The sequence below is a fragment of the Prosopis cineraria genome, unplaced genomic scaffold, assembly GCF_029017545.1.
Source record: "Prosopis cineraria cultivar Desert tree isolate PC_DT_omini unplaced genomic scaffold, ASM2901754v1 PC2, whole genome shotgun sequence".
NCBI lineage: Eukaryota > Viridiplantae > Streptophyta > Magnoliopsida > Fabales > Fabaceae > Prosopis > Prosopis cineraria.
The window spans coordinates 12289381-12408944 of NW_026555333.1; the positions used below are offsets into that span (position 1 = coordinate 12289381).

Genomic DNA, 119564 nt, shown 5'->3' on the forward strand with positions numbered 1-119564 from the left:
TCGTCATATATTACAAGATTTTAAATGACGGGTATTAAAAAATTTTGTCATTTATTTCAGCCAAACATTTCATTTACTGGAAGAAAAAAAATAAAAAATAAATTTAAACTTTAAATAACAGGTATTTTAAAAACCCGTCATATAAAATTTAAACAATATATGACGGTTATAGAAAAAACCGTCATATATTTGAGCTCGCCATTTCAGATTCTTAAAATAAAAAAAAATAAAAAGTTTTAAAACTTTAAATGATGGGTGTTTAAAACACCCGTCATTTAAAATCCAGAACTATATATGATGAGGTTTTCAAACGCCCATCATATATTCATGGCCAACGTTTGATTTTTCTCATTTAAAAAAAATGTTAGGCTTTAAATGACGGTTGTTTAAAACAACCATCATTTAAAGCCTTCAAATACCCGTCATATATTATGGAATAAATGACGGGTATATAAATACCCGTCATTTATTTCCTTTTTATTTTTGTTTCTAGGTTCATTTTTTCATTCCCGCCCGTTCGTCGTCTCTGTTTTCTCTCTTCTCCTCTTCTACAAGAAATCGATAGGAATCTCTCAATCAACCTTCATTCTTGCCATCGACCACTGTAGTCTCTCGCGGGCGTGAAAGTACTCCTCCTACACTGTCCGGTTCCTCTCTCATTGGCTTCCTCTTTGTGTTTCATCCTCTCTTCTCTAAGGTACATGGGTTTGTGATTTCTATGGTTTTTCTTCATTTTCTTCCAATATGCTTAGATTTCTATATTATGGAATTGATTTATTTGAGATTGTGGATTGTTTTATTGGTTGATTTTTATTCTTTAAATATCTCCTCATGTTTTGCCCATTTTAATATTGTGGGTTGTTGAAAATTGCTAATGTTTGGTGTTTTATTGACTTGAAAATGATTGTAGATGATTTGCTTTGCCTTAGGATGATTATTAAGATGAAAATTAGTGATCAAAATGGGATATTTGTGATGATTGTATTTTTCTACGAATTTTGACTGATTTATTTCAATAATTTTTAATTTAAATTTTGTGCATTGTTTGATCAGAGTAGTTTTATCGTTCAAAACTACATATTGAAATGTACTAGTGTACCAGTTTTCATTATAATTGGAGTTCATTTTAGTAACGAAAACTGACGCGCGGTTTCTGTAAAAATCATTGCTATTTTATTGAAATTTTTACATTTGGTAAAGAATGATTTGTTCTTGGCTTGAGATTGCTAATATAGGATATGTGTAATCTTAGAATGATCAATGAGACAGAAAACATTGATTCAAAATGATGTTTATAGTTTTTTTTTTCCTATGAATTTTGAATGAATTTTATATATAATTTTATAATAATTAGAGTTAATTTGAAAATGCTATTTTGTGAGAATTTCGTTGGTTTTGTGATTGTATATAGTTGGAATTAGTTTATTGAGTAAGATGCCAAGAATGAAAAGAGGGTTTTAGCCCGAGAAATACTTTCTTTATGTTGTTATGCTGCCGAATTTTTTATCAACGGTTGAAGGAGTATGTGAATGCTCATGCATTGTGACTCATGATTCATTAATTACTCTATATTATATGTAGAGTAGTCAATTTCTTTATTGATAATCTTTTTATCATTCCTTTCCTATCTCTATATTCATGAGTCACTGATCACATTTCCTTGAATGAATTATCTTTTAGATTATAAAGTTATGGATAGAGAATGGATATCTTTTAATCGATTAAGTAAAGAGTATTTGAATGGTGTGAAAGAGTTTATGAAGTTTGTTCTTGAGCATGTAAAAGACCTAAGAAGAATAGTGTGCCCTTGTGTAAGATGTGGTCTTTTGAAGCAAATTAGTGCATCTGAGATGGAAGACCATTTAGTGTGCTATGAAATTGATGAAAATTACAAGTGTTGGCATAAGCATGGAGAGACTAGAGGGGATGAGTCTATTAGTAATTGTGAGTATAAAAGAAGCTTTGAATCAGACGATCATGACTCAGATACTTATAAGGGTGACTGTCTTGAAGAGATGGCCAATGCAATTGAAAGGGAACTTGAGGATTGTCCTGAAATGTTAGAGATGTTGAAAAGTAATGCAGAGAAGCCCTTGTATGCTGGTTGCACTGAATTCACAAAGTTGTCAGTAATGTTGAAATTGTACAACTTAAAAGTGAGCAATGGATGGAGTGATAAGAGCTTTACAGAAAATCTTACACTTATAAAACAACTTCTACCTGCGAACAACAAGCTTCCAAGGATTATGTATGAGGTAAAACAAATGCTACGCTCAATTGGCATGAGTTATAAGAAAATACATGCCTATACTAATGATTACATATTATTTAGAAATGAATATGCATCATTAATGGAGTGTCCAAAATGTAATGCCTTGCACTATAAAGAGAATGGGAAGAGTCTAAAGAAGGCATTATGGTACTTTCCCATGGTACCTAGATTTAGACAGCTGTATAGTAGTACAGAGGATGCGAAAAATTTGACATGGCATGCGAATGAACGGATCAAAGATGGAGAGCTTTGACATCCAGCTGACTCTTCTCTATGGAAAAAAATTGATCTCGATTACCCTGACTTTGGAGCAGAAGATAAAAATCTTCACCTCGTATTATCTATTGATAGAATGAATCCATACGGGCTTCAAAGTAGCAGTCACAGTACATGGCCAGTTATTTTGGTAATTTACAACTTACCTCCATGGTTATATATGAAGCGAAAATATATGATGTTATCCATTCTAATTTCGGGGCTAAAACATCCGGGAAATGATATAGACATATATTTGGCTCCTTTAATTGAAGATTTAAAATTTTTGTGGGAGCACAATGTTAAGGTATATGATGGACATAGAAAGGAAAGGTTCAATTTAAGAGCATTGTTGTTTAGTACAATCAATGATTTTCTAGCATATGGTAATTTATCAGGGTATAGTATCAAAGGAATTCTCGGATGTCCTATTTGTGAAGATGGCACACATTCAGTGAGATTAGAACATGGGATGAAGAATGTCTATCTTAGACATCGTAGATGGTTGCATCCTGATCATTATTATCGACGCCTAAAAAAAGCTTTCAATGGGAATTCAGAAGAAAGTAAGGCACCTTTGCCACTGATAGGTGAGCAATATTTTGACAAGGTGAAGAATTTGAATATCGAGTTTGGCAAACCTTTTGCAAAGCATCTTAGGACATGTGGGTGGAAGAAAAGGTCTATTTTTTTTTTATCTACCATATTGGCAATCTTTATATGTGAGACATTTTCTTGATGTGATGCACATTGAGAAAAATGTGTGTGACAATTTGATTGGTACATTACTTTATATTTCGAGAAAGACCAAAGATGGCATCAAGGCAAGACTTGATATGATTTCTATGGGGATAAAGGAAGAGTTGGCTCCGCAAGAGAAGGGAAGTCTCACATTTCTTCGTGCAGCAGCTTATACATTATCTAGAAGAGAAAAGAAGATTTTTTATGAGTCGCTTGCTACTATTAAAGTTCCAGAGAGGTACTCTTCAAATATTAAGGGCCTTGTGTCATTGAAGGATTTGAATTTGAAGGGTTTAAAGTCACATGATTGCGATGTGTTGATGAAAAATTTTATTCCAGTGGCTATACGTTCTATTTTACCTAATACGGTTCGAACCACATTTACAAAATTGTGTTTCTTCTTTAAGTCTATATATAGTAAAGTGATTGACCCAACAAAATTGCCAAGATTGCAAAGCTGAATTGTGTTAATCTTATGTGAACTTGAAATGTATTTTTCGCCTGCATTCTTCGATATAATGGTGCACCTCACTATTCATCTAATTAGAGAGATACAAATGTGTGGCCCAATTTTCTTAAGATGGATGTATCTATTTAAGCGTTATATAAAGGTATTAAAAGGATATGTGAAAAATCAGAGTCGACCCGAAAGTTGTATAGTTGAACGATACATTTGTGAGGAGGCAGTTGAATTTTGTACTGAGTACTTATCAAATGTCAACCATATTGGTCTTTCGACTTCTCGACATGATAGTAGAACTGATGGAGAAGGAATTATGGGCAATAAAGTAGTTACAATCTTAAACTTGCAATGGGAACAAACACATTTATATGTACTACACAACTCTGTCAAGGTTAAGAAGTATGTAGAGATGCACATGGTCGAGTTAAGCGAGATAACTCTAATAGATCGGAGATTTGGTATGCAAACAAGCATAATAAGAGTTTTAAAGTTTGGTTGAAACAATATATTCTTGAAAAGTTGACTGCCGATCCTGATTCAGTTTCTGAAAAATTAAAATGGTTGGCAAGAGGTCCAGATAAACAAGTTCTTTCCTTCACTGGCTATCTCATTAATGGGTACACATTTTATACCAAAGAGTAAGATGATCGGAGCATAATGCAAAATAGTGGTGTAACTCTTATAGCTCAAGCAATGCATATATCTAGTGCTAACGACAAAAATTTCTTATACGCAAAAATGTCATATTTTGGGGTAATTGAGCACATTTGGGAGTTAGATTACATCAAATTTCAAGTTCTAATTTTTGGTTGTAAATGGGTTGATCGAAAAAATGGTCTTAAGATGAGCTTTTTATTTTGGCTTCACAAGCTTACCAAGTGTTCTTTGTTCTTGATCCGGCTAGAGTAAATTAGTCTATCATTTTATTGAGCAGTAAAATAAATGAAGATATGAATGATTCTACAGTTAAAGATGATTCCTTTACAGGGATATCATTTGAAAGTTACTTTGTTGAGGATGAAGCCTTTTATATGAGAAATGATCACAATGAAGGTATTTGGATTTCAAAGAAAAGAGGTAGAAGCATTCGAGCAAAGATAAGAAATGTACAAGAAAAAGAAAAAAAATAATTTAAACTTGTAGGTTACTTGTTTTGTGTGATTTAAAAATTTATTGTTATTTATTATGTGCTATATTTGTTTTGTAATATGTGATTTACATTAAACCTGAGAATTACTTATTATGTGCTTTATTTTTTTTATATTTTCTACTTTTGTAGGTAAATGGCTTCTCAAAAGAGTGCTGGTCTCAGTGGACCTAATAGTGCTGATCTTAGCGTTGAGATAAATGACCAACAAATTCAACAAGAAGCCAATCAAATAACTAGAGAATTGACATTGATGACCGAGGTGAATAGAAGAAGGGCTACTGGACAGAAATATGAAGTTGAATAAAATTTCAAAGGTCAACCTATTAAGACCAACAGAAATAAATTCATCAGCTACATAGGGGTTGTGGCGAAACCAAATGTGCCAATTACAATTAGACACTGGAATGATATTAGTCCAGCTACTAAAAATTATATTTGGGAGCAAGTAGAGGTAAAATACTTTACTCACATCGTTATAATTAATTAAAATTACTTGACCAAAATTTAATTAATTGTTTTTGTTTGCAGTCAGCATTTGCAATTGATGCTAGTCGGATGAAATTTGTCATCCAACAAGCTGGAAAGGCAATGCGAACATTTTGGTATTTCGTGGGAGCAAAATACATTAAAAAATCAGGGGAAAACATTACTGTTGAGGTCCCCGACTTGATAAAGCCATTAGTTTCACAAGAACAGTGGGATGAATTTGTTGCTCAATGTCTCGAGGGATAATTTCAAGTAAGAATAATGAGATGAATTAATTTTTTATTATTTTTAATATATTTAATTTTATTGATATGATTTTTTATGTTTTGCACAGGAGTTGAGCCACAAAAAGAAAGAGTTGCATGAGAAAGATTTATACCCTTACAAGAAGGGGTGCATAGGATATGCAGGAATTGAGCAACAAATGGTAAGTTAATACTTATATTATATAATTTTATCTTATTTCATGGATATATGTACTATACTCACATTTAAATTTACTTAAATTCGTAGATCGAGCGAGAGGGTTCAGGGACAAGCTCAGTTTCATGTCACAGACTATTCATAGAAGGTCGAACCAATAAAGAAGGAAACATTGTTGATGAATGTGTTCAGGAGCTTATTGACAAGTGTGTAAGTACATTAATTTAACTTAACACTTTTTTTATACTCAATCAACTAATTTAATTTTCTTATTAGATATTGCATAAGCCAAGATTGAGAAAAGTGGCACGCCTAATGATGATGTCTTGGGCAAGGTGTTAGATAATCCCGAACACCCTGGTCGAGTTAGGGGATATGGCTTTGGTGTCTCGAAAAAACAAATATTCGAGTCACAGAAGAAAGCAAGGTCAATAGAGGATGTGGGTGCAAGGGCTGAGATTGCTACCCTGAAAGAAGAGCTATCTAGGCAATGGGACATGATTAAAGCTTTGCTAAAGGACAAGGAGAGGCGGGAGGCAGAGTTTCATATTAGTCCTAGCGAAAAGGTAGTTACAGTGTGATGCAGCCTATTAAAAATCTCCCTGAGGTAAAACATTATTAATTTATTTCACTTATATTTCACTATTTCTATTTCTCATAACTTTAATATAGTATATTACTTATTAATATAGGGTGAGAACCTATGTGAGTTGTTGGCAAATAGCCCGAATCGTCATGTGGTTGCTATTGGTCGAGTGTTCAATTTGCCAGGAGACATGTTACATAATATGCTACTCCTTACGTCCTATGTACGTGTTGCTATTGATGTGCTGAAGGATTTGAACTATCCGCTACCTATTCCTACTGAGGATGTAGGGATTGTTGGAGAGGCGATAGGTACTTTTGTTGGATGGCAAGCTAGTTAAGTTAGGATGCCAAGTCCAAAAAAGACTATCGAAGATGCACAGTCAAAAAAAAGATGATACCCCGATCTAGGCTCTCCTCTAAAAAGGCAATCTCCCATAAAGCTATGCCTAAACAAGAGCCTCAATTGCCAAGCCAACATAGAAATTTGCTCCAAGTGTATGCAATGGTATATAAGTCTAATCCTCCAGTCCTGCAAATCCCATTCGAGGCTGGTATATATGGCAAAGATCGATATGATATGCTTTCACTTGATGTTGTTGATGAAGTGCTTTAACATAATATGACCAGTCTCACTGTTCTCAGCTTCTACATAAGGTAATTTTTTTCCATATATGAATAGTTAATATTTTAAATATAAACTAATCTATTTCTTGTATTTATAATATGTGCTTGTATGACAAATTTCTTGTCCCTTTCGATCTACAAACAAAGTTCGTCTTTGTTAGTCCTCATGAAGTGGGTGCACATGCCTTAATTAAAAGCGACAAAATTTTAGAACAAGCAAAGGCATTAAGCAAAAATTTCAAAGCAAGGGCTCGAAAGGGAACATTATTCATAATACCGTACTGTCAAGGGTAACGAAATTCTCACTTATCTTAATAATTTTTTTATTTTTAATTTAATGGATTAATTATAATTTTGCCACACTTGTTAATACTATTAGGGACCATTGGATATTGATCGTCGCCGAACCATTCGACAACACTCTAAAAATATATTATCTTGATTCTCTTGGAGGGGAACTAGGGAGGAGACAAATTTTATTAGAGTTGATTAATACATAAGTGCATATATAAAGTATTTTACATATTTATTTAATTATTTAAATTTCATACTATCATATTTTTTATTGTTTCATTAAGGCGATTGTGTTATACCGCACTAACACAAAAACAATCAATTCCAAGGTCCTTTATAAATTTTGAAGCGGCCTACACTTAGAATATAATTAAGGTAATGAAATCATTTATTAAATTAAAATTTAATGCATTAATACATATTTATATATTCTTTAATTTTTAGTGTCCAAGACAAAATAAAAATAGTTTGGATTGTGGCTATTGCGTTATGAGGTTCATGAAGGACATCATTATCCATAACGAGAGCATAATTCCCGAGATGGTATGTCAAAAATATTAACTTTTAAATTATCAAAATATTCAATGTTTTCATTTATATATTGCAGTACTATGATGATTCTTATGTTGAAGAAATCGAGGATGCAAAAATAAATGAGGTAATTGAAGAATGGTGTCAATATATTTTTCAAGTGTGGACTTCATACAAAGAAGATTAATAAAACTACCTTGAAAAAGTAGCTAGAAAGTTTTTTTAATAGGCAGTTTATTTTTGAAAAAAAGTTACTTTATGTAATTACATTTGTTTATTGATTAATTTTAAAATTGAATACAATAAATTTCGTTGGTATTAAAATCTAGAATGGTTGACTGCTGCTATTTTGATTCTTTTTGCAAGGGGGTTGGTATAAAAATAGCTCACGAATTAAAAAAAACCACATAAAAAATAAAAGTTATATAAATAACCGTCATTTATACTGACTTTAAATGACGGGTATCTCATTTACCCGTCATTTAAAATATTGTCATAATTTTTACCATACTTTAAATGATGGGTAAATTATATACCCGTCATTTAAAGTAATTATAAATGACGGATATATAACTTAACCGTCATTTAAAGTCTCTTTAAATGACGAGTAAGTTATATACCCGTCATTTAAATTCTCAATTTGCTTCTCCCTTCATAAAAATTTTATTTTAAATGACGGTTTTATAACCGTCATTTATTAGGGTTTTTAAATGTCAGCCGAATAAATGACACTTATTAACCATCATTTAGGACTAAAATAACCGTCATTTATTCCCTTTTTTGTAATAGTGCGTCCACTCAAAAAAATAAGACATTTTTAATCAAATCTCATCCCCTAATAAAATAGTTACCTACTTTTAAATTAATTTTATCTTTTTCTACTTACCCCTATTAAACACTCTATAGAAATATAAAGTTATTCATTAATATGAATACTTTTTTTAAAAAAAATAATGATTATATCTTGAAAAACTAAAAAATGTCTTACATTTTTTAGTATTTAATTTTTTAAAAATATTTTATATTTTTAAATGGAAAGAGTATATGATATATCATATGGAGAGAATTTTGAATTAAGTCCATGGTCGATTGGAGAAATTTTTCTAAGGTGATGAAAGATTGAAATGACAAAATGGATTTACATATATAACATAAAATATGTACAAAGTGATGGTAATGTAAGGATTAAAGTGCAAAACTGCTCCTGAAATGTTTTCGGAGATGCAATTAATATTTTAAAGTATTTAAAAATATAATGTTGGCCTTGATATTTTTAAAATAGTGCAAACCCGCCCAAGGTTGACATAACCAAAATTTTAACCATCAGTTCAACTTATCATGTTCACATGGCATTTTTACAAAGCATCCATATCACTTTTTTTTTCATTTTGAATAAAAACATGCTTTGGTGAATAATAATAATAATAATAATAATAATAATAATAATAATAAATAGCGGTAGGTCTCATCACTTTTCATCCTAAGAGAATTACATATAGGTTCTGAGATTAATTTTATTATGTTGTTGATAGTCTTAATCCAATTATTAATTTACTTTATAATAATTAATTTTTTCGTGTAACACTCCAATGTAATTCTCCCTTTCATCTTCTTCATCTAGGCGTTTCCTCTTCCATTTGATAACACGTTCACCTTCTTTGATCCATTCATTTCTTATTCCTCTGGGACACCATAAGACCGCCACTAGGTTCTTCTTCTTCTTCTTTTTCAGTTTTCCAGAAGCCAGTGACTTGAGATCGCTTCCTTCTTCCTCATATCGGTGTTTTTCTTCCTAATCTCACCTCGTTGTCACCCCTCTCTCCATCCCTGAAGCTTGCCTCTACTATGTCGTTCTTCGTCTTCCTGATCTCACCCACCGCCACCCATCTCTCTCTCTCTCTCTCTTTGAAGCTCGCCTCTACTATACCTCTCTCCCTTTCTGAACCTTGCATCGCTTGCCCCTCTCCAAGCTTGTGTTCATAGATTACGTCTCACGTGCTCTGGTTATCCTTATCATTTGGGTCAACGAAGAAGAAGAAGAGCCTTCCAGCATCATGTCTGTTCATCGTCAACCACACCCATGTCGCCGTCTAAGTTTCAAGCTATATCCTCCCTCAACTTCAGTCTCTCTTAAATCAAGAAAATAGTTTCACAAAGCGATCTAGTTTAAAATCGTGAAAATAACAACAGACTAACGAGAGATGAAATCTAGCTCTTTAGGTTTGATTTCATGATTTTGTTTTTTCTTTATCGTTGTTTTCCTCATTGCTCATTGTTTTTTGATCTCATTATTTATGGGTTATTGATTTGTTGGGTACTGATTTTTCTTGACTTGGGTTCTTCAATTAGACCGAAAAAGAAAATGATAAGTGACTTGGGTTCTTCAAATAGTTTCTTTATTGTTGTTGCCTTCATCGTCATTTTCTTCTTGAGTTGTTTCTTGATTTGCTAATATTGTTGTTTCTTTGAATTTGAGCTTAAGGCCGAGCAAAAGAATAGGGCCACTTTGTGTTTGTTGAAGAATATTAAACATGTGTTTGGCAAGAAAATGTCAGCTTTCTTTTAGAAGGAAAAAAAAAAAATGAAGCGAATGCCACATGGGCATGCCACACCAATATCATAAGTCAAACTAATAGTCAAAGTTTTGGTTTCGTTAATTCAAATAACATGCATCATTTTAAGAAGTCCGGAGTAACATTGCACTTTTAGTTATTTTATGATACTAATTGCACCTTAAAAAAAACTTTGAGCATATTTATACATTAACCCTAGTATCAATTAACAATACAGTAATCCATGACAATTTGGCTTATCTTCAATTTCATGCAAAATACGAACTCCATAATCTATATGTACACATGTATGTATGAGAGGTTTACATCAAAGAGCTTGTGCTTTTAGACGGAATCTGAGGTACAACATTCTAGCAATTTAATAATTAACAATAACATTAACAATAGTTTGTAAATCATGTATTTTCATAAATTTATTTTTTTACTTTTTTTTTACTTGATAGACTTATATTTTATCGTTTATATTAATATTATTAAATAATAAAAAAATGTGATAAACACAATACAAGTAATTGAAACATCTTTTTCCGTAGTGACCTAAGGTAGGATAACACGGTTAACCAGCAAAACTAGTATGATGATGGCACATAGACATAGCCATTGGCTTTCTACCATCTTTCTGACTACAATTTCATAAATAATGCTTAAATTATTTTTATCTTCTATTCATTCTCTTCCTTTTTATTTAGCATCATCAATAATATTAATTTAAATAAAAATTAGCGCCAACATCATTAAATTATCAAATGAAAATAAAAATCGTAAACATGAAGAAATAAGAAAAATAATTGTAAATTGTATTCAGTTTAGGACAGGAAAGAAACAGAGAAGGAACCGCTGTCACAACTCACAACTAACTCCAACTGGAGCCAGACAAGCCCAATTGCCCTACCCACTTCCTGAAAAGTAGGAAGTCACATTTACTGTTTGCTCAGGTTCTTCATAATGCAGATTCAATATTCATGACGCTTTTTCTCTTCATCAGGATTCATTTATTCAATTCATTATGCAGAGTCACGATTGTGTTTTTGATTTGTTCTTTGTTAATGTGTGTGTGCAGGAGAACAACACGAGGGGGTCCTGAGTGAGGAGAAAGAGGAATCTCCGGTGAGGCACAAGAGGAAAGCACCCAATGCATGCATCTGAGTCCGATGAACCTTTGCTTGTTTTTGTTTGTTTGATGTGGGGGGTGTCAGAGAAGCTGATCTTCAAAAGACGTGATAAACCTAATTTCTCAATGAAAAAGTGAGTTTCAGGATCCTCAACTACAATTTTCCCGATTCAAGTGCTAAAAAATGAAAGATAAAAAGAAAAAGAGAGGCGTAGAAGGAAAAAAAAAAATAGAAGAACTATACTATTATATGATGAGAGTAACATAGTATTGTTACTGTTATAAAAGAAATTGCGGCAAAACGTAAGATAGAAAAACAAAAGAAAAACACGAGCACTGATATTGTGGTTCTACTAGCTGCTGGAGACTTGGCACAGCTCTGGTGATGCTTATTGATCTGCACTGATGCAAATGAATTGGACAAAATTTTATAGAAGGAATGTGTTTTTTGCTTGTTGGTTGTTTTTTTTTTTTTTTTGGGGCAAAGTGTTGTTGGCTGTTGAAGGGGTTGAGGAAGTTGAAGATGGAAACAATGGTAAGGGGCTTCTGTAGATCTCTTGCTTTCTCTTTATAGGCCAAAGGCTTTTTTCTTGGCCCCATATTTCTTTAGCGTCAACCTTTTTCAGATCACTTGTAGTTTTCTTTCAAACTTCTTTCATTTTCTTCCCACTTGTCAGGAGTGCTTCGGTTACCCTTCTTTGAAAGCAGCATCCTTCCTTCTACAAGCATGAATTGGACTGGGGCGGAATAGAAATTACAATTCAAACATGATGATGGTCAGAAAGATGATATGTTACCCCTCCGTTTATTTTATATATATATATATATATATATAACTGTATTACATAATTGAAAAAAATTATTAATCATAATAATTATATCTAAAAAAAATTGAACTAAAATGCTTGTGAACACCCCTATTTTGTCCAGACTTTTAAATATAAAATTAAAAAAAAAAAAAGCCCAATAAAAAGAGTAATTAAATGAACAAAATAATAAGAAAAAAATCGGATTTTATAAAAAAATAAAAATAATATCTTCATTTTAAAAGAAAAATTCTTTTTTCTTGACTCCCAAATCCCCTCAATTTTGTTTCTATTAAATTAAATATCGTTAATGAAAATTTGAAAATTTAAAATAATAGAGAAAAGTCAAAATAGAATGTTTCCTTGATATGCATGATTCTACATTAAAAAGAAAAACCTTAATTGGTGTTTATAAAGAAAGAGAAAGAGGCCCACAAGGTAAGGGGATAGAGACGGAGAAGTATTTGGTAAGAGACAGACTATATCAGTGAAGTTTTGAAAAATAAGTGACTCATTCATCCCTTGACATTAGGTGTGGTTTGATGATGTACTCATGGGTTCGTTGCCATTCTCGTTCTCATTGTGCATAGTATTATGTAAATGGGCTACGAGTCAACTCGCAAGTGAGCTGGCATTTTGACTTTTTCCATTTTTTATTTTAATATAAACTAAAATGTGTGCGTTTTGTTTTTAACTTCATTAAAATACAATAAATTTACAAGCTGTCCTCAAATTACTCCCTCACTCATAGACACCTAGTCAAGTAAAAAATAATAATATAATGTAGTTTCTCGATCTTCTCAAAATACTTAATCTACCTCATTCTTATTATTCTAATTATTATTGCAAGTATTTAGACAATAATTATTCCTTGAGTCTGAATCTGTACGTGTTCTCAGCTAGTTAACTAGGATTATTTTTATTATATAAAATATGCTCAACAATTCTTTTTGACCCTTTCACTTATTAACCTTAATTAAGACTTAGGCAGTTAGTTATATCTATACACATATTTGCTTGATCTTGATTATTTTTATATTTCACACTTAGGGTTCATGCAAATCTGGAGTCAATAAATTCAGCAGCTAGCTTTGAATCATGTTCATAATAATTAATCAAATGAAAATAATTAATTCAACTTACATATAGAATTGACATGATCAAATGGTCCAAAAATACAAAGTTAAGAAGCTCAATCCATACCAAAGCAGTCTCATGCCTTGACATTTTTTAATAAAAAAAAGCAGGCTAGCAGGCCAGCCCTTTTAGCCTGCATACTTTCATGGTTCGGGCCCAACCAACTCATTTTTAAAACGGGCTCATTTTGCCAACTCATGCTCGCAAAAAATTGTGGGCTAAGTCCATTTGCCCGGCTCTAGTTGTGCATGATAGCAATATGAGGTTTGTGTTTTAGACTTTATGTAATTGTTTACCATTCAAGTTGCTACTACTAGTGATTGGCATAGTGAATTTTATGTTGATATAGTATAAATGCCTCATGACTCTTATATGCTAATTCTCAATGTGATCCTCTCGTTTATTTCAAAATGATTATGTCTTGTCCACATCCTCAAATTCCACATCCCTTTATTTATTTTGTTCATTAATATGGTTGATATGCGTCTTGTGTTCTAGCAAATGTGTGCAATGAATGGATAATCATGGTTATTAATTTTGCGTGAGATGATGGCGTCGAATCTTAGGCTTTGAATTGACACCACTAGTTTTATTTTATTCATTGAAATTGCTTGCATTTTTTTTTTTAAAGGAGGTCTTGATAGAAAAATATTTCTATAGCCTTTTCATAACTTTAAAAAAAGAAAAAAAAAAAGAAATTTACAAGTGATATTAAATCACCTTAAATATTTAAAATAAGTGATACTCAAGTGTTAAATTTTAAAAAATATTAAAATTTATTAGTATGTTTTTTAAGATCCACGAGTGATACTAAATCACTATAAATTAATAGAAATGCATTTTTTTTAAAAAGGAGGTCTTGATAGAAAAATATTTCTATAGCCTTTTCATAACTTTAAAAAAAGAAAAAAAGAAAAAAAAATTTACAAGTGATATTAAATCACCTTAAATATTTAAAAATAAGTGATACTCAAGTGTTAAATTTTAAAAAATATTAAAATTTATTGGTATATTTTTTAAGATCCAAGAGTGATACTAAATCACTATAGATTAATAGAAATAAGATATCATGAGTAACACTAAGTCTCATCGTAGGTATCAATTTTTACACTAAAAAGTTCATAATTAAATTATTTTATAGGAATTTCATTTTAAAAATTTCTTTAGAGTTTGTCATGAGTGATATTAAATCACTATGTGCACTTAAAGTGTCAACCAGTGAACTGTGAGTGATACTAAATCATCGCAAGTTTCAATACTGGTTAAATTTTCCTCTCTTGTGTATTATTAAAAATAATAAAATTTATCATTTTTAGATTATACTATGAGTGATACTAGATCACTGGGGATCCTTTAAAATATCAAATAAGATACTGTGAACGGAACTAAGTCATTACAGGCAAAAATAATAATAAAATTATTAAAAAAATTTTTAGGATATGACATGAGTGATGCTATAGTTACCATGAATTCTTAAAAATTTTAAATGAGACTGTGAATGATATTAAGTTATCACAAGTATCAAATTTTATATGAAAATTTTATAATTAAATTATTTTATAGAAAAATTTTTTTAAGATTTGTCATGAGTGATACTAAATTACCATGCACACTTAGAGTATCAACTAGCGAATTATAAGCAATACTAAATCACCACAAGTTTTAATACTAGTTATTTTCCTTTTAATTAAAGGTTCTTCCTTATGACAATTTTTTATTTGAAAATAAATATAATTATATAACACAAAATAACATTCTCTTCATAAAATAAATTAATAAAAAATTAAAAAAACCTAAATAATAATATTTCAAACCACATGGACTTTATTCCACATCATAGAATATGTAGGTCCTAAATTTTGATCATAGGTCAAGTCCTCTCATATAAATAAATAATTTATTTTCTTTTATCTTTTTAATTTTCAATTTTGCATGTGACTAAATGGTAATTAAGATATTATTAAAAGAATAATTGATTTCACACAATTAATTTAAGATAACCATTCTTATGAACGGATGTCGTGGGGTACCTAATACTTTTCTTACATACAATTGATTACTGAACCCTTTTCACACATTATCTTTTTTATTATATAGTTTTTCAAGATTTCTTAAAAGCTTTAGTGGCAACTCCCATTTTTTTTTACATTTATTAACCTTTCCTCATCAAGGAAGGGCACAATTTGGGGCAACAATGTCCTATGTTAATCAACATAAGTTTACATTAATTATTTCTCATTAATATAAATTATGAGCATGATTTAAAAAATATATAATAAATGCTTATTAAAATATGTTATTTTGCTCAGATAAAAAAATAAGTAAAAAATGTCTTACAAATAAAAATGCAGAGCTAAATTCAGTTGAAAGGAACTGGTCGAGCCTCAATGAAAGATTGTTTTAGTTATTTCACACGAAACGTTGTAATTCATTGACCAATAGGTGTATAATAGAAAAGTTCTTTCATTTTGCTTATTTTTTAGCTTCACTGTTTACTGCTATAATTTCAACTAAGCCACTGTTTTAATATACAAAACAACAAGAATCCTCGAGGGTATCTGAAAATTTGACTCCTGTACCTTGGTTGTCTCCTTCGCTTGTTGACAAATTGTGTTCGTAGGCACATGGCACCCAATGGCAAAGACATTTAACAATGGGAACGCGGAAAAGTAAATACAAGGAACAAGAAGATAAAAACAAACGTGTTTGCCCTCAAGTCCTGCACAGATCAGGGGTCTATCCCTTTTTTTTTTTAATTTTTTTGGAACATTATCTTCTATACTTTTAATCTCCTGCAGAGAAGCCTCTTGCTGTTACATGTGTTTGTCACTGCTCCGAAGCAACCTGTTTGTAGGGTTCCTCTTCAGCCTTATTGTCATCTTTCACAGCAGCATCATAACGGATAGCTTACAGTGGTGAGCACCCAATTCACTATCAACTGTGTCATGAAGGACACGTTCCTCGTATCAACTTGCCAAGCCACTGCTGCTCCTGCACTTTGAATCCCTTTATAGAATCCAGCGTACCTGCAAGAGATAAAATAGTAAAAAGACATGCCTGTAGATTTTATAATTGGCTAATAAGAATTGATTTGATTGGATGGATGAATGGATTACCTGCTAAGGATCTCAGAATCGTCAGCCAGGGCACCAATGAGCCAATAGACCATGCTCTGGAACATGGCATCTAGCAATCCAAAGCAGAAGTACAAGACAAAGGGTCCAGCGAAAGCAGAACCTGAGTCCTTAAAATCCAATTTATCAGGCAAATTATTCTTGGAGTACCTGAGTTGATTGGCCAGACCACCACCCCATATAGCAGAAGAAAGGACAGCAACAACACCAATCCCCACAAATCCCCTTATTCTTCTGCTCTTAAAACTGAAATCCATCAAATACCCAATTCCCACCGACCCCAACATCTGAGCAGCCCAGTAGACCACACTGTTCAACCCTCTTGTTCTCAAATTAAAAAGAACTCCATTGACGTTATTGAACTGGTAAGTGTAGAAGAAATTGCTGCTCCAAGCAGCAGGAACTATGAGAAGCATCTTCCAATTCAAGAACAGCTTCAGAATTTCCAGAGCCTCAGTGGAGACATTAGAGTACAAGATCTTTGTACACTTGGTCCCATCATCACGAACAACCTTATGGGGGGGCAAGATTGTTAGAGACAAAACCGTTCCAGCGGACATGAAGCACATGAATCCTATATAGGTTGCATCATTAACAGAAGCAGCCTCGCTACGACGGTAATTCAAAATGAAAGGGATAAGCCCGCCAATCACACCCCCCATATTGAAGATACTCCAGAATAGGGAAATATAAGTCCCTTTGCGATTGACCGGAGGGTAGGAAGTCATGATAGCACCCTGCGCCGCCCACAGGAGGCCAGCGCCGATGCCGAGTATGGCGCCGGCGACGATGGCGAAGGCTTGGTGGTGGTAGTGGTTGTAGTAGAGGAACGAACCGGCGTAGATGACATAGGTAGAGCAGCCTGCGAATAGGGTTAGGTGGGGTCCGAGGATGTTGTAGATGCCACCGCCGAGGACGCCAAAAATGGCGAAGGAGGTGTAAAGAGCAGTGTTGGCGTTGTTAGCTGCAGTGGGGTCCACCTGACCACCGCCACCCATGCCGGAGAGTGCATTGAACATGCCAGGGCAACAAAAGCAGACTACCCCAATAAGGACAACTTGAACCAGCGGTGAATTGTACCTAAAAAGGGAAGAACTTTTGCGTTCTCAGGAAGCTGGGTTCCAGATTCTTCGTCTCCAGTGATACCCATCCCCCGCAATACCAAAAAGGATTGATTTTGGTGTTCTGGGTATATGAAATCTGAGGTTCTCTGTGTGTGGGTGAGCCCGTCTCAGAGAGTGAAAGATGGAGATCGAGAAATTTACGGATAATTAGTGAATGAGGATGGAGGAATTAAAGGACGAGGCTAGAGGGGAGGCCTATCGAGACAAAAAGAATGTTACAATTTACGATAGGTCTGTTTTACGGGCTCTGTCTTCTGTCAATCAAATTCAGAAAAATCAGCAAGTGCCGGACGCTTACGCAAACCTCTTCGTCGAATCGTGCAGCTCGAAGAGCTATACGACTAAGGGGTATGGTTTGAGAGGTGAAAATATTCTGTAAAATTCAAACTATTTGGTTCATCCAATTGAATATGTTTCTGGGTTTGAACGTTGTGGTTATCTACCCGATCGGCTCTCCTCCTGACGCAAAAGGTCAACTGAATCCATCAATAAAGTAACATAACTCGTCTCGACCGGGCCCACATGCTTTGATGTGCGTAATGCATTACTGCAGAGCTTTTCAAATTTACAGGACGGTGACTTCCAGCGTCTCAAACAGGATTAGGATTGCTTCCTGTATGAAGATATAGGACGGTGACTTTCAGTATGTGTTGAACCAAAAAAATTTACAAGACGTGAGCAGTAATTGACAGCCGATTTGTTTAAAATTAAAAAATATGCTGATTTTAGATAATTTAAATATATAACAAGAAATTTATTTTTGTTGAGATTTTATAAAAATTGGATATTATTTTCTATTTGATTATAATAATACAAATGATTATTATTTAATTATTTTTAGATTTTATGATATTTTCGTAATCTTTATTTCTAAGAAATGATTTATGATTAGTTATTTTAAAATTTTATAACATCTTCATATATCTTTCTATCTTTATGATATTTTCTTATATTTATTTATATTTGAGATTCTGAAATTTACATTTGAGTTTATTGTTAATGAACTATTTTTTTCCCTATTGTTAGGTGGTCTTTTATTTTTTTTTTCCCCGTGGTCCTTACCCCATCATTTTCACTACGCCATGATCTTTTTATTTTGAATTATTTTCGTCAATAGTCCTTCCGTCACTCTTGCTATTTTTTTTTTCCCGTCTAAAACTAGTCCAGAGTTGAACCCTGCACTGAGACTGGTTAAAAAAAAAAAAAAAACTACCATGGAATCAGTCATGTCGTTTTGTTTGGGTTAAGTAACCATTAAATTCAATCATTAACTATTATCACTATGATTCCTCAGCAGTTTTCAAGCTTCAAACACATTTTGAAGTCTATTTTTCATTTGTTTGTGGGGCCATAAAAACACTTTCCTGGAGTCATTCCAAAATTATTCTAATCAACAAAGTGAAGACTCGTCTTATTCTCGTTTTGCTTTTCTTTTGTCAACTAATGCAGTGTATACGTGTGATAAAGCCGTCTCTGGCCGGCTGGGAACTAATTCTAATTTCAAATGCTTCAGCGAACTAACTAACGTTCATTTTACGGAACAAAATATACATACGAATCTGATAATGAAGGTAGGCCCAATAAATTTCTAGTTATCTAACACGGTCTGTATTTTTTTTTTTTATTGAGTTCTGGCAAGTTTTGCAATATCCACTAGTTTGACAAAAATGTCATGCGGTGGTTGTATGAGGAGATGCATATTGTTTGATTTTATGATCAAGACATTAATTACATATGATGATTATTATTGTACGACTTTAGAAATCTCTCCCTCTCCCTCTCCCGATTCTTTTGTTTGAATATGTATAAAGATAGCTTTAAAAAAAAATAAAGAATATATATATAGAGCTAGTTCCGAGTTCCCATGAGGAGTTTAAAACATCAGCCGTTTAATTTATCCACGAATCATCAATGTCAATGGGATTGCTTATTGTAATTTTTATATTAATAAATTTGCAACTATTCATCATATGAGATCACAGTAATTAACAAGTCTATCATATAAATAATTAAATATGTTGCCTGAATGAAGTTTGTTGTCAAAAAATAATACCCTTACCATTTCAAATTACAGTACATTTTTAAAAAAAAATTTCATCTCAAAATATAAAATATTTTAAATAAATTAAATTTTTATTAAATACATCAATTTTAATATTACCTTTTATCTCTCTATTAATAATTTCTGACCATTCTCTTTTTAGTATATTAAATAATAGGTATTCTAAAAATTTATATTTTTATTTTAAAAAGATAAATTGTTAAGTATATTTAATGATATTTATTGATATGTGATATTTTATTTAAAAATATTTTATACTTTGACACGGAGAGAGTATCAAATTATGTTTTATTTTCAAAAGACATTAATTTTGATCGACCTAAGATATTTTGTCCTTAATTGTACATTGAGCTTATGATAAAATGACTTGTCCGGAGACTTGAACCCATTCTCACTGCCTCGTAAGAAATCACTGCCTTAACTCATTTGTTAATAAATTTATATAGTGATTATTGTGGTGGGAACTCTCATAACATCACAATCAATGTAAGATAAGTAAAGGAGCAGCCAGTTATCCCAAAAAACAAAAAGGAAAATCAGCCAGCTCTTAGCTGTGATGTGCTGTGTTTTGAGGCATAGAATAGCAAATAGCAAAGAGAAGACGTTGTTGAAAAGAAGTTAAAATCTTAATTAATTGTCACCAGTAATGTTAGTTTATATGTCATTTGATTGCACAAGCTGTTTTCTTGTTTCATGGGATCACAATGTGACTCAATCATGGGAAATTCAGGTGAAAAATGTGGATGCTAGCTTGACATTGTTGATTAATCACACTATTCTTAGGATTGGATAAGTTGTGCTAACATATTATTAACTATCACAACAAATTTGTGCTAGCAGTATGACCAGTTGTTGAGATATCGAGCTATAGATTTTAGTTCATGTGAATTAAAAAAAAAGGTCATTAGGAGAACTAATAAGATATGATATAATGACTAAATAGAATAATTAAAGTTAAATTGAGAAACATTTGGTTCAATTAGTCGATAAAATTGAATTAATTTAATTATTTTAAAATCTTAAATTTGAGTTTGAGTTTTAAAACATACAATCATATTAAATAACTATTTCCAGATTTTTGAAAATACTGGAAGTACAATGAAATAAAAAATAATTAAAATTAATTTAAGATATTAATATTAGTTATTAGAAATATATATTTTTTGACACATCATTAGAAATATTTGAAACAGAATATTTATCCCAGATGCCATCGCATGGAGTCGTCAAAAGCCGAGGATGTCGCCCACGTGGTGCCTGATGAATCAAGATGAGTATATATCCGCTGCTCCGACTTCCTTTTCCTCAACTCCTCATGATACGTTGCGCTGGGAAATTTCATTGCTCAAAGTTAGGTGCCAAATGGCAAAAAGGGCAGCCCGTTAATAAAATCCTAAAATAAAAAATTCATGACATTTAAGTCTGCTCTTTCTAAGTCAAAATATAAATATTTTTAATTAATATTAATTTAAAATATAAACAATTTAATATATGTAAAAAAAATTCTTATATTTATTAAGTTAAATCCTTATATGAAGCTATTTCTTACTTATCGTAAAATGCATTGATGATTGAGAGTACAAATAAGAAAAGAAAACAATATATATATATATATGCTCCCTCTGTTTAAAAATATAAGACATGTTTAACTGAATCTCACCCCTAATAAAGCAGTTATCTACCTTTAAAATAACCATATATTTACATATTTACTCCTATTAAACATTTTACAATAAATATAAAGTCAACATTAATAGAGGCATTTTTAAAAAAAACAATGATTATACTTCAAAAGAGTAAAAATGTCTTACTTTTGTGAACATTCAACTCTTCAAAAAAATATTTTATATTTTTGAACGGAAGGAGTATATATATTATAGGATTGGCAACTTCCTTGGTATGCATAATTTTTAAAAAAATTACTTATATTTTGGATTGGAAAGAGTGAGTTACGAATATCAATTCAAACAATCATAAATAGGTTCTCAATTGTAAATTAATAATTATTTTTTAAATATTTTATTTATAATTAAAACTTTTAAATTTATGATTGAATCAATATTTATAACTAATTTGTTTAAAAAAATTATTAAGCATCTAATTGACAGCGGTCATAAATTTATTATTTTTATACTTTAATATCATTTTATCCATTGGAAATTGTTTTGGGACGTTGTATGAAAAGAAATTTTTTTTCCCATTTCGAAAAAGGGGCCTAAACGGTGAAAGAGGTAAGAAGCCCAAATTAAAATCATAAAATGATGTAATCAATGAAAAAAAAAACATTATCACCGGGTTATGATTTATTAGTTTTATACAATTTTTATAATCAATGTTTAAGAAAATATATTATTAAAAATGCATATACTTGAGATTTAAAAAATAAATAGCAACAAATGAATTTTAGGTGGGGAATGAAATTTTCTTAGAAGGCAGAGTGGGAGTTTTTTTTTTTAAAGTATAAAACTCAAGTTTTTTTTTCGGCAGTAGTCTCATGTTCGAAAAAATTTTAAAATATAAATATTATTGGGTGAATCTATGAAGTACAAGGAGCTCTAGCAAATTTAGCCAACATTATATGACCAAATAAAACTAGTAACCCACCCTTCTCTAAATTAAAATAATGGCCATTTTTTTAATTTACCTTTGATATAAAAAACAAAATTACCCTTAAACATCACAATATCTTGATTGTCCTTTTTCACATTGGTTTCGCTTTCACACATCTGAAGATATGGAGATGACATTACACTCTCAATCACGATGGTGAAGAAATTGACAGTAAATGATGGAACAACTCACATTGATGGATAAACACAGTTAGAGATTTTATCTAGGAGACCACGTGAATGCAAGGCGAGATAACTGAAAGCTATAGATTTAAGTTGGAAAATCATGAATGCGAGGTAAGGAAGTCTGAAACTACAACTTCTACACAAAGCCATACTAAAGCTGCAAATTCAGGGTGAGGAAGTGCAGTCAGACTTTATTATAAAAGCCAGAGTTCAAGTGAGGGTTTTTTGAGATTTTGTTTAATTTTCTTTGGGCAAATGATTATGTATTTTTTATGTTACTGATCTATGATACTATATTATTAATATACTACTATATATCAATTATAAATAAGTTTATATTTGATTGTCTGGTTATGTTAATTTATGATAGTATATCAATGATATATTATTATATATCACTAATAAATAAGCCATATTAGCAAAAATTTACTAATTTATTTATCATTGATATACAGCCATATATCAATGATATAGTATTACAGGTCAGTAATGGAGTTTTTTTTTCAATGTCTAATGTGCTCTTTATAATATCTGAAAAAAATGGAGAGGGAGAGGGAGGACAAGCTCTGCAATAAAGATGGTGATGCAGGTAAATTAGATCAAAAATTTTGATGAAGAAAAGCACTATATGAGAAATGGATATCATGATTCAGGAAAATCAAATTTAAAAATCTGATGAAGAAAATATTCAAAGATGATAAATGAAAAAGGGAGAAGGCATAGTATGATTTCTTATGATAAAAATGAAAGATTCAATCAGTTAAATATTAGTTAAATCAAATATATTTTATCTTAATAATAAATTTATTTTGAGGATGAAAAAGAAAAAAAAACATATCTAATTAATTTTATGAATAGGTCATATTTTAAAATATTTAAAAACCTCATCTATAGTTTATGAAAGTTGTATTTTTTGGGGCTGTTGAGTTAATTTTCTCGAAGTATAATATGAAATAGAAAATGGCAATAAATGTATGAATTCTTCAAATATGGGTATGATGCCCCTTTCATTTTTCAAAAGGATTGAATATGAAAAAAAAAGAGGAATGCATTACATTTTTTTAAAAAAAGTCAATATATAAATAAGTAAATTGAAAGTTATAAGGATAAAGTTACTAATGGTAAAGTATTTAAAAATATATTTAAAGGTAATATAGATTTATTTATGTAAATCGAGACTTTTGTTAACATAATTAAGAAGAGAAATAAGGTCTCTCTTGAGCAAATCATTCTGGATAGAAGAATCCATCAAGTGAGTCAAGAAATTCTTTCCAAAGTAGATTTTTTTTAGAAGATTTATTTTGAGGCCTTGTGCTTTGAAAACCATTCTAGTAGTGCATAGTCCAAAACATAATATAATTAAAAATTAAAGATAATATTATAAATTATATATTTTTTATGGGTTATCATAATAACCCATACATCACACAGGAGTAAATTCTAGTTACATCTAACCCACCATTTGTTCGAATTTCACATGTATTTCATGTCTACTCGCTAGTTTTGTGTCAAATTTAATTTCTTTAGTTTTTAACATTTGTGCACTGTTCAGTCCAAAAAAACATATGTGCACTGCTGTGCTTAAACAAAAACAAAAATAATGAATTGAAAAGTGAATAGATTTTTAGGAGCGGGGGGGAGAGAGAGAGAGAAGATTTTATACATATTAATTTTAGTTTTTTTATGAGAAATTGCATCCAAAGACCTTGTAGGACTTTATTTGCAAAAAAAAAACCTAAGAAACCTGATATTACTTTACAGCTTTGTGAAATTTAAGTAAAATTAATTCTAATTATGAGAATACCTAATTGCCCTTAAGCAATAGAACTAACAAGTTTGAGTGAAAAGGACAATTGGGGTGCTCTATTTAAGAGGCAAAAATTGGAAAAACAAATGCCTATTATATTTTAACAAGTCTATGTAATGAAATTGACATGTTTGAGTGAGACAGTAAGTGAAGTGCTCTATTTAACAAACAAATATTAGAAAAGCAACAAGTATCCATTACCTTTTAATAAGTGAGAGATGTCAAAAAATAACAAGTCTAAGCAATGAAATTAGTTTGAGCAAAATAATAAGGGAGAAGCTTTATTTAACAAGTAAACATTCCAAAAACAACTATCCATTACATTTAAATAGGCAATGGGTTAGAAAATAACAAGTCTAAGCAATAGGATAAGAAGTTTGAGTGGCACAACAAGTGAGGTACTTTGTTTAACAAGCAAACATTTGAAAAACAACTATACTCATTATATTTTAACAAGCAAGAGATAAGAAAATAATAAATCTAAGCAATGAAATGAAACCAACAAGATTGAGTGAAATAACAAGTGAGATGTTCTATTTGACTAGCAAACATTTGTAAAACATCAATTACTTATTACATTTTAACGAGTGATGGAACTAGCAAGTTTGAGTAATATCAAATTTCCACCACAAAGGATATTTTTGTCTTTTCCCTAACAATATTATTTAGATATCAAACCCCGTAAAGGAACTATAAAGTGATATCAAATTTATTTGATCCTTTTTACAAATAAAGTTCTACAAAATCCATGGATGTAATTCCCCCTCTTTTATTATTGGACATTATGTTGTATGATATTAGGGTTAAAGGGTAAATTTGCCCTAGAACTTTTCTAAAAGGACCCCCAGGTACTTTAATATTTCATAAGGAGCAATGTTGTCTTAGAAGTGTTCAAAAGGGAGAAAATGTTGCTCTTTTTTATCCACTAACTAATGTTGACAAATAGACATCGAAAAAGCATAAAGAATGTACAATTGGAAGCCCATGTGGTAGGGATGCTTTTGAAACATGATATTTATTTGTAATGGTCTTACAAGAATTTATTTAAAAAAGGGTGACACATCTACAAGATCAAACTGAATTGATCCACATCAATTACAACCTCTTAAACTCTTTTAAAAAGGGAAAAACCCAACTTAGAAACAACACAGCCAGTGAAACCTTTAGTTTCTTCTTTAAAACTCACGCATTAATCTGATTCTTCAAACATCTCCTCTTAATTGTCTTCAAGTTAGCATATATAGAATCAATTTTTGCATCAAATTTTGAACCTACAACCCTGTTATTCTCTTATCTACTCTACATTGTATCATACAACCTATCAACATAGTCCAGTAACTTATTTATTACTTCCTTAGACCTCTAACCCATTTTATTGTCATGTTAGATGAAAAAAACCACAACCCCCTCCTTGTAAATAAAATAAAATTAATAATAGTAGGAGAAATGGGCAAGGATAGAAACCATACAATACTAATTTGATAATAGCTTGAGCAACTATAAAATCTCCTACCTAGGTTACTCTGGCTCCATGATGTCCATTGAGGTGCTTTCAGACCACAATGATAGAAGACTATTCAACTCTTGTAGTCCAGCTCTCCACCATACCATCTTAAGAACATGACCCCCACCTGCTTCCCATTGTTGACGATGTCAAGTCCACTATTGTTGTGGCAAAAATAGGTTTTAGAAGAAAGGTTCAAGTGGTTCAAGGAGTCCCTATCTTTGCACCCACTATAACATTTTTTGCTTCTGGCAACACTTCATTTTGCAACAGTTTTAAAAGTGTTGCCTAATGTGTAAATAAGCAACATTTTTTAAGTATTGTAATTTATCACTACTTTGAGCAACATATATTTGACAACACTTAAAAACTATTGCCTAACATAGTACAAGCAACATGTTTAAACTATTGAATTGTATTTTTTAAATAGACAACATTAGAATTATTGCTTATAAAATAATTTTTTTATAACATTTAAAAGCTGTTCCTATTTTTAATAAGCGACAATTAAATAAATGTTACCTTTAAATATCTCTTTTGACAAAATTTAATAAACGTTGCATGTTGTGTTTTTATATATAAAAACAATTTAATTTTATACTTTTTAGTATTTTTTGTTATACTTTTAATAATTAAATAATTAATTGATTTATTTATTAAATTAGTAATTAGTTAAATTTAAAAATCACTTTAAAAATTATTTATATATAAAATAATTTGCACCAAATGACATCATAGTAATGGCTTTGGAAAAGTGACAAGAGTTATGTTTAACTTCCCTAAGGTATAGGGTTTGAATACCATGTATGGATAGAAATATTAATTTTTTTTCTATTTTCCATTACACAACAGTTCTAAAAATGTTGCCTATCATATAGTAATAGGCAACTATTAAGAGCTGTTGTAATAGGTTAACATGAGAACTGTTGCTTATTTTTAAAATATAGGAAATAGACTTTGAAATGTGTGATTATAGAGTTGTCTGTTATAATAGGTAATTTTGGAATAGGCATGAGTTCAAAAATGTTACCTTTAGTTTTTGGCAACAATTTTCATACATTTAGCTACAATTTTCAACTATGGTTATAAGAAAAAAATGTTGTAATTTGCACAAGTGGGTTTGAGAGAAAATCTTTGACATGTTAAAGGCAATTAGTTCAAAGTTTCAAATGTCTTTGCTTGGGTTTGATTCAATTTTAAAAAGGAAGATTTGATTTGAAAAAGTTTTTAATAAATAAATTCTAATGTGTGCAGATTAACACTTGCTAACTAAGAAAATTACATGGCCATTTCAAGTTTACATGCCATTTAATATAGGCCTTTTGACACATAGCAGAGGTTGGACATTGCTTTCCTTTGAACACTGTTGAGGGAACATTATTCCTTATCAAACATAAGAATATCTAGTAATTCTTTTTAGAAAACTTTTATGGCAAAATTTTCCCTTAACCCATGATATTATAAATCTATAATCTATAATGCCATAACAAATCAAAGTGCTTCTTCGTCTTTATGGCCATCAGACCTCAAGCTTGTTGTGATATCTCGCTAGTTCATTCTCTATAAATACTCATTTTCCAATAAGGTAATTTTTGCATCTGTTTTTCTCATTATAGGTGTAATTAAGGAGGAAGAAGGACATCATGAATTGACTTAGTCCATTTCGTGAGTTATTTTCTTTTACGTTTTCTTCTTCTTCCATTGTAATAAATGTTAGTATTGTTAGCTTCTTCATAGATTAGGCATCACTTTTCATATTTTCCCACAAAGACAAATAGAAAATACTCTAGAATTGTTCTCCAGCTACATTCATGTTGCTTGAATTACACTCTAGATTTGCATTGTATGACAACCCATTCTCACATTCTCTCTGTAGATTTTACTTTTACTTATGCATGGTCGAATGTTCATTAACCTTTTTAACTATTTTCTTGTTATTTTCATGCTATAAAATTTTGAAAGTACAATTTATTTCATAGAAGCAACTTCCATTGCAGCCATTCTTTTTATGGTACCATTTATGAATTATACCTAATAGAAACAAATGACATAATGTGATTGGATGATAGCAGGATATCTCTGGTTCTATATATTTTTTAATGTAGGGACAGTAAAATCCTTGAGTTTGATTGATCACAAGTCATACCATTGTAATTTGAACTGTGATGGATCGTGCAGACTATTTAGGCAAGGACTAAGAGTAGTTGCTTCAACGAAAGGAGTAGAGGTGTCTGGAAAATCTATGGTTGCAAGTTCTACCAATGTTATTTTTCTTTCGAGTATTTTAGGCCATCAAGATGGTTCAATTCCTACTCACAAATGAGATTAGAAGTGTGAGAATGAACGCTTGTAGGGAAACATGTATCACTACAAACTAATAAGGATGACTTACATTTGTGATAAAAATTGTAATCAAAGAATTCTATATGATAACCATAGTTCCCTTTACTGAGCTAGTGGTCAAATTTTTTACTCTCACACAAGTGGAGGAGCAAGCCATGAAAGGTGTCATGAGAAAGCTTGATGCAAACAATTTTGCTCTAATGGCTGCAGTTTTAAGTGAAGACGAGATTCACAAACTCATGCTTCTCCTTTTAAAAGATTTTTCTCTGATGTTAGTCATAACTGAAAAGAAAAATTATTATCCCTTTTCTATTGAACAAAAATTGGTCATAAAATTAAATGTAGCATTAGATTACTCCTTGATATTGGTGAGTATCCTAGTAATGTTGATGTAATGTAGAACTTCAAGTAACTTTGATCGTTGATTGTTGAACAATATAATGGAGAATTTGAGCAGGCTCTATTTGCATAATTGCATCCATTTTCTAGTTGCAATTATATCTTTAGTGAACTCTCTAGTAGTAGGACTATCCATTTCTACACTACTGCAAAATATACAATTTACGTCACTTTTTGTAAAAGTGACATAAAAATAGAGATGGTGGTAATTTTGTAAATAAGTATTGAATATATAATATTATTAATGTTACTTTCCATAAAAATGACATCAAAATTTAAATCCACATTGTTTTACAAAGAATGACGAGGATTGTGAAAAAAATTATTAATTTCTAAACATTTTTTATGTTGTTTTCCACATTGGTTTTTAGAAAGTGATGTGGATAAATTATCCACGTCCCTTTCAAAGAAAGCGACGTGAATTGTAGAAAATAAATTATTTTAAATTATTATATGAATAATTCATCCATATTGCTTTTTTAAAAAAGTGACATGAATTGTAAAAAATAAATTATTTTAAATTATTAATTTTTTAGACATTTTTCACGTCACTTTCTTAAAAAGTGACGTGGATTTTAGCCAACTTTTTTTAAATCATATTGAGCTCCTTCCTTGCTTTATCATGTTGTATTTTGAAACCTAACTCCTCTCCCTCTTTCCCTTCGATGGCAACACATCTCTCTTCTCCCCACTACAGCTCTCTCCTCTCCTCCACACAGCAACTCTCTCTTCTCCTTCCTACTGCATTGAGACCTATAGCATCGAGATATACAACTAATATATTTAATTGAGATCTATGGCCAGCATTCAACGACGAGCATTCGATAAACAGCTCTTGCTTCTCCTCGTCTCCTCCTATTTCTCCCATTCAACTGACAGCTTCGACTCATGGTCAAGACCCACAACTTGTTGTCTTTCCCCTGAGTGAGCAGTAGTTTGTTAGTGTCACTTTTACCCATAAATCTTTTTTTCTTTTATGGATATTTCTAACCTTTGCTTGAGCCTTCTCCATGATCTTTAGTTTCTTCATCAATTCTGGTATCATTTTTTATTCATTTTTGCTTTAAAGTTAATATTTATGAACCTCATATAATTTTTCCTTTGAGTTAATGAATCTTCCCATAAAAGAAAAAACAAAGAGAGAGAGAGTAGGCTAAAAAGGAGATGAAGGGGATTTTTGATTAATCAAATTTTAAAATTTATATTGTTTCATTTCAAATTGCAATTTCAACAATGGATTTTTTCCTGCAATAGATTTTGGTGAAATAATTAGTTGTTCATGGTTAACATAAATTAATCTAGCATGGTTTTATTTTTCTTGTACTATGTTTTTTAGGTTTGTGAAATTCATGGCTAACTAAAATGATAAAATAAGAATGACAGATATTTAAATTAAAATTATTTTAATATCTTGTTTTTAGAGAAATCACGTTACTTTTTGTAAAAAAGAGACGTGGTTTCTTCACATTCCTCATAAAAGTGACGTAAATAAGTCAACTTACTATGTCGTTCGGATCTATATCTCCCACGACAGAGATGTGAAATGCCCTAAAAAAGCAACCTGAAAAGCTCTTTTTATAGTAGTGCTAGTGTTATGTCAATGGTGACACTAATTGCCCTGTTGTTGGCCTGAGGTTTCACAACAGATTTTGATAAGAACAAAACTAAGGAATATGAACTAAGCCTGCTATCATGAAAGATGCTCTGTTCTACCTCAAGTTTATGCAGCAATCATCAAGAAGCATATGCATGAAACCTCACAAGCTGGAGGGAGATGAACCTGGCAAAATATGCAGGGTGTTCAGAAGCAAAGCTCAGATGCGGATTGCAATATTGAGGAGATGACCCAGACATGCAAGATGAGGAAAGCTGAAATATTAGGCATGTCCAATCCCAATTTAGCTTGGAGTAAGACACCTCTTAGTTTCTCCTAAATTCATTCGCTTGTAATCTCCTAAATTCATTTTCAGGGTTCCAACTTTTGATATTCCTGGTCTGTCACCTTTTGTTTGTTTACCGAAGAAATAAACATACTCCCAATAGCTCTGCCAATCTGGGAAAATGAGGGATACAGAGCCAAAAAAAATCACTATGAAGGGATGCGACATGGTGGAATCTTGCAAGAGGTCATGATTATCATATATTGTCCACGAGCAAGTTTCCATGCATCTTGAATTGCAGTGAATGTTTGATTTCTTTTTGACTATATAATTATTCCGTCTGTCCTTTTCTGGGGCAATCTACAAAATATAACTACCGTGAAAAAAGTATTAGAAAAATCTCTTGATGGCGTTTTTGCAAAATTAAGGCGAATAAATGTAGTAATTTTCCTTGAAATTAAGGAGTTATGGTTATATTCCAAACATAATTGTCAAATTCTCGAGTTAATTCTATGAGTTTAATATTTTTACATTTTTAACTTATAAAATCGTGTCAATTTACTCATAAACTCAAACGAAATACAAATTTGGTTAAACTTACAAGTTCACTTTAGAGTTTATTATTTTTACATTTTTAATTTATAAAATCGTATCAACTAATTCATAAACTCAAATTATGTGTAAGTTTGATTAAACTTGTTAAGCTTGTTAATTTTTTTTAAGTTGAACCAATTAAGTATAAATTAAGAAGAATTTAGTTCATAAAAGTTATAGGACCTAATTCAAAAGAAAAAAACTTAAAATGTAAAAACTAATATTAATAAAAAAGAAAACAAAAATACTAAAAATAAGTTCTCAATTTTAAAATTTTTATATCTTATATATGATAATTTATTAATATAAATGGTTTAATATATTTAAATTAAATTACAGTCATATTTTAATAGTTATTTGTTGATAGAGGTAAATTTTTATGAGTTTACAAATTAAATTTATGATATGAATTTATATTTCTATCACAAATTTATTTAAATTTATAAATTTAACAACCTTGATATCAAACGATGGGTAGTGAAAAATATTCTCCAGGACAAGTTACCGGGAAGCCTTGTTGCAAACGAACTTTCTGCTTTTGCGGGCCTGAAGGGTCAACTGTTGGTAATGGGATATCTGAATCTGATACTCAAATCAATTCAATATAATAGTATTCTTTTTCTGTATTGATTACAGGGAGAATCTCAGATCACTTCTCTTTAGGATAATCTTGTGCGACGTGTACACTGGAATCCTACTGATAGGATTTTCAAAAGAAAATCCACGGTCCTCCAGTCAGAGAGGTCACTTCTGGATTTCCTGATTTGCACAATTTCCCATGAAACCGCAAAAGCAAAGCATTTCTTCTCCACGAGGCCAGCTGCAAGAAAAGAAATACCAAACCCAGAATCACCGCCTTGCGGCTGCATGCGATCGAAGAATTTCACGAAAGCAACGTAACGGTTTGGTTTTGTAATGCACAGTTCCAGAAACGTACAAGTTACATATAGGACGAAGTTGGATTCTCCATCAACCCCTTGTGAATGCCAACCAATAATGGCGTCCTGGAAATTTCCCGGGTTCCTTCTCATTCTCTTCGTCTTCTTGTCTGCATCGTCGTCAAGCATATTCATCATAACCAACAACTGCCCCTACACCATATGGCCCGGCACCCTCGCTGGCTCCGGTTCACCCCAACTGACGACGACAGGATTCCAATTAAACTCCGGCCAGAGCGGGAAACTCACCGGCGTTCCAGGATGGTCGGGTCGGATATGGGCAAGAACAGGTTGTAATTTTGACGCTTCAGGTATTGGGAAATGCCAGACAGGTGATTGTGGAGGAAGGCTTCAGTGTGACGGGAATGGCGCGGCCCCACCGACGTCCCTGTTCGAGATAACTCTGGGAGAAGGCAATACACGAGACTACTACGATGTAAGTATGGTGGATGGCTACAATCTGCCAATCCTTGCAGTGCCTCGAGGTGTGTACAGTGGAGGCGCTTGTAATGCCACAGGTTGTGTATCTGATCTGAATAGAGGTAAGACTATCTTGAAACTCGAAACCTTCCAATACTTACTATATATTTGTGCTGTATATATAGTTCTCATGACGAGAAAAACAATATTATTCTCTTGATGGTTTTGTGCATGCAGGATGCCCTAAAGAGCTTCAAGTGGTTGGTGGAGAAGGAGGATACCAAGGTGGTGTAGTTGGGTGCAAGAGTGCGTGCGAGGCCTTTGGGTTGGATCAGTACTGTTGCAGTGGAGAGTATGCGAACCCAACCACGTGCCAACCCAGTTACTATTCCACCATTTTCAAGAGGGCTTGCCCCAGAGCTTATAGCTACGCTTTTGATGATGGCACCAGCACTTTCACTTGCAAAGCCTACGAATACGACATCGTTTTCTGTCCCAACGCCAACAGGTACGTGCACGGTGCATCTAACTACACCAGTTATGTGTGTGTGTGTGTAACAAAATGATGACACAAGTACAGAATTGTAATATTTGAGTTTGCATGCAGAGTGAAGAGGCCTAATAATTTTGTATCTCCACCTCCGCCTTACCAGATTTATCAGCCAAATGGAAAGGCTGTGAAGGAGGTGGCTTCCACCAGCTCCTCTAGTATTCTCTCTCCTTTTTCTGTGCCTGTGGTCTTTTTCTTCATATTCATCCTAATTAACTTTCTCAACGCTATTTCTTAATCAGCGACTAAACTTCCTTTGATCTGAGAAAATAATGGTACCATCAGGAGGATGGTCTTGGAAGGATCCGGGGAGGGGGCTCCTAGCGAAGCCAAGTATATATATATCCTGGAAGTCAATCTTCCCGCCAGATGTATATAATGACCTTATTCAATGGCTTCATCGTTGCTTCAGAACCAAATTAAGGCTACATGTCTTCATGGCAATTAATTAGCCTTAGTCCCAGTTCATACTTTATATCCTCTGTCCAAATCAAGATGCCGAGTTGTACATTGTCCAAGAAATTCTCATCTGTGTAAATAAGGATCGATCCTTCTGGGAATAAATTTGTAATAAGTAAAGCTTCCCTTAATTCGAGATGAATAATGATCGGCAGGAGGTTAAAGCTAATGGGTTAATTATGGTAATTTTTTTTATACAAGTTAATTATAGTAATTTAATATATATATATATATATATTAAAGGATGATACGAATTTGGAAACATACATTTATTTATCTCATTTCTTGCTCTTTGGTTTGAACACCTTATTCTGTTTTGCTTTGGTTATTTTGTTTTCCCAGGCTTTTCCTTCCCTTTGATTTGATTGCACAAGATGCTCATGCTGATCGTTTTGGAGGGGAAAATGGCTTTGGGCATCTTGTTAACTCCCTCGTTTTCTTAATCATATAAGTTTGCTTATCCATTTTCTTAAACTTTTCAATTTTAACTTGTTACGTTTTTAATGCTTTATTTTGTGAACTTTTTTTATTTGAATTTATATTACATGATGTGATATGATATTGATCCTCCTATTTCCTCATCAGTGTTTTAAAAATCAGATTAGAACAAAAACTGAAAAGGTTAATGATTCACATTTTTCATGGTCTAATAGATTTATTAAATAGGTGATCAAATTGGTGACTCAATAATTTAATAAAAATAATATTATATACGTATTTAATAATATAGAGTTATAGATGTAAAAATAAATATGAAATTGTAAAAAAATGTGTAGAAAAGAATTAGCATTTGCCATGTGAATTATTAAAAAATATACTAATTGAGGATTTACAATTTTCAGTTCAGGTTTAGCCTGCTAAACATTGTAATTTAATTTTAAAATTTTGATTTTTTTTAAATATCAAACTGGTCTGACTAAGTATGATCCCCAATCTAACTGTGGGTTCCAATTCTTTATCTAGTTCAGCATGGCTCAACCTTTTGAATGGTTTTTTTTTTTTTAAAGAAAATTGAGCCGTTATGCCACCTGGTTGACAGTCTAATTGGTGGATTGTTCAGCTCCATTCAATTTTTAAAAAACTTCCCTTATTATTGTTTCATTGTTCCTGTTACTTCATGCTAAAAAATGTTTTCCAAGAATCAATGGAGTTGAGAATTTCGAAAGGCACTAGCTTTTTATATTATGATAAATTAAGATTTAAATTCTCATAAAAAGATGATTACTTCTAATAAAAAAATACTATGTACAATAAAAAATTTTCAAGAGATAGTAGATTAATTACTTCAATTTATTTAATATTTATTTTCATACTCCCTCTCATTTAAAAATGTAAGGCTTTTTTAATTAAATTTTACCTCCTAATAAAGTAGTAAATTGTTTTCAAACTAACATAATTTTTTCTTATTTATCCTTATTTAATAGAAAATTTTGCTTTAAATTAAATATAAAGTAATTTATTTATTATAGATACTTTAAAAAAAATACATTAATTACGTCTTAAAACATTAAAAATGCATTATATTTTTTAACATATAACCCTTCAAAAATCTCTTATATTTTAAATGGAGGGAGTAACAATTAAACCTAAATATAATTAATATTTGATAAAATTATCATAGAATGAAAGCCTTGTAAGCTTACCAACCAAATAACAAGCAGTTAAAACTTAGAAACCAATCTCTTATACTTTCTTCATTTTCTATCAGTTTAAAAAAGTTAATTAAATATAATAATTATATTTAAAAATTAAAAATTTTTACCAAATTATACAAGTGATTAATAAAATAAATATGTTTAGTGAAAATAAATATTGAATTTATGAGGGCCAATATGAGGAAAATGTGATAAATGATTTTTAAAATTTATAATTTTACTTATAAATAAAAATAAAGAGACACATAATAATTTATCTTATATTTAAAAATGAAGAAAGAAGTATTAATTATGTGCTGAGAGGTAAAATACTATTAAAAATAATGCATTTAATAAAAATAAATTAATTTTTGTTTAACTTTTACACAATTTTAATGATTTAATTATTATTTTTTAACTATGTGAGATAGTTAAAAGTGACTTATAAATATAATGAAAATAATATTAAATTAAATTTATTTAATTTTAGATCGAACAATATCTGAAGAAAAAGGGAATCGTGGAAAGCAAAAGTACCCGTTAAAATGCTGCTTTGAAACGCTGTTAAAATTTTTAACATTTAGCTTCTTAATAGAAGGCACTCCTAACTACAATATTAAAATCAAGAAGAAAATATTAAGTGATTAATTTTTTTTAAATAAAATAAATTTTTAATTTTATCATTATTTAAATAAAAAAATTAAATTTACAATATAATTTATCTCGTTAATGAATTTAGATAAGGGCAATATTAAAAAAAAATATAATTAATACTTCACCAATTAACTTGCATCAAAGACAAAAAATTATTACTTTTAGAAGATCCCCTTATAATAAAATCTGAAGAGTACTACTTTTAATTAAATTTTTTAATCTCATTAAAGTTGTCAATGGAATCTCACGAAATTCAGGGAGTAGAATTTTCTTTGATCTTAATTTCTAACTTACTCTATATAGTAGTTATAAAAAAAGAATATGCTTTAATAATTTTTTTTATCACTGACACGTATTTTTTTATTAAAAACAATTATATTTAAAGATAGATTACATATTAATACATGCAATTCTTACGGTAAATACTTTGATAATTGATGGTTAACGAATTGCTTCTCATGGCTCTCCATTTGCTTTGTTGAGGGGTTGGGGGGATTCCCTCTCCTTGTAAAGCCCGGCTTCTTTAGGAAATTGGTGGGTTGTCGACCCGGGTAGGGTTTTTCCCTTTTTCTTTTGTCTTGGTTTTCTTGTATTTTCTGTTCAGAAATTAAATTGAAAAATCAAAACTATAGAGTAAGAAACGATCTTTGTTATCCAACCGGCACCGTGGAGTTGAAGAGGAGGTAACTGGAGCAGGAAATGGAGCAAGGGAAGGGCGGAATAGCGGTGGCGAAGGTGATGCCTCCTCAGCTCCAGAACCCCATTGAGAATATCCAGCTTCGCTTCAAGGAGTTGGAGAATGGCTTCAGGCATTGGCTGTCCAAGCAGTCTTTGCCTGTTGAGGCTGCCGTCGTCACCGCCACCAGCGCCGTCCAAGGGGCCGCCATCGGTGTCTTCATGGGTACTCTTGCCCCCGACGCTTCCTCTATTCCCACTCCTCCTCAGGCCTCTCTCAATTCTCAAGCCATGGCCCCCCTTCAGCAAGCGCAGGTTTGTTATTTTCCTTTTCCTCTTCTCCTTCTACGATCCTAGTTTTGTTGCTTTGAATTCCCTTCAAGCTCCATGCCCACAATCTATAATTATCTTGTGTGTTTTTATTCGATGCCCGACCCGAACTTTTCAATCGTAATTCCTTTCTGATGTTCCCAGCTTTGAGATCTTTTATCTTTATTATCAATAATGGTCAAGGGTTTAATAGAACTTAAAGTGTTCCCAACTGCATCGATAGTCCAGTTCTTGCTGGTTCTTCAAGTGGTTGTATTCCATGTTGCTCTTATATTCCACTTTGGGCTTCTAATTTATTAACAGAGGAATTTTCCTCATATGGAAATGGAAGTCATAGCTCAATCTAAGCGTTATTGTTTTTTCTAGTGGCATATAACTGGCCGAATAACCTTTTCCTAGTCTTTCTGTTCTCTTACTATAACAATTTGTTTAGGCTCTTTCTGGGGGTCCTTTGGTACAAGCTCGCAACTTTGCTGTCATGACAGGAGTCAATGCTGGTATTTCCTGTGTCTTGAAAAGAATCAGGGGCAAGGAAGACATCCAGTCCAGGTGAGATTCAGAAATCTATTTCTTCTGTTTTTATTGTTCCTTAACTACAAATGATACGTGGCATTGTTGCAAGTAATATATAACGGCTATCATTTGGGGCTACTTTCGCAAACTCATTCCTAGTTTGAAATTGTGAAACTCATAATGACCCTATCTTAATTATGGAAGTGCTTAACAGGCATGAGCCTTCTTCAAACATAGTTTAGTAGGTTCCCCCCACCCCCAATTTTTTTTTTTTTTTGGCATTTTGAGTTGTCATAAGGTAAAGATAAAAAGCCAAAAGCAATGGTAAGCTAGTGTAAGGTCTATCAGTGTCAAAGATAATAACCTATGGATATGATTGTATGCTATGCAGCAAAAATATCTGATGCTGAAGAGGACCCGAAATAAATAAAGTATTTGGGCTCTGTTTGACCTTTTAATTTATCAACCTTTCCAGCTGCCTGGAATGGGATCAAACCCATGTATATATGGAAAAGACGGCAACTTACATATCACATAAGGAAGGAGATTAAATTTGGAGCTCTATTGAAACGTGATAATATATTCAGCACTGTTCAAATAACAATGTATATGGGGTAATAAATCTGTTTCAGTATTCCTTTTGATGCCCAGTTCTGTGCACTAGTTTTATCAGAGAACTTTTCTTCAATCCATGATGAAGTTTCATTGGTGGCTTTCTAATAAAATTATCAAATTCTACCTATTGAGGAAGAATAAATATGTAATTGACGCAATTGTAGTCGTTAAGTATTTTTGGAATAAGTATCTTGCTAATCAGACTTGAGGATCAAGGTACTAGAAATGATTCCTACAATCTTTACAATATTTTAAGGGTCAAATTTGACTCACCTTTATTTTTCAAACAAAAGCTATTTCGTTTTCAAAGCAGTCAACTATTTTGGTCTGCCTTTTCCTTGTTACCAGCAATTTTTTTTCTAGCTGCAAATATGATTTTGAATGGTTATATAATTCTAATGCAGCATGGCAGCTGCTTTTGGTTCTGGGGCCATGTTTTCGTTGGTAAGTGGCATGGGTGGACCAAATCTAGCAGCAAATGCAGTCACTTCTGGACTTTTCTTTGCACTTGTTCAAGGTGGAATTTTCCAGGTGAGCATGAAAGAAGAAGCAATACCTGTCTTTGCAAAGTTTTTCAGGGCCTTAGTCGTATCTGGCTTTGCATGTTGGCATCATTGCACGGCAAATATATAATCATGGTCCAGAGATGAACTTTTAGGCTCTGTTTGGTTCAAGGGAAGGGGAGGGAATGGAGGGGAAGGAAGGTGAGGGGAGGGAGGGGGGAGGGGGAGGAGGAGGGGAGGGGAGGGGAGGGTGCATCCCCCCAAATGGGGGGGGGGGGGAAGGTTTTGGAGGGGAGAGGAGGGAAAATTTTAAAAAATCTCCCCTCCCCTTGTTTCCCCTCCCTTTCCCTCCCCTCCAACCAAACACTACCTTAGGGGAATCATTCATGGATCTTTTTCTTATAGCCTTCAACTAATAATTATGACATGATAACTTGTGCTTGCCTGTATCGCTACGTAACAATTTTTCTATTGTTGGTTCATAATTTGCCGTCCATTGAGCCCCTTTTCCTTGCTAAGTGCGTGTCCCACATATGATGCAGTTTGGACAGAAGTTTTCTAAACCTCCAACTGAAGATATTCATTATGCTAAAACGAGACATATGTTGCACAACCTAGGCCTCCAAAGTTACGAGAAAAATTTTAAGAGAGGCATGTTAACGGACAACACTTTGCCTTTACTCACGGACAGGTAGTCGGTTGGATGATTGTGTCAAAATTTCGTTAATATCTTGTCATTTTCCTGTTCCTAATATTGGTTATCATGATTCGGTGTGTAAATCCGTTGTTTTCCACAACGTGTTTCAGTGCTCTCAGAGATGTGAAAATCCCTCCTGGGCCAAGGCTTTTGATTCTAGATCACATTGAGAGGTATGGCCTTACGAGTTTTAACTCTTTTACAAACAAAATCTTCTTAATTCACTTCAAGTGAAGTGAGAGGAGAGGAGAGTGAGAGTTGAGACTTGAGACTTATTTCTAAGGGACCCATTACCCATAGGAATAGATATGAACCTCACGTCTCTTGCTCTTTCTCTGTAAGACTATTGTTACATGATAGCCTGTTTCAGCATTCCTCTTACACGTTCATGCCTGGCTCCAGGGATCCAGATTTGAGAGGGAAGCGAGGAAGCCGCCATTGAGTTTGCCTCCCCTGCTATTTTATTGTTTTAGAATAGAAACCTGTTGGCAAGTGATATTAGTAAGATTGCTTTGAAAACGAGCTTTTGTCGCTTATTTTGAAAAAAAGGTTGCACTCTCCATATTTTTGTTGGTGCCATTTACATAATTTTGATAAGATTATGCTCTCCAGTCTGTAAGCATTTGTCTGACCATAAGGTAGGTTTGTTATTCCAATTCACCTATTATTATGTTCTTCAAATATGATTAAGTGTTACTTTCGCTCTCTTTTCTTTGTTGCATTCTTTAAGTGTTGCCATTGATTTAATCTGAACACCTTTGAATGCTACTTGAACCATCTAATGAACATTTTATGACCATTTTAATAGCTTAATGACTATTTTGTTACCTTCTAGGCTTCAACTATGACCACCACTCTCCCCACTCTTTTCTCTATGCACTCTGTTCCCTCACTCTCTTCCAAGACGTGCACATATGTGTGTGTACTTTATTTATTAAAAAATATAAGGTATTTTTAAATAAATTTTATTTTTTAATAAAGTAGTTATTTGTTTTCAAACTAGTATCATCTTTTCATGTTTATTCCTATTTAATAAAGTGTGTTACTTTAAAATAAATATAAAATAATTTATTTATTAGGAGTATTTTTTTAAAAAACAATTCTTACGTTTAAAATATTAAAACTGCTTTATATTTTTGAATAATGAGAGTGTATATATATATATATATATATAACGAGTAAAATGCTTTGACTTCTTCTTCTTCTTCTTCTTTTTTATGAACACTTTGACATCTATTTGATCTAAATTACATAGACCTCTTTTTTATTTTAAGACCCATATGAATATCTCATTTTAATTTTAAGATTCTTTTTCCATGTATCTAAAGGTTGATTGTTAAATCACGGTGTTAGGATTTTATTTTGATCAAAATAACCCTCTCTAGCATAAATATTACTTAAAAAAGATATTTAAAGACTTATATTTGTCCAAAAATATAATTTTTATATCTTTCGCATTTTTTATATTATTAAAATAATTAATTTCAATATATTATAAAGTTGATTAGTTTTATAGTTCTAAAATTTTAGTATTTTGGTAATTTTAGATACTTAAAAGCTTATTTATTTAGTCATCCTTTAAACATATGTGAAGGCTAAAAACGTGAGAGAGAGAGCATAATTATTTTATTAAATTATAAAATGATATAATTTCGAGCTTATGATGTTAATATGTCAATTTTATTATTTGTAATTTTTAAATAAATTTTGTTAAATTTTTATTTTTTAAATAATTCCATGAAATTTTGATTGAGTTGTTATTTATTCTTAAAGTAAAATTAATTTTTTTCTACCAATGGATATCTAATAAGTATTAAACAAACTTATAAATTAGAGATTTAATATGATAAGGGATAAATTTGTAAATAAGATTTATTTTAATATTGTTTTCAATTAAAAATATATTTTAGAATCTATGTAGAATATTCTTTTATGGTTAACAATTGAGACGAAAATGTATGTTCTTAAAATGAAGGGAAAATTTATGTGATTAAAATATGAAGAAAGCTGGTTAAAGTATAATAATTGCTTATTATTTATAAGTCGAGCCAGGTAAGATTATTGGTGACAAAATTCTCTAATGAGTATTTAACATACCTTCATGTCTAGAATTTGAACTCGAGATCACTAATTAAGCGAGCATAATTCCTTACATACTTATTATTAAAAATTCCTTTGAAATAGTAAAGTAATTATTAAAAATTTACATAAAAAAGTAATTATTAAAAATCGAAGGTCATATCAAATGACGGTGAGGTAAGAATATATTTAAAAGTAGTGCAGTCAAAAAAATGTTTAGAATTTTATCCCAAAAAAAAAGTTTAGAAATAGTAATTATGGTATTTATTACGTATTTAGCCCAATTAATAATCTAAATCCATGGATCTACACAAAACTTTATGCCCAGAAAAAATGGGCCCCATCCGGAATAAGGCATATATTTTTCTTTACTTATATATGTACAAAAATGTGAAAAAGAAGATGTCCTAGCCGAAAACAATTTGAAAAGCATATAATGGAATCTTGTTTGGTTTTTTTTTTTTAAACAGTCTTGTGATACAATTTTAAAAAATGTTTTTCAAAACAAATTAGAAAATTTATTTGATTGTATTAATTTAAAAAAAATTAAAATTAAAACAATCGGCCGATAATGATGGTTATCGACGGTTGATGATTGTGACTTTTGATTATTATTAATTAATATAATTGTAGTTTTCAAAAATTTAAGATACATTTAGATTTTCATTTTATTATTTAGGGGGGATAATAGATGGAAGTCCATGTAAGCCAAAATCACATGACACTGGGGATTAAATAAAAAATCTGTGATTTTTTTTAAATCCAATACTATGCTATAGCATAATACACGTTAAAAATAAAAATTTATTAAAAATAAATTTATAATAAAAATTTATTCTAGAAATAAAAATTAGAATAAATTTATTCGACTTGATTTTCTAGAAAAAATTTGATTTTCTAAAAAAATTATTTGTTATAGTAGCACCAAAATATTTGAAACATCCTCTTGTGCAGACTTTAGATTTAGAAAATAAATTTGACCCAAAAACATAGCAGCAATTCATTAAAAAAAATGATAGCTGGTTAAAAAAAAAAACATCCATTAAAAAATTTTACACGTTTTCGATCCCCCGGCCCCCGCGAATGGATAAAAAAAAAAATTATTCGCGTTTAAATAAATAACAAGGAAAAAAATGAAAAATAATTCTATTTTTATATTATATCAATCCATTTGATTATTTTTTAAAAGAAATATGTTGAGTGAAGAATTACAACTGAAAATATTTTACAAAACAATGAAGATTTTTCTTCCTTGGTCAAATAAATAACATGGTTTCGTATGCTTTTGCCTGTTTTTTTCAGTCAAGAAACACTGGGCTGCACAGGGGACAGACGAGCCATGCGCATAGCTCCTGAATTCCAACTTCGTGTTAGCTTCATTGAATTTTGATTTGATTGTGAATAGAAATCTTACGATTAGCTGTTTTCGCATCCTCGGCAGACAAAGACAATCCGCGATACCCTCTTTTTCTAGTTACTCGATTCTTTTCGTGGTAACATGCAATCAGAGTTGCGCAAATTAGAACATATTATTTCCCACTTTTATTCGAAGAGCTTGCACGTCATTGTAGGTTCGAGGGTTCCTTCGCTTTACTCGCTTGATAGTTGTGATCTGCCAACGAGTTCTAGCGCCAACGAGATTGACAAATGGTTTAACTTGTTATTAGGTAATCAACCCGCCGCTCTAGATAACTTCAACTTCTGGCGCGGAACTTCAATGGATCCGATGATAATTGACATTGTCATAGTTCGGAATGCGACTAAGACTGTGATAGAGCGGTGGGTTGTTGAGTATGAGCGCCGGCGATTACTGGCTCCTCGAACTGGGGACATTCCTAGCGACTACAAGAAGGCATACCAGAAGTCAATAGTCCTGTTCCGATCGCTTTATTCTCGAATGAGGCTTCTCCCAGCACATACAATATTTAGACGACGAAGTTCATCAAGTCATACTTGTAATTTTGATATTACTTCCGAGGTGTCTTCGTTTACTAATCCGTTTTCACGGACTGAGGAGGACATGATGGAAGAATACAGTTTCACAGCCATTGAGGCTTTTCCAGGACGCTTTTGTATATCCGTGACCTACCGTAGCACATTGTCTAATTTGAATCTTGAGTTCTCAACTCCATCGCCACCAAAACTAATCAAGGATTATGTCGGAAGCCCTAATGCCAGCCCTCTGATGTCATTGCCTTCTGTGGCTGTTGAACTTCATCTTCGTAGCTGGACAAGCGCGTTCCGCAAGGCCGCACCTCTTGTGCAGAAGCAAACCATTGTTGGATCCCCACCAATATGTCGTCCTTGTCGCAGGACAAGTGATTTTCCAACTGATGATTCTGGTAACAAGATTCCCAACTATCCAAATCTAACTCAACAAAGGCGTACAAGTTATGGTGAGCATCGACCTTGTACATTCTTACCATCACCATCTCCGTCTTCTTCTCTATCCCCACGTCCATTCTTTAGTGACAATCCAATGCAAACTCAATTGCCTTTAGCAACTGTCCCTGCAGCTATTCCCCTTTCAGGAATGGGCAAAGGCTCTAGAAATTTCTCTCCTGATTTTTCAGATTCTAGTGGAAATTCACTGCCTCTTTTATCCCCTAGAAGCACCAAGAATGATAATTCGTTACATAAGTCTTCGTCTCGCATCAGGTCATCAACGAAAATAGAGGCTCACCGGGCTGGAGGTGTACATTCTAGGACAGTAAATTCTGGCGTTCGAAAGGTAACATTGGTCCTTCATTTTTCTTTCTAAAGTTCAAATGTCGATTTCTTTTTAATCAGCTATATTTATGCTTCATAGATTGTCAGAGACAACAAGGATGATTCACGGCGGTTCTCTGGGTCATTACCTTCTAGACGCTCACTATGCATTGGACTTTCTAGAAGCTCCAGTAAATTATCTTTTCAGGATGACTTTGATGATTGGGATGTCTCTTATCCTTTCCATGTTGATGATGTCGATATGCTAGGTTTTCAGCCCAGGTACCTTAATTAGTCCTCTTATTTATCACTATAAGGTCATAATGCATCTTCAGCAAATCATCCTCCTTGGACAATTAAGTTTTTAAACTACATCTGGATGCTAAATTAGGGGATATGTAAAATGTCCCAGATTAGAAGGTTTTTAACTTGCATGAATGATCTGAACGGTAATAGAAATAAATCAATTCAGGATCTGGTTCTGCGCTTGCTAGATTGGCTCTCTGAAACTGACAATGTTCTTAGAGACATTCAAAAGACTGATTATCATGTAAAATACTGCAGAAGATCCATGGGATATTTCAGAAGGTGGATTTGCCCTGTTTTGGGGATTTCAATGATATTTTTATCAGGTTGTTGTACTCCTGAGATTTTCATATGTTTCACTGTCTTTTCTCAAGGTGGTTTAAAGTTTATCTTACAAATGTTTGAATGTGATTTTTGAGTAAACACTGGAATTATTTTCAACCAAAACGATATTAAAGGTAATAAATTTTCCGAGTAATATATTTCAAGATGCGTTTAGCTAACAGTCAGTCCTTTATTAGCCAGTGTAAACACTCCTTTTCATGGTTAAATAAGCTGAAAGTAATAAGCAAGATCAAAAAGGTTCTTATTGCTGTATCGAGGACCCAAAAAAAAAAAAACGTGCGTTTATTATTGTTTATAAAGATAGCCTTCTAGTTTCACTCCAAAAAAAAAAAAAAGTTTTACTCAAAAAAAGATAGCCTTCTTTATTTAATCTCTCAAAGCCCAGTGTCAGTGTTATATATGAAGATAATATCCCCTAAGATGGATGATTTTATATAGAATTATAGGTGTAGTCAGCTTCAAGTTACAATTATAAGCAATGAAAAAATTTGTTTGATGAGATTAAACAAACTTATCTGTTCATTAGCTTTTCTCGCTTACCAAAAGAAATATATGCTTCTTTTAAGAATAAAATTGTTTTTATTTTTTTAGCATACAGGGAAATAGAAAAGATATGAAGTTAATATGTTCAAAATTGGTTCGAAAAATTGTTGTTTTCCCAAAAAATTTATCCCCAAAATTTAAGGTTGTGATTGCCCTGCCCCTACCCAAATCACTTGTGTTAGGTTCTGACTTAGCAATTTGCCATGTACTGACGACTTCAGGGGCATGTGATTGCACATTATCTTCTGCTGGTAACATGCTCCTAGGGTTTGTTAGCATCTTAAATTGGAAGAGTGAATTATATATGATGGTTTAGTAATTCCCCGATTACTCTTATTTTACTTGCTTTAAGATGCCCACTCAAATGGGTGTTTAGACCCGCTTCTAGGTGTCTTTTTTAAGTGGATATAATTTTTGTCCTATTATCTTTATGTTACTGCCTTTTCTTATTTGTCGGTTTTCTCCTTGAGTAGTCAGAATGTGGATGATGATAATACTTCAGAAATCACATCAAAAGCACTGCCTATGGGCAGAAAATCCCAAGATGCAGCTATTGGTGCTCTTCTATGCAAGCTTAGAGCAGCACCTCCTCTGCCGCAAGATCCAAGTTGTGTTCCATCCCAGTCTCTCAAAACTGAAACTGAGGAAGATATTGCTACTGGTGCTGGAGTCTTTGGGCGTCGAAAGATGGCTGATGCACTAGAAGAGCTCAGGAGCTACAGAAAAATTAGAGACCACCTGCTTTCTGAGAGCGAGATTGGTGGCATGAGCAAATATGAAGATTAAGCGGCCTGCTGCCATATTGGGAATCACAATTGTACATAACAAGAACTCATTGTATATATAATCTCACAAAATTCTAGCAGATTTACGTACATATCCTGATTGGATGTTGGATACTAACTCCATTAACCAGAATGGTAATAAGCTACTAGCATGTTCATTTCCATGGACATCATCAGGACATTGTAGCTTTAGATGAAAGACCTTACTTCCCTAGGCTGGATAACCGAGGCAACGTGGGTGTTCTAGAAAATGTCATGGGAATTTTAGATGAAAGGTTGATGACTTTTAATTGTAAATAGTCCCTTGGATCATAATATAAATAGTTTTTTAAAAATTTTGCTTAATTCAAAATATAAGGTATTGAGCAGGTGTTATATTTTTTATTCTAATTACATTCTTATTTTATTGAATAATTAATGAAGTGTTTTTAATAAATCAAATGTTACATTTATTACACATAAGAGCACACTAAAAATATATGAAATTTTTTAAAATATTAAAATTTTAACCAATGTTTTTAAAAATTAAATTAGTTAATAATAAATTATATTGTGATCTTGAGGCAATAATAAATATACATAAACTGGGAACAAGAAGAAACCCCATGGGTGCAATCCATATTTCACTTTGTTTCCCTTGATTTCATGGTCGCTGCAATATTCTGTTCCAGAAACAAATTTGAGTAACACAACGTTTTGACATTTATTGCTCATCGTCATTTACCTTTCAACCAAAGCCGTGTCCTCCTCCCTCTCCTGTGTTCATTAAAAATTCCATTACAGCATTATTTCTTGACAACCATATGTTATTCGTAGTCTAGCCCAATTTTTGGGCCTACACATTCAGGAGTTTTAGTTATAGCATGTAATCTAATGACATTCTATTTTAGTCAATATATATGGTATTTTTTTCTCTGTAATTTTTTATAGAATCATCTTAATCTGATCTTCCCAGAGTTATTACTTTTCTCAATTTAATAATGATTTTATTTAAAGTGGCAATGCACGATCAAAATGAAACTTCAATGTAATTTAACTGACAAGACTTTTAAATTTAAATGTTTCTTATTTTTGTTGTTGTTTGGCTTAAAAAAATTTGAAAATGATTGGCCTTTCCAATGAAAACTATTCTTTGGAGTTATACTCTCATTTAAACCTAGTCTTATTGATTCTTTTTGTCATTTAATTGATATTAGGATTTTTTTTTAAATGACAATATTAGCCATGTAACATCTTCAATAAGCCAAAACTCCTGCTGAATCAGCACCATTCTTGATTCTTCTTCAATTAGGCAACCTTGACAGGGCAAATCATTCCATAAGGGTCTCTACATGCTTTGCACATTGAATGGGTAAATTTTGGCTCTGATCCTTTTCAAGACCTAGTTCCACTTAAATGATGTTACATGTAAGATTGATAACCACTTCAATCAAATTGAACTGGCTACAGATAACCACATCAGGTATCAACTAGTGGAATATTGAGAGCAAAGCAATTTTTTTTTTCACCTTTACTTACTAACATAGAAAAAATTTCCCCTCCTTATTTCATGTCAAGATCACAATAACTTTATCTAAACAACTGATCGTTGTTATACACACTTTGAAGCAGTATAAAAAATCCTTGCCTAGATCAGCTTTCTTCAAAGCTCTGCAACCTGAATAGCCTTGAGTAAAGCCCTGTTTCTGATTCTATCAAGGTTGAGTGGGACCCCATCTCCATGATTTTTCCTTTCTCCATAACAACAATGGTATCTGAGTTTATTACAGTAGAAAGCCTATGTGCTATTGTGATCTGAGTGGTTCTTGAATGCAACTCATTCCCTCCCTTTTGACTTATTGCCTTCATTGCACTTATCACTGTTCTTTCAGACTCAGCATCAAGAGCACTAGTTGCTTCATCAAGGAGCAAAATCGTTGGTTTCTTTAACAAGGTTCTAGCGATTGCTATTCTCTGCTTTTGCCCTCCTGAAAGCTGGCATCCTTTCTCTCCAACCACAGTGTCATACCCATTTGGTAGACTACTTACAAATTCATGTATGTTTGCTTCGCGAGAGACCTCCACTATTTCACTTTCAGAAGCTTCCTTGTTGCCATAGCAAATGTTCTCTATTATAGAGCAGTTAAAAAGCATCGGCTCTTGTTGTACCAATCCCATCTGTTTTCTTAACCATCTTAGATTATAATCCTTTATGTCTTTCCCGTCAATGACTACCTTTCCCTCTCTTGGATCATAAAATCTGAGTAAAAGGGCCAATACAGAGGATTTCCCAGCCCCGCTTGGCCCCACAAAAGCCACCTTTGATCCAGCTTTAATTTTTAAACTGAAATTGTCAAGAACATTCACCCCAGGTCTCAATGGATAGTTGAACTTTACCCCCTGAAATTCAATATTTCCTTGTATTGTCTTGGGCTCTATATCTTCTGGGGTATCTGGTTCAATTTCAGTTTTACGATCAAGGGTTTGGAATGCTGGTGTAAGTACATTGACAGCAGAGATGACAGTGGGGATTAGCGTGTATAATTCTGTGATGGAAGGGACAGTGAGAGAAAAAATCTGGTAGGATCTTATGCCATTTTCAAAGGAAGATTGGCGTCTTTCGACCAGAATTGCTGTGTACCACAAAGCTACAGCATGTGCAACATTCCATAAGAAAATAGAGAAGCCTTGAATGATCCCATATTTGATGCTTTCAATTCTGTACTTCTTCTTTGGGATGTCTAAGGATGCTTTGGCTTTCCTCAACACGTGCTCTTCATGGCAAAATGATGCAACAGTCCTGATGTTGGTAGTGGACTCAGATGTAAGAGCAACAAGTTCAGAATGTGCAGCAGAGTTGTCTCCTGAGAATCCTTTGGCAGACTTAGCTTGAACCAAACCACCTATGAAGTGGCAAGGCATCACTGCCCAAGCTACTAAGCCCATTCTCCAGTTAACAACCATGCTCACCACTGTTGCTATCAGTACGGAAGAAATGCATTGGACAATTACAGACATGCGATCAGCAATTATGATTTTGACCATGGTTGTGTCATTGATAATGCGTGAGGTTAGTGAACCCACACTGTTCTCAGGTTTGTCAAACCAGCCAACTTCATTACGAAGCACTCCTACAAATTAAAAATGCAACGGAGTAATGACTAATTTGCAAGTGATGATTGTGTTTTGTTTGTGTTCATGTTTGTCTTGGCTTACTTTACTTGGGTACCTCTGAAAGCATTTAACAGAAGTTCATATATACCTCTTAAGTTCATTCAATGAATAAAACTTAAGTGAATATCTTTGGAAATTCTAATAGAGAATACGTGATACCTGAATAAAGAGATCGTCTGAGATTTCCCATGGCCTTTTCTCCAATTATTCCAAAGAAGTAATGCTGCAAGGTGTGACTGAATAATGAAAGTAACCCTATTGCAGCGAAGATGACAGAATACAATGCGACTTTCTGCTTTGCTTCGTGACCGAAATACGCCACTCCAATGGTGATGATGTAGAATCCAAAAACAGGCTTTGAGATGCCAGAAAAAGCTGCTGCAAAGGCGCCAATAGCAGTCTTTGCAAGCTCTCTTTTCTCTAGACCATACCAGATTCTAAAAAAAATACTTCTTTCTTTTCTGCCAATCTGTTCCTCTTTCAATGAATTCTCTGTGAGAATTTCTAGCATCTCAAGTTGATTCTCCTGTGATCTAATTTCTTCAAAGTATTCTTCCTTTCGGACAGTTGAAGTTTTATATTTTGAGCTTGAAGGTCTGGCAATTCAAGATTTTCAGCTAGTTAGAATATAAGTCTCCCCCAAGGTGGTTTTATGCATCATAAAATGAATGTTTAAGCAGTATCATACCTAAAATCAGGAACTTGTTCAAGGTTCTGCATGTTGAATAGTGCATTATAGAATGGACTTGCTTCTAGCAAACTGTTATGTGTTCCTATTTCTGAGACTTGTCCGTTCTGCACAACAACAATCATATCTGCATTTACCACAGCTGATAACCTGTGTGCAATCATCATGACAGTTCTTCCACTCATGGCTTTCTCAAGAGCCTCTTGAACCAGCTTTTCTGATTCTGAGTCCAGGGCACTCGTAGCTTCATCAAGCAAAAGAATTGGTGGATTTTTTAGAATGGCCCTTGCTATTGCTATCCTTTGTTTTTGGCCTCCTGATAATTGGACGCCCCTTTGTCCTACCTGTTTTTTTTTTTAATTTTTTTTTTCCCAGGAACCTTGGACAAGTAAGATAGGAAGATTAAGAAGTGATAAGACAAAAAGATGACATAGGAGATTAAGAAATTGACCTCTGTTAAGTACTGATCTGGAAGTTGTGATATGAAAGAGTGTGCATTTGACATTTCTGCTGCACTCTGTATCTCTTGATCATCAGCATCCATTTTTCCCACTTTCAAGTTATCCTTGATGGTGCCTGTAAAAAGTGAAGGTTCTTGGGAAACAGCCCCTATGTTTCTTCTAAGGAACTTCAGATCAAGATCCTTGATATTATGGTGATCAATGAAAATTTCTCCTGCAAAATTTAAGACCATTTTAAGTTTGGTGATACCCTTTCCGATGAATAATCATGCACTCACATCCTGCAAAAACATTCACATCATCACATGATCATGCATTCAGTTACATAGTTGCCTGCCTTATCAATGTCCATTGACTGCAAAAAGTACACACCTTTGGACCAAATAAATTGTTAGAATTAGCAAGGGGGTGCAAACCTTTTGAGGCTTCATAAAATCTGGAAACTAGGGATATGACAGTACTCTTTCCACATCCACTACTACCAACTAATGCTACTGTCTTGCCTGCTGGGATCGATAAGGAAAAACCTTGAAGGATAGGTTTCTCCAGGCGTGATGGGTAGGAAAAGTGAACATGACGCAATTCAATGGAGCCTTCAATCTTCTGAGGTGTCTTTCCTTCTGATATGTTATTTATGAGTGGCTTTCTTTGGATCACTTGGAAAATCTCATATCCTGCTGCTTTAGCCTGATTGAATATTTGCATATCTGGTGCAGCATAAGTCAAATATCTGAAAAATTGAAAAGGAGATTTTTGTTACTGCCAGTAAAATAGTAAATTTTCTTCTCCATTCCATGAAAATTATCTAATTGAAGACTGCTTTGTTTCCTGTCCCCTACATGGCACCAAAGAGAATGCTCATGACTGCAGTAATAATGTCTCCTCCGGAAGCTCGATGAGCTGTGACCACAACAGCTCCAACCCACACAATAAGAGCCCAAGAAACAAAACTTACAGTTTGGAACATCCCTGTTCCTACCCCCTTTAGAAGTGACTCTCCTTTGCTTATGATGTACAATTTGTCCATGTTTTCTGTGAAGGATTTGATGGCAGAAATCTCTCCAACAAAGGCATATACCGTTTTTATTTGTGATATTGTCTGCAATTTTACAATCAGAGGGCTAGTTAAAACTATTAGATGCATATACTTATGATGAAGAGTTAGTTATCTCAGCCTCTCAATCTCAGGTATACCAACCTGTTCAATCATAGCTGTGACTTGAGACTGGTAATTCATTTTTGTAGTTGATATGTTGTTCATTCTCTTGGTGTAGGTGGCACCAATCAGAAGAATAAGGGGAACAACCACTAAACACAGAAGTGCAATTTCCCAGGTGCAATATGCAGCAATCACAAGTCCAGAGAAGAAAGTGGCGAAGCATGAGGTAAAGTGACCCAGCTGTGAGGAATCAAGAAATTTCACTTGAAGATTCAGTCATCAGAAATTGGTGAAGGATAATGGAGAGACAAGAGAGGAAAGCAGATAATAGGAAGCTAGTAAGCAAGATTTTTGAAGACCTTCTCGCCAATAGCATCTTGTATGATACTCATGTGGCTGCTGATCCCACTGATAATTTTGCCACTTGTTAGTTCTGTATCGAAAGCTCCAATCTCTTGGCTTAGTACTGCTCCTAGGTATGCTAATCTCAGCCTTGCTATTTGTCTCTCACTTGTATACATCCAACACCCCGTCTCTGCAAATTTCAATTTAGGTCGAGCAACATTTTGTAAATTTGTTTAACCAATGTTGGTAATTACAGTTTATAAAAGAAACTCATAATCACAGGTCAAGTAATTTACTCTTTTATCTAAATCTAATCGATTCAAAGACAAATTCTGGCTGCTATGTTCTTTTGTGTTTTTCTCCTTTATGCTTGAAGCTAGTTAGAAGGGGATTAAAGTTCCAAACAGTTAGGTTATGGAAAAATGATTTTTTTTTTTTGGAAAATCAGTTATAAATATTGATTCAGTTTGTAGTTGGGATTTCTATGGGTAAATTTTTAGATCAATATTTACAACTTATTTTTTAAAAAATGTTGTCAGAACTTGATTGTCATAAATTTTTCTGTTTTGAAATTTTATTGCCATTCTTACTTGAAACTAAAGGACATGTGTTCAAAGACATCTAAAAAAAATTGACTATTATATATTTCACTAATCCTACTTATAAGTTACTTTCAACATATTTTATTAATATTAAAAAAATTTTAAAATTTATTAATTTTATTTTAAAATGTAATAAGTTCTCAACTTTATCTTTATTAAATATATATACTTTAATAACATATTTTCTCTTTTCAACATTTAATGAAAAATAAAAGAGAAAATTTGTGATAAAAATTTAATAATGTAACTTATATATAGGACCAAAAAAAAATTATTCTCTCTCTACCTTATAAATGGAACCAGAGGAAGTGACATATTAAATAAATATAATAAGAGAAATTCCTTTTTAATGCCATAAATAAGCACATCGGGTCAGTTTAGAAAATGCTTTCATTCTTTCAAATTTTATGTCACACAAAATAACAAGGGTTTGACAAAAGATAGAAGCATTTTGGACAAAAAAATGGGGGGAAAATGGCAAGCATTTAATTTATCAAGATGATATTTTCGGTACCTCAAGGTTTATCTTTACGATAAAGATCGAGGGATTTCAACATATTATATATACTATTTACATAATTTATATTAATGTTCATATATTTTTGGTCCATCAGTTAGAACTCATTGCTTTTGTATATGTAAGGAGCTTGAAATAAATTTATGCTTCAATACCAAAAACAGATATTCCTCTTTGGTTATATTTATAAGGTACTTTAATATATTTTATATTCATCTTTACTTTTATATCGTGAAAACTTATTAAATTTTAAAATAAAGTTTAAGGTTTTTTTTAATTGTGATAAAATATGTTATAAGTGATTTATAAAAAAGATTAAAGGGAGTAAAAATAATTCTTTTTATCCTTATTAAGGATAGATGTAAAAACTTAATAAATTTTTAAGATAGAATTAATATGGAGTTTAAGATTTTTTTTTAAAATTTCAGTAAAATACGTTGAAAGTTATTTATAAATGAGACCAGAGGGAGTAAATTTATACCCCTCCGATCCTTTTCATAATTAAGCACCACTAAGCATTAAAATTAATTAGTTCTTGCAAAATTTTAAAATTACTCTCAATAAAATTCATTAAAAAGATTATATGTTGTTTAGTTAGTTAGGGAATATTAAATCAAAGGGTACTTTGGTGGAAAAATTAATACTCCTTGTAGTCCTATTTATAAGATACTCTTAACTAAATTACACAGATTAAGAAAGATGATTAAAATTAGTTAAGGGTCTTATTTTTTTTAAAAAAAATTATATACAAATCTTAAATTATCCTTAATTAAAATTATTAACTTCATTCTTTTGTCTTATAAAAAAATTATTAACTTTATCTTAAAGTCAAGCATGCATGGTATAATTAAATATGTGAGCATTTTTGAAAGTCACTCATTAATATAAAACTTCCATAAAGTATCTTATATTAAAGAATGGCAGGAATATCTTATACTCTTTCCATCCTAAATTATAAGGCACTTTTAATGGAGTTTTTTCATCCCAAAATATAAGACACTTTGAGTAGATTAGATTTTATTAAAGCATTAATTCTAATATTATCCTTTATCTCTCTATAATTAATTCACATTTTTTTTAATATATTAAATGGTGGGTATTTTTGAAAGTTTATATTTTATTTTTTGAAAGATAAGGTTGTTAAGTACATTTAATAAAATTTATTAGTACGTAAAATTTTATCTAAAAGTGTCTTATATTTTAAAATAAAAGAAATATAATATAGTTGTTAAGCATTAAGGGAGAGATAATTATAATAAAGAGATGAGAAAGTGCGACTTGTTAAGTATATGAGGTGTGGGACAAATTATAGATTATTTATCATTAAAGAAAGAATAACACTTAATTGTGCGGCTATTTAGGGAGATTAAACCTATGCATGTGTGAGAGCTTCTACAATGTGGGTGTCTTACTAATACGAAATACATACGACAAATTCTTTTTAAATTTTAAAGAAACGGCAGCTCTAAAGTATATACTATTATTTAGTTTGGGTCCTCCCGTGGGACTGCTAGTATTTTCTGTTGTCAACATTTACCCTTGGAGAGAAGGTCATCAATTTGAAGTTATATACATATCTATATATATATATATATATATATGTGGACACGACAACATTACTGATATCCATACATAGTTAAATAACTTATACTACGTTATCCTGATAACATATACCGATATGCATAAGAGACACACGAGCGAATTTATTATTTTCAATATTTACGTTGCCAGCAGGGTCCCTATGGATGAAAAATAACGTATTTGGCTATTTTTTTGTCACTGTCAGGACTCTGCAGTGCTTAATACTAAATGTATAAGAAGCAATCAATACTCTCTCTCTCTCTCTCACTTTTATATCCACTAGCTAACAAAAAAGTAATTGAAGTGATGATCTGATAATCATGAGAGAGCAAAAACATACCAAGTATTCCAGCAGGAAATGTGGCGATGGCCATGTACCACACATAGGGAACAACCTGAATGAACAAGGAAGACTATTGTTAATATCACCACGCACCATGAAGATCCTAGACCTTTCACAGTAAAGAGTATCAACAATATCTAGTTTCTGCGTCGCTTTTTGCAGCCACCAGTCATCTCAGAAGCATGATCACTCTACACATGCACTCTTCAAAATTCTCGTATACAGAAAATATTAACTCCTTGTTTCGAAGAACATGTTACTGAAACACTGAAGATTTATATTATTTATACCTTTTCTTTAAGAGCTCTAGCCATCGCGTCACTGTCATTGATATTGTTGCCAAAAGTATTAAGAGCCATTCCGAGCAAGAGATAGCCAACAGGGAAAGCCATGCCATGGACTACGGAACCCAGAGCTCCCAACGCCATGAGAATCCAATCCACTGCATCGGCATAGCTCAACAGTTTAAAGAAGGACAAGGCTTTCACTTCGCTCTTGATCATACTCTCCTGCTGATCTTCATCATCATCAAACTCGTCTTCTCTATCCACCACCCCTAGGGATCTGCTCCGTTCCATCATTTTTCACAAACCCTAAAACTCTGCATGCACATGTGTGTGTGTGTATAGATATATCACTTCAGTGGGATACGCAAATCATGCTTATATACACTGAAACATGTCACGTACGTCAATAATAGAAGACTCAAATAACTCGCCATTATATTCCAACACGAATGTGCGAGAGAATATGCCTTGCACACGCAAGACATGGTTTATAATCTCACAATAATTAATAACGTGAAACCACCATGGCTTTTATTCTTGTTTGTCGATTTTCACAAAGCTTATTGCTGACCATAAACAAAGAAACATAAGCTAACGTCCCAGGCAAAGATGTTCCCTTCATCTTGATCGCTTTTATATTATTATTTCTAGTGTTTATATATCAAGTATCCATGATTTCTATATTTTTCTTCAATTTGTATCTATCTGGATTCGGTTTCGGTGCTTAGTGGTGCTCAGCACCAAAACACGGCGCTGCAGTGTTAACTTTGCCCCCCTTTTTTAAACTACAAGTTATTATTATAATAATAAATAAATATTATAAAATTATTCTTTTAATATTTAATAAATAAATAAATATTACTCTGTTAAAACTTGACTTCAAATATAAATTTTGGTCTAAATAATTTAAAATTGTACTAATTTTTTTTAAATGACCTAAAGAGTTTAAAATAGAAGTTAAGTTTAGTAAAATAAGCTAGTTTCTTATAATATAACAAACTAATGTTCAAATTTTTATTAAGAAAAGTGCTTATATTTAATATCCAATTGTGTCTTGAATGATGTTATCCCTCATAAATGGACAAGTATGCAAAATCAATAAAATAAGAAATAGTCATAAAATATCTTTAGCTATAGTTTTAATTTTTTTCAATATAGTTCTAAACTATTCATACCAAACTTTATATTTGAAAGTCAAATTTTAATAGGTTAATATTTGTTTTATTTATTCTATATTAAAATAATAATTTTATAAATTTATTTATCATTATAATAATAACTTGTCGTTTAAGAAAAGATGAAAAGAAAAAAGTGAACACTGCACCACAATGTTTTAGTACTGAACACCACGGTACTCATTCCGAAACTGAATCCATATCTATCTAGTTAGGACTAAACTTATAAGTAATTGAATTGTCTTAATTATATATGTCCTTCTGTTTTTCAATGATAATTTGAGGCATATGTAGTATGTACAAATATGTGATGATATTATTAATAACTACATACATGCGCATGTATGTTTGCAAGACTTGGAATTACTTTCATGTTATTCCACCAACATGTTGGCCGGCCGGTTTTCTACAGCGACCCAAATTTTATTTGGCTAGCTTTTTACGAATTCACTGTGAAATCATGGTTTCCTCACAAGTTCATGTGACTAAATCAAAATATTAAAGGACAAGAAAATGAATTAAACTTATTAAATGATTTAAAATTTGAAATAATTAAAGACCAAAATAAAAATTGTTAAGTGAAATTGTTAATTTATAAAAGAAAAATCTATGAAATATATCATTATTTAAAAATTATTTTCTTTCACAAATTAATGAATCTTGTTTACAAATTCATGCTTTGAGAGTTGCAAACAAAGATATGAGGATAGCAAATCACTAGCTAGAAATGGCTGATTGGTGATACGTTTAACAATTTTTTTCTTTACAAATTAACAAGTTTTACTTGCAAATCTTGAAACGATAGTATTAAATTTTTAGACCAAAATTCAATTTTAAAAAAACGTTGGTCCTTATTTTGAATTTTTTATTTTTTTCTTATTTAAGTTTAATTCAATTTTTCGGTCTTCAATGCCATCATCCCATTAACTAATTCTGTTTGATTTCACATAATTAATTCTTTTCTTTAAATTCTAGAGCGTCCTAAAAAAGCTACTTTACTCCAAATAAAGTAACATTTAATTTTTAGAATCATCCAAATCAATTTTCCAAAAACTTGTACCAGCTATTATGATTTTTCGGGCCAAGAAAAAAGTAACAGTAATAATACGGGATCGTGAAACTTTTCACACCTTAAGTTTACTTTAATTATTAATCCAACTTCTCAAATTTAATTTTTATCAATTTAAACCTTACATTTTTTAAAAAAAATCATCACATTAATCTTTTAAATTTTAAAACATAAGTTCACTCTCAATTAATTTAATGTGTAAGATAAATCAACTTAACTTTTATCAATATAATTCTTTATATTGCATTTTGTTCTTCTTTTGTTCTTTAAAGTTTTTTAATATGTTTTTTTCCTACAATTAATATTCTGTTATTAATATATATATATATATATATGGTTACCATCATTATTTTCTTATTAATGTCAGTAAATTTTAATAATATTACCTCCTCTTTAAATGATAAGGACCAAATCAATAACTAAAAAATTCAAGGGACTCAATTTATAAAAATTGAATGTGAGGGATAAAATTGATAATTGAGATAAATTTGAGAGATTTAAAGTTTTATTATCCCTAACAATAATATAAAAAATCACGTGTAATTTTCCCCCTTTACGAAGTATATTTGTCAGCTTTATAAATTATAATTTTCCCCCTTTAAATGTTTCGCTGGGGCGGCAACGATTCTCATCAGCTGAAATTCAGTCTAAAAAGGACATGTCTATTCTCGTTCTTTCTGAGAATTGGGGGGAAAAAATTAAGGACCTGGAATCTATACTAATATATACTGTGTACAATGTGAATTTCTAAAATTAAATGTTTGTGCCTGGTGTTTTAATTTACGTTTGCAGATCTAGATATACATGTGTTAATCAAGATTCTGATATTAACACAGGCCAGGAATATAAATTCATAAACCAAAACTTGTAGGTGCACTATTTTCCACCCTATATATATAGATAAAAATAATTAAAAAAAAGTCTCTACGGGTGGCAAGTTTTAGACTAATTAGTCACGCCAATTTTATTATTGATGATTTTTATATTTTTTTTTTGTACGAAAGATTACAATGCGAAAAATTCTAAATATTTAAGCAGTTTGAAGAACGTTAATTTCTTCGTCTACTATAACTTGGTGGTCGTATTTTGTTGGTGGCTGATGTCGATACTTGATACCATTATTTGTATTTTCAATACAGCCCCAAGAAGTTCCCATCCATGTTAGCGACTTAATTAGTAGGAACAATTTTACTGAAGTCACCAGACACAATTATTTATAACAACTAAAATTAAGAAAATGAAGTTTGATCTGATATGACTCTTGTATATATTGTTCCTTGCTCGTCATTTTGCACACACTAATGCTCAAGTTTTAATATTCTACTTATCGACAGTGGACAGTGGTGATCAATGGTGATTATCTGAAAAGTATATGTCAAAGGGAAGTGATTTTAATTAAAACAATTAACGTTTATATTATAGGAATTATCACGATATTAAATTTACTTTCATTAGTAAAATTAAAACTAGATGTGAGTTAGGTATAACTTTTTCCGGAAAGGTTAGGTGTGAATTTTAAATAAAATATATAATTGAATAAGAGAGTTTCAAGGAACCATGCTGACACCATGTAGAAACTATAAATGATGAGATTCACTTGGACCTCCATGAAGATATCCAATACCTACATCGAATAGAACTGAGCGAATGAGAGCCATCATAGTCCATGTGGCCTCACGTGGGCTGGCCCGTGAGACTATGACAGGTTTGGAAAAAAGAAGGATTGAATCACTTATTTTTAAAATGGTTTTTTTACAAGCAAGACTGGATCAAATGAAATAAACTAGTTTTAAAAAATATTTAAATAGATCAACTACATCATACCATCTATAATCTATTGAATTAAAATGTATTAAATAATTTAAATAAAATTTTATGTGATATTTTTTAAATTAAATTTATTCTGAATGAATATTTAATTTTTTATTTTTTTTCTACTATCATTAATATCAGAATCAAGTTAAATTTAATATTATTTAGATGTCATATTTTTATTAAATAGATAATAAATGACATGGTACATTCGGTTTACTTAAAAATTTCTTTGCCCTAGTTCTCTACAATATAATAAATTAAGATTCAAATATTTTTGAGAAAGACATATATATTTAATATTTTATAATACCTCAAATAGAATTGCTTTGGATAACAAAAAAAAAATTATAATTTTCTCTACTAGTGGGTGAAATGGGTTGGCCAACTTAATCCATGGCAATTTTCTCTCTTAATAATCAACTCCTGTATTCAGCTTTCAGCATCTACACAAAGATACAAATCCCGAAAACATGTCCTAGTTTCAGTCTTGACAAATTTAAAAACAAAAAGATGCACTGACATTTAAGAAGCAAAATCTACGAAAACAAACTTAAATATAGTTTCAAATTAATACAAAAAACTTAAATCAGTATATTAGTTTCAAGGTGTCATTCTGCACAGTAAGGATATATTTGTGTTGTCTAGATGTGTTAGAATGTCTTTTGCTATTCAATCTTCTCATGATAAGCGAAAGTGGCTTCTTGTAAATCAATCTTCCGGGAGTGCTCGTGCAGGCTGCTCTACATTCCATTTTCTACTTAATCTTAATGGTGACATTTTCATAGATGACGTAAAGTAAAATGATAGTGTAACTAAATTTTGTTCACGTGGAAGCGATGATTGCTATGCTTTATTCTGGATTATGTTTTCAAAGAAATCAACTACTTTCTCTTATTTTTAAATTGAGAACGAGGAACTCGATTTGGGTAAGAACGATTAAAAAAAAAAAGCGAAAGAAAAAGCAAGAAATGTCAATTATTGCGCTTAAGTCATTCATAAAACAATTTTTTTTTTTTTTACCTTTTTAGTAAATGTCTCCAAAGGCCGACAAGAACAATTAGTATTTTTGTTAATAAAATATTATTAATTTATTAATTTGAATTTTCTAAAATTTTAATTTTTTAACCTTTTTTTTTTTAAAATTGAAACTTAATTCACTTGCCATAACGCACTCAACGGTGGAACAAAAGTGATTTAGAAAACTTATCAGCTAGTAATTAGTTATAAAAATAACATATTGTCTCCAAAGCTATTTCGATCTTTGCAGTTATAGCTTGTCCATGAATAGTTCATGCTGGCCAGTTGCCACCAATCTTGTAAGTGACCCGCAGTTTCAGCTGGCGTTCTCAGATTTGAATCTTTTAAATTGCAAATTTAATCTCTCATTCTCTCACTTCATGGAAGATATATAAAAAATTAGAAGTTCATGCGTGAGTATTCTTAGTCATCTCAATCTCCCTCACTTCACAGAATTCAAATCGCATCGTTCTGCGGTCTGGTTTTCCAAGTTCAAACACAACATCAATGGAGCAACAAATTGATCAAGAGCACTCTCGTTGGGCAGTACAGGAGGAAGAAGAGGCAGAAGAGGTCACTTTGGAGGGAAGGAAATCCTCGCAGCGTTTCAAGGATGATAACGTGAATACGAGCGTGGCGGGAACATTACTGATATCTCCACCTACTATACAGGAAGAGAATGAAGTTTCAGAGACAAGCAATGTTAGTGAACATAAATATCACTGTACTGATGAAGAAGTAAAGGACGCAGCAACATCTATAGATGCCATAACTCGCCCCACTAGCAATGCTGTGTTGCAGAATAGAAATATTGCTGCCTTTGACAATCAACAAGGTACACACTTGCCTCTCTCTTGCTTCCGCTTAGTTTATGGATTTTATCTTTTTCAGCTATGTACATTGCTTCTTGTTAGAATGTGTACAAGAAACCTTGCTCTTTAGTCTTCCCCCTTGTTCAAATGATCTATGAATGCACATTTTCACAAGTGTTGGAGCTGCTGAGAAACATGGCGATATTGTTTCATGACTTGATACCCAGATATCCGGAGCACTCCATTCAATGATGTGAACAATCAATGCATGAAAACTCTGAAGGATAATTCATCTGAAGTGAACGATGCAACCGTCCAACATTTAGACGGTGAAACCAGTCCAACAGCAGATCCTGAGTTGATAGAAGATTTTGACCAGAGACTTAGAGAACTAGATGTTGAGGCAGTGTTGGCCAAGCAAGCGACTCATGATTTGTTTTGTCCTAATTGTAATTCTTGCATTACCAAAAGGGTCATCCTCAGAAAAAGAAAACGGAGAGTTCAAGATTTAGATCTCAAGGCAAAGCGTGACAAGTTGGATACTGTAGTTAGCTCCAAGCTGGTTGATGATCCTGCATTTGAAGCCAACCGAAGTGATGAAGCAGTCACAACTAATATTGAAAGAGAAGTGCCATCTGCTGATAGTTACGGTCATGAAGGCGAACCAGAAGTATTCAGATGCTTATCATGCTTCAGATACTTTATTCCTACAGGTAAGTAAATGATTATCTTTACTCTCAAACAAATCATGCAAGTGAAGCCTTTGACTGGTCAATGCTTCTTGCAAGTGAAGGTTGTCAGCCTATTTTATACGCAAAATTACATTTTCTTTCCTGATGACATGTATAAATTGACATGAAATTAATATTCTGTGCATACCATCTGCCAGAGCTTAATAATCCGATTACTTTGGCAGGAAGTTTCAATTTGTTCCGAAAATTTGTCGGCACTCGTGAGAATGAAAGTTCACAGAATTCCTCAAGTTTACCTACATTTGACTCACACGGTTCTTCAAGGTTACACCAGACCGACGAGAAAAACCTTTCAAATATACCAGCCTCCAATTCAAACTGGTTCTTCTCTCTATTTACTTCAAATGAGCGGAAAACAGCTAGTAAGCAAGGCTTTATATTATCATCAGCACTTCAAAGTTCTAAGTACATTGCTTTCACAGAGGAAAGCAGTTGATTCTATACTATGGCACAAATTATGGAGCCATGTTTCGTTTCTATTTCATGATCTAGGTCATTCCTTGAGAAATTCAAAGTTTGCTAATATTTGATAGCCAAGCTGTAAGCAAAGAGCTGCATTCAGTGGAACATATTATACTCCTTGTGGTTTTCTTCTTTTATTGAAATTCCTCTTAAGATCCTTCCATGCACTTTCTTGGGTAGTTGAGACACATGATATGTTAACCTGAGCAATATTAGGGACATGCACATTGCATGCAGCACATTTCACAACAGACTCAAATATGTCTATATTTGGAAAGGTCATTCCTTGATAATACAATTGTATCCTTACCAGCACAATTTTTTACACGTCATTAACTTCCAAATAAACCATTCTGTACCCTGAAAAAAATTCTGATTCATGTATTGAAGAAGTTTTATATTTCATTTTACAAGTGAGATTTCAATCCAAAACTTGCATAGTTTCTCTCAGTTGTTTATCAAATATATATATGTATCACACTAAACCCATGCAAAGTAGCTTTATACACAAAATCGCAGTTTTCAAATATATTATTCTTAGACAATTGCATTTCCAGTTCAGTAATGAATATATTGTTGCTTGTTTCAATAAATCACTCTGAAGCAGACTTTGTTGCCTCAATGAACCTTTCTGGTGATGTTATGTGGGAAAATTAAAGGTAATTAGGAAAATGGGCAAGAGTATTTAGGAGAATTAGCATTGTGGGGCAATTTGTGTATTTGAAGCATACCAATATTCTATAAATAGGGGAATAGCATATGCAGTCAGGGTGAATGAAATAGTTCTTCAGTGTCATTGTGATTAAGAGGCTTGACATGCATCAGGTGATATGATACCAAAGCACACAGGAGACCTTTCAGCAACTAAAATTACCAGTGAAAAAGTTGTTAAAGCTGAAGATCCTGCAGAAGATCCCGCTCTGAAACCTTATGCAGAAGAACCTGAGAATTCAGAGAAGGAAATGTACAAGAAATCCAGCATGGAAACGTAAGATAAATTAAATATTTAGAATAGTTATTATCCCTCATCAATGCAGGGCTCACAGATATCTGCTCAATCATTTTGCAGTGCAGAATTTGCAAAGAATGCAACTTCTGATATGCAAACTGTTGGTGGATATGCTGAATATTTTTCGGAACATGATCTTCCACTGGCTGAAAAAGAAAAAACGGCAATAGAGGAAGAAAAAAGTCCTCCAGTCAGAACAGAAAAGAAAGGTAAATGAATCAGATAACCATTTGTTAAATATCAATTATGTATGACTCTAGTTCATGCTCAGAGAAAACTCCTTTTAGGAGTTTCATAGGTATACCTGGTTTTCTTAAAACAAATTGCCAAACCAAGTCAATCCAATAGACATTCAAGTACTACAGATGTAGGTTTAACTGGAAATAGATTTTAATCTCCCGTGCTAATTCCTTATAATTGGCTACCTTAACAGGTTCATGTAAACCAGTTTCAACCAAAAGTTTGAGAGTTCACTATGAATTAACAATATATATGCCTTGATAATGATTGCAGGGAGCGAGGTGATAGTATTAGTTGAACCAGTTGAATCCACTGCTACTCAAACAGAAGATAGTGTTATAATTGAAGGCACTATTTTGACAGAAAGATCTGCCCAAACTCAAGCACATAATGGTGAACAAACAGGAGATGTAGTCAGAAAACCGTACGGAAGGGAAATACTTAAAAGCATTGTGTATAGTGGATTGGTTGAATCAATTTCAAGTCTGGGAGTTGTGACATCTGCAGCTAGTGCTGGTTCTTCTTCAAGTAAGTCTTATTTAATAAGAAATCACCATCCGTGCTTCTATTATTATTTCAACTTGGTAGTTATGTGATTTCACTTGGTTAAAGTTGCTATTTTAGTTGTTAACGGTTGGTTTATTTTCTGATATTGTGTTTTTGTAGTGAATATTATAGCATTGGGATTAGCAAATCTGGTTGGTGGACTTTTCATCATTTGGCATCATGTGAGTGAGGTTCCTTGTAATGCTTGGTGTTATAGCTACTGCAATATCTTTATTGTCTCTCTTTTTAAACTGATTTTTTATGCATGCAAAAAAATTTTAGATCAAATAAGTATTGAAGTTAGTAATCAAGTAGTCTTTATAAAATGCAAGCAGGAACAACTAAAGTGATATGGGAGGTTGACAATTGAGATTAAATTTTGCCACTAAATGGAATCTTTAATCATATCTCCAAATTTGACTCTTAGAAAGCAATTTTTTTTCATAAATTTTGCCTCTAAATGAAACCTTTAATTTGGTCCAAAATCTTAATTTTTACATACATTTTCTAATTTCGTTTAGGGCTTAGAAGATTATGACATTTTGGAGGTCTTATGCATGCCATTTTTTGTCCCATAGATAATGGAATAAAATCATAGGATACCAATGTCTTAACAGTGTGATCTCATAAGTATTCTTGACCACTGGGTTTTGTGCACTGCCCAAAATTACTATAAACCACATAGAATTTAAGTATATGAGCCAGACATCAGATATCAAATTGTATATTTCCCTACACAATGAAATGAGGAGTTTACTTGTTAAAAAGCCAACTTTTTTCAATGCCATGTTACTTGTTAAAAAGTTTCAATGTAAAATTTAATTGAATAATTTGTTGAGAGTTACATTTTATGGTCCAATATTCTGCATCATCCAATCTAAGCAAAGGTACAAAAATGCAATTGATGAATCCAATGTCTGGCTTTCATGTATCACATTACCAAGGTCAATTAATTTTATCTGTGATACTTGTAAAGCATGAAGGTAAACCCTTGTTACTTTCACAGCTTACAGAATTAAAAGAAGATTCTCAAGGGGATACACAGCAAACAAACGGACAAGAAGATAAGTACCAGAGACTGCTTGGTCACCGAGAAAACTTTGTACTTCATGCAGTTGTAGTTGTTTTATCATTCCTAATATTCGGTTCGGTCCCTGTCGTTATTTATGGCATATTGATCGGTGAAAATTACTCTTCGGAAGTGAAGGTTGCATTAGTAGTAGCCGCTTCTCTGCTATGCGTCATTCTGCTTGGAATAGCCAAGGTTTACACCAAAAGACCACCCAAATCATACGCCAAAACTGTGTCGTATTACGTTACCTTGGCGGTTGCAACTTCGGGAGTGTCTTACGTAGCGGGACGATTAATGAAGGACCTCATAGAGAAACTCAGTGAATTAGAGTCAGGTTTTGCTATTCTCATGCCCATTTCAGACACAGCAGAGAGGGAACCACCATGGACATCTTATTGAGGTTGGTTGAGTAGATATCCAAACCTTAAAGGTGCAAATGCAGAAGTGAAATGGTGAAATAATGATGCATGATAACTATTAATTTTAATTTTAGAAAAAGTGACCAATTTTCTCTCATTCGATAAAATAGCTTGATGGTCAAATATTTGCTATTTTTAGAATTTAATCGTCAGCGTCGGACATTTTTAACAGATTAGAAAAGGTTAATGTCTTATAAAATTATGTGTACTTATGTATTATTATTTATTTACCAGCTTCTAGAATTTTTTTTTAAACTATTTTTACACTTTAACCTTTCTTTTTACGCAATGCTCATGGGCACAATGAATAAATCTAGTTGATAGTAGAGATTATTTACTTTGAATATAAAAAATGGACCCTCCCAATTAAGTTATTATGTAAAAAGAGCTGAGATTTTTTTTCCCCACAAAAAGGAGCTGAGATTCAAACTTTAGGTAATGTTTATTATATATTCATTGTCCCATGACATTATCTTTCGCTTGTGCAAAATATAATCTAAGATTACAAGAGGAATTTTTTTTTTTAACTTCCTGCGCTTGAAATTGAACTAAACTTTTTTTCCCTTATTGGGTTTTGGGCATTGTTTTCTACATTGGAACCCTTGCTTCATTTGGTGTTATCTGCCTGTTGCCATAATCTGAGTCAAACATAAAGGCAAACAATGTGCAGGTTTTAATTGGAAATTTATGAGGAGATGCGTTTGTAATAGTTTCCACTCAACCAATAGATGTTTGTAGATAAAATTTAGGGAGAATTACAATTAGATCCTAAATAAAGAAATTAATTATTTTTTAATTTATTTACAAGTCAAACTTCTATACCTACGTGTCAAGTTTTAGTATTTACAGGTAGACAAAACTAGCAAGTAATTAGTTTTTTTTTTTTTCCTTCGTGTATAACCCGTATGTAATTCTCCCTAGAATTTAGGCTTATGGTTAATCATTGCATCGTGTGGAATTATGTTTATGCTCATTAGCAAATAGTTCGGGATAGTCACCCTCGTCCTGGATCTCTTGAAATATTGCCAACACTTTGGTTTGATCCCTCTAGAAAAATCTACATTTCTCCATATGAAACCCATCAATTAATCGATAAACCTATTTATCTCTTAAATATAAATCTCATTCATTTTGCCTATTTTTCATCACATTTATCATGTAAATTTCTCTTCAAGGAACCCAAATCCACTTCTTACTAATAGGACCCCAGGAAAGAGTGACAAAATAGGTTTAAGTTTAACACAACTAATCAACTAAAAACACGAGATAGACAACGTATCCAACCCTTCTATACAACTATACCATACCGTACACATCCGTACTTGACGGGAGATCATGTGAGACATCATTAATTACCTATGCAGATTGAACAAGTCAATCATTTATGATGCCACAATATGCAAAGACTTGTGTGGTATTTTTCATTGACTTGGGTTAAAGGGCTGCATTTACATCATCACTAATTTGATAAAAGAGTAAAATTGTAGCAGTCAACTTATCCACAACGAACCATAATCCCAAACTACGAAGCCACCGCATTTTATGATTCATGAGCATTTGGTCAACAGCGGATCCAACTATTGGAGAGTACCCCATGGAATGGAGAAACAGGATATGATTTCTATTAGAAGGTGATGCTACAATACTACAAGGACACAATTTACAACCTTCGACCCAACCCAACTGATCACTATCAACCCGCCGAATGAAATACGGAAAATGGATCCTGATTTGTGCATGTTTTGATGCAATACGAATCAGGAAAATAGGGAAAAATCGGTACTAAATTTGCTATGAACATGTCCTGTGATGATGGTAGAATTTATCTTTATCCTTGAGGCTATCCATAGCATCAATGAAACTTCGCCTCAGAGGGTTTACTTCCCCTGAAAGCTGAAAGAGAAAAGAATGACCTTGACCCTGGAACACAGACATGTAGAAGAAATGAATAAAGTGCATCACTACCAACAAGAATAAGAATATACAATTTGCTGGAATACAGAAATATGAAGCTCCTCAAGTTGTGGATTACTCAGAGCGGGAACTTACCTTTTGTAGCAGAACCAGCACCAAAATCGCGGCCTTCTTGCATCTTGTGAGAGCCCTTACCATCAAGTTTGTTTAAATCTGCATATCACAATTTTATGAGTAACACTGTAAGAGTACAAATATGTCATTGCGAAAGGGCCATGCCTGTTAGCTTTCAACTATTTAAGCGCAACACAGACAGCTTGTTTTCCTCTTTTGGGGCCTGAATACGGAGACAGCATTCCTTTCCAATATCATTTCACTACTGAGCTCAGTAACCAATGACGATACATTGAGGAGTATTAGTTTGACCAAGATATGCCAAAGCTCAAATGGCTAAATTACAAGAGTTCCAATACTAAATACGCATCGAAATTAAAAGCAAGGCTTAACTTGCAAGTTTCATAAAATATGGGAGTATAATGGTAATAAAGTTTCAGCACAAGACAGAAAAGGGTAAAAAAGCTATCTGATTAGGAAATCATCTCCCGTTGGAGCTTATTACGTTTTAGTACCATCTAGTACGGCCGGGTCAAAGGGTCTAAACTTTAAAATATTAAAGGTGACAAGAGAACAGCATTTTGAAAGAAGCTGAAATATATAATACGATAAAAATTGGAGTGTGGAGGGGGGTCTAAGACCAAAACAGCAACAATGAGACAAGAGCAAAGGGCAAAAGTTGAAACGCACTAAGTTAGTTTGCTATAGTACCTAAATTTTTTTCGTAGCCTTCATGTAATGAACTCTTTGGTTGCCCATAGCTTTTAGCATGCAGTGCAGCCTTTCTCAATAGATTTTCAGCGTTTCTTTTCGTACCATTTTTAGACTCCTCAGCATCATCCTCCCCTTCAGAAAAGACAGATGGGCTAGACCAGCCAGTGGAATTTGTATCCCCCTTGCTCTTTCGAGCAAATTTCAGGAGTCTTTTCAATCCTTTTGGTGCATCCTTTTGGTATATCATGGCAGGAGGATTCTCAGCATTTCCCCATTCACAAGTGTCAGGTTCACTACTTTCTTCTTGCAGCATCTGGGACAGAGAATGGCGAACTCGAGGACTAGCTAATCCTGCTGGAACAATATTGGCTAGAGATGCAGGTTGGAATGAGCCATCGTCACATGTCTTGGGCAGTTCCAGAGGTTCTTCTATTTCCTCCCAAGCAGTAGGTGGTATGGTTGATTCTTCTTCAGTACTCATTTTCAATGAAGACCATTCCACATTTGCTGAGAGATCCCCAACTTCAGTAGGTACTTGGTCTACATCATCTGTTTCCCCAGATTGCAGGTGATTATTTATCTGACATTCTGGTTCTATAACAGAATTCTGATTATTAAGTGTCACCAAATCCCTTTCAGAATGCTGACCGAGCAAATCAGAAGTATTATTGGCAACCAAATCAGTTTCTTGAGCTTTGATTGAAACTCCATTTTCTCTAGGGGTTTCCTCAGGCTTAGGAGAAATTTTTTTCTTGCTAGTAATGCCAGTACTATGTCCAGTCCTTGAACCCTTCCGCAGAAATGGTTTCGATTCCACCGGCACTACACTGCTTTTCTTGGTCCCCTTGTTGGTTAAACTAATCTTTGATGGAGTGGAAGAATCTACAGAAGCATTTGTCACTTTTTCTTTCATTTCCTTACTCTTGTTTGCGGCTGCTGGCTGCCGCTTTTCATTTTTGCTTTTGAGGCTCCTGACATTATCAGTTTGGGTTTCTTTCTCCTTTCTAATTTGCTGCTGAGATCTTTCCTTTTGGGGACTTGGTTGAGGAACAGATACTGCTGACTGTGGCTTTCGACGTGTTGGGGTGGTGCTAGCTGAAGAAACTCCACCCCGAACTTTAGCAGGGGATGTCCCAGAAACCCTTGGTGAAGGTGTTGCTGACCAAGACTTACGGGTAGCAGGCAATGGTGATGTTTTAGATGACACCTTTTTGGCAACTGCAGGCTTGGAGGCTTCCTTTGGGGAAATTGCAGGTTGAGTTAAATTCCTGAGGGACTTTTGAGGCTTCCGTGTTGTACTCTTTTTAGTTTCATTCCCACTATTGGACACCATTTCAGATTTTCTCTTATCAAGTATTTGCTGCATTGCTCGAAACTGTGCCTCCTTTTCAACTTTTTTTCTGGTATTCCCTCCTTGAAGTTTAGCATCTCTTTTCCCCTTATAATTATCATGAGATCCTCCTCTTTGTTCACTTGGAATATTCTGATTTTTACCAGGCAGGGACTTGCCATATTTTACAGACTTACTTTCCATCATTTTCATAAGAATCTCATTATACTCTGCTTGCTTTTGTTGATTCCATTCTGCTGAGGCTGCCAGCTTTCTGGTTTCCTTTCCAAGGTCTGGATTTGTTTCTGCTTGGTTATCAACTGTGTTAGACTTTACATTTTCCTCTCTTTCTGGTTTCACATTATCTTCAGTGATCTCGTTATAATTATGACTTTCAGACACAAAATCAGACCCCACTTCTCCCTCTGTACTTTTTGGGTTCTTAACATCTGCCACATCATTGGAAGTCACAGAAACAGAATCTTCGGAATCAATTTGTGGCTGGGACTGGATAGAGTTTTCCCCCATACCTGAACTCCATCTTCTTAATACAGATTTATTTGCACTAATAGAAGCATCTGCCAAGGACCTCCTATTCTGAATGTCTGTAGCTTGATCCCTCTGTTTGCTTTCAAACAGATTGATCGCATCTTGCACAGTTATCCTCCCTACATCAATCTCCGGCTTCTTATAAGGCATTTCAGATATTTCCTCATCACCATCATTTGTAGCAGCATCTCTATAAGATGTTGCCCTTTCTCTCGCAGGGATAAAATTAAGACTCTTGATGGTTAATGCAGCAGCTCTTCGGGGTCCAGTTCTTCCTATTTGTATTCTCCTCATTGGGGATGCTGACCTTCTCGGTGTTGCAGATCTTGCAAGAGATCGACTTCTTTCAGCAGATGCCTGACCTTCATCACTAGAGCAAGAAGATTCTTCACTTTCTGTTGAACTCTGTCTCTCTACTTGAGCAACTTTAGCTGGTGAAACACCATACTTAACGGGTGTTTCTTGGTGTACTGGCTTGGAAATCTGAGAATTTCTGACAATCCTGGTTGAATCATCATTTGTCATGTTGCATGTGAATAAGGCTGGTTCATTGTTCAGGGGACAAACATCCTGGCTCTTTTGGTTCAATTCTATAAGCTTACTCAAAAAGTTCCTGAGACCAATAGCAAAGTGAATGGAAAAAAGATCTTAGCAACTTAAGTGGTTTTTAGTTAGATGGAGGAAGAAGGAAACATGCAAGTGGTTTGTGTATATCAAATGCCGTATTTGGATTGTGCTTGCAAATTCTGAAGGATAAGAGCATCTGATTTGTTGTCCAAAACTTACCCTACATTAGTGGCTCCAAATTGTTGAGAAAACTTTGCTAAATCAATGATATCTTTAGAGGAGCAGGAGGAATTGGTAGCCTTGTTAAAAGTTGTTACTAACTCCTTACTTAATGCTGAGAACCTCAGGTCCATTGCTCGCAAGAGCTCATTCCTGGAAATATAGTTCAAAAGATTAATGGGGAGCACAGTCCACAAACATCAAACTTAAGCTTCATAGCCACAGGAACATACTTTGAAGCATCAGATGCCGTAGTGTTAACTTGGGTCTGTTATATGCAATAAAATGTTAGTTGAAATGCAATGTAATAGAGAAAAGAACATTGATTAAAAAGTGAGGCTCAATTTATATAAAACATGAAACCAGCCGTGCTCAAGAAAAGAAATTACTTTGGAGGATGGTGCCATGTCAGTTGAACTACAGTCATCTGTCAAAAGAGGGAAAGCTATAATGATAAAAATCAATTAAGATCAGGAAAACTTAGGTATCTTGGGAAAAACATGAGGTATTAAGCAGAGATCAGGGAAATTACTAAAGTAAGCTGAAACATGACAGACACCAAAATACTATGCTTCTGCACATTATGATGGTTCAACTTACACAGAAAACCCATATCACATAAAGGAATATGTTATCCTCCAAAAGAAAATTTACTGAAATCAACTTGATTATTGATCGTTAGATTTAAAATATTAAATCAAACTCTTATTTAATATAATCCAACAATCTGATATGCTAGGGCAGCACAGCATGAGAACAGCAAGCTAACAGCAAATACCAGAGGCTGAAGTTATCACAATCACATACAACTGAGAAATTGTAAGGACTTCGCAAATCACAACAGCTATCCTGGTCAAATGATCATCCAGGTTGATGAAAACAACAAACAAATTTAAATTCTTCAAAAAAAATACCAAGATAGAAGTCATTTAGGCATGTGTTTATGCCTTTAAATGAAATTTTGATGTACACAACAAAAAAACAATTTGAAAGGCTAAGACAAAGCACATCCAGATCAAAAACCATTGGTTTATTTGAAATATCAAGGCATAAAATTAACCCATGCCCTAGTAGGATTAATTTTCTACCGGTCATTCAGAAGCCGATCTCTGTCAGAGGGGCATACTTCATCTCATAAAGTGTCGATCCTACTGGTGGACAAGAATCAATAAGGCCTTAAAGTACAAGTTACGGAGAATTGAAGAATTACCTTTTCCTCACCTTTAAGATGATGCTTCTGGTCCTGATTTCAGAAGGATATCATCAATTAGAAACTACACAATACAGCATATGTTAATTCAAAGACACATAATATCACCTTTCCATATAAAGAAAGATGGAAATTTTTTGATTCCTCCAGCAGAGACATTTCATTAATGATAGCATCGATAGTGTCTATCAAATCAGGTGAGCCAACAACATCAAGGAATCTGAGTGATGAAATAACATGAGAGAAGTTGTTAAGTGTCTTTACTGTAATAAAAATAAAATCCAAAAGAAAAGAAGAGAAAAAACAGATATTTGACAAGAACCTTTTAACAGTAGCTTTAGTAAACCATTCGACATCATGCAGATTTTCAGGTAACTTCAAGTCAAAGTTTGCATCTAATCCCTTCACACACAAATCATTTATTCCAGGTAAATGAAGTGACAAGTGTTCCAAAAGCCCTGTCGCTACTTTCTCCAATTGTTCCTCCATATAAACAAATGCTTCATACCTGGACCACCACCAATGAGAAGAGTAGAGAACCAGCAAAAGTCCAAAAAATGTGAAGTTCACATGACTGAGAACAAATTGGCTCCCACAACTCAATGCACAAAAGAATTACTTAAGGAAGAAACAACGAACAAGGAAATCCTAATTATATGAATAGAAAACATTATTGCAATGACTATGGAATTTTTCAAATTCCATGTCTGCGGCAGAGGACTTGGGCAGTCAGACAAGTATTTGGCAAGTCGACTTTAAACACAAATTAAAATCCATATTTTATAGATTGGATTTTTATTAAAAAAAAATAAAGATTATATTATTAAAACACAAGTTAGATTTATATTTGAATGAAACAACAAAGCTTTTGATGCTTAAGAAACGTTAGTTATTCTCAAGCTTTATTTGGGCATTAAGAGTGATGTTAGCTATGCAGCTTGTGTGCTTGGGTCTGGCCTTTGGAGACCTTTACGCCAATACTCCCAAAATAAAACCAATATTCTGACCAAGGAAACAAGGCGATCAATAGTGTATGATATTATTTCTCCAAATCCATGGGCCTATTCCAAGTGTTTAATTCAAAGAGATCAATTTCACAGTAGTAATCAAATGCTACTCTAGGATTGTCACTCTACAAAGATAATGTTAAAATTAGTTCTTGCAACAAAATTTGCTTCAACCTTAAGCCTAATTTTATCTCCATTCAGCATCAAAGCTAACCTGTTTTGGTTGGGAAAAATCTGAATTGAAGCAGAATCTAATGGAACATCACCAGCTAATGCATCACCCATTACAAATTGCTTAGATCAAAATCCAAGGAACTTGAACCTGAGAAAAGCAGGAAAAAAATATTTAGATTGAGCCATGGATTAAATGCCACCCTGAAACAATACAAGATATTTCAACTGGAAGACAAAAGTTATACAGTGTGAGTCCTATTGGATTTTAAAAGTCTGCCCGTAACTCAAGCACAAACGAGCTAGAATTAATTTCAATTTACATGTTGAGAAACTCGAGTAATTTCATCATCACAATCTAGAAACAAAGCATTGAAAGACTTGTACAAATTTAAGAGGCATACACAGTCGAAGAGCAGAGAGATTTTCCAAGTCATATATAACCAACGCGTATAAGAAATTTCTTTCATTTATGCTACTGAGGGAGGCAAAATAAGCTTAGAATTGTAATAAGTTTTTCAAAATGACCAAACTATTCTAATATACAAACTGTTGATTAGCCTGAGCAACTTTTATTAGAATGCTACGGGAAAAAAAAAATTTATATAAACAAAAACCACCAGAAATGTTCGTTTTGAAAATATAATGAAGTAGAAAATCAAACGAGCAAAGAAGGGGGGGGGGGGAAGCGAACCAAAAAAGCTTGCACTACCTACAGATTTCAGTGCACCCAGCATGAAGTCAATAACAAATTGGCAACAGGGTAAAATCCAAATGTAGTCAAAGAACATAGCTAGTTTGGAAAAATGTGACGCAAACTCAGATTTTGTGACTTCATAATCAGAAAATAATTCCCAGATCAAAAGAGCAAAGGGACGATAGTTAGGTATGCTCACAGTGAAATCAGATCTAGCATGTCACCAAACCGTCTAAATTTCGGAGACAAACCACATGTTGAGTGAGTTCTAGTGAAGCAAATAAGGAAGAAAATCTTGGGTTTCAAATCTGAAAGAGACCGCAGATTTGACAACGGATTACTCAAAGTCCGCTGATTTTTGAAGAATCCAAACTATTGCAACTTAAAGAATATTTACAAAATGACTAAGAAAGAATGCCCAATGGTTTCAAGGGGGAAAAAAAAACAAGAAAGAGACGAAGAAAAATCCGAAGAAATCTTCCAAAGTAGAAAACCAATGCAAGGAAATAATAGGCGAAAGGCCAGAACCTTTGAGCTGAGATCTGGAACGTATTACTCTGAGTGAATGCGGGAGTTAGAGATCTTCGAAATGCATCAGCGGAAGCGAGCGGCCCCCGAGCTCCAATTTGGTACAGTGTAAATGGCGAGCGCGAGGCATGAAGCGATGACTGACGAGAGGCGATTTAGTGAACGAAGAAAGACAAAGCGCGTCGACTTGCAAAAACTGGAAAGAATAGGACCGTGCTTGACTGACGCGTGACTATCACGCTCCAGGACCACGTGTGGTCCCCAACTGTTCTGTCGGTATTTTTTGGAAGAAAAAAAATCTTAATGAAATTGAGGTCATCCAATTTAATTGTTGTGTATCGATGTAATGTCTGTCCGTCTTGTATTTTGAAAGGTAGGAGAAATATCAACTTCATATCATATAAATAGAACCAACCAAAACTTTCAGCAGAACTCGGTGACATATACGTTTGCACAATTATAAAAATATCAAAGGAAGAAGGTGGATATTATTTGAAAGATGATGTTTTGTGATTTGGGGAACGCGTAATGGAGAAGGATTGAATTGGGAGGAAGAGACAACTGTGAGCGCGACCAATTGAAGGAGAAGGCGTGCATATTGGGATTGAACACATGTTTGGATTTGTAGGAACCCACATGCTGTCGGTAGTTTACGTGGGTGCATGTTCTCCGAAAGCGGAATGACACATACATTTTCGACAAAACACGAACCCGTCATTTTATTATATAGTTTATATAAAATAACCTCACAGCTTACAACCTCAGTAGCACATCCCTTTGCTGTCTGATCCAAATCTAAATCTAACTAATTAATGCACATACCCACACTCACACACTCTTGTGAGTCCCTGCACCAAAGCGAAAGGATCACACCAGCTCTTTTCAACTGCAACGTTTTCTTTTTTCTTTTTTTTGGGTAACTACTATGTTTATTTCAATGCATGCAATCATACATACAAACATGCACACATATACACATATACATGTAGTTAGATCAAATTGAACATTGATAGTTCCGTTGACATCAATAGCTATATCATTTGTGGAAGTATCATTTGTGACTATTATGAAATTGAATTAAAAACTTTTTTAAATATCTTAATTATTATCCCAACATTGTTGCTAAACTTATGAGCATTCTTAAAAGTTTTAATTTTTGATAGAATAATAAGTTGAATTTGAATAAAGTTCAAATCTACATTAAATTAAGCTCTCACACTTATTTAATGCAACTTCATGCAAAATCATCATCTCTCAAAATACCATCAATAAAATTAAGGACTAAATTACAAAAAATTAGATCATTACTTTCAACTATATTTTTTATGAATAGATACATAAGCTAATTTGTTCACCATGGGTCTCAAAACAATATTGCCACTATGACTTTTATAGAATCACCCCTAGGGTGTAGGAGCTTTATATGCTCTTATATGAACTAATTATCTTACACGATTTTCTATAGCTTTGTATTAAAAAATATGAGTGGCTAAATGCATGGCTTTGTATTTATAATATAATTTTGGAACGTTTATGTGTGTGCGCGCACACGCACGTATAGAACTTTTTTTCTTTAATAAAAAATATTAGAGATTATTTTTTTAAAAGTATTGAAAGTAAAAGAATAGACTTTGCCAATAACAAATTATCTTCCTTAAAATACACATGGTAAAGAATAAATATCTCTTAAGCCTTAACTAAGTTATTATACATGTAAGAAATGAAATTTAAACTTTCAATTACTTGTTTAAATAACAAGAACCCCTACCATTAACTTTAGTTTGTGAATATAAGTTATTCTTATTTCTTCTTACCATTTTTTCTGCCCAATAATTTCTTAATTATACCATTATATAAACAAACATTGATATTAGGAGAAAATGAAAAGGCACAATTCATAAAGAAAAACAATTAACTTCTCATCACTACATTTCACGAATTTCAAGATTTATCATGATTTATTTTTCACTCAAACTTGTTTAAAAACTAAAGAAAAATATAATCATCAATCCTTATAATTTTTATTGAATTCTGCTTTTAATTCTTATAATTTTTTTCAATATTTTAAGCCATTACAAAGATTAAAAATACTTAAAACTAAAACTATAAGAACTTAAAAAATTAACATTACCCAATCTTTATGAAATTATAAGGACAAAAAAAAAAAACTAAAAACAAAACTCGATGCAACTGTAAGGATTAAAGATTATGCTTTCTCAAAAACCAATAAGCAACTTATCTATAAATGCAGACGGACATGAATACCACTCTATCCTATTTAGGAACAACTTTGACAAGAACAAGATCTTGGAATAGTTTAAAGCACCTCCAGATCTTTCGGTTACCCTTTTCCCTGTACGAAATTGGTATGTGATGGCAAAGAGAGGTTCCATTGGTTGCATCACTGTTTTTGATGCCAAGCGGAAGCGGAAGCGTGTAGGTCAGCTTTTGCACTGAGACTATATAAGATCTGGCAGAATAGAAGCCATAGGAAGGGAAAAGTAGCATGGAACACAAAAGTAAATGGATTGAGGCACCAGAACATGAAGGTTGGCAAATCGTAAAGCTACCACGCTATTGATTGCGTTTCCTACCCTTTACCATTGCGGCACTTGCAATCCATGTGAAGTTCAACAGATTAGGCCACCACATGCCTCCACATGGGCAAGCCAAAAAAACAAATTAACTCAACAGGAACAGAAACGGAAGCAAAGAGGTAGAGTTACATTATTCACATACTTCACTCTAGAGGACCAGAGGCCGCTCCATAAAATGTAAAATAGATTACAGCAGAAGCAACATCTGGCACGAGAGTTACCAGCGTAGAATTTCACATAATACAGATATAGGTTGTCAACTGCTGGACAAACTTGCCTGAGACGTACATCACTAGGGGGGAAAAAAAGAATCATAAAAATATAAAAAGGGCCACTACTCCCACAAGTCGTCTTACAGCAGGCAAGGACAATCAACTCATCCATGGATTAAAGAGCAATTAGAAAGAGCAAGGCATTATTAGACTCAACAATGCATCAGTTAGACCATACATGAACCAGACCATGTCTATTGCCCGTATAGATCTCATTGCGCTCTTCATCATAGAAGAGGGCAGTAATATCTTCCAAGGCTTCAGCAACTGTGCTCCTAATTCTGGCGACATGCTTTCTCTTCCTTGAACGGCAACCCTTACTTGAACACTTGTCACAACAACCACATTCATTCTCCATGGGTGAGCTATTGCTTACTCTTATTTTAGCAAGACACTTGCCAGTTAAAATGTTGCTGACATTAATGGATCCTGCTGCATTAATAAAAAAGAGCCTGTTAGGTTCTCTACGATATCATATTTTGAATTTTGGCTTATACAGTAAGCATTTGACACATTTGGTTGGATCATCTTTCCCATCCAACGGTAAAGATACAATCCTCCGTTTCAAAATATTGCTCACTTTACTTTGCAGTTTGCTTTACAAAGAGTGCATTACAAGGGGAGGGGCCATGACAGAAAAAACAAATAGGAGGCCCAGAAAGAAAAGGAGAGTACCATTTCCTTCAGACAATGGATCATCAGAATCAGCCTTGCAGTATGATATAATGAGATCTTGGTCACTAGTTATATATATATTATTTGTATTGCAGTCAGGGTGCCACAAAAGGTGATCCTCAAAAGAAGTAACAAGCTCTCCGCGGAAATTCCAAACAGCCACAGTACGATTGCGAAAGGTCAGGAATAATTGGTTCTCATATAGAAATATAAATGCAGATGGTGTCATGAATTCACTTCTGCTAACTTCTGTTAACTCAAATGTCCGCACCTAAAATAAAAGTACAGGTCAGATATTTGCATGCAGATCAATGCACACGAGTCATGTAAAAGAATAATACTTACATCAAGAATTTGGAGATTCTCATTTTCTTGCTTGACAAGAAGTTTTTCATTAAATTGTTCGATGAAATCCACCTTCTTATTCCGATGAAGAAGGTGGTTGAACGATTTCAAAACAGTACCATCTTCAATTGAGAGGATTTTAAGTGGGACATGACTGCTTGCTTTATTAAAAATCAACAACATGATCCCTGGACTGATAAAGAAAATCATCAAAAAGAATACTGTAAGTACAAACTAAGACCACTCAAAGAAAAATGAAAAAAGATAGCTGATTTTTTAAAGAACAGCAAAAATCATGTAATATCTTAAACATTTGACCATGGCCACGTACAACCTCTACGGTAGTGACAAATGCAACTGCAAGTAAAGTTCACAAGTTCATAAAGAGAGAATACCTTATCTTAATCTCTTGAACATGTTTATCAGAAATGGAGTACAACATCGTATAATTTTTCAGATCAAACACCTTGTAGATGCTATATGGCCAAAAAGAAAAAAGCAAATGTTAGAATAAAGGAGTCAAAATAATTAAATATTTGCACAAGAATATCATGCAATAAAATATTTACTTATCCTGAGCAGAGAATGTGAGAACCTTCCCATTTACATCATCAAATTCAACAAAACCTGGCCACTTCAAAGACTCAGACTCAAAAAGAGCAAAGCCAGCATCTGGTTTACCCCTCCTTATGTACCTGGACAACCAAAAAAGTATCAGATAAAGAAACTGCATATACAAGATACACAAGCAATAGCTTCCATTTGCAGTTCTTTCAGTTATTATGTGTGTGCTAATGAATCCCAAGGTCTTACCCCTCCTTTACCGTTGGGCATGGGGAAAAATAGAGGTATTTTCAAATCAATCAAAAAGAGATATACATACTCAATTCTCGTGCTTCTGCATTTCAAAGAACTGTAACTGTCTGAAGCATAAACAGAAACTGTAATAAGTGAGTCATTGTTCTTATTATAGAACAGACTCCTTATAACTTCATCTGGACTCACGTTCAAGAAGCAAATCCTTTGATTAGTTTCTGCAACAAAAATAAAATAAAATAAAGCATGCAAAATGTATCATACATCAACTTTCAGATGCAAATAGAATTGAACAGCAAATTTAGATATCATAACACATAAGTACTAGTCATACCTCGACTAAATGCTGCACAAACACCAGACTGTGCAAGAGCAAAAACTATGTCCTGTGCTGCCACAATCTCAATAATTTTTGATCTCTTTCTCAGGAAAGGCAGCACCACAGAAGAAGGACCTTTTGCATCATGCGTATCGTATTCTTCCTGTGAACAGACGCATTGGAGATCAGATATACCACAAGTAAGGTAGAAAATGAGCATAGCTATAGCGAAGCACACATCTCCCTAAAACACGGGAAGAACAGAAGATTCATCAATTAAAATAGAGCAAACATCATACTGCACCACTGGATACTTAAAACAGCGAAAGCCACACGAATAAGCAAAAGAAGTTCCTGAAGAAGGCCCAAATAATTCCACCAGCACATCACAAATATATTCTGCTTATATATAACTCATTTGCAAATCACGATCAGCACAAGCAAACAAGCACATGCTTTAATGTTCCACTTTATCCAATTTCATCAGGAGGTCCACCAATCTCATTATCCAATTTCATATTGTATTTTCCCAACCATTCTCACCCCTATCAAGCCAAAGTTAAAACTCAAGCTAATTGAAACAAAATTGCCTTGAAGTTAAACTGTTCAGTTCCGAGCAATTAACTTAATAAATTCATCAAGCGTATTGTCCAGCAAGTTCGTACTAAAATATTTATTCGACAAGTTAATACTACTTCAATACCAAGACTTTCAGAACAAAGTCGGAAGTAGGGGAAATTATGTATGTCAAAAAATAGAAAATAGAAAGCAAAAGATCACGTTAGGGTAACCGAACCTGCAAGCGGATGTTGCGAAATCTCTCTTGAGCATCGCTCATACTGAAAGCTCTATCACGCTTCGAGCTAATTTCACGCCTCTGAAGCTTCTTCACGCTGTTGACAAACCCATCAACTCCCCCACCTCGACGCTGTCTCTTCTTCGCTACTACTCTGCGACCACTGCAAGGCCTAGGGCTCACCGTGATCCTTCTTCCACCATCCATGGCACCCTCTTCAAAACATCCAACTTCAATTCGAACCCCAAGTTTGCACTCCCCGTGAGTTCGACCTACACAGTATTTTTTTGCGAAGGACTAACTCTGCTGCTGCATCCACTACCCAGCTAACGTCCTTCGCAGAAAACCCTAATTCCTTCGACCTCGAAAGGAAACGGAAGTGAAGACCTTGAACACTAAGGTTTCCGGAACTAACATCAATTTCTCAGTGACAATGATTGGGGGAAAAAGGAGAAAGAAACTGAAAATCAAGTCCAATAAGAGAGAGAGGGGAGAGTGAAATTTCAAGGGGCGTCATCGAGTTCGATCCCGTTTCAAATTCAGAATTTGGGATCTGGAATTTAAAGAAAATATGAAAAATAATAATAATAATAATAATAATAAACCAACGTCACAAGGCAAGGGTAAATACTAAATTCGAGATTTGATTTAATTTAAAGTTTCTTAATAAGCCCACATACTACCTTGGGCTTATCTTTTCTATACTAAATTAGGGCCCAAGTTGACCAAAAACACGAAGGCCCAAGGTAAAACCTAACAGCGTTGCAACTCTAATTAAAAAAATCGTGCAACTTATTATTATCTAGGAAAATTAAAATAAACAATTTCAATATAAAAAAAAATTTGTGTAGTTCATAATCATGTCAATGATAAAATATTTTAACGAAAATATAACTTATTTTTAAAATTATTTTAAGATATTTTAAATTTTTTGTTAAATCCTTTAAAAATAAGCATAATATAAAAGAATTCATGTTTCTGTTTGTTTTGATAGGCTACTTTAAGTAACTTATTTTAAATAAAATTTAATGGATGAAGAGAAGATAAATAAATAAAAACGAGCTTACGGAAATCAGAAGATTTTGATAATATTTTATTTTTTATAAATCATATAATATTATATTTTTCTGATTAATTTTTATTTCATGACAGATAGCATTTTTATATTTTTATCCCAAAAAAAATAAAAATGAAAAAAAAATTGCTTTCCATACAATCTCTGAAAAATAAATCACCTTTTTCAATGATTTGAAAGTCACTTATATTAAAATCTTATATGACAATATCTACAATAAACTATATATTGTTTATAAGACGAAAACATAATATAACTTGTTTTTCAAATTTTGTAAAGCACACCAAAGTAAATAAATATGACTTGCAGTTTTTATGTCATTATCGTTATGTTTTTAATATCTTTTGAAACTCCTTGGAGTCTAAATAATAAGTATGAGGTGACATTATTCATGGCCCATGCATTGCAGACATTATGTACAAAGTTTGAACGGAGAAAAAAGTTAACATACGAGCTGGCCTAATTTTGGATGATATTTACGTCCTGACTCGTGTTATTAGAGTAGCATATCTTCATCGTCCTCTTGTTTTGCAAAAAATCTAGGCTTTCACGTATAGAGTTTTTTTTTTTTTTTTTGTCAAACTTTCTTCACATCTTTCTGCGTGCTCGTTTCACTTGGACTGACTAAAACTTGTAAAATAGATTTTTTTTAGTTTATTAATGATCTATAAAATAATAAATTATAATATATATTCATTCAATAAATATATATTGAGGTGAATATCTTTATATAAAAAATTACTGTGCATAAAGATTATATAAAATATCGATATCAAGAGAGTGATCTGAAAAGTAAATAAAACTTGGAGCCTGTTTGGATATGCTTCTGGAATTGATTGAATGTACTAAAGTCGTAGTTTTACTAAAACTACCTAAAGACTCTCATTTTTATATAATCGATTATTTTGACTCAGACCACGATTTGGCTTAAGCAAGAAAGAGTAGTTTCCAATGATCGATTATGTCTGTTGGAGCAAATGTTGTCGGTGAGAATTTTTATTCTATCAAATAATTAGACCATCAATTGTGTGCAATATGTGAATACTTCTGCCATCACTTCTCTTTATCCTTGCCAAAAAGGGAAGACTACTCTTTGCCACGACCTCCATTTATTATTTGCTGCAACCTCGTCTCCTCCGATCAACGTCTTCCATCTCCAATTTGCAACTGTTGTCTGAGTTCATCAGCATGCGTCTCCTTCCTCGCAAGTCATTCTCCGCTGTTTTCCCCGTCAAAGCCCGTATGGTACGACGTCCTCTCCTTCCACTGTGTGTTCTCTGTCGTCTTCCTTCAACTTTTTATGGTTTGATTCAGTGGTTCTCTTCCTTTTTATGGTTCGACATCCTCTGCACCATGAGAATAATATCATATAATTTTTTATTACAATATAATATAATATTAATATAGACAATAAAAATTATATTACAATATAATATAGTTTAAATTTTTATTACTAATCATAATATACTTGTTAAAACTTAAATCTAGTGCTCTTTATTATAATTTAAATATCTAAAATTGATTTTCACTACAATCATCCAACATATTTAAATTTATTAAAATCAATTTCAAAAAATAATATAAAAATATAATCATGTTATAACATTATCAATTATAATTAATTGTACCTAATTGAAATTTAAACACAAAGCTACTGACATGACCACATAACAGCCATAAACTTGCATGGAATGTTTTCCAATAATCATTTTTGTCAAGAATGATAACAATACATTGTTTGTCCAGCGGTTCTTGAAAAGTGAATGCTGGTAAGCCTCAAATCACAAGCCATTGTTGTCAATGCCAGCATGCCATCCATTAGTAATTGTCAATTCCCTGTTTGCATCCTCCAATTCTTCAAAGGACAATAATTTATATAGAGTAAGAAAAACTCGTCCAAGTACACCTAAAAGAACTAGAAATTGAGATCTTGATCCCCACTTTTTCTTTTTAGTCTTTACGGAGCAGATCCAAATACATGAAGCCATGTAGAATACTCCAATATTGTCATTTGTCAACTACAAAATAGATCCTCGCCTGCCTGTAAGGCACCACTTGACAAACTCAAAAGTCGTGATAAGTGGACCCCTAACGGCGCTTTCGGAAAAGTACTCCCCCCTCCTCAAAGCAACATATAGTCTTCCAAACAAGAATCACTACTGCGTTGGATTGGGAAATGTTTTTCTGAACCGATAACATAGGCCTCAAGTTTGAGCCTAAATGATTGGGCCTGCATGTGAGGTTTGTTTTTTTTTTTTTTACCCTTAAGTCAGGCTTGAGTTTATGATGAGTCTTGACTGTACTTCATATGTGGACGTTTAAAAAAAGCTTTTGAATTTAGGTTTCAAAATCTTTAAGCAAACTTCAAACCTATCAAAATTTACTTTATGTAGTTTTTTAAACCTATATATTTTAAATTTTAAATAAATTTCAAGGCTTCTTAAACCTAGCTTATTTATAAAGAGGCCAGATCCCAACCAAGCCCACCTGTAGCACCCGATCTATTCTCACTCTTGTTGCCTATGTTCTATCAAACAATATATAATGACACCAGATCTCTTTGAATTGGACAGATTTTAGTTTCATTTGGGGAAAAAAATATACTTTTTGCTTCTACCTTTACTCAAGATTTTTATTTAATTTGGTCCTTAATTTTATAAATTATTTCTTTAGTACTCTGCCACTAACAATAAAATGAGCTCAACCTTTTTTAATCACTTTCTCGTTGTCTTCCTGTTCCCATCTCGTATAAGCAAGAACCTTACATTACTGTCTAGTCACTTTGCTCTCTATGGGGAAATTCTGGATTGAGGTGTGCTTGATATCTGCAAGGGGCTTGCAACGTTCAGTCTCTCTTTGGAAGCGTCATTGGTATGCCGTTGGCTGGGTTGATCCTAAATCTAAGTTCTGCACCAAAATTGATGCTTCTGGGAATGCGAATCCTGTTTGGAGAACAAAGTTCTCTTTTCTGCTTGATGATGACTCTGAGCAGAGCCTCCAAGATCTGGTACTTAACGTCCAAGTTTTCAGCAGAGACCCCATTTTTCTCACGGAAAAGCTTCAAGGTTCTGCGACTATTATGCTCAAAGAGTTCATCGCCAAGCATGTGAAGAACTCCGAGACTACGAGGTCTGCAGGAAATGAGGAACTAGGGAGCTACCAGTTGCGAAAGAAGAAATCCAGCAAGCCACGGGGGTTCATTGATATTTCAATTCGTATCTCCGACGACAAGGAAGAGCCAAATATGTTCCAAGGTATATGAACATTTCAAAAAACCTATGTTAAAAATACAATCTCGTCAGCATCTACTTGTCTTGCTCGCATCAACTTTTAATCGTCACTGTATCTGAAACATAACGGTAGAGTTCTGCAAATGCGGATGTGGAGCTAGTAAGAAGTCTTACACAGATCATGGTACTTTAACCAATAATATTGGAATTCGATATTTTTATCGCCCTTAAGTTCACCCGAAAAAGAAATCTGGTCCTGCAAGCTGCAACTTTACGTTTTTTAGCTAGAGCAGTTTCTGCCATGTATCATCTTCCTCATTTCCATTCTTTCTTGGGTCTCCTATTTCGCCAGCTCTATCAATATTTGGGATGACACAACTGACTGAAGTAATTTCAATTTTGAGTATGAATTTTCTCAACGTAATTTGAAGCTATAAGCTTGACGTTGTAGGTAACGAGGGAGGAATCTTTCTCCTGGATCCTGGAAGAAACACTAACATGACCCCCCCAGGTGGATTAGAGCAACCCCATCGGCAACAGCAAGTGCCTCTAGCAACAATTCATCGGCCAGAAAATCTCCAACAGCCAAGCATGTCCTCATATCCAAAGCCACATCCTTCAAACTATCCCAATCCATATGTGGGAGGACCAAGTTACTATGCACCAGCTGGACCAAGCTATCAACCACCTCCACCTTCACAAGTGGGATATAATCCCACTATGTTCCCAGGAACTGAGTTCATCAACATGCCATCATCATCTGGGGCTGGTCCTGCTGCACAGAGGGGAGGAGTACCTGCTGGTTTTGCAATAGGGGCAGGAGCTGGAGCATTGGCAGCTGGTGCTGTTATGTTTGGTGGTGACTTCATGCCAGCGGCACACAATCTTCCACATGGGCTTGGGGATGCTAGCGTTACCATAGCCACTGATCCTCTTTTCTGAAAAAGCATTCACTAGATAAATAATGTATAACCATATATGGCCATTCCGTTAACATTCTCCTTTCCGAAGGGTTTCCGTCTGTTTTTTCTTGTGCTTTGTAATCAGCAATGCCCGCTTTTAATGGGAAATAGCCAGTTTTGATAGCGTCATACATAATACACTGGCACAGTGCTAACCATTGGCATTTAAGGAATGTTTTGAAGTTAAGAAGAAAGTTGATAAAGGCTTGTAATACGCACACACAAATGAACACAATCTGTGTTGCATCAGAGATCGAGTAGATTCAATGATTTGCACAAATCTTGTTGCAGACTAACAAGCTGCAGAAATCATAGGGTACTTTTTCCCCAGTACTTACAAAATGATAAAATAGGGTGAAAATTACAACCTTTTTTTTATTTTTTTGCTTATACACTACTTTCCACAACTCAAACTTCTCAATAGCTGTACAGAGATCATCATGATTGCTGGATTAAATATGAGCGGCTATCATCACATATGAATTCTATGAGTTTACTGCGATCCAGGGGCATAATTAATCTGCCTTATCGTTCAGCCTTCTAGAGATCTTCAATGAAGTAAAATGGGACGCTTGAGCAGTAGGAATTTCATTTTACAGGTTGCAGATTATGCTCATTTGAATAAGTATCAACTAATCTTCGCAGGAACTTCTCCACAGCAGAAATGAACTCCTCAACTTTTTCTTCATGGGGCAGATGGCCACATTGCTTAATTACTTCAAGGGATGATCCTGGAATGACTCCTGCAAGTCTCTTAGCATTCCATGAAGGAACTAGCCGGTCACTATCACCAGTGACAATCAGAACTGTTTTTTTTTTTTAAATTAAAAAAAAATCACCAATCATGCTCAGCATTCAACTCAGGGCAAAAGTAGAATAGGTTGTTACTTGTGTGTGTGTGTGTGTGTGTGTGTGTAAAACTCATTATTCACCATATATTCCCCAAGAAAAACCAGCCAGCTAAAAATCCAAAGTTCATAGAATGTAATATATCTTTTAAGATTGATTAACAGTTTCCAATTCAACTCACGTTGTAATCCCAATTTGATCCGAAGTCTTCACACAAGTGTCCACAGGATTGATCTAAAAATGAAAATACATCTTGGCAAATCCCCAAAGATAGCATAAACAGATCAACCTATTCATTGTTACCGTAAATTACGCAGCATAACCAATTATAAATGGCATTATCATATATTCATGTCCATATCCAAATTGCTACCTTCTCTGATCAGCTAATTGAAAACAAAGCTCGATCGATATATTGGGAAAAGGGGGGATGAAAAGCAGACATGCATGCATACATACAAATACATATACAGATGGAAATTCAAGGTTTAATAATATTCTGAGCTTACTTTCTTGAATAGCAATGAAATATATTTATAGAAGAAAAGAGATGTAGTCAAACACTCAATTAACTAACTATTTGCTAAAGCATGTTAAAACAGAATAAAATAAGCGGCTACTAAAAAGGCAAAAACATTATCTAGAAATCAACCTTAAAAAACAACAATGAGAAAAACAACAACATCCTACACAAACCAGCTAAAATATAGGGGACAAATAAATATATAAAATTCAAATCAATACCTGCACTATATAAAAAGTAAAATCATATTTAGATAATATAATCTCTCTATATATAATGATTAGTATCATTACCAGGACAGGATATCTCATGCAGTTTTTGAGTCAGTGGGGGCTTTGTTTTAGATTCCTCATCCAGAAGCATTGCTGCAGTGAATTCAACAAGTGCCCTATCCCAATCTTTAGTCCTCAATGGCTGCATTCAGTGCTATCACCCAGGTGAGTACTGACTTCAGATTACAAGACATAGAAATGGACAAGACTGACAGTGTACAAAAATTAGGACATTGCTGAGAGATTACCTTTGTATAACCGTCAATGACATGTTCATTGACCTGATTTGGATCATACCATGCATTTCGAACAGCAGCAATACCAAACTTATCAATAACCATCCTCACCTGTAATCAATTTGAGGCAAGCGGCTATTAGATAGGTAAACAGATCAGCCATCACGACAATTATAATGTGTTGGTTTCAGCGCTACAACTAGTTTTACAAAATAACAAATATGCCCAAAGAGTCATCCAACAAGAAAATTTCTAAAAAGACAACTGATGTGAACTGATCAGAATATCATGACATGTCATACTATGCACTTCAACTCTAAGCCAAAGGCCATGGATTCTAAATGTTGGTGAAAAGGAAAGTGCGGAATTCCAGCTCATTGGAAAAGCTCTCACGAGCTCAGCAGCAGTTGTATTTTAGCCACCAATTCCTCAGTGTTATTTGATTATAATATTAATCCAGTGATGTTTCTATCAAGAAGGTCTTAAAGTAACTAAAAGCAAATATTATATTGCATTAGGTACGAAAAAGTTTGTTACCAGCATTGTGGCAAGGGCAGTACGCAGGACAGCTGATAAAAATTTCCTATACAGAGAGTTGAGCATATTTATCATCCCCTTCATCATCTTGGTTATTGCTTCTGAAATGTATTTGGTAATCATGGACAAAAGCTTGTAAAGCCCAGAAATTGGGTTTGCTCTGATAGGAGAATCATTGTTTTCTTTCATTTCATTATCTTTCCTCACTTGATTTTTCTCAACAATTTTAGGTGCACTGAATGGGGCTAAAATTGCTGGGGCAATAAGAATTAGAGCAGCAACACGTTCAGGAGCTTCAAAATATGTATTAACTGCTACAAGTGATCCAGCTGAGTGCCTGACGTGCCATTTTGAGAAAATCTCAACTTCAACATAAAACTAAATTCTGAGCATAGCAGGGATAAGGTACAATGGAAGAAAACCAAAGCCAATAGAAGTATCACAATTTGCAGACGCAATCATACAAGAAATTGTGGAAACCCTATACTAGACTACCATCCTTGAGTGGTGAAACACAGAGTTACTAATTTAATGCTTGATACCAATAAAATCACCTTCATATTAACAAACAACTCTTCCATAAAACAACCAGGATAATTAGACAAGTAACAAATGCAAGACACGTGGACGTAGGGCAGCAATATATGATTGCTTATTCAGTTTACCAAACAGATGATTAGACATTCACATACCCCACCAGGATCACCTTGTCGGCATTTAATAGATCAATGAAGAACAAGGTAGCAAGCACTGAAAACAGCATCGAGTATGGATTTAAGGATTTTGAGACATCAGTTCCTGAAGAAAAATTCACTCGTGATGTCAATCCAAAGGCTGGCCTGTCAAAAGCAAGAACTTTTGAACCAGAAAGCCCAGCCAAATGCTTCATAACCTTTTTCCATGAGAAAACCGATGCTCCAAAGCCATGTAACAGAATCATAGGAAGACCTAGCTGCCTAGTTTTATGAGGGAACTGAGAAAGAGTCTGATTGTTGAACATGCTATGTGCTTGCGATTCCCCATCATATATCTTATGGTGTATGTGTACCCCTTTGAACTCACAAAAACAACTGTCTGGATCAGCTAAAATCTTGGGATCCACTAATTCATCCTGATCTATGCCAGCTATCCCTTTCCTTTTCTTCGTTGTTCTAATATCCAACAATTGCTCTGGTGAAAAGGGGTTCAACATAAAATGCTATAAGTAAGCGGCATTGCAACAACACACTTGTCCAAAAGAAGATAAACACTAATCAGTAATCTATCTCCAAGTACATTCTTATAATTAAATCCAAGGTAAATAAAATAAGGACGAACTTGCTTTTTCTTGATAAAAGAAGACTCCAATAACAAGGACAGAGCATACAGAAATTGAGGATAATCCATGCTCTTAAAACAAGACAGGGAACCAAATGTATAATTGACGAACGGAAAGCATAAAACACCAACTCATAAATGTCTGCAAACCTTTGCTTATCCGACAAAGATAACTGTGTTAAAAAATCCATATCATATCTTTATCGAAGATATGGATAGAAAAAATTATAAAGAACTGTAAATTTTACCCAAAAATCAATTGCTGAAATTTCAAGCATTAGACTTCAACCAATCTCGACGCGTGCTAGAAAGGTGTGTTCTTACCAGGCCTCATTGTCCTTGTCTTTTTATGGCAAAAATATGTGAGTTCGATATGCTATAATCCTAATTAGAGTATGTTTGACAGAAGACCAACAAAATGGTATTTTACATTAGTTCGGCTTGAGCTGGTAGGAAGCTGGGAACACTACAGATAAATATTTCACAAAACGCGCACAGAAATAAGAGACTTGACTAAGCAAACAGCGAGACAAGGAGCACAAATTACCGGAATATTCGGCACCTGAGCCACTGGCTGAAGAAGCGGAAGCAAATAAGGCAGACTTAAGAGTAGGATAGTCAGCATCACCCAAACCAAATTTGAGAAGAGAATGAACCAAACAAGACGGAAACTTGCGAAAAAGCGGAACAGGGGAAGGAAGCCCCGATTGCTGATGAAGCATCGCCACTTTGGTCATCTGATTGTGGGAAAACACAAACAATCAGTTATCAGACAAAAGCGTGGACGTTGATGAAGAACAGAGAAGCAGCCTGTTAGCGGGGTCCTCTCCGGTCGTCAGGCTCTACTGCCTTTATCTGCTTATACAGTACTGTACACAACCCCGTGCACCACGGCTTTGGATGAAACAATACCATGTTTCAATTTTTTTTTTTTGGCCGGAAACCATGTTTCGATTTTAATCTTGTAAAATGAACGAAAGGAAATGTAGTAGAGCAAATGAAATTATATTATGTTAAACGGGACCAAATGATGTTGAGGGAAAAAAAAAACAATTTTCGTGGATTTCCAGATTTAATTTTGAAAAAACCAAAATACTTGAAGTATGGCAATAACTTGCATATGAAAGTGTGTGTTTTTTATAGGGCTGTACAAACGACTGGACAGGACTGGACTTTAGCCTAACCGGAGTCTAGTCTTTTCATGAAAAGGACTGGGTTAGATAACCCGTAGTCCGGTCTGGTCCTGTGTGAAAACCCGGAGATTAATAAGACTGGACTTGGTCCATAGGACTGGGAGACTGGTCCTGTTAGTCCAATACCAATAATCTATTTCAACTTAACAAATTCAATTAAGATAATAAAAACACTTATAATCATAATAAATCTATAATAATTTCTAACACCAAGAAAATAATATTTTAGTTACAGTCCAAACTCCAAATGATTTAAATATATAACTTCAATAAAAAATTAAAGGAAAGATCGAAAATAGACTAGAGAAAAAAAATCAGCGAGAACAAAAGTAATAAAAATCAACCCACAGACATGTTCCTTCAAAGTTCGAACAGATCAAGATCAGAGTGCAAAGTGCAAGGCAGGGGCTAGGGCTTTAGCGCACTGAAAAATTGAGAATGAGAGCAAAGTTAAGTGAGTGACTAAGATGCTAAGTGCTGTTAAGTATTGTGTTGAGGTTTTTTTTTTCGATCAGAGTGTAAAGTGCAAGGCAGGATTAAGACTTTTTTTTTCTAAGGCTTATTAATTAATAATTTATAAATTAATTTTAATTATATTAAAATAATTATATAGGACCAAACCGGACCACTTAGTCCAGATGCTTGGTCTCTAGTCTGGTCTTACCCGAAAAATTAGTCTTGTCTTTTTAGTCTTTTTGGTCTTATAGGACCAGCATTTTACAGGACTGGACAGGACCGGGTTTTTATGGGTCGGACCGGACCGAACGAGACCACGAGACTTTTGCACAGTCCTAGTTTTTTATTTTACATTAAAAGGAGTCAACATGCGGAATAACCAAATGTGATGAGTTATAATATGTGCTAAACGTTTTTTTTGCCATTTCACCCCCAAAAAAAAGATAAATATTGTAAAAAAGTTTTAAAATAAAAATTAAATAAGATTTAAATTTTTGTTAAAAAGTATAATTTTAAAAAAATGACCATCTGCATGTGAAAAAGAAAAACCCGATACTACAAAGTGTTTTAATGCATCATTAATATTAGATCCATTTTCTAAAATGTTTAAGTTGTTCGTTAACGTTGAATGCTAATTAGAAAAGGCAATCAAATTAATAGATTGACAATTCTCTCATAAAGCTTAATTGAATTTTTTATCGAAGTAAATATTTATTGATGCCTGGAAGGGAAATAAAGAGTCTTGTCTTGGGAAAAAAAGTGTGTTTGGCCCAAAAAAATGTGTGTAGTCTGTTTCATTACTATTGACAATAAAGCATTTTGATGTCTTTCAATGTATGTAATTTTTATTTTCATTTATATTATCTGTTTTATCCTTTAATCCAAACACCACCATTTCACTTTAAGAGATTTGGGGTTTGTATAGAAAAAGTGGATCTTAAATTTTGATCCTAGTGGTCGGAGCAACTTCATGCTCTTCTAACAGGTAAGAAATTATGAGACTTGCTTAAAATTATTTTTTATTTTATTATTTTAAAGACATATGTTTTATAAAATATATTTTGAGAATAAAAAATAATAAAAATAAATTTTTTTATTATCACTTGTGCTTCAGAACAATAATTTCAAAATATTTAAAAAAAATTATTTTTTATTCTTCAAAACAATATTTATTTTTTTATTCTTTAAAATACTTTTTAAAAATATGTTATCAATTTTTTTTTTCGGTTTTGGAGTCTGCCAAACGGGCCTGTAATTTTGAAGACTGCATTTTTATTAATTATTTGTGAAATTTCAAAAAATACTCATGATTCGAAATCTTGAAGCTGTGTATAATCATTCTTACATTATTTCTTGCAAACATTGGTATCTTTTAATTTTCAAACCTGAACGTGAGATCGTCATTGCGTGTGAATGAACAGACATTCCCTACAATTATTATGAAGGTATTCTTTACTGCAAGTTCTTGAAGACTAAGATTATAATAAAGAAACTCAAAGGTAACAGGCATGCTCCCTAGCACATCGCTGTCCTCAATGTATTTGTTATAAAACACTTTTATGTTTATTTTAGCTTTTTAAAAAAAGAAAAAAGGTAAAAAAGTAAATTAACTCTTGAATTATACGTCCAAAAGTATTTAAAACTCTAAACTTATTTTCTTTATGCAATGTTTCTCTTTCAACTTTTGAAAACAATATAATCTAACCTCTATTGTTAACAAAAATTAATTTTGACTGTTAATTGATAAGAAAATGATAGAGAAAAAACCCCAAAAATTACAGAAAAGACAAAAAATTACAATAAAGGTCCAAAAATTATAGACAATAATTCAAAAAATTATAGAAAATACCAATAAAATTTTATTGATTATTTTTTATAATTTTTAGTGTCATTTTTTTGCTCAATTAACAGTTAATTTTTGTTAACAATAGAGGCTAGATTGTATCATTTTTAAAAAATAAAGAAGAATATTACACTAAAAATGAGTTTAGGGTTACAAATACTTCTAAACTTGCAATTCTGAAACTAAATTGCTCTTCTAAACTTCCAAAAATTGCTTTTAAATTGGGTAAAAAAAATCAATTTATGTTACTTCTAAATACACAAGTGTATGAGATAAATTCTAGAGTAAAATATATTGTTTAAGTTTTTTAATATGCATGGAATAATAAATTATTAAAAGGGTTAAGGATCAAAAATATTCTTGAAATGCACACAAAGGTTACAAATGACTCTAAACTTAACTATAAGTCATTTATACCCCTCCACTTCAAAAAATCATTGCTCCGTTGCTTAGGAATTAACTTATCATTATGTGGGTCCCACATATAAATTTTTTAATGTATTTTATTAAAAAATATTGCTTGTGGGCCCCACATTATTTTGTTTAATGGGTTAAAGGCAAATTTTATCCCTGAAGTATAGATGAAAGGTCACAAATGACCTTAAACTTAACTTGGGATCAATTTTATCCCTCAATCACTAAGATTTTTAAATGTATTACCCTGCTGTTTTCTCCATTTATTTTTTCTATTAATAAGACCCGTGTTAAAAATTTTTAATACTTTTATTATAAAATATTTAAGTAAGTCCTACTAGTCATTTTTTAAATATTTTTTCTCCTTCTCTCTCTGCCCCTCGCTTTCAGTCATTTGAATCAAGGTCGTGTATCGTCTAACAAGCTAAGTCCTTGTACATAAGCTCCTCAGTTGAGAGCAACGTATACTTAAAACTCAATCTATAGCTAGAGATGCAACATGCGCTTGTTGAGAGAAAAATCCTAAATAAAAAATGGGAAACATAGTGCTTAAAGGCTAACTTTACATTACAAAATACTAGTTAGATAGTTCTAGCCCAAACTCAATCTATAGCTGAATAACAACTCATACATAAGCATACATGTTGCACTTCGCACATGGCTCAAAGTAATTATAGTGTTGATCCCCTCATCTACATAGCCCATTCTTGCATATTCAAACGTAGCATGGTTGTTTTGCAAGATTTGGCTTTTATTGGTTTGAAGATTCAATCAGGTCAGCTAGTGCTTGAATGATGGCATTCCAAGATCCTTCAATCCCTTTCTCTTCCTATCAACAACAATTCCAACAACTCTTACATGACCTTGATTCAAATGACTAAAGGAGATTAGGAAGAGAGAAGGAAAGAATATTTAAAAATGATTAGCGAGACCCACTTAAATATTTTATAATAAAAATATTAAAAAAATTTAAAATGGGCCCCATTAATAAATAAAATAAATGGAGAAAACAACAAGGTAATAAATTTAAAAATCTTAGTGGTTGAAGGATAAAATTAATCCTAAATTTAGTTTAGGGTCATTTGTGATTTTTCATATATGCTTAAGGGATAAAATTGACCCTTAACCTGTTTAAAAAATAATGTGAGCCCCACAACAATATTTTATGATAAAAACATTAAAAAATTCATATACAGGACCTACATAACGATAAGTTAATGTCAAGGTAACAGAGCAATAATTTTTTTAAAATTGAGGGATATAAATGACCTATAATTGAGTTTAGGGTCATTTGTGACAGTTCGTGTGCACTTCAAAGATATTTTTAACCCTTAACCCATTATTAAATGATTCCATGCACATTGTTATTTAGACTAAAGTTTAAATTGCATTGATGAAGGTTTATAATAGACATTAAAATATCATCTATGCTTTTAACCAATGATTTAAAGATCAGACTGGACAGGCCATCACCTGGACACCTTAATGGCTCATTTCACTACTTTGAACTATCTAAAGAGTTAGACTAGGTTGAGTGGTTTAAATCTAGCTTTTGAATTGAAAGTCAAAATTATATCAAGCATCAGGGCTGTTTGAAAGGACCCAAGTGAGAAAAAAGAAAAGAAAGAGAAGGGAAGGGAAGGAAAAGGAAAAGGAAAAATTGATGAAAAAAATGTTAAAATGAAAAAGGAGACAAATATTCTAACAAAGAACCAATAACTTACTTATTAAAAAAAAAAGAACCTAGTGATGAATATATGATAAAAGGGGGGATGGCAAGAACTTACTGATAGATTGAGAGGATGGTAGGGAAGATGAGAAGGATAACTAAGTCAACAATAGAAGAGAGTTAGAAAAAGATGGATGGTTGAAACTTGAAAAAAGATTTTCACTTTCTTAACTTTACAATTATACCATATTTGTTTGATTGAAAGAAGAAACTTTAACAGAGAGGAGGGGGGAGGTTCAATCCCCTCCAATCAAATAAGGTATTAATGAGAGGAGGAGTGAGTAAAATTATAATTTTTGTTTTGATTAGATTGTTGGAGTCACATAAAATGGCTATCAAGATTCAAATAAAATAAATATATTATTATAATTAATGAATAATACATTAATATGCTGATGTGATTGTGAAAGAGATTTTTAGGTGGGTATGTACATATATTTACTCTTTTTTATGAGGAAACAAATACTAAAAATAGTTGGATGTATAATTTAAAAATATAAAAAATCTTAGATTAATTATAATAATTAAAACATGACTAGTTCAAGGGTGTAATGTAATCATCAAATTCAACTACTTAATTTTTTAAAATATAATTTAATAATTTGATAATACATTTTTATTCATATACTATTATGCACGTATTATGAAAATAATGAATAGTTAGTTTTTTCTAATTCAATATCTGATCTAAATTTTAAAACATTGCCTTTAACTTGTACATGAAAAAAATTAAAACAAATTTTTTTTACATTTTTAATATTTACAGAAAATAATTTACAATATTTTTGTACTTTCTAAAATATTAAATACAATGGTTGTTATCTTCATCTTTTAACATATTTTTTATAAGCTAATGAGTTCATTGAAAAAAATAAAATAAATAGGTTTGAAAGTTTTAAAATAATTTTACATATTTTTTATTTTGAATTCACTCTTTATTAAAATTGTATAACTTTGTATCCATCTTTTTTTAAAATTAAATTCACTAGAACCTCCCTTCCATCACCTTTATTTTCTCAAAGTTAGAGATGAAAAATAGGTGAGCTATAAGCCTGACAATTCTTACGGGCTCAAGCCCATAAATCTAAATTTTTTGAAGACTAATTACTTTTTGAAGTTCAATTCTTATTTAATGAATTAAGGGCTAGAACTCGTAAGCCTATTTCTTAGAACATAAACTTCAAAATTATGCCAACATGTTGTATTATCAAATGCAATGTATACCAAAATTCTTGTATCGAGGGCTTGCTAACCACCATTTATATATCATTCAAAGAAATCATTTCTCTCTTTTTTCCCCTAGTACAAAGAGGCAAGCTTAAAGCTTAGGGTAAATTACATCAAGAATAAAAAAAATAAAAAAATAGTTTATAGTTGATTAAAAAATTTCACCCCTCACTACTCACCCATTAAATTCTTTCCATCAAACATACATCATAAAAGAATCACATCTCACTAAATAGCTTAGAAGATTGAATTAAGTCAACTACTTGCCACAAAAAGCAAAACAACTTGCTAAACATCTAAAATTTTCTCATGTACTTCAACATCAAACATTTGGATTCTAATTTGAAAATACAAGTTCAATCTAATGTTTGATCAAGGTAATTCCGCAGCAGACATGTTGTATGACAATAAATTATCATCATGATAGTATGTTTGGCCAAACTTTTAGTTACACAACTTTTTGTCTAATGTCTAATCGAGATGATTTAAATGTTTAAATGAAACTTGTTTCAAGCTCTATCAATTGGCTTTAATTCAATTTCAAAACTACATCAAATGAGGGAGTTGGACGCTTGAGATCACTTTTCACATTTTCTCACCTTCCAAATAGCCCAAGTATCCTATTCCTTTGCCATAAGCCAATAGCCACTCATGAGCCTTGAACTACACTTAGAGAGCCAAATGACATGTTCAACACATCACAATCAATTATGCATGTATATACTAAAACTTGACCTCCAAAACAACTATTTTAACCCATAATTCAAGAAGATCACCTCATGCATCTCTAAACTCATTCAATTACTACAAAGTTTATCATATTACATCCAAATACTCATATCAAAATATTTTCTAGCCCCATCACAAGCCCATAGAGGCTTGACTCACTAAAATGACTAGAGATGCATGAATATCATATCACAATTCGGCGAACACAATACATAATTGTCCACAGTTGGCAATATACTCATATTCAATACACAAAGCAGGAGGCATTACAGCTACAAGAAACTAATTAGTAGTCTCTGGTTCCTTTCCTTTGCTAAGACCCAAATCTTCATAAGTAAAGCATAAAACCAGAAGGAGTGAAATAATTATCTCACTATCCAAGGATTCACTAAATTGAAACATATAAAAGAAAAGTATTTAAGGGCATGCAAAGCAGGCAATAAATACAATTCATCATATAGTATAATCATTCATGCATGATCATTAATTTAGCCCCTTTTATCTTCTCCTTATTCCTCTTGACCAAGTCCATGGGCTAAAATTCACAACAGGACAAATTTATGTAACAAGACTAGTCCAAACTCTCCAATAATCAAGGGATGACTTGGGTGTTGTATGTTTGCCAAACAAGGAGCTTAGGTGCTTCATGCTAAAATATCTTATCCTACTTGGCATGAACTCACAAAATTCAAGGCATGTCAAGCAATGGTTTCTCACCTAGATAACAATATTTATGATTTAGTGGTTCTAAATTTTATGAGTCATGTCTCTTTCATAACTCAACACTCGCTTAGTCAATGAGGTTTCCTTTTGGCAGATTAGACTCTACTTCATTTGAAGATTTATTGGGCCTAACTCTTTGTTTATATAAGCCTAACGCTTTGTTTCTTGCCAATTTAGGCTTTACTTAAATATAGACATTTTATGCCCAAACAATATATGTATATATATATATATATATTGTTACTCACCATAAGTGCATAAGTCGTAGCAAGTAATATAAAATGAGTAAAGTATCATTCCCTCGAGAATTTGTTTAAAAATAATGATGATCAAATAATAGATTAAGTAAATTCAATTAAGTTGAGCCACATAAAATTAGGTGAAAATGATGTTGCAAACTAAACTAATACTAGAAAATAAAGAAAAGTAATCAATTCACAAACTTCAAACATAAATTGGGACATAGGATTATCTATCTCCCTTGCATTTCATTACACCAAAATTACCTCCTCTCATAAATGCTTTTAATGAAAATATATGCTAACTTAAGGTTCTAAAAATACTTGGACAAGCTCTTTCAATGTATGAATAAGTGTTTAGTTAGATTAATTGTTTAATCTTTTGTTACAATTAATAAAACTCAATTTTAAATAACAACCCTAACGTGGGTATAAGACTAGCAAGTATATCTCTATTTTACTAGCAAAACTATTCATTTAACATGTAAATATTGAGTTCTTGCACTATTTTACTAAGGTTCTACACTCAACCTAACCCTCTCAAGCATCAATTAAGTGAATATATCTAAATGGTGGCCAATCACTTAGAAGCATTAAGGAAAGAGTAAAATAAACACATATATATCATTAATCACAAAAAGAGAGGAGGAACTTAATGTTAATTCATACAAAAGTTTAAAATAATCTTAGAGCAAAGAGTTTAGCTATTCATAAATATCAAAAAGTTATAAATACACAAGATATTCACAGCCATTACAAGATTACAAGAAGGAAAGGGAAGAGAAATAGAAAAACTAAAGAAAATGAGCTTCAAATGTCTTAAAAACTCCATTCCCTTGCTTCAAGCACTTCTAATGCCCAAACCCTAACACACTTACGCTCCAAATATGTCTAAAATTTTGACGGATGTGTACTGGGTCAAGCTCTCAACATATATATATCCTAGCCAATTAATTTTTGATAAATAAACATAACATTTTTCTGATAGCAGTGAAAGTCGCAACTTTCTAATGACTTTGGCATTTTTAAACTGTTTTCACAATTAATAAAATTTATCATTTTTGCATTTGATTTCTTCATCCAAAAGCCTTCCAAAAACATTAATAAAGCTTCAGAAATGGATCTAATTAAATCTTAAACCAAAATAATACAAAATTAGATCAAAAATATTAAATTAAAGCTAAGAATGCAAACCCAAAGTAAAATGCACATTTTTTTAATTTGGGCAATAAAAAATATATACAAATGAGAAAAAATAGCTTAAAATATAAGAAAAATATGATGAAATAACATAAAATTTTATAGGTTAACATATATATATTATTTTTATATTGACCATACGTAATTGCTACAAAATAGAGTTTTTTGATGACTACAAATTTTGCATAGCCACTAATTTTTTTTTTTTTTTTGCACTCTAGTACTGATTAGTTGGGAGAATGACAAATAGGTCTTAAGAGAATCAATTAATTCAACTTAGGCCACAAGTGTCAAGCTTTAGAAATTTGCAAATTCAGCTTTTAATTTTAAAAAATTTCGTTGTGATGAATTTGAAACTTATTTTTAAATTTTAACATGGTTAAAGAATAAATAAAGCTTGACTCTCAATTTTATAACTTCATTGTGATGAATTTATATTGATAATCCAAATGTATTCTGTACATTCCAGATTTAATATTAAATTTTTTATAACTTTTATTTTGAAAAAAATATTAAAAATTAAAATATATAAAAATGGATTTTTTTAAAAAAATTAAAAGTTAAAAATTTTAAATTTGAATTATATAGAGTACATCTGAATAATCAATATATAAAAATATTAATATTAAATTGAATCTTTCAAATTAAATATAAACAAGATTGATAATAAAAAATATTTATAATTTTTTATATTTTTATAAATTTTTATTTTATTAAATATAATATAAAATTTCAGAATAATACTTTAAATTTAAATAATTAAAATTTAAATTTAAATAATTCAGACTTCATCACATTGATAAGCATGATGAGCATGTTGTGATGAGCACGAGAAGATCGGCCGGTGCCTGTGGAGGATCTTAAACCCAAAACAAAGCAAACGGTCAGACTGCCAATCAATGACACAGGCAGCTAAGTTTAACACCGTGTGAACAAAATAGTGGTTGACCCTTTTACCTCTCAATCTTTGTTACCAAGTTTTCTATTTTCTTTCTTTCTTTCTTTCTTTCTTTTTTTCATCCATTGTACATTTAAAAAAATTTATTTAATGTCTTTTTTTTCTGTCACCTACTATTCTTCATACAGCTCATTAAAATTTTAACAAGAAATCACAAAAATCTCTCTTCCTACACGAAATATGAGCTTCATCTTCTCTTAAAATGAGCTTCATCTATTGCTCCAAAGCAATCTTGTTATAAAATGACTCTCTCATATTTACCTCTCATTAGGCTACAAAGTTTTTCATTTTAAACTGAATAACATTTACTCCTTTGATTAAAAAAATATAAAATATTTTTAATTAAATTTCACCCTAATAAAATAATTAATTATGTTCAAACTAACATCATCTTTTTATATTTATCCTTATTTAATTAAAAATTTTAATTTAAAATAAATATAAAGTAATTTATTTATTAGGAACACTTCAAAAAAATATGATGATTATATTTGAAATATTAAAAAATACTTTATATCTTTTAACACTTAACTACTAAAAAATATTTATATTTTTAAATAAGTAATTAGGATAGATTAATGAATGGTTAAAGGAGTGAGTGACACTACTGGATGATGCGATGGAATAAAATAATTCAACTACTGCCAAGTCTTGGTTAATCAGAGGATAATTTTGAAACTGTACGTACACGCTAACACGATATAATTTCAACTAACAGATTAAAGCAAACAGGGGCAAAAAAGCTATGATGACAAAAACAACCAAAAGCAAAAAACTCATACACGTCCGGCAGTTTAATAGACTAAAGGAAGAATCGCACAGCAAACTCAAAACAAAGAACATTGCACTGTAGGCTTAAGAAATTCGCATAATGTACTGCAGGTCAAGGGCTCTTATTATAATTTTTCTTGAAAATAAAAATACATTTTGTCCTTAATCAAAATGAAAGAAACAAATTGAAAATGGTGGAATGATCAAACTTGACACATATGAATATTCAGTTTAGAATTCATGAATATCATGTTGAGAATTAAACTTATTGATAAACTAAACACCCATGGATATCGTATTGAGAATTTATAGATATTGTGTTGTACATCCATAAATATTATATTGTACATGCTTTGCATGACTATTTAATTAACCTACAGATCAATTGGATATGCACAGACATTATGTTAAAAATTCATGAACATCGTATTATGCATTCATGAATATTATTTTATACATTATCTGCATAACTTATACATTTTATTAAAACCTGCAAATCAACTTGACACATATGGACATTCAGTTGAGAATACATGAACATTGTGCTCTGTATCTATGGACATTATGCTGTATATTGTTTGCGTCACTTGTATATTTTATTAAACCTATTGATCAATTGGATATACATGAATATTATGTTGAGAATGCATGAATATCATGTTATACATTTATGGACATTATATTATACATGTTTTATGTGACTTATATATTTTAATTAACCTACATATCAACTGGATATGCATGTATATTGTGTTCAGGATTCATGAATATCGAGTTATAATTTGTGTATGAGATTTTTGTGTAAGTTTTGAATTTTCAAATCACGCGAGAGCAAAATTATACTTTCGTTCCTAAAAGACATTGCAAAAAAGGCACTTGACCTTCAATGCATTATCAGAATTTATTAGGCTCAAAGTGCAATTTTTTTTTTTTTAAAGCCTGCGGTTCAGTTCTCCCTAGATTAAGTTCAACGCACTATATGATTTCACACGTGTGCGTGGCTTGTTTGATTACTTATAATAGGCTTTTTGGTCAAAAAAAGCCATTCAGTTCTATGCGATTTTTCTGTCATAATATGAATCACACTGCAACCTCATCAAATGGTAAAAATAATCATCCATATGTTATATTAATAAATAAAGCATAACTAAAATATATAATAGGCCGTACTGTTTACAAATCATGACATATAATACAACCCATTGACGAGGCTGCATGTATAATGTGTAACGAAATATATGTAATTCTTGCTATAAACTATGCCAACGTTTATGACATCAGATTGCAATGATTAAAAAAAAAGAGATGTTAAATGAAAATAACTACAAGTTGAGATTTGATAGTTTTTCAAACAGAGGGAGCATTTATTAACGAAGGAAACCGAAAGACCATTACACATACGGTGGTGACAGACGTTGAAGCAGAAACTTGGCAAGCTAATTATTAAACAGGAACTTTACGTATTCCCAATGAAAACTCTAAAAGATAAACTTGATTACGACTAATTGCCACCATTAGGATATGAAAGGACAGTGAAAGTGATTTTGACCAGAAATGAAAAGGCAACATATATGATTCATTTCCCCCCCTAGTTCCAACTCTCACAAACGACAGATTCACTCCCAATTCAGGATATCTCGAATGAAACGTCCAACGTAGGAGTGGGAAGATCCACCTTCCACTAAAGCTCTCTTACTAATCTCACTCATTTGCTTCACCTTCTTCCTCACCTCACTTTCCTTCTTCATCACTTCTTTTATACCTTTCTCTATCCTTTCCGCAGTTATTAGCCCCGATTTGGTCACATTGCCGAAGCCGTTCCTGTAATCCAATAACATCTCTACGCTCATTTTCAGCTCTCGCGCCATTTGGAATGCATTCGGCTGTTGCTCCGCATAAAGCGGCCACGTGGTGATAGGCACACCGTAGTATATACTCTCCAGTATCGAATTCCACCCGCAATGAGACACAAACCCTCCTACCGCTTTGTGGGCCAAGATTTTGGGTTGTGGGGCCCACCCCATCACTCTTCCGATCCCCGCCGTCCTATCCAAGAATCCTTCCGGTAAGACTTCTTTTAGGTTGGAGTAATCGCTCGGTGCTCCCACCGAGCCCTTGGGTGGGGGCTTCCTTAAAGACCACAGGAAGTGGACGCCACTGGCTTCAAGAGCACGTGCAATTTCCGTCACTTGATCCTCATTCTCGAAATACCCCATACTTCCGAAGCACAAGAAAAGAACCGACGAAAGAGGTTGATCATCTAGCCACTCCATGACATCTGATTCTGATACCTTCTTATTGTCCCTTAAACTTAAGATGGGTCCCACGGGATAAACAGTGAGATCACTGTTGGAGAAAGACTGCACAGCATGGTGCTCAAGCTCTTCGAATGTATTTACTATCACACACTTTGCTTTCTTTATCCTGCTTGCATGGTTGAAGAAAAATGGCGCCCACTCATTGTCCAACATTACACTTGGGAAAACACAAGCAGGAATATGGTTGTCAAAACTAGGGATAGCAAACTCGAAGCCCGAGTCCTTGAAGTTAAACGCAGTCGTATCAACATTCTCTCGCTCCCTGAGTGTGTGAATATGAAGCATGAACCCAAGAAAAGCAGCGCTTGAGGTGAAGAAGACCGTGGCAGGAACCCTGAACTCGGTAGCTACATCCATCATGGTAGTGCAAAACATGTCGACCAAGAGTCCGACCAGGCGGGGTGAGTGAGGGCTTGAGGTGAGTTTGGACACAGCGTCTCTGACATTGAGCTTCTGGCTTTCGATGAGAGAGTGCAAGAGGGAAGATAGATCAAGAGGGCGAGAGTTGGTAGGGTTAGGGTCGACGGGATGTGGAGGAAGGATAGTGAAGTGAAGCCGATTTGGGAAGGAAGAGGAGGAGGTGAGGGAGTGTGTGTAGGTGTCCACTGCTTGGTCAAATGGTGCTTTGATGATGAGGACGGTGATGGAAAGGTGGTCATTGCGGTTGACGAGAAGCTTAGCGAACTCAACGGCGGACATGAGGTGACTCAAGCCAGGACAAGGCACAAAAACTAGCTGCGATTTCTTAGCCATGGTGCGTGCAAGTGAAGATGATGGGAATTTGATTATGCAAGAGTCTTGCAAGTGGTGGTGTTATTTATATGAAACGATTATTACAACTCGTGAGAAGTGGGAGAGGGTAGGGCTTGAAGCTGACAGTGATACATATTGAAGCATGCATATGAGAGGTTAGAAAAGCACGTTTAGCAATTAATTCTTTAGAAGTTGGTTGGCATGATTTATAAGATGACCATTTATTCATGCAAGACCCAATAAGGAAAATTATGATGGAGAAATGTACTTTTCTTATGACACCTGCATCTTCGTTTTATTTTCTTCCCTGAACTAGTGAACTTGTTGAAGCCAGTTACCTTTTTAACTCCGTCCTGCCTTTTTTCTTTTTGTCCTTCTCCACTATAATGCGGAGATTAAATCATGCATAAAACAAATAAGCTATATATGATATGTGTTCCTCATCAAAAATTGGAACAGAGTTGCAACTCAAGACACAGGGGAAGTTGCAAATTAAATCCGAGAGAGAGAGGGAGACAGAGGTGGTGTTGTAAATTATATTCCTAAAACTTCATAAATAGTTTCTCAAGAAACATTCAACTGTTAAGCCATCGGAAAATTTGCATACACATCAACATATCATCAACACGACTAAGATTCCAATCTTCAACAGGATCAAATCAACACATCGCCTAGCCTGTTAACAGCATCCATTTTGAAGCGCATATATGCGAAGTAGAGTAGCAATTTGTTACCTGTGGGCAAATCCTCCACTTGGAGCTTCTTACCTTTTCCATTCTCAGATGTCAAGTTCAATGGCTAAATTTGACATATATTTTTAAATTTATTTATTTTATTATTATTTAGTATTTTACTAATAGCTTTATAATATATAAAATTTTAACTATTGAAGTTGAGATCTAAGGCTAAAAAGAGGAAGGGAGAGGAGGGAAGCCAACTACAACAAATCTGTGTGATGATGTGGACGGTGCAAAAAAGATATATAACATAATCCTGATAATAGAGTTTTTGTGAGTAAACGTACTGTAGGAAATTATCTATGCACAGACTCCCTCCTACTATGTTTAAATTATATTTTAAAAAAGTTGGTAATGCTTTTTTTATAACTCATTTTATATTAAAAAATCGACATTCAATTACTTTCTTTGAATTTATTCTTTTAAAAAATTTTATAAGTAGGGTAAGATATGATTGTTTTTTTTTTGGCCAAGATATGATTGTGTATATGATGAGAAAGTATCTTGAAAAATGATACATTTAACAGGGTAAAATAAAAATTTTTTTCAAACAATGTTAATAATTTCCTACCCTTTCCTAGATTTCCATGAAATAGTCACAAGTAACTAGTGTGCAAGATTAAAGGAAGTACTGAAAAGGCGTGACAACTGCTTTTGATTGGGAATAGATATTAGAATATCAATCATACTTAAAGAAGGGTAAATCTAGAAAGAACCTGGAATATCAGCTAATAAATAATAGTTCTTTAAATTGTTGAGAGGCATTTAAAATGCCTTATGAGAATAAAGGATGAATATAAATTATAAATGATAATGCATTACAATACTAGGAAGAAAAAATGGGAAAAGTAGATGCAATAATTTGAAGCAAGCTCAACAAGCCAATTCAAATAAGTTTGAAAAATTTTGGAGTCGGGTTTAAAAGTTTAAAAAAATTTTTTACTCTGAACTTATCCAGACCACTTGAAAAAATCTGAGTTAAGCCCGAATCTGAATGGGCTTGGCCTGAACACCCAATTCCTTTTCCAATCATTAATAAAATCATATAAAAATAATATAAAATTGAAAATGTTAATTTTTAAAGTAAAAAATAAAATTAAATAATATTCAATCATTCGAGTATTCAAGCTAGTCCCAAAGCTTAAAGGACTAGGATCAGGTTTGACTGTATAAGAATTTTTTTATATGATAAGATATTTTAAACTTAATCAGAAAGGACCTTACTCGAATAAGCCTGAACTACCTGAATTACTAGTTATAAGAAAAAAGGAGGTGGAGGACATATATTAATGAGAAAAAGAAATGCACGAATTTATTGATAGGAAACTCAAGTTTTATTATACTATTTTCTCTTCTTAAGGTGAACCACCACCCATTTCATGTTACACTTGTGCCATGTGACTCCATATATGTCCACAGCACCATATATTTATGAACAATTTAAATCATAGTTTTCAATCAACAATTACTTATCAATTTCTCAAATAATCACCTTTCTTAAAAGGGAAACTCACTACTTTTGCTTACTACTTTTCCTTGACCTTATTCATTAAGTTTTGGCCTTGTCTTCAAATAAATATAACTAGCCTGCACCCTCACCATTATTTCCCTCAAAATCTCAATTCACTTAATTACTCTCAATCTCCAACCCATTTGGCTCGGTCACTCTCAGGCTGACATAACAGCTTATATTGAAATAGAAGGCTGGTGTTCAGGTCCCCCCACTGTGACACTTTGTCCAAAAGACATAAGCTACAAATGAAGACGTCATCTTTCGTTCAGCCATGCCCAAAGTACAATACTGAGGGTATTGGACCTTTCGTGATTCTGTGCCGACCGTTCACACTACATGGCATGCTCCTGCAGTGAGTGCCAAAAAAGGGCAAGAGGAAACAAAGATGAAAGCCCTTAATAAAAGGCAACTTTGGTCAGAATTTTTGTGAAGGTAGTTGAAATATCAAATACTATGCTTTTGTGGTGCAACTAATACTTATTAACCGATCATGGAATTAACGTATAAGAGAAATATTGAAGAAATGCTGGAGCCCAATCACGCGCACAGACACAGCACCATTTATTTTACGCCCACTACAACCACCTAACCTTCATGTCTTCCAGCTAGCCAGGCGACGCCGACACTCTTACTGGCTACTGCTTTGTGATTGATCCATGGTTTGGACCATACGTACGTAAAACAATATTGCAAAATACTTGAGTTTTCTTATGACCGAAAAATTTGGACCGTTTCTCTCTTTACAAATATTCGAATCTTGATTCGTTATATTGTGAGTGACTATCAGTAGAGCCACTTTGAACCAGGTAGATTTGTAAGAACTAAGGGTCTCAACTCTCGAATATATGGAGAGAAGGAATGCAAATAGTGAAAGTATAGATGGAGGAAAATGATGTTGATGGAAAACAAGAGAAAGAGTAAGTACGTGTTTGGATTGAAAGTTCTAATAATGACATTAGAGTAAGCTAAAGTTTGCAAACTAAATTTAAGATAAAAATCATCTTCTGATATTTAACTACAGCTGAAGCCAGAAACTCGTATTTTCTGTTTTCATGTAAAAGATCTTATAATTAAAAGCCCTTTTGACTACTTTTTTATCCATTAACAGTTAAACATTTCCATATTATAGTACTTTTTCTAACATTGTTTATACTTTTTTTTTTATTTTACTTTCACTATACTACTTTTTAAATTTGTTATTTTTATTTTAAATGAAAATAATTAATGTATAATTAATAATATATTAATTTATAATCATAATTATAATTTAACCACAGTGCTCTAACCAATAAAATATAAATAATCAATTTTCAAATTGTAAATTCCTTTTCTTAATATCAAACAACTCACATAAATCATTTAAAATAACTAATCTTCTAAATATGAAGATTCATAATTAATATCTCATAACCCTTTCACCAATTTTTATGATTGTACTTATTGAGTAAAGGATTAATAACTCTTATAAAAATAATTTTATCAATCTTGTACCTATGTAATATGACTTCAAGAGATAAAGTTATTTAATCAACAAAAGTGATCAATGCTATAAATATATAAATATACATATATACATATAATTGTAAATTGTTAAAAATAATATTTTGATAAAAAAATTGCTAATAAATTATTTAGAACATTACCCACTTGATAATTTTTTAAATAAATAACTTACTCCTAACTGGTCCTCTTAAAATAATGTTTGCATCTTTAAATCCTAGTGCCAAATAATAACATTGTTATTTTATTTTAAACATTTATTTTTTATACCTTTTTGAATCCAAATCAATTCATAAAAATAACACAGACAATTCTTAACTGCAATCTTTTGTTCTCTTCTCTTCTTTTCTTTTCTTTAACATTTCATAGGTATTTCAAAAGACTAATACTTTAATAGAAAATTGGCTCTTGAATTACTAATCAAAATTACTCTTTCTAAATATCTCTATTTCTAACCCCACCTTCTTTATGGAGATTATTCCAACTGGAGTAATAACCATTTCAATTTTCAAAACATATATAAGATTATTAAATAAATCCGGTATAATTTGTTTATAGTTTGCATAGAAAACCACTAAGAGACACTTGCATGTCCAGTGGAGAGTAAGGCCACATTTGGTTACAAGAGAAAAATAAAATGAAGTGGATTGAAAAATAAAGGTAAAAATAAAATAATCAAAAGAAATAATGAATCGCATTCATAAAAAAATGGGTAATTTAGTTCATGAGATTGAAAATTATGATTCATTAATTTTTGGAAGGTGTGATAATTTTCACATTTATATTATATATTAATGAGTTTTATCATGCTTATCTTGAGGAGGAAGAATGATTTATTTTATTTTTTTAATTGATTTTTCAAACTCATTCCACTCAATTCTTTTCTAGTAACTAGACGGAACCTAAATATTGACTACGTTACATTAAGGATGAACAATCCAAATTTAAACAATTAAATGGTCCGGATGAGAAACAAAGACCAGGTGAATTATTATCACACGGGGAAAAACAAATCCCAGAAATAAGAGATTTATAAAGAAGCACCGTACATAATAATATTTCAGAACTTATTTACCTGAAATAAATTACAATTACTCCCTCCCTTAAAAAATATAAAACATTTTTGAGGAGTTGGATGTTAAAATATGTGAGACATTTTAGTTTTTCAAGTTATAATTATTGTCTTTTTTCAAAAATGTCCATATTGATGAATGACTTTATATTTATTATAAACTGTTTAATAGGAATAACTATAAAAAGATAGAATTAATTTAAAAATAGATAATTACTTTATTAGAGGTAAGATTCTATTAAAGACGTCTTATATTTTTGTATAGAGAAAGTAGAGTTTAACTACAATAAGCATAATTTATTACCATTGATAGATCCGGAGTTAGTAATGATAACAAGATATTAACAGTGGAAACAGGACAGACAAGGCTGATTACATAGATCTGATTTTTTATGCAAATAGGTCTAACAAGATGCTTAATCTTGACTTTTTTATTAACAAGCCAAGCCGGGTACAAGCCCTAGGCGTATGCAAGCCTGCCCATTTTAATATTTAAAAAATTAATTAAATTATATTATAGGAGGAGCATAATAAATTATATTTATTTATATTTTTTATAATAGTTATTTTTCCCCACATATGTATGATAATAGCTATTTCATATAAAATGAATTTTTCCTTTATTTGTTAGTTTCATTTCTAACCTATAAAAATAAAATAAATAATAAAATTTTTAATCCTTTAAATTTTGGGAGAATGACAAATAAAAACTTCATAAAAAGATTAATGTTAAATTAAGATTTTTTAATATTAAAGTTCTCAAATTTTAATACTCTTTCTATTATATTTTAATATTAAAATTTTTAATTTAATATTAATATTTTTATAAGGTCTTTCCTTATCATTCTTCCTTAAATTTTTCTCCACTAATGATTTGGTCTTGAAATTTAATCTTTTCTAAAGTTTCAAAATCACAGAATAATCAAACAGGATTGGCGTAAGAGGAGGGTTGTGGGGCCCATACAGGATGGCTGTTGCGGTTTGCCCTGTTATAAAAAAAGAAAAACAAAAAAAATCTTTGATGCGACGGTTTTCATTGCATGCTCCCAGCAAATTTTCAATACATGTACCAATTTGTTGATAAAAAAAAAAAAAAACGCAAGAAAGTGATAGACAATGACCTTTTATTTTCATCTGTTGAAAGGAAACAAGTGTGCGGTGATGAGTGCACATTTTACTGATAAGTGGGTATAAATTTTAAATTATATTTAATTAAAATTATTAATATTTATATATTTTTGCCTGATCATTTAATTATAAAACAAAAAAGAATTTTGATATAAAATTTACTTAGATTCTCCCTTTTTTAAATTAAAAAATAATATTCCTTCTGTCTCAAATTATAGTGCACTTTGAAAAAAAAAATTTCATTTCAAAATATAAAACATTTTGAATAGATTGAGGTTTCATAAAATGCTCTAATTTTAATATTATCATTTCCCTCTCTATAATTAATTTCCATCACTTCTTCTTTATGGGTATCTTTAAAAGTTTATATTTTTTATTTTAAAAATATAAAATTATTAAGTGTACTTAATATGATTTATTGACATGTAAAATTTTATTTAAAAGTATTTTAAAATTTAAAATGGAGGGAATAATATATAATTATTTAAGGAAAAGGAAGAAAGGAACAAATCTCGCGTGTGAGGTGAAAGATTCTAGGAATGCGAAGCTACTGGATGTGATTTTATAAGAAGGAAAACTGCCCCCTTGGAATTATGAATGCTCGCATTCGGATGGGGGATCAACGGAGCCATGGTGGCGCTTGAACAAGTGTGCAACAAGGAAGAGTCCTTCGTCTTCCTTTCTGCTCCGCGTCGATGGGAATGCACTCTGCACGGCTGCGCGTGGACGAAGCAAAATGGTCACACACACACACACACACACACACACACACACACACTAAATTATCTTATTTAATGAAAGATACGAACGGATTTTAAGCCTATATAGATCAAATTTATTGTAAATAAATTTTTCAAAAGCTTCTCAACACATGTAATCTCACGTCTAAAAGTTAGGAGGCACACTATAAAGTTTGAAGTTTTCTCTCTCATCTTCTTTTTTAGATTCTTTTTATATCTTTTATTTATGATTGTAGTTTTAAGTTTATGCTTTATTGCTAAACTCCTTGTCAGAGTAAGAAATAGCCTGATTGAAATAAATTTATTTTTTATTTGATTTAAATTATTTTTTCTGTTGAACATTGAATTTTGTCTATGAAAATTATTCCTGCTTTTACATTTATTTGTCTCATTTTAATTACTTTTTATATAGATGAATGCTATATACATTGCCTGCAGGTAGTTTGTTGAATTGAAGGGTGAAGAACTTACCTAGATTTAGAAAGGTTGACACATATAACTAAATTAAAATAATTTAAAAGTTTGTGATGGCTTATATTATACCTACATGATTTAGCTAAAGAGTATAATTTAATAAGAGCTATAATTAAATACATCCTAATATGCTAAATGATGATTAGAACACCTTAAAAATGGGTATCACTATAAAAGAAAGAAAAAGAATTAACTGAACTATGATAATCTATTATGGTAGGAGAATCCTGATCCTTGATGTTCATTTGATTAGTTGGTTCATCATTTTTTTGGATTTATTGTTTTCTTACTTGTATTATTTAATTATTTAATTTAAATATCTTTTCAAAAATAATATTTGTTTTTATAAATAACAAATATCACTATCTTCCTTTAGGTTTGACTCCTGAAATATTCTGAGATTCAAACACATATGCAAAAAAAAAAAAAACTTAATGGAATAAGAGATAAATTAGGCAATATAATTTATGTTTATTTAAATTTTATAATTTTGATAAAATATTTTTAAATTATTATTATACTTAATTGTTACAAGTTCTCGGAAAAAAATTATTTGAAATTTCTTAAATTAGGAAGCAAGAGGATAGACAAATAGATTATAAAAAAAAATTAACAATTTAAATTTTTTCCACACAAATACAAGCAATAAATTAAATATTTCAGAATATTTTACATAATATTTGTAACCGTATTAAAAATGATAACTTATTCTATTTTAAAATGTATTGTCTCGTGTAAGTTAAAATTTAAGGAACAATTTTTTTTTTCTTCTTGTTTCTTAAAGTTTTTTCGCAGTTGGCAAGTATGAAATTAAAATTTTAATAGGATGATACTTGCAAGGAATTATTTTTATTTTGCAACGTGCTACTCTTATACATATTAAAAAATATTATTTTTTAAAATTTTTCACTTCCCGCAACTTGAAATATAATCTTAACTTTTTTTTTTAAATGTGCTACCCCATATATCATCTTGAAAAAAATAAAACATATATTATAATGAATCATGCCATAAGTTATGTGATAATATTATTTATAAATCATAATTATAATGGTTATAAATCAAAGAAATAATATGATTCATATTTTAACACTATTTATCAGTCATATGTACAGGCATTGGAAGTAACACAATGATTATAAAAAAAAATTAAGTATATAGTGAAAGATAAATTTACTAATATTATATAATTAACTTGTAGCCCTTTTTTTTTTTTTGCTTATTGAGACACATAACTATATCAATATTTTTCATACATGTTCAAACCAATCAAATTTTACATATGAATAATATAATAATAAATTTTTATACCTTATGCATTTGAACAATATAAACAAAAACTTGTTTTATATATACTCATACAAACTATTTTGATTTGTTACGTTGTGTTAATAATAAGTAAATTAAAAATTCTTTTTATCTAAATCTTGTTATTCCTTATAAATTTTTTTACATATCTAACATCTATTATTTTTACTAAGAATATTTTTTATTTATAGATCTTATATGATCTTTTAAAATATAAAAATTCTATTATTTTTTTACACCTCATAAAATTTTATGTTTTTAACGTTTACAAATGAAAATTTATACAGCAAATGTTTTTCATCATGTGTGAATAAATTTTATTAATTAAATTATAGGTCCTACAATCATTTTCTAACCAATGATAATTTTTTTACATATCTAATACCCATTATTTTTATTAAATATTTTATATTCACAATCAATTTCTACCATGAATTCTTTATGACATTTTAAAATATAAAAATCTTAATATTTTTAGGTTGATTTAACTACTCTAAATTATTAAAAATTATTTTATTTTATTTTTATCTTTATTAAGTTCATAAACTGTGCCTCTGAATATTTTTTTGGCCAATATATATATATATATACACGTATTTTAAAAGAGTTACAAATAAATACATTTAAATAATAAAATTAATTTTTTGATAATTTAAATAATTTTTGAACAACATTTATATTTAAATAGGAGTATTTTAATCTAATGCATATGACTTAATAGTCAAGTAATAGTTAGGTAGATGAAAATAAAATTTTAAAAATAGGAGGAATGTTTATATTTTATAACTATTTATACTAAAAAATATTCATATAAATGTTAAAAAAATAGAGTGATATCATTAATTAAAATAAAATAACAAAATATTTTACTTATTTTTATTATAAGTTTCATATTAACAATTTATTTTTATTGGTCTCATATGTGTCTCTTTTACTACAAGGCCCCCATTATTTTTTACTTTTTTTTATTATATCATATTAAAAAATTAACAAGCAAACAAGTAAAATAAAAATAAAAAGTCGAATGGATATCCGATAACAATTTTGAAAATGAAAAAAATTCTACAGTGGCTATTTGATGCCCATCTGATGACAAATAAAAAAGTAAAAAAGAAGTCAGGTAATATTGGATATCTACAATACCATCCAACAGCTTTTACATATTGTAAATGTAGATTTGGGACGTCTCGAGGCATTTTTGATAACTTACTGTTCATTTGTTGTTCATTCAGGCATCTGAAATTTATATATATATATATATATATAGGTATAAGTTATACTTTTTTTGATCTTATTTATAAGATAGAGAGAAAGTAATTTTTTTATTCTATTTATGAGTCACTTCATTAAATTTTTATTATAAATTTTTTCTTTTACCTTTTATTAAATGTCAGAGAGAGAAAATATATAATTAAAAAATATATATATTTAATAGAGATAAAGTTAAAAATTAATTAAATTTTAAGATAGAATTAATAAATTTTAAGATTTTTTTTATATTAATAAAATATATTAGAAGTAACTTATAAGTAAGATTAGATGAGTGAGTTGTAGATTATATTAAAAAAATATATTTAAAATGAATAGCTGATGTCAAATTTAATTAATTGATTAAATCAAGAACTCAGGTGAGCTCTCCGCCTAACGATGAGCATGGAATTATATGAACACTCCAAGGCGGCTACAAAAGATAGCATTCAGATGAGATTAAAGGCTTTCCACGTGTTTAACGAAGATGGCTTGCGAATTGGTCAATTGGGGATGGGCCTTTTGATTTAGAAACTTATAGCTGCTGTATGTATGTATGTATGTATATGCAAGTTACAGAAAAGTGGATCATACCCAAACTAAGGATAAATGGATTGTATAAAGTTGTGGTTATTTTTTTTTTAGAGAGATTGATTCAAAGCTTACTACTATTTTTTTCTTGGTTTTGAGTCCACCTCTGCTTTTTATCCTGAAAACAAAAGAGTAACATAGCTTTAAAAATGCAAGATTGAAAAACGAAGAGATAAATTCATTTATCTTTGGACACCAAATCACCTCCAAGATTGTTTTATAATTTTAGATGAAGGGAATATTTTTCAGACCAAAATGATAAAAATATAATTATCTCTCTCTCATGAAAATTAAAAGATGCAGCTACGCTTTCATCAAAAAAAAAAAAAGTACAAGAAAGTTGCCAACAAAAATTGAATCCAGTCAAAGAGATTATTCATTCACAACCATAGCAAATTAATATTCCTTCCATCCTAAATTATAAAATACTTTTAGATAAAATTTTATATACCAATAAACCTTATTAAATACACTTAACAACCTTATTTTTTTAAAATAAAAATATAAACTTATAAAAATACTCATAATTCAATACATTAAAAAGAGAAGGGACAAAAATTAATTATAGAGAGAGAAAAAGTAATATTAAAAATAATACATTTAATGAAATATAATCTACTCAAAATGTTTTATATCTTGAGATGGAGAAATTTCTTTAAAAGTGTTATATAATTTGAAACAGAGAAAATATTAAAATTTTTGCTATAGAAGATATGTCTCTACTGTGCTTTGCATAAGATTAGTCCTTATCATTATTACCTTCAATACAAAGGCATTTATGCGCAATAGTCAAAACAAGATAAATTTTTATGCTATATTCATTCACCAGTTTAAGAGATTAATACATAATTTTTTTCAAGAAACAAAAATCAATGTTAAATATTGTTGTGTAACTTTTTTCTATTGTGTAAAGATGTCTTCTCCTTTTTAAAAAATTTCGTTTGAAAAAAAAAAGAAGGCCAACAGAGGGTGATTGTGCTTATTGCATTTGGATTATCAGCCAAGAAAGGGTTGGCAAAAGCAGATGAAATTTAGTTTGAGTCGTGAGTAAAAATACTATTTTTAATAGCTATTCCATCATATTAGGTTGATCATACAACAACTCTTCAAAATTGAACAGACTCTTTTCATAAAAAATAAGGACACAAAATAATGAAAATTTACAAAATAAATTCAAGTAACAACTCAATTGTGATAAGAAAGTAGAGAAAGTTAGAAACTTAAAGGTTCTTCTTGAACCTGTAGCAAATATTATCTTTTTGAAGCAGATATCTCAAAAAATTGGATAATAAAATTATCTTAATCACAATTAAAAGTCCGTTATGAAAATAATGGGGTTAGATAAATAGATTTAAGTAGTGGGTTATAGTAATTAACATTAGTTATTTATAAATAACTTCTTTTAAAACCCCTAAGCTATTTTATAACAGGGAGCGGGAGACAATCTTAACAATCGCAGTTGGGTTAGTTTTACTAGAGGATATGGGCCTTGGCAACAAATAGGATTGTCGTGTATTTAATCATCTTATAAATAAAATTTATAATCAAATAAAATAATTTGCACTTAAATTCTTGATCCGTAATTAGTCTTAGTCAAAAAATATTGATTCCATTGATAATAAATAATGACAATTATAATAAGTAATGTGTTAAAATTTTAAGTTTTACCATATCTAAGCATTTTTTTGCAAATAATATGATTATTATAGTTCATATGAAACTAACAACTTTTTTTTTCTTTATGTTTTCTTTTTTGTTAGCTTGGGAGAAAATCATATCTCTTCATTTTTTTTCTCAAGTTTATCTTGTTAACCAAACACTATTTATAAATAAGAAATAGATTATTTTTTATATATGGAACTTCAATTTTTAATATAAAACAAACTTTCATTTATTTTTTGGGGCCTTTAACATCGGTCAAAGTTAGAATAATTAATATTTTCTTTTAATTTTATCTTTTGTTTACTCATTATGTTGAATTCTTCAAAAAATTTATTATCATAACTAATTAAGAGACGCTCCGGAACTGATGTGATTAAATTGGAGAGAGAAGCTCACTAACACTTTTAGCCAAGAATGTCATCAATAAAGCGTCCCAAGTACGCGTACGAAGATCCACCCTCCTTTAATGCCTTCCTACTCAACTCGCTCAGATGCTCCACCTTCTTCCTCACCTCACTCTCCTTCTCCATCACTTGTTTTATCCCCTTCTCTATTCTCTCTGCACTTATCACCCCTGATTTCGTCCCATTCTTGAACCCTATTCTGTAATCCACTGAGATCTCCACACCCAATCTCAGCTCCCGCACCAGCTCGAATGCATTCATTTCTTGATCCCCGAACAGCGGCCACGTGGCAATGGCCACGCCGTAGTATATGCTCTCCAGAATGGAATTCCACCCGCAATGCGATACGAATCCTCCGACTGCTTCGTGGGCCAGGATTTGGGCCTGCGGGGCCCACCCTATCACTCTTCCCGTTCTTGCCGTCCGCTCCAGAAACTCTCTCGGCAATACTTCTGCCAAGTCAGAGTAATCACTCGGTGCTTCCACGGAATCGAGGGGGGCTTCCGTAGAGACCACAGGAAGTGGACTCACTTCTTTCAAGAGCCCTGGCGATTTCTGTCACTTGGTTATCGTCCTCGAAATAACCTCTGCTTCCGAAACACAAGAACAAAACCGACGAAGGAGATTGACCATCGAGCCACTCTATGACGTCCGATCCTTGTCGAACCATCTTGCTCTCTTTGTCCCTGTTCTCCCCTACACTTAAGATGGGTCCCACCGGATAGACCTTAAAATTGCCGTCGGAGAATGACCGAACTGCATGGGGTTCGAGCTCCTCGAATGTATTTACTACAATACACTTCACTTTTCTCAGCTCGTTTGCGCAATTGAAGAAAAATGAGTCCCACTCCTTCTCTAGCACAGCAGCCGTAAAAACACTGGAAGCTCGGGATAGCAAACTCAGCGCCCGATTCCTTGAAGTTAAACGCAGTCGTGTCAACGTTGTCTTGGTCTCGGATTGCGTGAATATGAAGCATGAACCCTAGAAATGCAGCACCGGCGATAAAGAATACCATGGTAGGAACCCCGAACTCGTTGGCCACGTCAATCATGGAGGCGTAGAACATGTCCACGACGAAGCCGGCAAGCCGTGGTGCGTCGGAGCCAGAGCTGAGGTTGGACACAGCTTCTCTGACCTTGAGTTTCTGGTTTTCAATGAGACTGTTTATAAAGGAAGCTGGGTGACAGGACTGAGAGGTGGCGTGAGGGTCTTGGTGTGTGGGAAGGAGGATGAAATGGAGGCGTTCTGAAACGGAGAGGGAAGAAGAAGTGAGGGAGTGCGTGTAGGCGTCAACGGGAGGATCAAACGGTGCTCGGGTCATGAGGACGGTGATGGAAAGGTGTTCATTGTGTTTGACGAGAAGCTTGGCGAACTCGATGGTTGACGCTAGGTGACCTATGGCAGGAAAAGGCACAAACGCTATCTGCGATTTCTTGATCATGGTTCTTGTAAATGAATAATGAATCGATCTGCTAAATTTGGGTCAGCACGATGGGATTGAAATTATATGCGCCAGGTTAGAGAGGTGAGAGGGTGAGGGCTTGAGACTTGAACCAGAAAGCGAAATAGAGAGACGAGGGAGGGGGAAAGAAGGTGTTACTGTATATATCTCAGGTATGAAAGAGGTTGAAAAAGCAGTGTGTGAGAGTTGGGAAACTGATATTCAGTAGGATGGTCGAGAGAGGGGAGGAAATGGGAGCAATTTGTTATGTGTTCATTATGGAATGGTATCATTCATATGTATACCATATGGTTGATTTGTCAAACAAAAAAATCATTTATTATCCTTTTTTGTATAATATTATTTCCTTTGAAACATTTATTTAATTTTTACTTACCTTTCTAATTTTTATATGCGTTTAAACAAGAATAAATTAAAGATAAATTTAAAAGATTTGCGATTAAATTAATGCCATACAATTATTCCATCACATGAAAAATTTCATGTATACCTGCTTGATAACGGGAGCAGCAGCGGATATGTCCTACTATTTTGTATCTATATCCTTGAAATTTAAATTTATTTATCCTTAATTTTGATATTTAATATTTTTGTATTTGAGTTTTGAATTTTAAAATTTTATTCGTCTCCGCCAGTAAATGGGAGGATCCTCAATCCACATTATCATTCCACACAAATTGGTGATGCGCGCAGCAAACAAGTTGTTGATAGGACGTGAATTACGTGGGCGGTCACATCTAAAACTACCGTCATGGCCTAACAGTCAACGGCTCCTCTACCCTTCCACTCCGTCTTTTGGTTAAGTTAATGGTCTTTTTTATTTTTCAACTTTATTTCATTAAATACTCTAAATTTAATTATAGCTTAATTTTGTCCTTCAATGTCAAGAATTTCCTCCATAAATCATCCTACCATTAACTTGTATTTTCTTACTGTTTATGGGTTTTATATTATATTTTTTTAATTTTTTTTGAATTCAAGATGTCTGTTAACTCTTTTGGATGAAGTTGAGCAATAAAAATTACTTTTAACTCAATAATTATAATAAAATATTAAAAAATATAATGTGTGGCCCAGTGAAGAAAATGATTAGCTAACAAGAAGGTGATGATAAAAGGAGTTTTTAATATTGAAGGACACGATTGATCTAAAATTGAGTTTATGATGCCCAACTAGTAGTCTTTTAAAGTAAAATTGAAATATAAAAATGACATTTAATTTCTTTTTTTTGGATTAACACTCTGCATCTTATTTGAACAGTTGTTATTATTATTTAGATGGCTCAAATTTAATCTTTTATAAATTATTATTAACATATTAAATCATAACAAATGAATATTAAAGTTTAAACTTTTAGAAGAATTTGATTTTAACATTCTCAAATTATAATAAAGAAAAAATGAAAAGAAATTCCATATAAAATATTGAGAATTAATAGTCATTCTTGTCCCTCCAACTTTACACAAAAAGATCATTAAAAATTCTAATTCAATTACAAATCAATTATATTTCTAAATATTAAAGATTCTCTCCTTTATTTTCACTGTCAAAGAACACTTAAGTGTCTATAAATTATCAATGAGTTCCACCATTTTTAAATATTTTTTATGGATTAAGAATCATTTTTACTTATAAACTTTTATTTAAATGGTCAGTGAGTACTTTCAATTCAAATATTTTATAATTAAAATATTAAAAAAATATAATATGTGGCTTATTAACAGTTAATTAAAGGTAAAAAAACGGCAAAATGATAAAGGAAAAACCTTTAAATTTGAGAAACATAATTGACTTATAATTGAGTTTAGAATTTTTGGTGATTTTTCTAGTAAAGTGGAGAAATAAAAATGACATTTAACCCAAACATTAAATTTGAACCGCCAATTAATCCATCAATTAAATGATGGTTCGCGTTAGAAGAAATGAAATGAAGGATTCGGCGGGGAAAAAATAAA

At 32.4% G+C, this 119564-nt stretch overlaps 11 protein-coding genes and 1 pseudogene across 25 annotated transcripts; 5 read left to right on the top strand and 7 right to left on the bottom strand.

The window, feature by feature from the left end:
- Positions 1–16347: 16347 nt before the first annotated feature.
- LOC129302534 (UNC93-like protein 1) lies at positions 16348–18102 on the bottom strand. The gene is made up of 2 exons (XM_054941472.1): positions 16571–18102; positions 16348–16480 (listed from the first exon to the last, which is right to left on the bottom strand). The coding sequence occupies exons 1-2, from the start codon at positions 17605–17607 to the stop codon at positions 16348–16350; spliced, it is 1170 nt and encodes a 389-aa protein (XP_054797447.1). The 5' UTR covers positions 17608–18102.
- A 13956-nt stretch (positions 18103–32058) lies between these two features.
- LOC129300832 (pathogenesis-related thaumatin-like protein 3.5) lies at positions 32059–34038 on the top strand. 4 transcript variants are annotated; one of them, XM_054939441.1, is made up of 5 exons: positions 32059–32576; positions 32692–32962; positions 33062–33162; positions 33247–33645; positions 33806–34038. In XM_054939441.1, the coding sequence occupies exons 1-4, from the start codon at positions 32093–32095 to the stop codon at positions 33267–33269; spliced, it is 879 nt and encodes a 292-aa protein (XP_054795416.1). In that variant the 5' UTR covers positions 32059–32092; the 3' UTR covers positions 33270–33645; positions 33806–34038. The 4 variants fall into 4 exon arrangements, with proteins under 4 accessions (XP_054795416.1, XP_054795426.1, XP_054795402.1 ...); XM_054939451.1 differs by having other exon boundaries at positions 33062–33140; XM_054939427.1 differs by having other exon boundaries at positions 33062–33645; positions 33806–34037.
- Positions 34039–36259: 2221 nt separating this feature from the next.
- Positions 36260–39792, top strand: LOC129300853 (chloroplastic import inner membrane translocase subunit HP30-2-like). The gene is made up of 6 exons (XM_054939458.1): positions 36260–36741; positions 37190–37305; positions 38289–38415; positions 38930–39078; positions 39195–39257; positions 39487–39792. The coding sequence occupies exons 1-6, from the start codon at positions 36451–36453 to the stop codon at positions 39524–39526; spliced, it is 786 nt and encodes a 261-aa protein (XP_054795433.1). The 5' UTR covers positions 36260–36450; the 3' UTR covers positions 39527–39792.
- A 2869-nt stretch (positions 39793–42661) lies between these two features.
- Positions 42662–46091, top strand: LOC129301711 (autophagy-related protein 13a-like). Its single transcript, XM_054940306.1, has 3 exons — positions 42662–43894; positions 43973–44154; positions 45540–46091. Exons 1-3 carry the CDS (start codon positions 42662–42664, stop codon positions 45850–45852), a joined length of 1728 nt encoding a protein of 575 aa, XP_054796281.1. The 3' UTR covers positions 45853–46091.
- Positions 46092–47170: 1079 nt separating this feature from the next.
- Positions 47171–55286, bottom strand: LOC129302270 (ABC transporter B family member 19-like). 2 transcript variants are annotated; one of them, XM_054941025.1, is made up of 10 exons: positions 54991–55286; positions 54698–54752; positions 51672–51847; positions 51352–51552; positions 50993–51252; positions 50570–50883; positions 50144–50367; positions 49693–49799; positions 49164–49600; positions 47171–48961 (listed from the first exon to the last, which is right to left on the bottom strand). In XM_054941025.1, the coding sequence occupies exons 1-10, from the start codon at positions 55279–55281 to the stop codon at positions 47484–47486; spliced, it is 3543 nt and encodes a 1180-aa protein (XP_054797000.1). In that variant the 5' UTR covers positions 55282–55286; the 3' UTR covers positions 47171–47483. The 2 variants fall into 2 exon arrangements, with proteins under 2 accessions (XP_054797000.1, XP_054797001.1); XM_054941026.1 differs by having other exon boundaries at positions 49693–50036.
- A 5412-nt stretch (positions 55287–60698) lies between these two features.
- Positions 60699–65472, top strand: LOC129301821 (membrane protein of ER body-like protein). Its single transcript, XM_054940423.1, has 8 exons — positions 60699–60898; positions 61103–61588; positions 61792–61989; positions 62915–63077; positions 63159–63307; positions 63612–63866; positions 64005–64066; positions 64891–65472. The coding sequence occupies exons 2-8, from the start codon at positions 61144–61146 to the stop codon at positions 65353–65355; spliced, it is 1737 nt and encodes a 578-aa protein (XP_054796398.1). The 5' UTR covers positions 60699–60898; positions 61103–61143; the 3' UTR covers positions 65356–65472.
- Positions 65473–66773: 1301 nt separating this feature from the next.
- LOC129302402 (uncharacterized) lies at positions 66774–74566 on the bottom strand. Of its 8 annotated transcripts, none has more exons than XM_054941258.1 (11): positions 74396–74566; positions 73214–73321; positions 72315–72500; positions 72101–72212; positions 72004–72025; positions 71172–71209; positions 71016–71050; positions 70783–70935; positions 68115–70609; positions 67425–67502; positions 66774–67295 (listed from the first exon to the last, which is right to left on the bottom strand). In XM_054941258.1, the coding sequence occupies exons 2-11, from the start codon at positions 73282–73284 to the stop codon at positions 67228–67230; spliced, it is 3258 nt and encodes a 1085-aa protein (XP_054797233.1). In that variant the 5' UTR covers positions 73285–73321; positions 74396–74566; the 3' UTR covers positions 66774–67227. The 8 variants fall into 8 exon arrangements, with proteins under 8 accessions (XP_054797233.1, XP_054797231.1, XP_054797232.1 ...); XM_054941256.1 differs by having other exon boundaries at positions 71172–71227; XM_054941257.1 differs by lacking the exon at positions 74396–74566 and adding an exon at positions 74067–74087 and having other exon boundaries at positions 71172–71227.
- A 2534-nt stretch (positions 74567–77100) lies between these two features.
- LOC129298745 (uncharacterized) lies at positions 77101–80762 on the bottom strand. 2 transcript variants are annotated; one of them, XM_054937182.1, is made up of 8 exons: positions 80216–80762; positions 79435–79582; positions 79168–79318; positions 78854–78979; positions 78680–78760; positions 78285–78477; positions 77940–78210; positions 77101–77693 (listed from the first exon to the last, which is right to left on the bottom strand). In XM_054937182.1, exons 1-8 carry the CDS (start codon positions 80420–80422, stop codon positions 77428–77430), a joined length of 1443 nt encoding a protein of 480 aa, XP_054793157.1. In that variant the 5' UTR covers positions 80423–80762; the 3' UTR covers positions 77101–77427. The 2 variants fall into 2 exon arrangements, with proteins under 2 accessions (XP_054793157.1, XP_054793148.1); XM_054937173.1 differs by having other exon boundaries at positions 77101–77696; positions 80216–80761.
- A 3115-nt stretch (positions 80763–83877) lies between these two features.
- Positions 83878–85526, top strand: LOC129303179 (uncharacterized). Its single transcript, XM_054942299.1, has 2 exons — positions 83878–84544; positions 84972–85526. The coding sequence occupies exons 1-2, from the start codon at positions 84082–84084 to the stop codon at positions 85460–85462; spliced, it is 954 nt and encodes a 317-aa protein (XP_054798274.1). The 5' UTR covers positions 83878–84081; the 3' UTR covers positions 85463–85526.
- A 182-nt stretch (positions 85527–85708) lies between these two features.
- Positions 85709–90142, bottom strand: LOC129303178 (uncharacterized). 3 transcript variants are annotated; one of them, XM_054942296.1, is made up of 6 exons: positions 89764–90137; positions 88592–89069; positions 87900–88236; positions 87375–87473; positions 87148–87268; positions 85709–86288 (listed from the first exon to the last, which is right to left on the bottom strand). In XM_054942296.1, exons 1-6 carry the CDS (start codon positions 89951–89953, stop codon positions 86071–86073), a joined length of 1443 nt encoding a protein of 480 aa, XP_054798271.1. In that variant the 5' UTR covers positions 89954–90137; the 3' UTR covers positions 85709–86070. The 3 variants fall into 3 exon arrangements, with proteins under 3 accessions (XP_054798271.1, XP_054798273.1, XP_054798272.1); XM_054942298.1 differs by having other exon boundaries at positions 88592–89126; positions 89764–89885; XM_054942297.1 differs by lacking the exon at positions 85709–86288 and adding an exon at positions 86333–86565 and having other exon boundaries at positions 89764–90142.
- An 11922-nt stretch (positions 90143–102064) lies between these two features.
- Positions 102065–103790, bottom strand: LOC129300753 (anthocyanidin 3-O-glucosyltransferase 2-like). The gene has a single exon (XM_054939342.1). The coding sequence runs from the start codon at positions 103767–103769 to the stop codon at positions 102315–102317; it is 1455 nt and encodes a 484-aa protein (XP_054795317.1). The 5' UTR covers positions 103770–103790; the 3' UTR covers positions 102065–102314.
- Positions 103791–116055: 12265 nt separating this feature from the next.
- LOC129304088 (UDP-glucose flavonoid 3-O-glucosyltransferase 6-like) lies at positions 116056–117842 on the bottom strand (annotated as a pseudogene).
- Between the last annotated feature and the right edge of the window lie 1722 nt (positions 117843–119564).

What these genes read in the sequence shown, in the direction of transcription:
- LOC129302534 (XM_054941472.1), bottom strand. Translation starts at nt 17,607, where the DNA reads ATGTTCAATGCACTCTCCGGCATGGGTGGCGGTGGTCAGGTGGACCCC. An exon ending in GATTCTGAGATCCTTAGCAG is followed by an intron (nt 16,481 to 16,570) that starts GTAATCCATTCA and finishes TATCTCTTGCAG; the next exon opens with GTACGCTGGATTCTATAAAG.
- LOC129300832 (XM_054939427.1), top strand. Translation starts at nt 32,093, where the DNA reads ATGGCGTCCTGGAAATTTCCCGGGTTCCTTCTCATTCTCTTCGTCTTC. An exon ending in TGTATCTGATCTGAATAGAG is followed by an intron (nt 32,577 to 32,691) that starts GTAAGACTATCT and finishes TTGTGCATGCAG; the next exon opens with GATGCCCTAAAGAGCTTCAA. An exon ending in TTCTGTCCCAACGCCAACAG is followed by an intron (nt 32,963 to 33,061) that starts GTACGTGCACGG and finishes GTTTGCATGCAG; the next exon opens with AGTGAAGAGGCCTAATAATT.
- LOC129300853 (XM_054939458.1), top strand. Translation starts at nt 36,451, where the DNA reads ATGGAGCAAGGGAAGGGCGGAATAGCGGTGGCGAAGGTGATGCCTCCT. An exon ending in CCCCCCTTCAGCAAGCGCAG is followed by an intron (nt 36,742 to 37,189) that starts GTTTGTTATTTT and finishes CAATTTGTTTAG; the next exon opens with GCTCTTTCTGGGGGTCCTTT. An exon ending in ATTCTAGATCACATTGAGAG is followed by an intron (nt 39,258 to 39,486) that starts GTATGGCCTTAC and finishes GCCTGGCTCCAG; the next exon opens with GGATCCAGATTTGAGAGGGA.
- LOC129301711 (XM_054940306.1), top strand. Translation starts at nt 42,662, where the DNA reads ATGCAATCAGAGTTGCGCAAATTAGAACATATTATTTCCCACTTTTAT. An exon ending in TAAATTCTGGCGTTCGAAAG is followed by an intron (nt 43,895 to 43,972) that starts GTAACATTGGTC and finishes TATGCTTCATAG; the next exon opens with ATTGTCAGAGACAACAAGGA. An exon ending in ATGCTAGGTTTTCAGCCCAG is followed by an intron (nt 44,155 to 45,539) that starts GTACCTTAATTA and finishes CTCCTTGAGTAG; the next exon opens with TCAGAATGTGGATGATGATA.
- LOC129302270 (XM_054941026.1), bottom strand. Translation starts at nt 55,281, where the DNA reads ATGATGGAACGGAGCAGATCCCTAGGGGTGGTGGATAGAGAAGACGAG. An exon ending in AGCATTCTCTTTGGTGCCAT is followed by an intron (nt 50,884 to 50,992) that starts GTAGGGGACAGG and finishes TCAATTTTTCAG; the next exon opens with ATATTTGACTTATGCTGCAC. An exon ending in ATTTTATGAAGCCTCAAAAG is followed by an intron (nt 50,368 to 50,569) that starts GTTTGCACCCCC and finishes TAAATTTTGCAG; the next exon opens with GAGAAATTTTCATTGATCAC.
- LOC129301821 (XM_054940423.1), top strand. Translation starts at nt 61,144, where the DNA reads ATGAAAACTCTGAAGGATAATTCATCTGAAGTGAACGATGCAACCGTC. An exon ending in AAGAAATCCAGCATGGAAAC is followed by an intron (nt 63,078 to 63,158) that starts GTAAGATAAATT and finishes ATCATTTTGCAG; the next exon opens with TGCAGAATTTGCAAAGAATG. An exon ending in TAGTGCTGGTTCTTCTTCAA is followed by an intron (nt 63,867 to 64,004) that starts GTAAGTCTTATT and finishes GTGTTTTTGTAG; the next exon opens with TGAATATTATAGCATTGGGA.
- LOC129302402 (XM_054941256.1), bottom strand. Translation starts at nt 73,284, where the DNA reads ATGGGTGATGCATTAGCTGGTGATGTTCCATTAGATTCTGCTTCAATT. An exon ending in ATTTTTCCCAACCAAAACAG is followed by an intron (nt 72,501 to 73,213) that starts GTTAGCTTTGAT and finishes GTGGTGGTCCAG; the next exon opens with GTATGAAGCATTTGTTTATA. An exon ending in TTTGGAGCCACTAATGTAGG is followed by an intron (nt 70,610 to 70,782) that starts GTAAGTTTTGGA and finishes TATTGGTCTCAG; the next exon opens with GAACTTTTTGAGTAAGCTTA.
- LOC129298745 (XM_054937173.1), bottom strand. Translation starts at nt 80,422, where the DNA reads ATGGATGGTGGAAGAAGGATCACGGTGAGCCCTAGGCCTTGCAGTGGT. An exon ending in TTGTGCAGCATTTAGTCGAG is followed by an intron (nt 79,319 to 79,434) that starts GTATGACTAGTA and finishes TTTTTGTTGCAG; the next exon opens with AAACTAATCAAAGGATTTGC. An exon ending in AGAATCTCCAAATTCTTGAT is followed by an intron (nt 78,211 to 78,284) that starts GTAAGTATTATT and finishes CTTTTATTTTAG; the next exon opens with GTGCGGACATTTGAGTTAAC.
- LOC129303179 (XM_054942299.1), top strand. Translation starts at nt 84,082, where the DNA reads ATGGGGAAATTCTGGATTGAGGTGTGCTTGATATCTGCAAGGGGCTTG. An exon ending in AGAGCCAAATATGTTCCAAG is followed by an intron (nt 84,545 to 84,971) that starts GTATATGAACAT and finishes TTGACGTTGTAG; the next exon opens with GTAACGAGGGAGGAATCTTT.
- LOC129303178 (XM_054942296.1), bottom strand. Translation starts at nt 89,953, where the DNA reads ATGACCAAAGTGGCGATGCTTCATCAGCAATCGGGGCTTCCTTCCCCT. An exon ending in CTGCCCTTGCCACAATGCTG is followed by an intron (nt 87,474 to 87,899) that starts GTAACAAACTTT and finishes AATTGATTACAG; the next exon opens with GTGAGGATGGTTATTGATAA. An exon ending in GCATGAGATATCCTGTCCTG is followed by an intron (nt 86,289 to 87,147) that starts GTAATGATACTA and finishes AAAAAAAAACAG; the next exon opens with TTCTGATTGTCACTGGTGAT.
- LOC129300753 (XM_054939342.1), bottom strand. Translation starts at nt 103,769, where the DNA reads ATGGCTAAGAAATCGCAGCTAGTTTTTGTGCCTTGTCCTGGCTTGAGT.